Raw genomic sequence first — 144,179 nt, forward strand, 5'->3', positions numbered from 1 at the left:
AGATGTATGTATTTTATTTTATGTGTACGTGTCAGATCTCCTGGAGTTGCTGACAGTTGTGAACCACCCTATGTGGGTGCTGGGAACCAAACCCAGGCCGTCTACACTAGCAGCACGTACTCTCTACCTTCCTACCGTCTCTCCTGCCCTTAATACATTGCTCTAAAGAGAATATTTGAAAGAAGATCATTTCCCTTTGCATTTTCTTCATTGTACGTTGCCTTTTCGGTTTCCATTAGAAATTTAATTTCGATTATTCATATTCTTACAACCTTTTTATCTGCTTTATTAAAAAAAAGTCACGACCACAATCCTGGTAACATTTGTGTAATTCAAGGGAAGCTATCCGGTGTAATTTATTATTCATTTCTTTTCTCCTATTATGTCAAATTATATCAAATCATGTCTACCATATCATGGACAAATGAATAAGGGGTAATTATTTACTATAAAATATCAATGTTCCCCTAGCTGGAGCAAAGGAACTAATTAATGTTGACAGCGATTTAGAGAATTACTATTTAAAAACTCAGCTAACAAGTTAAATAGCCACCCCTGCTTTGGGTTACCTGAGGAGACAGACACTATTTTCTTTTAATTCCATTTTAATATCATTATATCGCCCCCTCTCCTTGAGAGTCTCTTATTCCTCCAACTTTTTAATTGCATAATAAATATCTTGAATGTGAATATATATATTTCCTATTTTCACCACATATCTTATCTTTCTAACTCATAAAAATCTAGAAACCATGCTACCAAATTATCCAATTCCAACACCTTTATGTGTGCTTTTATTGAGATATGAAACAGGTATTTGCCAAGAAAATGGTTAGAAATTGGAACTATATCGCAATCGTGATGGCTTTAAAATCACTATGCTTATATTCAAAAAAGCCCCAGCAAACGTTGTCAAGACAGCGCCCTAGCGATTCACATCCAATTGCCTCTCAATCATGAATTTGATAGAACATTTGGATAAATTGTCAGGGCAATTTCCACTTGTACCTTCTGTAACTATAACAAGCACCAACATCCCCACAGGATGTTATGACTATTAGAGAACTTGTTTGGGGGGAAGCTTCAAGGTTCCTAGGAAACTGAGACAAAAGAAACACTCGGAAAGGCAGAGTCTGTCAAGAGGTAAGCTTTTTGCCATTCACTTTAACCTATGTCCTCATATATGCAAAGTACGCATAGTCACGTACAACTTCTAAGTAGCAATAAAGTAAAATCCAGGGCAGACTATCAAATGTGACAAAAAGTCAGAGGAAAAACGCTGGGGAGTTCAAGGGAGTCTGAGAGTCAAGGGCTCTCATCACACCATGCGGCCGCTAATGCAGACCGGCGCCATAGGTTCATAGAAGAACCTGTAGATCTTTTTCTTTTCTATTTCCCCAGTGCAGAACATTCTAGCACTCCAGCTATCGCAAGGTGAGAGATGGAGACAGGAGAATTTCCTGCAGTAGGTTCTGCAGTAGCAGAAACAGTGAAAGACCCCGACTCGACATGGCCGCAGGCAACAAACAGTTCCCGGAAGTTGTCTTCTGACCTCTCCATGTACACCATGGCGCATGCGCACGCGCGCACCCAAGCACGCACCCACACACGCACGCGCAGACACACACACCCTAAGTTAATTAATGCCTTTGACTCCGATCATGTGTTATAATCTGATCGTAGTGTTTTGCTGCAAGACATATTGAACTAAGGCTATTTTAATCTCCCTCCTCCTCCCTCCCTTTCCTTTCCCTTTCTTTTCTCTGGGGGTTGAACCCAGGACGTTAGATGGGCTAGACAAGTGCTCTGTTATTGAGCCATGCCCCAGCCTTAATCCGTATTTTTCATTTAAAACATAACAGATTTAATGAGGGAGAGCACTTAAAGTCAATTGTGCTGGCTTCGTGGTAGAGGCCATCTCTACTTCTTCCTCTTCCTTCCCTTTTTGTGTTTTTGCTGTGCCTCTCTCCCTTCTTAAGGTGCTGCCTGTTCGGGCTTATCAATAACTGTTTTCTGCTAGTAAAGACATAGGCTGAAAACATTATCTTCTATACTGCTACTAAAATGAGCCATTTCTATTACCTTCCCCCTCTGTGTTCTGGATGAGCGCATGAAAACCACTTATCAAGATTATATTTTTCATTTTTGAGTTCTTTTGGTTTATTGTTATTCTTCCATTTCTCTCTTAACTATTTCTTGATACTGTTACTGAAGCAGGGGTCTCAGTTGCTTCAGAACGGTTGGCTTTGTAAGTTTATAAACCATCTATCCTTTATACAGAGGGTACAGAAGCATGGGGCTCCCATATTACAGCTCTCTTTCAGGGTGTGTGCATCCACTCACGCAGCATTTATATACATACGTTATATATACATTATATACAGCATTTGAGTTATCAATGCTTCGAGTTCTTTCTGTGAGCCCTACCCGGTTCTGAAATCCCACAGAAATTATTTGCGACAGGCGATCTTCCAGAGATGCTAGTTTCCTGCGTGGTCACTGGGAGCTCTTGTGTGTGTGCTTTGTGATGGCTGAAAAGGTCCACACTGAGAGGACACGTGATTGATCATGAACTAAACAAATAGTGGGGTTTTTTTTCTTTTCTTCTCAACCAGCTAAAAATTAAAAACGGACTCTAAACGAGTTGCTAGGACGTATGTGGATCACCACATCCTGCTTGCTGTCTTTCTTATGTTGTGGAAACTGGCTGTACGGATGGATTTTAAGGGACAGCAACAGTTACAGGAGCAGTTGCCACAATGTCACAGACTCTTTTGATGTCTTTATGTACTTGCAGTCCCAGGTGATATTTGAATCTTATCCAGTGCCATTTCCATCTTGCACAAGGAAGAAAACGATTCTTGGGGGAGTTCTTTTGTCCTGGTTCCACGGGGTATTAGCAGATTACAGGAAACACTGGGAGGTGCCCTGTGACATCCAAGTGAACAATGGCGCATTTGTTTGCCTTTCTGCCTTCAAGGACACTTGAAGGGTGACTTCTGAATAGTGTGTTTTTGTGAACATAAAATAGCTGTGTATTTGTGTGGACACAGACAGATGCAAGGCATAACTGGGATCTTCCAGCCCTGTCATTGAAATGAGAACTCTAACACAAGAGGACGGTTTTCTCCGAGTGTTTTGTTTTGTTTTGCGTTGTGTTGGATTGTTTTTAATTTTCCAGTATGCTCCCGGCACCCAGGATCACACTGGGGCTGTGGCCACAGCCAGCAGTCCTACCCTGCCGGTGACAGTGAGGAACAAATGTTGAGAGGAATGCCTTTCTTCCCACATCTCTGCCTCTCAGAAAAGACAGCTATGCAGACTTTCTCATGCCATTCCTGACTACCTGACGCCATATCCTGTTATTACCTTGGATCGGGACAACTAGAAGAAGCAATCAAGAGAGTAGTGAGATTTTATGTTATCTTAGAAAGAGATTGACAACAGAGTTCGAGTGGCTAAATCCCTCATGAAAACACGACTAACAGTGGATAAATCACTTTATTCCACATTTCTGAAACCTCACAAGCCCTGACTGCACAGCAGAATTTTACAGAAAACATGTGGCCAATCAGAATTTTACTTTTTAGTTTCCATAAATTAAAAAAGGTACTAGTTGGTTGAATCTCAAGTTTTAAAAAAGTCCTTTTCTGTTTGTTTGTTTGTTTGTTTGTTTGTTGTTTTGTTTATTTTTCCGAAACAGTCTCACTATACAGCTGTGGCTGACCTCGAACTCACAAATGCACCTATCTCCTCCTCCCTAAGTGCTGGGATCGAAGGTGCACACCACTACTCTAGCCAGGCATTAGCATGTTTTCTACATGTTGAGAAACATTTGCTTAAAATGAACCCAGGTTAGCTCTTAAGACTTGTTAATGTGTCATTATCCCTTATCATGATAACTAAAAAAAAGACAATCAAGAGAGTAACTGGCTGTGAGATTGTGTGTTATCGTAGAAAGAGAGTGAATAATTGAAGGGAATGGCTGGTCTGGGTTGTCCAAAGGTTGTCAGGTAACAACACTGACAGGCATGTGGCTAGTTCATAAACCTCTGGAAAATTCAAACTGCGGTGGGGCTGGCTTGCTGGAGGAGAGATATTTTGTATAGTTCCTGTGCCTCGATTTGTGTTCAATGTTAAAAGACTCGAGATTAAATCAGGCATAACTGAAGAATAAAAATCTCCCTGACAATAAGCATCAATCGTGCACAGAAACCGGCATTCGCTGAGCAGAGTTCTGTCTTCCTGCCCCGGAGAGTTTTCCAGAAGTTTAGAGGAGTCACTGAGGCCAAGCTTCAACTGGCTGCAGGTGCAGCTTTTCCAATGCAGCTTTTCCAACCGCAAGAGCATCCGCAGTGAACCGCCATCGTTTTGCGTCTCCCATGGTGACTGCCAGTCGCGTGCAGGCTTTTGTCTATCCTTTGTGTACTATTAGACTCAGCTAGAGCCAAAAGAATCAGCACCGAAACCAGAGCCTACCTTTCTGCAGAAAGGCTGGCGTTTGATGTTTCTCAACGTTTTCATGGCAAGCCGTCCCCAGCTCCTGCCGCCTTACGAGCACTTCTCACATGAAAGTACAAGACTCTAAAACCGTCCACTCCGCACTCTGTCCTCCCATCCGGGAGACAAGCAGGCATTGCTTCCTGACAGCGGACTGTCCCGCTGTTAAGATGTGTGGCGGAAAGGCGCTGCGGTATAATAAGGGAGATGGATGTTTTTCTGAGGTAAAAACTGTGTACCCTCCCTAGGGCTTCCCACCCCTTTGCCCAACAAACAGCCAGTCTGCCCAGGGTCGCACCATTACCTGTCCTCACTGGTAATACATCTAAGCTCTATGTGCTTACCAGGGTTTTCTCTTGAGCACAACAAACATTTCATTTCAAACACTCTGTTACAGTTTATTATTATGAATACATTACTAAAGGGTTTTTTTTTTTTTGGTCGTTGTTTGTTTTTTAAGAATGTCTACTCTTGTCGTCTACTTTTATTCTTGCCTGAAACTCTTTATTTTTACTTACTTGGGAATGTTTTCTAGCCTGTCTGTCAAAGAAAGCTGGGGGAAACGTTTACGCTAATCACAGACTTTGCAAAACATAAATTTGACGGAAGGTAATCTAAAAATAAACAAACCAACCCTTTGTTAATCTTCGTTTTGCTGTGTGTGAAATATATAAATAGTTCACATATCTGCATATGCATTCCTGCATTAGAGAGGCCCAGCTTAAGAATTGTTCAGAGAAATATCACCAGAGAGGACGGGGTAGGGTATGGCTGTACACAGAGGGCAGCGCAGGAACTCCAGGCAGGAACTCCAGGCAGAAACCTGGAGACGGAAGGCAGATACAGAGGCCATGGAGGAGTGTTGCTTACTAGCTTGCTGGCTGGCTTGCTGGCATTCATTGAGCTACGTTTTTATACAGCCCAGGGCCACCTGCCTAGAGACGGTACTGCACACAGTGAACTGGACCCTCCTCCATCAATTAGCAATCCAGAACATGCCCCCACGGATGTGCCCATAGGCCAACCTAATAACAGCAACGCAACAATTGAGGTATCTCTTCCCAGCTGTGTCACTCTGACAACCAAGGTTGGTTAGCAACGTGCCCAAAGGCTGACCCCTGAGAAGAGCTGTTTGTGGGCAGTGATTATCAGGACCTCCAAATGCAGCCGTCTGCTATCCACAGTTTGAGGACCTCAAAGTCCTCCCCCTTAGCAAATGTTGTCCCTGACTCTGATCTTCAGATTTTGCCCATTTGTCGCAAGAGCGAGGCTATCCTAGATAGCTTTGAGTCATGGACTAGCATCTTGTCCCGGGAACCTTTAGACTGACAGATAAGGGGAGATAATCCAGGGTTTGCCAGGTCTGCCAGGTTTACTTCTTGGATCCAACAACTAATAGTATTTTTCTGGTAGAAGAAAACCAGGTAGAAGGTTTTTGGGGTTTTTTGTTTTTTGTTTTTTGTTTTTCTTGGTTTGGCTTTTGTTGTTTTTTGCCTGCTGTGAGGTCAGACCAGAAGATATGGGGTGTCCTGAAAATGCATTCTTTGCTACATTCTTTGCTATCAACATAGAAAAAAAAATGTAAGTGATTTCAAATAAGTGAACTGCCAATAATTCTTTGGTGCTATGTAGAAAATCTTATTCCGAGAAATACAGTTTAAGAGGCTCAAAGAGGCGGCTCCTACGGATGGAGAAATGGCTCAGCTGTAAAAGGCTAGGCTCGCAACCAAAAATAGGAGAGGTGGCTAAGGTTTGCAGTTAGATAAAATGATCAGGTAAGTCAGAATAATAAAGTGGAGAACTAGCATCAGTATGCAGTGCTGGAATTTAATTCGCATTGAGGGTGGCCTTGAGTGTCTGATCCTCCTACCTTCGTTTCCGCAGCGCTAAGATTATGGCCGCGTGCCACCCATGCATGCCCTGTTTATGCAGTGTGGAATCAACCCAGGCCTTATCAGGTATTGTCATGTTTATTTAGTTACGAGGGCATTTTTCCGCACCAAAAATAAGACAGAGTAGGAAAGAAGGGAGGAAGGAACAGACAGACAGAGACACTGAGAGACTGGGAAAGAGACAAAGAGTGAGAGAGCGAGAGCGAGAGAGCGGGTGGGGGAGTGGGTGGGGGAGCGGAGGGGAGCATGAGCAAGACAGCAGGAGACAGAATTTAAACACCAAGTTTGATTATCCATGTCCTATGTCTAAAGCTTGGCTTCTTCTCATGATTTCACATCTTTGATCTTTCTAAAGTGTCTGGGGACATTGAACTAGCAAAGCGGAGGAACATCAGCCGGTCAAGGCCAGAAGCCACAGGACAGAAAACAACTATGCCTTGTGCTACCCAAGATTGAAGTAAAACCATGAATCTTCCCATGAGGGGCCGAGCGTGTAGAGCACTTGCCGGACATACTGAAGGAGACCTTTCCCAGCACCGGAAGTGCCAGCCAGGGCCCACCTCTTTGCCGTTCCTGTTGAGCCAGTAGCCGCTACTGCGGGTCTGCGCTTGCGTAGTATCCTCCCACCATTTCCATCCTGGTTTCACTACTTTCATTTTGTCTGGCGAAGATGTCTTTGGATTTCTTCTGTTTGCCATACATGGGGTTTCTTGACTGTATGTGCACATCTTACAATGTGGGAATTCCTCATACATTGTAAAATAAAATTTCTTCATCACCACCCCCTTCCCCCCCTCAGGACTCCAATAACTGGCACCGAGTTCAGCAGGCTCCTGGAGCTCCATATCAATGTTTCTTCAAGTTTATCAACTCTTTTCTCTGCCATCTCAACCTTGCTACTGATTCACTTCAATATTTTTCCCCCAGTTTGAGACAGGGTTTTGCTAGGTAATCTAAGCTAGCCTTGAACCCAACCCTCCCGTCTCAGTCTCCTTAGCGCTGGTATTACAGATATTACTGGTATTCTTTATTTTATTTTGAGTCTCATGTAGCCCAGGTTGGCTTCAAACTTGCCATGTAGCCTAGGATGACCTGGAATTCCTCTACTTCTAGAGTGCTAGGATTACAGAATGAACCACTGTACTTGGCTGATGTGTGTGTTTGTTTGTTTGTTTGTTTTTGGTTTTTTTAAACAACTCTGTTTCTCTGCTGAAAACATTGGTCCCTACATTCTTTTTAGGAATCTTTATATTTACCTCATGAACATTGGCTTTAAAATGTGCTTGACTCTGCATGGGCCAGCAGGAATCAAACCAGGGCCTCCCACATGTCAGGCAAGAATTCTACCACTGAACCAAAATACTCACGAGAGGAAATACAGGGACAAAGAGTGAAGCAGGGACTGAAGAAAAGGTCATCCAGAGACTGCCCCACCTAGGGATTCATCCCATATGCAGCCACTAAACCCAGTCACTATTGTTGACGCCAAGGAGTGCTTGCTGACATGAGCCAGATATGGGTGTTTCTGAGAGGCTTTGCCAGAGCCCTTCTGATACAGATGAGGATGCTTGCAGTTAACCATTGACTGAACAAGGAGACCCAATGGAGGAGTTAGAGAAAGGACTGAAGGAGCTGAAGGTGTTTTCAACCCCATAGGAAGAACAACAATATCAATCAACCAGATCCCATCAGAGCTCCCAGGGACTAAACCACCAACCAAAGAGCAAAGAGTACGCATGGAGGGACCCATGGCTCCAGCTGCATATGTAGCAGAGGATGGCATTGTCCAGCATCAATAGGAGGAGAAGTCCTTGGTCTTGAGAAGGGTCATTTCCCCAGTGTAGGGAATGCCAGGGTGTTAAGGTCATAGAAGCAGGGAGAAGGGGTATGGGAGAGAGGGAATAGGAGATAACATTTGAAGTGTAAATACATAATATATCTAAGAATAATAACATTTAAAAAATGTTCTTGAAGCCATTCTGCTATAGCTTGTTAACCTAGGGGTAGGAGGTGGGGTGGCATTTTGGCATTAGTTAATATATTTTCTTTCTTTTGTTTCTTCTTCTTCTTCTTCTTCTTCTTCTTCTTCTTCTTCTTCTTCTTCTTCTTCTTCTTCTTCCTCTTCCTCTTCCTCTTCTTCTTTAGAACTGCTTAAGTTTTCCAGGTCCTTCCTATATCAAGTTATTTTTATTTTTATATTGAAACTTTTAAATATTATTTATTTGGGTCTCCAAATCTTTGGGTTCATGTTGGTTTTCTCGTTTCAGACTTTATAGGCATAGGACACAGTTTGTCTGGTCTTCTTTGTCCACATTTACAATGTCACATCCATTCTCAAAGTCTTCAATCCACTTATTTTCTCTCCTTCGCCACCTTCCCCCTTTGCCTCCTCTTCTTCATATGTTACTTTGAGATAACCTGCTGGTTTATATTTATTCACTGACAAGATTAGATTTATCCTTGAAAATCCATGTCTAAGATTCCGTAAATACTCTCTACTGTTTTCCAAAGTCCTGATTTCTCTGGCTTTAAAAAAAGTTCAGCCTTGGATGCTAAAGAAGCATTTGAGAGGTTCCGGATTCCATTCCCAATGCTGAGAGCAGAGCTAAGAAGGGAGAAATCATCATAAAGAGACTCCATGCTCAATACATAGGTGAATGCCATCATTAAACCACTGAACTGAGAACAGGATCCCCGTTGAAGGATTCAGAGAAAGGACTGAAAGAGCTTGAAGGGGTTCAAGACCCCATATGAACAGCAATGCCAACCAACCAGAGTTTCCAGGGGCTAAGCCACTACCCAAAGACTATACATGGACTGACCCTGGACTCTGACCTCATAGGTAGCAGTGAATATCCTAGTAAGAGCACCAGTGGAAGGGGAAGCCCTTGGTCCTGCCAAGACTGAACCCCGAGTAAACGTAACTGTTGGAGGGAGGGCGGTAATAGGGGGAGGATGGGGAGGGGAACACCCACATAGAAGGGGAGGGGGATGTTGGCCCGGAAACCGGGACAGGGAATAACACTCGAAATGTAAATAAGAAATACTCAAGTTAATAAAAGAGAGAGAGAGAGAGAGAGAGAGAGAGAGAGAGAGAGAGAGAGAGAGAGAGAGAGACTCCATGCTCCTCCCACAGTGCTGACCCATGCACGACTGGCTTTCAGAACGAATGGGGAAAAAGAGGGGAGGAGACAGAAGCGCAGGGGAGGAGAGAACAGAAGCGGAGGGGAGGAGACAGAAGCGGAGGGGAGGAGACAGAAGCGGAGGGGAGGAGACAGAAGCGGAGGGGAGGAGAGAACAGAAGCGGAGGGGAGGAGACAGAAGCGGAGGGGAGGAGACAGAAGCGGAGGGGAGGAGAGAACAGAAGCCAGTCGTGATTACCTTCACCAGTAAATCCCAGCAAGCAGGAGGTTTGAGGCTAGAGGATGGCTATGAGTTTGAGGTCAGTCTGGGCTCTACAGTGAGTTCTAAAAGGTTCTCTCACATGCTCCTGCTTTACTGTTTTTTTCATTCTTGGCCCCTGGCCTAAAAGGTTCTGTCCTCTACATCCGCTGACAGGTCCTCTAGCTTGGTTCACCCTTCAGTAAAATCTGGAAGGCCAAGAAGCAAAAATACAAAAATCAAAACGACCACAAAAGGCCAGAAAAATGACCCCCACCACTGAGCTACCCAGCCCACAGGAAGGGGATGAGTTCAAAGAACCCAGAATGACAGTCCGCCGTCCCAGGAACTGTCTTTGCGCTTTCACTTCACAGTCTGTATTTCTTCTCCAAACTGCCTAATTTAGTTTTCCCATCTTGAATTCCCAGGTAGCTGGGTATTACATTGTGTACAGAGATTGCATTTGTACAAAGTAGCAGCCAACCGGAGATTTAACATACAGTGTGATTACCTGTATGCAAAAAATATATGTAGTTACATATAGTACGTTCTTAAAAAGACTGTAAAACCCAAATTATCACCACGATTACTGTGGACTAGCGGGATTATAGTTTCCCCCTGTTTTCTATTTACTAAATGTTTTGTAGTGCACCTTCCTTGGCTGCTTCCAAATCTCTGATTAGCTGAGCCCTTTCTGAAGGAGCTTGTAGTTTCCAACCTCTGGAAACCATTAAACCCAGTCAGAGCTGCATTCAGCTGCAAGAAACGGAAATCGCCACGGCTGTGCCTCAAACAATAATGAAGGATATTTTCTCACATAATAAAAATGTCCCCGGGAAAGTCACGGCAGGGCTGGTTGACTTTATATCATCGCCTGCTACCTCTGGGCTGTGCTTTGGGCTCGGGCTCTTTCTCTTCATGTTTGCACAATGGCTGCCATCCTTCCAGATATAACTTCCAGACACCACAACAGCTGGTGGCTGAAAACAGCTATCTCTTTCTTTGTACTCTTATTTAATGTTGCATGGCTGGAGTGTGCTTTCTTTTCTGCTGTGTGATACATGGTGTCCATTCTGAAAGTCATCCATGGGCCACCATGATTGCTCCACCCCTAGCTCCCACATCCACAGTCCAGGTAGCAAAAGGGGAAAAGGAAAAGCAGGCAGAGAATACGAGTCAGAGCTTTACACACTGTATCTGCTTGTATCACAGGGGCCGGAACATGTATGTGAGCCGAGAAATGCATTCTGTGTTCTCCCTACCCCTATGCCCCTGTGACTTCACCCTAGTGGGCAGCTACGAGGGGTTATAGCATATCAATATGCCTCTCATTTACCTGGAAGCCGCTAGCAGATTCTTCTTACACATCATTGCACAGACATGCCAACTATAATAAAGGAAGGGCACCATGGAAACAGCTTATGTTTATGTTACAGAGTCTGGCTAGCCTCTTCTAAAGAATATGACTTCCAGGAACAGGGCAGATACTGAATGAGGTCAGAATTCTTAGGAAGAAGGGAGCCACGGCAAAGGCAGGAACTCACAGGTGTTTCCCAACTGTACTCCCTTTGTACAGAAAACAGCTGTCCAGGTCCCCGACTCCATCAGGCGTGAATGTTTATCTGTGACATTCTCCATGCGGTGACATTTCTCTCCAGGTGCTAGAAGCAAAGTGGATTTCCTGGGTCTGGAGGAGAGAGGCAAGGGAGAAGGAGTTAGAATGCTCACCCCAAATCTATTTACTGCTGCCATTTATTCAGCCTCTCCTACTTCACTCAAACTAAAATCATTCGCATGCGCGATCATTAAAGTGATGCATTTTCCAGCACAAACATAGCTGTCCCTCCCTGGGGTTAACTAAGAAGAGTGTGACAGAGAAACAAGCCAGGCTTTAGGATTTAGAATGTTTTGTTTAGTTTCTTGTCCACCTTGTGTGGCCTACATCTTTTTCGAGAGTGGAAATGAAGCATGCAAGAAAGGAAAAAGAAAACTAAAGAAACTCACACAGCTGCAGGGAACTGTGTGAGTGGAAGAAGCAGGGAAGGTGTGTGTGTGTGTGTGTGTGTGTGTGTGTGTGTGTGTGTGTGTGTGTGTGTCTGTCACAGGAGAGCTGTATGCTTGTGTCACTGTTGTGCTGCTGTGGTAACCTGGGCTGCTAGAATTGTCTGAATTTACTATAAACGACGGGCCAAATATGTGCAAGTCAGATGACAAGAGGAATCTATAGCCGAAGGGACGGTCTGTTTAGACCATCAGTTGAATCCTCATTACCACCTCTGTACTTCCTGACGTGGGAGCGTCCGCTAAAGAAGGCTCCAAAGATGTATAGAGCAGTTTTGAAATTTCTTCCCACGAGCTGAGAGTGACTGAAAACTTCACGATTATGAAGTGCATGGTCCACAAACAAAACAAAACAGCAGCAGGAAGCAACACACACACACACACACACACACACACACACACACACACACACCACACACCACACACACACACACACCACACACACACACAGAGCAGCCAAAGAAAAAGCTGCCCGATCCTGTTTGTCAACTTTTTGAGGCAAATCTTCAGTCTTGCTTTTGCTGAGGTTGCTTATTAGATTCCAGATGTTGGCATGGAGTTCAGTTAATTCTGTTCCCAGTAAGATTACCTGGGAGAGAAAGCTTAGGCTATTTTGTTATACAGCATTAAGTATCTGGAGCCGTTCTTGACACATTGTATCTATCTAACACCAAGGTCCATCACCATCCTAGGTATTGTGAGTGACATTAATTATCATTTATTGACCTGTCCATTGTGGTTATTGTTCAACTACTACAGCTGTGGGATTCAGGTGAATGGCAGGAGGGCTTAGCCTTCTACCAGGGACTTAAAAGGAAACATACTGCTTTTTTATATCTTTCAAAGGAAACTATATATAACATGAAGTTTATGGAACATGATCTACCTGTTTAGTCAGAATTTGGAGGCACCAGCTCCCATACCCTAAACGCAGCAGAATGGGTGGATTACACCACAGCCATTCTCTGAGAACAGGAAAAGGCTCCCCACACGGAATCTCACAGGATTCTGAACATGAGGGTAGCAGTGGAGACAACTGGGAAATGGGGGAGGCTTTGATTATTCTTTTTTTTTTTTTTTTTTTTTTTTTTTAAAATGGGGACTTACATACTTTCAGGGTTTGGCTGGGAATAGAATGAGTTCTTATTCACAAGATGCTGGGTGGTAGGTAAAAGGTGGGTGGGGGAGATTTACTGTTTTGCATAGCATTCTTGCAACTTTGGGGAATAATCTTTCCAAATAAATGGCTGTAGAGAAGACTGCATCCACTGGACCAAAGGGGTGCATTCGCCATTGTATATGCACGGCCACCAGTTCCTCTACAAGAGCTTCCAGTGCTTAGCTGGGGAGGTGGGCTGAAGAGGGGAGTCTTCTCAGGCCTGAACTGTGAAGACATGGTCCCAAGGCCAGGGTTCCTGAGAACTTTTATGGAGAAATTCCAGCTTTCCTTTTGAAGGCTTCTTCAACAGAGCCTGCTGCAACAGAGAGACAGGGAGAGGAAAGGTATATAAGTTAATTTGGGTGTCTGTGAGCACAGAGTCAAACAAAACTGAAAACTCAAAGGCCGAGCAGTTGAGGCATGGACACCCTCTTGATGGTGGAGAGGAGAATGGGGGATGTAGGCAGTTTCAGAATGGAAGAAACGCCTTTCAGGGGGAAAAGTGTGGAACCAAACACCACAATGGCCTGGGGCAAAGTTCCCTGGACCGTGGGTGTAATGTGGGATATTTAGTCTCTTGCTCTGCCACATAGACTTAATCTTCCTTGCTTAGCAAAATTTTAGTAAAAGGACGAGAGGAAGGGTTGCACCTAAGTAGGTAAAGGAATTTGGGAGGCAGCCCTCCCCCAATTTACTGCTCTCCAAGATCACTCGGTTTAAAATCCTGTTCTAGTTAGGGTTACTATTGCTTCGGTTAAAACACCATAACCAACGTAACTTGAAGAGGAAGTGGGTTGTTTGGCTTATATTTCCATATCATTGTTCAGGCCAGGAACTCAACAGGACAGGAACCTGGAGGCAGGAGCTGATGCAGAAGCAATGGAAGGGTGCTGTTTACTGGCTTGCTCTTCATGGCTTGTTCAGACCGCTTTCTTTTCTTTTTTTTTTTTTTTTTTTTTTCCTCCATCTTTATTAACTTGGGTATTTCTTATTTACATTTCAATTGTTATTCCCCTTCCCGGTTTCCGGGCCAACATCCCCCTAGTCCCTCCCCTCCCCTTCCTTATAGGTGTTCCCCTCCCCATCCTCCCCATTACCGCCCTCCCCAACAATCACATTCACTGGGGTTCAGCTTTGGCAGGACCAAGGGCTTCCCCTCCACTGGTGCTCTTACTAGGATATTCATTGCTACCTATGCAGTTGGAGCCCAGGGTCAGTCCATGTATAGTCTTTAGGTAGTGGCTTAGTCCCTGGAAGCTCTGGTTGGTTGGCATATGGGGTCTCAAGCCCCTTCAAGCTCTTTCAGTCTTTTCTCTGAATCCTTCAATGGGGGTCCCGTTCTCAGTTCAGTGGTTTGCTGCTGGCATTCGCCTATGTATTTGCTGTATTCTGGCTGTGTCTCTCTCAGGAGAGATCTACATCTGGTTCCTGTCAGCCTGCACTTCTTTGCTTCATCCATCTTATCTGGTTTGGTGGCTGTATATGTATGGGCCACATGTGGGGCAGGCTCTGAATGGGTGTTCCTTCAGCCTCTGTTCTACACTTTGCCTCCCTATTCCCTCCCAAGGGTATTCTTGTTCCCCTTTCAAAGAAGGAGTGAAGCATTTGCATTTTGGTCATCCTTAAGTTTCATGTGTTCTGTGCATCTGGGGTAATTCGAGCATTTGGGCTAATAGCCACTTATCAATGAGTGCATACCATGTGTGTTTTTCTGTGATTGGGTTGCCTCACTCAGGATGATATTTTCCAGTTCCATCCATTTGCCTATGAATTTCATAAAGTCATTGTTTTTGATAGCTGAGTAATATTCCATTGTGTAGATGAACCACATTTTCTGTATCCATTCCTCTGTTGAAGGGCATCTAGGTTTTTTCCAGCTTCTGGCTATTATAAATAAGGCTGCTATGAATATAGTGGAGCACGTGTCTTTGTTTTATGTTGGAGCATCTTTTGGGTTTATGCCCAAGAGAGGTATAGCTGGGTCCTCAGGTAGTTCAATGTTCAATTTTCTGAGGAACCTCCAGACTGATTTCCAGAGTGGTTGTACCAGTCTGCAATCCCACCCCCAGCCTCGGGATGTCCCCACCCAAAAAGGGCTGAGTCTGCCTTCATTAATCACCAATTAAGAAAATACCCTACGGTTGGGAATTGGTTCTAATGCTTTGTCTTAATTCAACTCCCAAAATCTGTGCTTCCAGACGCTGAGGAACCCTGCCCCCAGCTGGCTTTGATTGGTAATAAAGAATTGCCGTACAGCCAATGGCTGGGCAGGGAGACGGAGGCGGGACTTTTAGATTTTGTGGGTAGGAGACACAGGAGGAAGAACAGGCAGAATCTCTAAGACAGGTAAGAAAAGAGAACAGATTTAAAGGCCCACCATGTAAGAATCCCGGGAAGTGACCCTAGGAGCCGCTCTCCCAATTGTGTCTGGGGTAGCAGAGATGAAATATAGATTTTAAAAGATGTTAACTCACAAATACCAGAGGGGAATGTGTGCTAGCCTTAGGGAGGTTTAGAAGTGCCCAACCAGTAAGCTAGTCAAAGCATATCAAAATTAACTGGCATGTGCATGCGTAGGTGTGCATGTGCTGTGTGTGTGCATGTGCGCGTGCGCGTGTGTGTGCATGTGCGTGCGCGTGCGCGTGCGTGTGTGTGTTTCATTCTCGAATCTTTCTCTTGGGCCTGTGAGCTCTTGGGCCAGGGCAGTGCACACCACACAACCCACCGGGAGCATCAAGAGGTTTAACTAATTCGCCGTTACACCCTGTACGGTGACCTACAGCGAGATCTTACAGAGGCATTTTCTCAGCTGAGGTTCTCTCCTTTCAGATGTGTGTTAAGTTGACATAAGACGAACCAGCACAAATCCAAAGCAGCGAAATTTGGAGTATGAGTTTTGAGGTCTCCTGTCTGCAAGTCAGAATGCCTATAAATACCTCTATACAAATTCCTCATCAATCCCTCACTAATCACTGCTGGAACCCCTCACCTCTCCCCAGCCAGCCTGGCTTGTCAGAAGCACTGGCCTCCTATGCCTGATATTCCAGAGGTTAGATCGCCATGTGTCCAACCTCCCAGCACAACCAGTCACTGACCTCTCATTTTTACTGTGCATTTCATAGTTCTCCTCTCGGCACTGCTGTGACCTTTGTGCAGATCTAGATCACCAGCTCTTCCTTGATCTCGTCAGTGTCCAGGCTTTTCTATCCATTCCCCACCTCTCCCCCAACCCTCTGGATAGGAGATTTTTTTTTCCTTCAACTGTTCAAACGCCCACAGTTTGCACCTGCTCTTTCTCTCTCTGCAGTCGCTTCAGGGCACACTCCTGACTCACTGGGAACACTCATGCCTCTAGCAGTCATGCTGAACAGTATATGATTTGCCAGGATCCTTTTCCTCCAAAGGTTCGTGGTGATGGCTGCCACCCTCCCACCCCTGCCTCAGATCTTCTGGACGGAATCATTGGAGTAACAGAACACCTGCAGCCCTGTCTTGTGAATAGCCACCGGTCTAATTTCACAATTGCAAATTCTTAGATGGGAGAGATTTGAACTGGATTCCAATTTGCATCCATTCCCCGCTTTGAGCCGGACATCCAGTAGACCCCAGTCAACACCTATTGAAGGAGAAATGAAAGGGTGAAGACGTTCAGAGAGGATAGCTCACTGGCTGGCCTCTCGCTGCTGTGAGCCTGCTCCCACCTTGTGGAATGATCATTATCTGAGCACTCTCTTAGATGCTGTCATGTGTAAACATTAAGTTCTCATAAAATGTGTTTACCAGGCGAGAGAGAGAGAGAGAGAGAGAGAGAGAGAGAGAGAGAGAGAGAGAGAGAGCGAGCAAGCTCAGAGGTTATGAGCACTCACTGCTCTGGCAGAGGACCTGAGTTCAATTACTAGCAACCACATGGTGGTTCACAACCATCAGTAATGGGATCTGATGTCCTCTTCTGGTGGGTTCGACGAGAGCAATGGTGTGTACTCATATACATTAAATAAATAAATCTTTAGGGGTTAGGGATTTAGCTCAGTGGTAGAGCGCTTGCCTAGCATGTGCAAGGCCCTGGGTTCGGTCCTCAGCTCCAAAATAAATAAATAAATAAATAAATAAATAAATAAATAAATCTTTTAAAAAATGTGTTTACCATCAAAGATTCCTGTCAAATGTCTTTCTCTTGAAAGATGAAGAAACTCAGACCCAGAGGTTAAATGGCTCACAGGCTAACACAGGTTAGATTTGATCTGGGGCAGCTGGGATGTGATCTGGGGCTCTTGCCTGGTAATGAGTTGGCCCATAACTGTATAAAGTTTTTGACCAGTATCCACGAGAAGCGACTAGTGCGTCTGAAGACGCCTCCAACTGAATGTTTCACTCCCTTATAAAATGGCTTTACTGTGCATTTCAAGCAGCGGAACAGATTTTGACTTGCCCTGGCCTCTCCTTTTCATGTGCTTTTGGGAGAGTGCACAGCCTCTGAGGAGGGATTCACTTGCTTGGGTCACGTTCCTACCTTGTGGGTTTTAACAAAACCCCTTCACGTGAACTACACAGTACGGCAGGGTTGGATACTGGAGGTGGTACGGTAGATACAGAGGTAGGGGTGGAGAACACAGTGCTAAGTGCTAAGTTCTCCTTTTGGCTTTTTCCGACTGAGCTTGTTTTCATGCTTCCCTTCCATTTCATCTTTCCATATCCCGTCGGCTTTTGTCCATCTGTAAAAATACCCGCAACTTTTCTTTCAGCGTATTTCCCTCATTAGTGTGCTTTCTACTCGGAGGTATTTACACACACTTAGCAAGTTACCTTGATCGGGCTTCTTTTAGTAGTGGATATCAACCAATTTATTAGATATTTGATTTTTTAAAAACTATTGTATCTAAGATACAATTTGTCTTTCATGTGGATTTTCAAGTGTGACTAAAGAGATACTCCACATATATCTGAATGAAGGCTACTGGGAATAGCTCAGTTAGTAGAGGATTGCCTAATGTGAATAACGAAGTGGTTCGATTCCCAGCCCCCACCCCAAGCAGGCATGGTAGCACACTCCTATAATCCTAGCACTTTGAGTGTGGATGCAGGAGGATCAGACGGTCAAGACCATCCTCAGATACCTAGCAAGTTTGCCCACAGTCCAGCCTCAAGAAGTAAATAAAATGTCAAAGCCGAATCAATGTCTTGCACACTTATGGTAAAGAATATTAGAATTAACAGGCGACGAGCCTGGCTTTTATAATGACACAGATCTGAATGCCCTAAACGGTGCTCAGGACTCCTGTCCAGGCAGCCTCGACATTCCAGTAGGGGGCGCTGTTGTCTAACACAAAGTCTATTGTCGAGGTTTTTTTTTTTATTGTTTTGTTTTTTAATTTTATTATTTTTATTGCGTTCTTTCTAAGCTTTGCCCTTTCCCAAGATTTAATCTGTTTAAATGGATAGTCGTTATTTGCTCTTAAGTTTACTGTGAATTTAATCTCACATTTAATACAGTGAAGTGCTATATGATTTTTTTTTCCCTGCACCGATTAACATAACATTCCCCAAAATGTGTTCTGACTAGGAAGCATGAATAATGATTTCGTTGTTTTTAAAACAAGTACATATTTGATAATTTTGAAAAAATATATGAAGTGAATTTTGATGAGGTTGGTTCTGGAATTAATCTGGGACTTTTGGAGAAATTGAATATACGAATTCTGCCTTGAAAATGTATTTATTTTCTTTTTTAGCTGGGAGAGATGCATTCTATTTGCATTTTTGAGCCTGAATAATTTTAATTCCATATTTAATGTACAAGGCCAAGAGGAACATTTACTTTGTTTTCCCTGATTACTTATACAATTAATTCTTTTCAGCTACCACATGAGCCATGAACCATAATATTATATTCCTTGCTAATACATTTTGGCAAAAGTATTAGTATTTAAAGTATTTACATGAAAACACAATGCATTAATGGAATAACTTTTCTCAACTGCGCACACTGTCTCCACAAAGCAATCACCTTTATGTTAATACAAGTAAAAATTCATCAAATGTTTCTCAGTTAGCTGAGCAACTTTTCCAAATGAACTAGCAAAGAAAAACACTGCCTGGTCTAGTCAAGGCAGCTGAGTTGCCCGCCGGAGAGGAAAGAAGCAAGGAGAAGGGTTTAATCTTAATAGATGTGATGCCGACGCCTAGGGGATCTGATACACTCGATTTCTCTTTAGTTCGTTTCTAAGTAATGTTAGATTGGAGAGCAAAAACTTTCCAAGCAAAAGTTTGTGATCAAGACTTTCTTGGGTTAAAAGTAGAATTTGGAAGCCCAACTGAGTAAATCGTGTGAACTACAAACTTAATTTAAACACGAGAATGTTTTATTTTTCCCCCCTCACTAAAATTTTACATCCCATCGTAAATCTAAGACCACATGAGTTGAGTCTAGTCCCATATTTATAGGTGTAGATTAAATGTAGTTTTTTTGGGGGGGAAGATAAAGTTAACTTTGAATTCATATTTATGTAGCATAAATATCATATGAGTTTAACTTCTTTTTGAGTTCTACTACTGGCTAATACTAAAGGTACAAACATATTTTTTAATATTAAAAGGGACAATGCCTATTCACACACTGAAAGACTTGGAGTTCTTATTAACAGACTAAAACTTTTAATTATTTTATATATGTTGGTGGGGCTCCTGATACTGCGGTGTTTAATATCACTGACTCTGTCTCTTGGAATACGTGTTTAGCATTTTAGGTAGCTTATGTATGGTTACTTACTACTTCTAAGAGGAGTGTGTGTGTGTGTGTGTGTGTATGTGTATGTGTAATATACATTAGGTATATGTTACATATATAGAAAGAACCCTAAATGTATTTTTCACATCATTCTTTCATTCTCCAATTATTCTAAAAATAGTTTACATTGCAGCAAGGATATTTAAGACCAGGTCTGTTTCACAGTTCTGATGGATTTCAGGAAGCCGAGGTCAGGGGTGCATGCATCGTTGTGAAAACAGTCGTGCCGCACGTGAGGCTCGTCGCCTTTATGAACTTTGGTCATGGTGCGTTAGCTGGGTTTGAAGAAGTTCACGTTTGTGCTGGAAGCTGATCTTCACATGGAGAACGTGCGTAAGCTGGCGGCCATACGCCGGTCCTCATTACTTTCCCGTTGCTCTGATAAAACACCATGGCCGAGGCCATTTACAGGAGACAGAACTTATTTGGGCTTATGGCACTACAGTGATAAGAGTCCACTGTGGAAGAGCAGAGGCATGGCGGCGGGAGCCGGAGGCTTACAGCTTACATGTGGAACCACAAGCAGGAAGTAGAGAGGTCACACTGATGATGACACCTGGCTTCGAAGCCTCAAAGCCCAAACCCAGTGACGTCCAGCAAGGCTACACTTCCAACACTTCCAAATCCTCGATATACAACACCACTAACTGGGATCAAGTATTCAAATGGGGGGCATTCTCACTCAAATCAAACCACCACAGGCTGGACTGTTGTTATATATATATATATATATATATATATATATATATATATATATATATATTCCTCGATAGTTCACATATGTGTATACATGTGTGTACGTGCACATGTGTACATGTGTGTACGTGTGTGTACATGTTTGTATGTGTGTGCGTATGTGTACCTGTGTGTATGTGTACGTGTGTGTACATGTGTGTACATGTGTGTATGTGTGTGTGTGTGTGTGTGTGTGTGTGTGTGTGTGTGTGTGTAAAACCCTGGTCATCAGGCTTGGCATCAAGGCTCCTGATCCATCTCACCAACCCCTAATCTGACGATTTCATACATGTGTACAACATATCTCGATCACGTTCACTTCCTACCCCCCAGGCACTCCCAACACATCTCCCACATTCATGGCCTCTTCTTTTTCCGCATAACCCACTGAGTCCAACAATGCGTGTGTGTATCGTGTGGGGCCATTACTTACCTACCAGCAGCGGCACCCTCAACGAAAAAGACCGATACCCTCCTCCAGCGACCGCCAACGGACAATGGCTCCTCAGCTAGGATGAGGACTCATGAGCCCCTCCCCTGACCACGATGGAATGTTGACTGCCTTGATCCCATGTGGGTCACCACAGTGGCTGTGAGTTCATGTGTGCAACAGCCCTGTCATGTCCCAACACAGGATTTCATCCCTCCCCTAGCCCCATCCTCTAATTCTTGCCTTCTTACACCCTTTCTGCATCCTCTTCCAAAGATGTCGGAACTGTGGTTTTGACATGACCTAGTGTGACGTCATCTTTACGCACTGTGCCGGGATTCCTCTTGCCTTCTGAATGTGTGCAATATTGTCCAGTGGATTCTGAGTTTTCATAACCAGCTTCCCTTTATGCTTTTCAGGGGTGAAGGACTCTCTGTACTGGTTTCATAAAATTTGACACGTACAAGCAAATTTGGGGGAACCTTGAGTCTCAACATATGTTACTCAAATGGTATTTCAACTGAAATTAGGGCTCTGAAATTCCTGTTACCTTCTCTCACCTTTTTCTGGCTTCCTGTGTCTCCCCTCACCCCAAGAAATGTGAGGTAGTTTTGAGACGTGGGTGTTTATATCTAGCCTATTTTACCTCCTTGAAAACTTATAGATCTTTCCATTGTTTTCTGAGTTCCGAGATGACATGTTCATGAGTCTGGTATATTTTACTTGTTGTGCGGGACACAGCCAGGGCCTTTGGAATGTGAGAACTCTCATTTAGTTTGGAAAATCTTAATGAGTTTTTTGAAGAGTGTTTTATGTATCTCAGGCTCGCTTGGAACTCATTATGTAGCCATGGTTGGCTAGAAAGTCATGACCATCCTGCCTTTACCTCCTCAGGTGATGCTGTACGGCCTCTCGAATGCTGGTGACCACCCCTCCATTCCTCTGTCATGCTGTAGTCCGACGTTGGATCGTCTGTCCTTCATCCATAATAGTTTGTGATTTCTGTCCCCCAGGCCTTCCTTCTTTCTTTCTGACATTATCTGGCTATGGGGTCTATGCCGGCCTTGAGTTTTCAGTCCTTTGGCCTTTCCTTTCTCAAGAGCTGGGGCTAGAAAGGCACCGACTATGGGGGCTCCCTAGTGCTCTGGTTTCAGATGGGCTTGTCAAGTTTTCTTCTACTGTACTTCTTAGACTTCTCTTTTATACTCTTAATACACACACACACACACACACACACACACACACACACATATATATATATGTATGTATGTATGTATGACTTGCTGTTCTTAATAATAGACTAAAACTATTATTTTGCATATGTTGGTGGGGCCCCTAATACTAAGGTGTTTACTATTACTGACTCTGTTTCTTGCAATACGTGTTCAGCATTTTAGGTAGCTTTTGTATGGTTCCTTACTATAATAAAATATATTTTACATTTATCTGAATGCCCATGTTAATTAGGCTCCCCCTTTTTCAGGAACTTTGGGTCTAACGCAGGTTTTATGAGAAATAATAGCATTTCTCTGTTCTCATCTCCTTCCATGTTCTTTATGTCTTCCAAGCTGAAACTTGTTGTTTGTTTGTTTTAAGGTTTTTGGTTTTTTTTTTTAAGCTTTTTGGGGACTGAGTTGGAAGTTTTTCTCAGACACTTAAGATTTCTTGGTGTCTTGCCTGTTTTAAAGTAGTTTGCTTAAAAGCTTGGAAGATTCTGTGCTTTGCATGAGTTGCTGGCTTGCTGTCTGCGGGTCTCTCTACAGAGTGCCCCTGACTTCATACAGGAACCGGATATTCCTAGGTGTTCCCTCTAGGCTGCTTTAGGTTGTCAAAGAAGCAACTTTGTAGCTTTGTAGACCTCACTGTCCGCTGCCAAGAGCCAAACACCAGAAAGAAGATGCTAAGTGCTGACAGGAAGGCGAGCATGTTTCACATGTCTTCTCTTCAAGAGTGTCCATTCCACTAACAGTTCCTAGAGCCACCTCAGGCTTAACCATCCAATCCAAACCCCTTCCTTCCCTCTTTTTATGGGAATTGGGCTTGGTTTCCACCAGCCTAGAGAGATCGGAGTTAATGGAGTTCCAATTTCACCATTAGCAGTTTTTCTAATGTTCCTCTTGGTTTCATCTCCATCTTCATATATAGTTTCATAAATACTGGAGCCATCCACCCCAGAGGCCTCGGGGACAGGATTCTGAGGACTATGCTATTTACTCATCACGCTGACGCCCTGCCCTGTCTACTGGTGAGAGGGACCAGCGGCCATTTCCTTATGTTAATTTCCTTCCCGCTGTCCTCGAGCTGAAGAAGAGTTATAGAAGAAGAGTTATTCTTTACTTATTCATTTATTGTGGTTCTAAGTATCAAAGCAAAGGAGCGGGGGATTCTGGGAAAGCACCCCATCCAAGCTGTACTCAAATCCTCCGCCTCCCCAAAAAACAAAACAAAACAACAACAACAACCATCGCCATGATTACAAAAACCTCAAAACAAAATGAAACATTTCCTGCTCCTTGTGTTCCGATAAGGTGCTTAGGAGAAATTTGCATGTCTAACTACTTATCTGCTCTTTCTGGGAAGGTAATCGGATAACAGGACTGAGACATTCTCTTGGGTCACATAACTGAACCACCAGCCAGCTGCCTACGTCCTACAAAATAAAGCCGAGTAATTATTGTAATAATTTTGCCAGTTAGAATACAAAAATCCTCTTATAAGTACTTCATGTACTAAGGTTTCTTTAAAAATGTGTTAAATGGACAATGATTGATGGGGATGCGTGAATGTGTGTGTGAGAGTGTGTGTGAGAGTGTGTGTGAGAGTGTGAGTGTGAGTGTGAGTGTGTGAGTGTGTGTGTGTGAGAGTGTGTGTGAGAGTGTGAGTGAGTGTGAGTGAGTGTGTGTGTGTGTGTGTGTGTGTGTGTGTGTGTGTGTGTGTGTGTGTGTGTGTGTGTGTGTGTGGGTGTGTGTGGGTGTGTGTGTGTGTGTGTGTTTCTGTGTGTTGGTGTGGGGGTGTGTGGGGGTGTGTGTGTGTGGGTGTGTGTGTGTGTGTGTGTGTGAGTGTGTGTGTGTGTGTGTGTGTGGGTGTTGTGTGTGTGTGTGTGTGTGTGAGTGTGTGTGTGTGTGTGTGTGTGAGTGTGTGTGTGTGTGTGTGTGTGTGTGTGTGTGAGTGTGTGTGAGAGTGTGTGTGAGTGTGTGAGAGTGTGTGTGTGAGTGTGAGTGTGAGTGTGTGTGTGAGAGTGTGTGTGAGTGTGAGTGTATGTGAGAGTGTGTGAGTGTGTGTGTGTGTATGTGACTGTGTGTGAGTGTGTGTGTGTGTGTGTGTGTGTGTGTGTGTGTGTGATGTGCAAACATTCACATCTACTATAGAACCACAGTTATCAACTTTGAATGAACCATCCACATCCCTGGCATCTAAGTAGCTCAAATTTTATTTTTATTTTTATTTTTTTTCCTGAGACGGGTTTCTCTGTGTAGCCCTGTCTTGGAATTCGATTTGTAGACCAAGTTGGCCTTGAACTCACAGATATCTGCCTGCCTCTGCCTCTCAAGTGCTGGGAACACTAATCTAGACCTGCAGAGAAAACAGTGAACTTCTAGATGCCAGAGACATGTGAGTGATCACCCACTAAGATTTCTGTCCATTTATTTGGGCCTGAAAATTGAAAGTAGAGTATGACATCTTATGTTTTTTACTCTAAAAGTTGTATTATATAGACCTAGAGACCCACTGACCCCCCTTCTCTGAACCCACTGTTTATTCCCTCTTGGAATAAATAGTGTGAGAGTATAGATTTCAATGAGGAGACAAAGGAAAATTGGTGTCAGTAGAAAGCATAAGGCAGAAAGCTCTGACTTCAGGCATGCCGAACTATCAACGACCTTGTGTTGTTTCTGCTTTGGTTTGTTTTTCTGATGCTTGGATGGAAGTCAGAGCCTCTTACAGGCCGGGCACATGTGACACCACCATACTACACATCTAGACCTAATTGAACACGTTTTCAGACAATGAAAAGTTTAACTAAGTTTATTAACAAGTTATCTGTCTAATGGTTAAAGAGATGGGTAGGTCTTCAGAAGGACGACCAACACTGCATTTTGGAGCCTTTTTGGAGCCTGCAGAGAATCCATATATTTCAAAAGACAACTCAGATACACTCAAAGAAAGTCAGCCTTTTGCACGGCAGAGATAGAAGGGTAAACCAAGGGTATATATTCACCTTTAAATATCCCCTTCCCCACCACCAAGATGGTGGCTTGGCTTTGCAAAATGGCTGGAAGTTACCTTAGCATTTGCCATAGACAGAAGGTTGATGCACCTCCCAAGACTCATATGTAGAAATTTCGAGAGGTGGGGACTTGAGGAAGTACAGAGGCCGTGAAGGCATACCCTCATGAATGGGATTAATTGTTCCTCAGACAAGGCCCATAGAGTTCTTTCTCCTTCTAGTTATGTGAGATAGGTAGTTTTGTTTTTGCTGTTGTGCCAAAATGAGAGAGAATCAACTATGAGAGGAGAGAGTTTATCTTGGTGGTTCATGGTCCCTTGGCACCATTGTTTTTGGACCATGGTAAGGGAGAACATCTCGGTGCACATAGACAGAAAGGTTTCTCTCTTCACGGCAACCTCGATCAAGGGCAGACTATGGACAAGACATAGCCTGAGGTATTTTATTTTAAAGATTTATTTATTATATTTATTATATAGAAGTACATTGTAGCTGTCTTCAGACACCAGAAGAGGGCATCAGATCCCATTACAGATGGTTATGAGCCACCATGTGGTTGCTGGGATTTGAACTCAGGACCTCTGGAAGAGCAGTCAGTGCTCTTAACCACTGAGCCATCTCTCCAGCCCCTTCTTACTTCTTCTAACTAGGCCCCATTTCCTACACTCTCTACTAACTCCCAGAAGTCGCTGCACTTCTGAGTCCATCTGAGGATGAACCCATTGATGAGATCAGAGCCCTCAGGCTCTAATGGCTTCCCCAAAGTTTCACCTATAAACACTGCCGCACTGAAGGCAATCCTGAATTCAACACATAAGCAGCCGTTGGAAGATATTTCAGATCCAAACTATACATGAGGTTACAGTAAAAAGCCAGTTCAGATCAACGCACTAGGAAATAGGTCCTCAGCAGACACTAGTGTTGACTCTCCATGTTAGGATCCCTAATTTAATAACACCTATAAGGCCCTTGCCGTCTAAGATAACATATTCACAGGTTATGAGTTTAAGAACAGGGACATTTGGGGGAGGCAATTACTCTGCCCATCACAGAAGTATGAAATGAAATATTCATGAAGATTCTTTGCATTGTGCTTTCTTAATTCTTAGTCACCTGAGAAGTATTAACGTATCATTTATTAGTTTTGAAAATTCAAATGTTCGACTATGTATACTGTCCCCACGAACTCAAGTTTAAAATGTTAAGTCCCTGTCTTGTTCTGCTTTACAATCCTGTATGAGGTGGGGTGAGGTCTGGCTGCCAACGTAGATTACCGGGGGCATTCCCTTGAAGTTTATACCCACCTCAGGAGCCAACTTGCTTCTTTGCTTCCCCGTTGGCAAGTGAACTATGCCACAAGCTCCTACCACCACAGACTAAGCCAGCATCCCATGCCTTTTCCACCTAATGGACTCACAGAAACTGTGAGATGAACCTACCTTCTTTTAAACCACTCCTGGTAGGCATTAGATCATAGCGTCACAAAAATAAAGTAGAATGAGGTAGAACAGTCCAATTATTAGATACCGGTTTATGGATTTATTTAGTGATTTACTTAAAGCACTGCCTGTTGTTTGCCGAGCATGAGGTCGCTTGCTACCTCAAACGGAGTGTCCTGGAGAAATGGCTGGCTGAAGCGATGGTCATTGCCCCTGACAACCTGCTGCTTACCGCCATATTCGTTTGTTTTCCTGCGTCCCCCAACCCACCTTGTGGTTTTAGAGTATAAAATGAGAATATGAACTGGACCCAGCACCGAAGCCTCTCCAGAGCTGTTCTGGCTTCGGCCCACCAGTGACACCACCTCGCTTCTGCTCTCCTCCCTGTGGGAATACTAATTATTCCAGGGAGACCCCACAACAAAACCAATACACATCTTCAGTATCCAGGTTGAGACAGAAACGCAATGGTTCAGTCCCACGGGGGCCAAGGAGAGCCTTTACACCTGTGAGCTTGTGTCTGTAAGCTCAGAAGAAACGATCCTGTCCAAAATTAAAAGGCGGTACACAGATGGGAATTATTTTCACCAGAAAAGTCTTCAAGGTATGAGCTGTCGTCACCTACCGTGGATCAGATGGAAGGCGTATGGATGGCGGAAAGTTTTTAGAAAACATTCAATGCCCCGAAAAACTGCTGCGGCTTGTCAATGGCGGTACATGGATTCTTTCATTAAGAAACGCTGAAATGCGCGTCTTTGCGCTTCGGCGCGTCACCCTGCACTGTGTGTGGGTCTGAGGGCCTCCTTTTTTGGGAGAAGGGCTTGGTGGCTCCAAACTGTACCAACACAGTGCAACAGCCCAGGCCAGGGAGTGAAGGCCGATGGATGCTTTGACCCTGTTTACAACACTCCGACGTGTTTAGAGGCTAAATACACTCCCATCTCTCAGAGGAAGGTGCATTGTAGCCATACAGAGCCTCTTAGAACGGTTGATGAAGCCAAGTTCTCGCCTCTAAACAAGGGGGCAGACTAAGGCTTTAGAAGTTCTAGTGAGAAAAAAAAAAATCCCATGATCCCATGATACCTAGAAGGGTCAATCTCTGTAGGAAGGAATTTTATATTCGGTATGGTGGGCCATCCCTGGTAGGTGTTCTTTTTGGCTAATAATAGTCTTTGTTGAGTAGTCGCTCTCCTGGGGAGGGAACGCTAATGCAGACCTCACTGAGTTTTCTGCTGCTGGCTGGGAATTATCAATAGGTCATAAATAAACTACAACCGCACAGAAAAGACAATAAGATTATAGGTACTCCCACCACCTCCAATTACAGTAAGAGCAACAATTATAAGGTCGTACTCCTACAGCCGCCCTGGGGAGAAAATGAGAGGGAAGTGTTCCATTAGCTTAATAAAGAGAGGAGCAGAGGTGCACGCAGGTTTCCTCACTATTAGCACCTATGGTGTGCCCAGCACACGGAAGCTGGAGTTTGCACAGTAACAATTAAACTTTCTGACAATTAACCTCTACAACCCACAGCCCCTGTCCCCGAGGGAGACATTTCAAAGACTCACATTTATAGTGGTCTCGCTAATGTAAATCGGCTTTGAAATTCGAGTGGATAATTTTTTTGTTTGTTTGTTTGCTTGTTTGTGGAAATGGAGGGACTCGAGGTGACTAAGAGGAAGCCATGGCCTCACTTCCTCACTAGGGAAAAGATGGCCGCGACCAACGGAAGCAACTTGGTTCAGTGTTGTGTGTATTAGGAGGATCGCCCAGGGAGAAAGTAGAGGTGAGGCTTCGCTTCGCAGATACCAGTGAGCTAGGTTTGTGTGTTAGGTGTTGTGTCAGGTGCGGAAGAAAGGTGGCCCCCAAAGAGGTACAGAGGCCAGCTGTAGCACTTAGCCTTCCCCAGCCCCAAGTTTTCTCTTTTGTACAACAGCACTCCTGAAAGAATAAACTTTCGAGTGTTATTTGAGGATTAAGAACTCAAGGCACGGGATTAGCCGTAGGAATTGCTGACCTGTCTATGGTACCCAGCTCTCTTAGCTCTCTAGGTACAGAATTACCCTAACACACAGCATACATTAAACACTCATTGGATTATTAGCAAGATGCTCTTCTGGAGACCAGGTAAACTTTGAGTGGCATCGAATACGTCATTTACTTGGTGTCCTCTTAATTTCAAAAGCAGTAAATGCTCTTGCTGAGAACCTGGGTTCAGTTCACAACCATGTGACTTTGACACCCTCTTCTGGCTTCCAACGGTACCAGGCACACCCATGGTGCACATACATGCATGCAGGTAAACACTTGTACAGATAAAATAATAAAAATAAATCTTTAAAGAGCAGTAAAGGATATTATGCTATTTGAACATGGTGTGTGTGTGTGAACTGCTGTACAAAGAATCAATAAATATTTTTTTTTTTTTTTTTTTTTTTGTTGTTTTTTTCGGAGCTGGGGACCGAACCCAGGGCCTTGCGCTCGCTAGGCAAGCGCTCTACCGCTGAGCTAAATCCCCAACCCCAAAATATTTTTATAAATATGGGTGAATAATGGATATGCACACAGCCGACATTCTGTTATCTAAACTCAAGAAACTTCTGACAGCTTCTCTACCCACACAACCAGAATCCTGGTACTTTTCTTCATTCATTACTGCTGTTGTCTCTCATGGCTGGGCTGAGGGGCTGTTGAAAGGTGCATATTCTATTTACCTGTGTGGATAAAGTGGTTCTTAGGAATAGCCTAGTGGGGCTAGTGAGATGGCTCAGTGGATGACGATGACACTTTCTGACAAGCTGAGTACCTGGGTTCAATTCCCAGGACCCACATGGTGAATGGAAAGAACCAACTCTTGCTGGTAATGTTTGTGACCTCTGTGTGAGCACTGTTGCATGTGCACACACATAAACACACACACACATACATACATGAACACAAACACTCACAAACATGCCTATGCAAATCATCTAAACATACAAGTCTATGCAAATCATGTAAACACATACAAACACACATATAAACATGTATACACACATGTAAACACACACAAACGCAACAAATACAAATGAAGTTTGCTTGTTTTTTAAGAAGCAGGCCAGTGCCACGACCTAATGTATACCTATTTTGTACCTCATACTCTGCAAGGTGACAACTAACTCAGGATCAGGACTGACTGGTCCATGTGTCAGTACCTCACGGGATCAAAAACACTCTCACTGTTTCCTGGAGACCTTCTCCCAGGCTGTTCATGAGCTCTAAACTTCCAGCTCTGCTTACTGACTCCTGAAGGAAACAGAAAGCTGCAGACATTGAGAAGAGGTCTTACCCAGGGTACACTGCTTCAAGTACCATTATCCTTTAGCCCAGTGGAGTTTCCTGATTTAGAAGGTGGTTCGCTAGTGAAATTTAGGATTTCTGGTGCTTTGCAACATTACAGCAGTTGTTTTAAAGTTGATTTTTTTCTAGCTGGCCACTCTTCAGAGGTCCTGAGTTCAATCCCAGCAACCACTTGGCAGTTCACAACCATCTATTTATGGGATCTGATGCCCTCCTCTGGCATATGCAGGCTGACGCAGAGGCCATGGAAGAGTGCTGTTTACTGGCTTACTCACCCTGGCTTGCTCAGCCTGCTTTCTTATAGAATCCAGGACCACCAGCCTAGGGATGGCACCACCCACCATGGAATGGACTGTTCCCCATAAATCACTAATTTAGAAAATGTCTTACAGCTGGATCTCATAGAGGTTTCCTCACCTGAGGGTCCTTCCTCTCTAATGACTCTAGCTTGTGTCAAGTTGATGCAAAACTGGACAGCCAGAGCAGTGGGAAAAGCTTAGCATAAAGTCCAGTGATAAAACTTATGGGAGTGTTCTATTTTGGGGTGGGAGCGTTCTAAACTGGGATCTAGGGTCTCCATGCTACTACCCCACACTACATCTCTGCCCCCCATCCATCCTTCTCATATGGCCCATCCTGATGAGGAAACAATGGAAGTTATTTGCTTATACACTAAATGGTGCGTATGGCGAGAACATAGTCATTTCTCCCATCCCCATTTGCGTCAGGTATGGAATTCATATACGTGATGCAGTTGTGGGAACTCACATACGTGATGAGGTTATGCAGCTTCCCTCACTGTATGAATCTGGAATTTTGTGTTTTAGTACTAGATAGAGAACCTATTGTTCATCAAAAAGATTTGATAGTCTATGCTCATCAAGACAGAAGCTCTCTTAAACTCATGAGGCCCTGTTTCCCCTCATAACCATAAGAAAATAACTTCTACTGTTTCCTTATGTGGCATAATGAATATGATATTCATAGTATAGTCATCTTTATCAGATAGTAAATTCATATTTAATCAGAGATTCATCTTATCCCACTGGCTTCCACTCATAAGAATTTATTATGAATGACACCTTAGTATAAACACTGTAAGGAAGTCCAGAAATCAGCTGAGCGCCACGGCTCCACGAGCACACATGGCTTATGTCTGATTTTCTTCAGTCTTCCTGTGGGCAAGTTTTACTTCTACTCAACCTTGCTTTTAATAAAATATTTTTCTTATATGTGAATTTTGAGTGAAAGTCGTTTATGATTCATGATGAAACTTTACAAAACTTTCACACCCACGGTTTTTCCAGCTGTTCTCTTGACTGTAAGGCCCTGACTAGAAGCAACTGACTAGGTATTCCTGCGATGTAACATACAGCTGCACATTAAAAAAGTGGGCATTTAAAAACAGAGACAGGCCCGTGGAAAGGCTGTTACACATCTTCAGAAAGGAATGGGCACTGAATACTTATGCAGTTCGCACTTGGTGTCATTCAGTGCTTCCCAGTAACCCCAAGAAACAAGAAACCAAAGACCACAAAGGTTAAATAACTTCTCCAGGACCACCCAGCTCGTAAAGAGCGGCATTAGGATTTGAAATCAAGCCTTTGTGACTTCAAGGACTAGTCTTTCTTTACCACCCCGGTCTTATGGTTAAAAGAAATGTTTAAAATATCACTGGGGGCTGGGAATAGTAGTAGAATAGTGGCTTAGCATGTGAGCAAGGCTCTGTATTCCATCTTTAGCAACACACACACACACACACACACACACACTCAGGGAGGGGCGGTGCAGGGGAGAGACTAATCATGCAAATCAGCATCTCAATTTCATCAATTTCATCACTGTACAGGGATGAATGAAAGCTGTGGCTTTAGGAAAGGAGTGACTCCCTGACCGTATTGTATCAACTCAAATCAGGTTTGCCTCTGGGAGGAAGCCCAAAAGCTGCTCCTTGTAGAGTTGAGTTCCAGAGGGGAATTCCTGAGGTTCACTGAAGCAAAGCCAGCAGTGTTGGGGGGCTGCAGCCTTCACTAAAGGTAAGACCTACAGACTTCATGCTTGGCAGTGAGTCTGACGAGTGGTACCACGGTGGTCACTAGCTTCTCTGAGCGGCAGAAAGGGCAGCAAAGGTGCGACCTACCTGTGCAGAATGCGATCTAGCCACAGACTTCACAGGAACTTTGCATATGCACAGGAGGCGATCAGACCACCTAACAATTATTGACTTCTTTTAGGTGGGAGGAACAATTGTCTTTATTATACACTTAAGATTTTGCTATTTATTACACCATTCCTAAGCTTATCTGTTCCTAGGGAAGTTGGTAATAAGAAGATGGGAAGATAAATGTCACTGCTAGAAATTTGGGTGGGAGATAGGAAAGAGTTGGCATAATGAAGTATTTAAGGATGCACGCGCGCGCGCGCACACACACACACACACACACACACACACACACACACACACACACACACACACCCCTCCAATGAATACAGGGCTAAAAATGTTACAAGGCAAAAATCTTTCTAGATGCGAAGCAGTGATTAGAGATTATACATTTGTATACATCACAGTATCAATAAGATTATGTAAAAGTTCCTCTGATGCCTTCTCTTTAATACTATCCATGCATTATTTTCTTCATTGACAATCCATAAATCAGGGACAATGGGAACACACATTTTTGGTGCGGAGGTATGTGCATATGTGTGTTTAGAATGGCACATTAAACATCCTGGATTAAATCTAGTTACTTCTCTTTCCTGCACATCCAAACCTACACCACGTGGAGGCAAAAGGCATTTTCCTGCACGAATGTGAGCAATCTTTGTCCTTCTGTCATGCAGTTTCCAGGCTTGTCAGGCAAACCTACGGAGATCCATGTTGCCCTTGGGACGCTTCTTATCCACCTGGCGATTCAGCCACCATCTTTTTTAGACAGTTTCTGTTTGGAAAATGGTGAGAAGTACTTTTTCACGTTAAAAAAATATCAACACGTTGTGGAAGTTATAGAGCACATCTCAAATCTGTATTACTTCCTTGTCTAGCTCTAGAGTGTCATGTGATAGGAAAGCCACATTAGAAGTTTAAAATTAGAGTTGGTATTAACTAGTTTAAGGACTCCAGTTTAGACCCTGGGCCGCTCAGCAGCTTTTCATTCTGACATAACCAGCTCATGTTTAGGTCTTCAGTGTTAAACACAATGTGTAGCATGTGCTAATTCAGGGAAGATGTATTACAGCTTGAGGCCAGTGACAGTCACATGAGTTAAATTCCTCGGGGCTGAGAATAAAGCTCAGTGGTGGAGCACAACATGCTTAGCCCTTGGGTTCAACTTTCAGGACACATCAAATGATACTGATGTACACACACACACACACACACACACACACACACACACACACACACACACACAATAGAGTAGAGGTGGGAAGCCCCTTTGGCAGTATATTAGTTAAAAAGGTTCCAAGCATTTCTAGTCACCTCTGGATATTGTCATAGCAAAAAACCATGTTAGAGAGACTGGAACCTGCTTTTAGATGAATAAAAATTACAGAAAAATGATATTTATAGATTCTGAACCCAGAAATAATACATGTAGGTTGCTCCGTGTGTTACAAAAATAGTGAGATTGGCAATTTGCCCTGATGAATCTAAGAAAATAGTTCATCAGAATTTAGTCAGTTTACAAGGGATTTTGTCATGAACTTGCAATCAACACCACCTGAGGGGTGCAGGAAAGTATAGTGCTTTAATTTTGTGTGTGCACATGTACGTATTCACGTGTGCTGTTCTTCAGGAGCCATCTACCTTGTTTCCTGACTCTTCCCCTGGACCTGGGACTTGCTACTCAGGCTGGCTAATGTGCTCCAGGACCCGCCTGCCTCTGCCTCTCTAGACCTGGGATTACAAGCACAAACCATCACTTCTTTGCTTGTCCTGTGGGTGCTGGAGATTCAGTTCAGGTCCTCAAACTTGTGCAGCAAGCAATTTTTACTGACTGAGCTATCTCAGACCGCTATCTCAGACCCCAATCCCGTTAACCCTAATGAAGCATGATACTATTTTTACAACCAAAAAGTAATTTATATTGCTTTTGTCAGAAAAATCAGTAATGCCATGCTGGGCAGCAGTGGCGGCACACGCCTTTCATCCCAGGACTTGGGAGGCAGAGGCAGGTACATCTCTGACTTTGAAGCCAGCCTGATCTCCAGAGCAAGTTCCAGAACAGCCGATGCTACACGGAGAAGCCCTGTCTCAAAATACAACAATACAACAATAAAGCTGAACTTTCTGTATTTTGGTCAACTTTTCCATTTTGTTTGCATAAATACTATTTATTAGACTTTCAAACGTCAGGTTGGGATGTTTGCTATACAGCGTCTCTTAACTTCATTTGTATGAGGAGAACAAGATGAATGTGGTTCCCAAGAGTCCCACACTAATCCGGAGGTAGCTGTCCAGTACACGCTTACTCAACTGGACAGCATGTCAGTAATCTCACAATTGCTTTGCTATTTTTGATGGACTAAGAAGAAATAAACTCATTACTTATGCATCTAGTTTGTGAGAGGAAAGTCACATAAAGGACTTGGAAGTATACAGAATGTATATGAGTAGATGAAGGTCCCTCACCCTGAATGGGATACATGTTTGAGGCCCCCCAAAACAAAAACAACCCCCCTCAAAAAAAAAAAAAACCCCAAGCAAGATCCTATTCTGTTTAAAAGCCATCTGTCTGTATAATGTAACTAGTTTTTACTTCCAGCCATGTAGTTTTAATCCTCTGAAGTGCAGCAGGCTGCTTGGAGAGGCGACACATATACTTTGAACACTTCAATAAACACAATGTAAACATTCACTTTAATGATGTTTCTTTTGTTAACCCCAAGCAGTGTGTGTTTCCCTTGCCTCTGACTGGGCCGGGACTGGCAGAGTAGCAACAGCAGCGCACTGGAAGAATTTTCAATACTCATCTGCCTGTTGTACTTTGCTTTTCAAGGTGGATGATCAGAATCCTTACACTCCTCGCCCCTCCCCCCCACTCCCAATCTGTTTCTATGAATTTTATTGAGACGCTTCTCTTGGTCTCATCTTCAGCTTCATCAGCAGCTTCGCTAAGTTAGTTGAACCGGAAGGGCCAGTAGCACCTCAACTCTACATTGTCACACACAGGTGGACTATATGGTAGAGACGAATCTGTTAGCCCCAAAGAAGGAAGCACACACTAAAGTGAGGGACTCACGTCCTCCACAAGGTGTATATTTCACCCCTCAGAGGGGAAGTGTTGTCGTCAATTAAAAATGCTTTTATTAGTTGGAAAACCTACAGAATAAACAATACCAAAGCCAGGTCTACTGGATTCTTTTAAAAATTGACCCTTATAATCACATCACCCCTAACTAGATCACTTATGTGACTTTGAATTTATTCATTGTTTAAATTTTATTATTTAACAGTTGAAAATCCTTAAAATTCATGTAATCTTGATACAAACGGAAAAGTCAAGGCTTCATATTTTAAATGTATGCTTTTAAAGAGATTAGTGGGAAAATAAAGCTATTCTTAAAGTATTTGAATAGTTTTAGATATATTTAAATACTCCCCATATTTTCTTTCAGTGAGGAAATGTGTGCTACCGTAGGTCCAACTTTTAAAGAGTGCTCGATAAAATTCTGCCAATTCCTCTGGTGTGACATTCATTGTATTAAACTCAACAATGAAACTAGTAGAGAAAGGAGATTCCCGCTTTAATCACTGAAAGGTAATAGCTAACAATATAAATGGGCTCACTTCTTTTCCGAGATTTGAAGTAAGCAGGTGATGCTTTTTGTATAGGGAAAAACCAAAGTTTGAAATAATAGTCATTGGTTATTTACTTATAACCTGCAGAGGGCACTCAAGTCCCTTGAAGAAAGGTAAACATGTTAAGGATTAACAATTTTTAATTTTTAAAATTATCATTACCAGTAGTTATTAAGTACAATTTTCTTTTAGAAAAATTATCATCTAAAAAAGGACATTTAAAGGATACACATACAGTTTTCAAAATTTTACTTGCTCATAGGACAGCCATCTTTCCGTTCCTGGGCATGCGGCATGTTAGAGCTGGCGTGTCACACACTACGACACACTGATGTCAGTTACACAGTCACACACTAAGACACACACTGACGTCAGGTACACAGTCTCAGGCTCTGAGAAGAGTCAACCCAGACCTCAGAGGAGCATGCTTCCGGGATGGGGAGCAGGGAGTGAGTTATGCCAGGGTCCTTCTCCAGGGTCCCTATGGACAATGTTACATCTGTAAGGCAGGAGGCGAAGAAAAAGAAAGGCTGGTGGAAACCCAGCAGCTCGGGAGGATTTTTAACCATTTTCTAAGACAAATCTCAAGGGGCTCTTAGTGATTTTCATTTTAATGAATCTCTTCATCACTATGAGCTAACAATGTTTGCAAACATATCTGAAGAGATGTCACAATATTTTCTTCCCCGGAAACAATGCTGGAATGGCTCACAGGTAAACTCAGCTGAACAGGCATGGAATACACTTCAGGAACACACAGATACCTATATCGCATATTCCATGATGACACATTTTAAATTTTTATTTACACGGAGCGGTTAGCTACTAAAACTATGTTTCTAAGCAACATAAGTTATGTACTAAGTTATGTTTCTTAGCAACATACCTGTGGAATCTTGCCCTTGAACAGTATCTTCTATATTTTTTCTGACCCCCAAAGTATCTGAAAACTGATGATTAAATAGGGACTACAGGAGGCTAGTATGTCACAAATTTGTATATGCATTTCTTTGAGTTATTTTGATTTATAAATTAATTACAAAATTGCAAAAGGTTTGAGTAAAAAAGCATAAGAAATTGTTTAAACATTAAGTTTTATTGTAGATTGCTACTAGAATAATGAACAAATTATATAACATTTTGTTTCATCTTATTTATAAAGTGAATCATTAATAAAAACTTGATAATTAAAAACAAATTTTGTTACAAATAATTGTGTGTATATATCTTTACATTTTATAGACATGAAGCATCCTTGAATCACTCTGACATCTTGCAAAATAAATACTAATATTGATAATAGTTTTAAAAAGTGAATTCTTTGAAATACAGTATAAGACATACCTATTTTTTTCCCTTAAACTGTACAAACTATTTCAAAGTCAAACATGGGAGAGAAGGTAAAGCAGAAGGCAGAGACACTTAGCAGGATGATGATCGAGTGTGGAAAATGAATGCGGTTGTTATTTAATAAGACTAGGAGACGCTACTTTTCTTCTTCAAGAAGAAAAAAGCTAACAAGATTGCATGCTGCATGTTTCCCTAACAGGAATTCCGTGCCACACAGTGTGTTGTCTGGTTCTTCTGGGGATGGCTGGGGACATGAGAAGACGCTGCAGTCTCATGAAACACAAGTGTTTTCTCAGCATACTGTAGCCACTGCTCGGAGCCTTGGGTGTCTGGGGGGCAGTAAACATGCCCGGGGAAACAGAGCACAGAGTTGTATTTGGAAGGTAGCCTTTGTTTTTCCTCTCTTCAAAGCCCATGATTCTTAATATCATTGTTAGGGAGAGCAAAGAAGAGATGTTTGTTCTTTTACGTAAGAAATAAACTTCATTTGGTATTCAATTGACTTTCTAACTTAGCAGACAAGACTTTACATCTTCAAAAACTGAGACTAAATTGCATTCTTGGCCCTTGCTTTAAAAGGTTATAGAGAATAGACGCGCAGGCTGGGAGTGTTCTAGTGATCTCCCTAATCTCAGTTGCACTTTGTCAGAACGAGGTAACTGGTGGTTAAGGAAAATACCCTAGATCAAAGGGGGATTAATCAGCGACCGAATCCTTGCTGAATCAACCTGTCATTCAAGAAAATTATTTCCACGGAACTTAGCAGAGGATTGAAGGTATTTGCATAACAGCAACCAACATACTTCAGCCTGGTTAAAAGGTTCAGAATTCATCCCGTGTTTAGCTTTTTGCCTCCTCTTCCTTTCAGCAGCCGGGTACAATGGATTCTAATCTGACAATACAGCTCACTACCTCAGCCATGTCACAACAGGAAAGTATTGCAAAGTTTGGATGAGGGATGGGTCAATTTCACTTTCAGCAACTCCTAAATCTGATTTGTTGGAATTTAAGATGTAATCCTAAAAAGTCCCTTAAACCTGAGGGCTGTTTATTAACACCCTTTTTTGACCTTTGTCTTAGACAACTTCTGGCAGGAGGGCAGTCCGTGCAGAGGTTTTGGGTGGGAGCCCCACCTATCTACCTCCCAGGGGGATGTGAGAATCTATGAATGACTGTCAAGGTTTTTAAATATGGTAACAACAACAACAACAACAACAACAAAATTAGCAATGGCTACTATGTGCAAAATGTCTGCTGTTAAACATAGGACAAGAAATCTAAGACCACGATATTTAAACAGTAGAAATACTGAAATGGCATGAAAGAAAATGATTCTGAGATGGGCTAATGTTTAAATAAAATTAAGTGCTCCAAGGACGCCCAAGGAGCCTGTTTGCCTCCAAGTTGATGGGATCCATTATGTAACCGTATAAAACATCCCACTGTCTCGCTGCTATAGTGTGTGCTTCAAAAACACTGCTTAGTACAAGAGTGCAGAACAGGCTTTACTCAAATCATGACCCATCTTTTCTAGAGTTCATTCTCAGATGAAACAATTTTTTAACCCTTTGGGTTGAGTCAGAATAATTACAACACAGATATCAGATTTCATAATCATATTTTGTCACTAAACGTGAATTTAGCACTACTGCGTCTCGAGCAGGTCTGACAATGTCCAAATCTCTCACTGGAAGTCGACACTCAGATTCACTGCACATGCAAAGCACCTTTCAAGTTAAAAAAAATGCAAAGAATAGCTATCAAAGAAAATGAATAAAATCCATAGTGAGATAATTTTTTAGAAAATGATTGAAGTTTTAACCAAAGAAAGGACTCTTAGAGTGTCTTATAGCTTAGAATAAGAACATGTCAATCACGATTAAGCTTCTGGAATCGGAATCCCTTTGAAATGCAGCTGTTTCTTCTTTAATTGTGGCAGTGGACTCTGAAGAAAAGAAAGGTCCAGCCTTAAAGATGAGTAAGGAATACAAAATAGCTTGGGATTAGTTGCGGAGTTCAAAGGTCGCTAATTACACTAAGGAGTTCCCAGACACAGGGAAAACATTAAACAGGTCACCTACCAAACCGGGAACAAGCTTTGTCTTCAGAAATTATCCTGAAGTGACAGGTTTCTAGACAAAATCAGAAGCATCAGTGTGTCCAGCTGATCTCAATGGGATGAAAACATGGGCTGGCTTTGAGTTCCCCAGTGTCGTGTTGGAACGGAATGGCAACAGATGGTACTGGTTCCCCATCACCCCCATCTTTTCTAGTAACCCCTAGATTTTCCTCAGGTTTCTAGAAATGTCAAATTAGAGGTCACTGGTTTTTCTAATTTGTCTATGAAGAGTTTGCCTGAAGGATGACACACTGAATCTTTCCCTGCTCACTAGATAAATGTGTCTTGTCTACCACAGTACAATTTGTTAAGCATTTGTCTAATCAAAATGTCCAAACAGATCCATTAATAAATTCAAGTGAAACATTAAGCTTTGAGTTGAAGAGTGATAAAAAAACATTATAGAGCAGTGTTTCTCACGAAAGAAGCTGCCATCGCTCCTCCCTCTGGGTGAGTTGGGATAAGGAGCTCGGGTCCTGATCAGGCGGCTCCTCCCCTCTCCCCCTTTCCTCAGGAGCGCTGTGAGAAGAGAACTTTATTCTGGGATAATGTTTTGAGGGCAATAAGGGTTTTTAATGAATAGGACTGACTCTAAAAATTGATTTCAAGTCCTAAATTTATATCTACTTTCCCTTCAATGACTGTAGTTTTACTCTAAGAATTAGCAGCTTCTTCTAAGCATTGAGAAGACGAAAAAAAAAAAAAAGACAAAAAAGAAACAGAACCCCGAATAAGTTTAATTAAATTAATTAAATATTATTCTGTAACTCATATTTTTGTCAGGCTTCTAAATTTGGCATCAGTTAAGTTCCTGGGATCTTCAGACTTTTTAAAATAGTCACTTAAAGCCAAATTTGAGGACAGCACGCTGCCTTGAACAAAGATATGTTGTGGAATTGCGGAAATGGGAGAGGATAAGGAGCATGGAAAGACAGTTTTTAAGGAATCAAGAAAATGATAAAAAGAAATGATGGGGACAGACCTAAAGAAAAAGTGCTATATTAAGTAAGTCTAAATGATACCCACAGGAAGGCTTCTGGGTGCTTACCTAAGTCCATTCATCAACAGCTTAATTAACAAACAAACAAACAAACAAACAAACAAACACTGTGATACCTACAATTATCTAAACGTGTCCAGGGACTACGTAATCACAGGTCACGAGGCTCACTGCGGCAGCCTTAGGTCCACTGGCATCCTGGACAGCTGTTCTGTCACCCTACTGCCTTGGTTACGGCAGCCCTAGAGCAGCAGAGTCATGGCTCAGCTCTGGGGTCCTGGTCTGGCAAGCATGAGGCCCTGAGTTCGATCCCTAGAAGGGCACTGGACATGGTAGTTTACCACTGTAACCCCAGCACTTGAGAGGGATCATCCTGAGCTACACAGTGAGGCCCAGGCCAGCCCAAGTTTCATGAGAGCCTGTTTCAGAAAGACAGTAGCTCTAGAACGTAAACAGAACCATGGAGGCCTATTGGCCGGTAGGGGATGCGATGAAGAGCAGGTTACTATTTGAACGTTTTCCCAAATGCTTTGAAAGAAGCCGTTTATGACTACTTAACCAGACCATGGGTATTCTGTAGTAGCACTGTCTGTACTGAGGTTTGGGTAAGCACACAGTTTCCTTGTAAATCGACTACAGCCCATAGGATGGCTGTCTGAACCTGCACCAGGAAAGGCCGAGCTCTTCCTCAAGGAAGGGGCTCTGACTGAAGCACTGTCTTGCCATGGAAAAGGAAGGAGTGCGTGGCAGACTCAGGACCAGTCTTCGGCCAGAGCCAACCACTGCTTTTATACATTCTGAGTTGTGGTGGCATGAAATTAGAGGGTAACAAAAACCGGGGAGACGTTAGCCTTGAAAATATTCTTTCACACTGCACCAGACTGAAAACATAAATTATGAATGTTTTCATAAAGAAATCACTCTAATTTTTCAGTCATAAGTGGTGTGAACGCATGTAAAAAATTAAAATACTATGATTCTACTACAGAATGTTACCATCATATAAATCCCTTTGAATATGAAAAAAGTCATGGTAACAATGATGCATATGTTACTGGAGCAGATGCTTTAGAATTCCAGATGTAATAATCAGAAGAAATTAGTTTCCGATCTACAAAAGGAGAAAGAAAAGAAATTAGTGATAAAAATGTTTAAGCTTAGCAAAAATTCAATAAGAGAACAAAGCCATTAGTTTTTTAATTTGTGGGGGGCAGCCATGACATGGTAATAACTTTGGAATATTAACACTTATTACTCTGTCAAGGCTTCATTACAATTTTACCCCTATGAGATGAGCACATAACTATCTGGGTAAACCACACTGAAACTTACATGAAATATCTCATTTATACCAAATGTTTATTCTCCCTACATCTCTAATTGTATTTCTAATGAACCATTACTTTTCTAACTTTTTTTCTTTTTTTTTCCAGAGCTGAGGACTGAACCCAGGGCCTTGTGCTTGCTAGGCAAGTGCTCTACCACTGAGCTAAATCCCCAACCCAGAACCATTTCTTTAATGGTAAAAATATTTCATTATTTCTTTTTGGTTTTCCCTTTATTTTACTTTATTTTTTTTAAACATTTATTTATTTATTTGTGTATGAGTACACTGTAGCTGTCTTCAGACACACCAGAAGAGGGCATCTGATCCCATTACAGATGGTTGTGAGTCACCATGTGGTTGCTGGGAATTGAACCCAGGTCCTCTGGAAGAGCAGTTGGTGCTCTTAACCACTGAGCCATCTCTCCAGCCCTGGTTTTCCCTTTATGACCTCTACCAAGTCCCAAATTCTAGTTGAGGTATTCATTATTCAAATCAAAGAGTGAGAGATGAATAACAACCATCTTCTTCACGAGACTCTGAAGAGGCTGCTTCCTGGTTTCTTATGGTTTGGCTCTAACTTCAGCATTGCTTTTTAACAGCTTTGCAACTCTGGACCAATGGTAACCTCCTTGAACCAACGTTTCAGAAGCTATAAAACTGATGAAATCATGCTTACTTGGAAACACACACACACACACACACACACACACACACACACACACACACACACACACATATATATATATATATATATCATTGACTATATAGCTCAGCCTTTTCAACCTTTCTTCGTGCTCTTTAGATGAACACAATATAGGCTACATCACGTTCCTTTACTACTTTGATAATACTGGGAGGCAGCATAGCAGAAGGACAGGCTCTGGTGGCCAACCGCCTGTGTTTGAATCTCAGGAATGCCATTTACTACCTCGATGGCCCTCATCTCATCTCTGCTCCATCAGTGTCTCCAGCCATAAAACAGAGATGCCAACAATAAGGCGCTATGAGGCTTGGTGAGTTAAACACATAAAACACAGAGAAACTGTGCCAGGCACGCCACAGGTGAAAAATGCTACTATTAAAATGGACATTTTCACTAAACTATTTGCAGAACCAAACCAGATATTCAGTGTGAGGCACGACGGAGGTCTGAGTGGATGAAAGGACCAGCAGCGGTTCATCTGAAATGAACTCTGCGTTCGGTATATTTATATAAAGGGCAAGCAGAAGCTGGGCATGCTAGCATAGCATGCACCTCTGACCCCCAGGACTTGGGCATCTGAGGCCATCCTGGGCTACACAGTTGAGACTTTGTCTCAATAAATAAATAAATAAGATAGATTACTAATGTTTAGAAAGGGTATATCAGAGAAACTTCCTATTCTTAACTATGCTTTCTAAAATTATGTTGTTTGGTAAATACTAATAAAGTGCTTAAATATATTTTAGTCATTATCTAAAGATTACATTTGTCACAGATAATCAAAAATATTCATCTGTTTCTATTTGGACACAATAATGATTGTTTAATATTACACTTTCATAAAAGGACATACACACTCTGAGCACATCTTCGTCGATTTCAGAACATATGCACTACGGACACACCTTCATCATTTCATCTAAAAACAGCAAAAATCCACTGGAGGAAAACCCAGGAATAACACAGTAAAGAAGACTGGCTTATTATGATTCCATACACACAATTGTTGCCATTCGCAGACAGTGCTCACAATTCTGTAGTTCAGAGCTTTCTATTTCTTCTGAGGCATCCATGTATAATTACGATCTTGTCCCATCCTTCCAGTCTTCAGGGACCTTAGCTCTTAGTTTTAGAGATCTAGGTCTGAGAGCATGGGCGCAGCTCAGCTAGAGCCCCTGCCTAGCAGCCTGAGGCCCTGAGTGGCAACTCAAGCCCTGCAAACCAAACAACAACAAGTGCACCTAAGTATGAGAGCCTGCATCAGTGGGATTGTTCCCATACGGGTGTGTGACATTCTTCTAGATGTCAGAGGGACATGTCCCCACCTTTCCCCAGCTACTTCATTTTATCTACTTTTCTGTGCCATTCAAGCTTTACTTTCCACCTCCTGATATATTTGCCTAAAATGTATATGTACATATTGTTACATAAAGCAGTTGGTGCATACGAGTGTGTCTTACAGTCAAGTCAGTGAGGGCAGGAAGTCCCCTCCTCTGCTCTGCCCACTGGTAAAATGGAGAGGACGCTAAATAACGCTCACTAGGATAGTTACTAAAAGTGACTTAAAATCTAAAATAATAAACATTCACTATTTTAACCTATATATTAAGCTAAATGTCCAATAGATATTAATTATTTATAAAGATCATTAGGTACATAACATTGCCATTTCTAACTTTTTATTACATAAAGAAGAGTCTGCGTGTGCACATGAGTGCCACAGGACTCAGAGGGACTCAGACTTAGAGGGAAGGCTCTCCTTCACTGTGTGGGTCCCAGGGATAGAACTCGGGCCACCAGGCTTGAAAACAAGTGACTTTATCCACTGAGCCATCTGGCTGGTCCCACTGGAACATGGTGTAAAAGTGGAGTCTTTTTTTTTTTTTTAAGATTTATTTATTATATTTATTATGTAGAAGTACACTGTAGCTGTCTTCAGACACACCAGAAGAGGGCATCAGATCCCATTACAGATGGTTGTGAGCCACCATGTGGTTGCTGGGATTTGAACTCAGGACCTCTGGGAGAGCAGTCAGTGCTCTTAACCACTGAACCATCTCTCCAGCCCAAAGGTGGAGTCTTAAGAGGGAATCCTGACAGCTTTGAAGAAAACCATAAGAGAACACCACCAAAGTCTTGTGACCTCAGTTTCTTCAAAAAGATGGAATTGTTAGAGCGTGTTTTCGTGTCCCTCCCAGGAGTAGCGAAATAGCAGTGAATTTACTTTCGATCGCTCATTACAACTGGATATTGTTATTGTTTAGATGACTCAATGGAAAAACATGTTTTTCCCATGTGTGACTTGTCTACTACATGCAACTTGTCCTTGTGATTGTACATTTCATTTGTCTGACTCCTCTTAACCCCCACAGTATAAACTGTCTGATGCTTTGAATTAAGTCAGCCATTGCATGAAACTTTAGTCAGCCTCATTTTAGACTCCATTCTCCCAGGCCTCACGTCTTTTAGAGCAGTAAACAGTTCCCTCTTACTTTTCCTTTATAAATGAAGAGACTAAAACTTTAAGAAGTTCATTAGCTTCTCCAAAGTTACACAGAAAAGACAATGAAGCCAGACAAGAGTTTAATATAACCAGCGCAAGTCAAATCCATATATACTATACACACCATTGGACGCTGCTCACCCAGACTGTAGTCAAGCAGAAACAGGTAGTTTAAACACAGGTAGTTAAACGCAAAGTTTACAAAGGGTTACGTGGGAGTGGACCAAGCCACAGAAACTTGTATAAAATGGGATTATTCTCCGATCTCCACGTTTCATTACATTTTTATCCTACCTTAGGCAGTGACAACATGTCGGCATTCTTTAGTTTGAATCGATTTGACTTACGTGCACTTATCTTTGGTTTTCCTGAAGCAAACACTTGAACCGAATGCTGATCTGCGTAACATCCGGTGAGTGTATAATCTGCAATCCTAAAATTAAGCTGGGGAAATGAGAGAGACATTCAGCTGAATGATAGCATGTCCACGGTTTCCCTTTCACCATTTTTAAAGCTTTACCTGATAGCTCATAACGTTTACACACAAATATTAAACCACAATTGTGAGAACACATAATAAATGTGTGTGTCCCCCCCCACCCCTGCACTAGCTCTGTTCTTTCTGAGTGCTTAACACACACCCAGCACTCCACTACTGTGAACTGGGTGCACACAGTGAAGCACTTAGCACTCAGTGTGCAGCAGCAGAGCTGTGTCTGTACGAAGAACTGCTCTTTCTGCTGTGCTGTCTGATGTATCAGTCTTTTCTCCCCAGCAGGCTATCAGTGATACATTCAGATTACACTTTTACAATTAATTAATCAATTTCTATGAGTATAGGTGTTTTGCCTGCATGCATGGCTGTGTGTGATGCCCTCAGAGGCCAGAAGAGGGAGCTGGATCCCCTGAAGCTGGAGTTAGAGAAGCCTGTGAGTCACCATGTGGGTGCTGGGTATGGAACCTGAGTCCTCTGGAAGAGCGGCCTCAGCAAGTGCTCTTAACCACTGAGCCAGGTCACAAGCCCCAGTCACACTCCTTACATGGAGGCTGTACATGCTCTTTACCAAAGCACAAAAATGCAGTCATGACAAGAAGCATCAGGCCTGCTTTACTTACTGTTTTGATAACCAAAGTCTAACTTTTACAGAACTGTTAACCACATTATCCCTGCCCTCATCTAGAAAACTTTTCTAAAGTGAAACCTACAGCTTTTGGGGTCCATGGGGGTGTGAGGTCACCACTGTATGCACCAGGTATTCCACGGAGGTGTAAGCGCTGACACAGTATACCTTTCCAGCCCCCTTCTGCTGCGGTTCAGTTCTGTGTGAGTAAACACCTCATCTTGCAAGACCCTGCTATCCTTACACTAAGCCCAGAGTCTGTACATTCCAGGCAAGCCTTCCACCTCTGAGTAACATCCCAAGCCTTGTACTGTTTCCTTCTCTCTTCTCTGCAAATTTCTCCAATTTTTGGTGTGTGTATAATAATTTTTAGACTGCCAGAATCTTTTATAGAGTTTAGGTAGACAAGGCTCATTTCCATATTTACTATATGACTTTAATCAGATTGGAACTGGTTAATAAAATGAGAGAAATTTCTAAAAAAAACTACCCATGGTGTGCATACAGTGTAGTAACATCTCACATGGTGTTTTTGGGAAGAAATTCAGGAATTTTAATAATCTTTAAAACAAAATAGTAGACGAAGTCACAGCTCAGTCAGGAAAAACGAGTTCTCAGCAGTGTACTGGAGAACTGGAGAACCCACCACCACTGCCTTTGTGGATCTCTCATCGCTGGTATCCTGAGAGCACACTGTTCTGTTTTCCTGTAACTTTCCTGGTTACTCCGGCAATTTTTCTTTTTTTCTTTTTTTTTTTTTTCTTTTTTTAGGAGCTGGGGGCCGAACCCAGGGCCTTGTGCTTGCTAGGCAAGTGCTCTACCACTGAGCTAAATCCCCAACTCCCTCCGGCAATTTTTCTTATTGACTCCTCTGAATTTTCCCTTATTTTCCTTTATTTATTCTGATTGTATTCATTTCCTCGCCTAAACCCTTCCTTTTCCATAGCTACTCCTAAGTCCTTATATGGAGCTGCTCTCTCAGGTGAATCTATGGTTTTAGCTGCCTGTTAGACACATTAAGATATGCTGGTATTACCAGACATACATAATACATACATTGATACATACATTTAGCAAATATTTATGCAATGGACTAGATGTTGAGAATAAAACAAAGAATAGTAAGACTCACACAGCCTCTGCCATCATGCACTTTCCTCTCATCCCCTGCAGACTAACACTCATAAGGAACCATTCTGAAGAACTAGAACATCTACCAACGGAATAAAGGATGCACGCCCTCTCTGGTCCAGCCTGAATTACCTGCCCTTCCTGTGTAGAACCTACAGTTCCAGCGCAGGCTTCTGAAACCCTGTTGACTTCTCTTCACTCTCTTAAGACACTTTGGAAATATGTATTGTGTTTATGTAAGCATGTGACCTGTGTGTGCTGTGAGTGTGTAAATACAGGCACGTGTACCCCACGTGTGGACCTAGAAGTCAGAGGACAATGTTTTTGAGAGCTGGTGCTTTCCACCCTATACAGGGACTGAACTTAGATTAATGCTCTGACTTGCTGGGCCATCTTGCTATCCCTTAACCCGATTTTCAGATGAAGACATTTGTCAACATTCATGTGTCTCTCTCCTGTCCTCGGTCTGCTTTGGCAGAAGGACCTGTTCTCTCTGAGACACCAGAAGCAGTTAGTACTGAGAGTCACTAATCCACACTTGGACGTGCCCTAGAGACCAAGGGCTCTATCTTGTTTTTGAATACAAATCTAATTTGACAACTAAGAGTTGGGTAGTTTAAACTGTAATGTTAGGTCATTCTTAACTACTTCTCTTAAAATTTAAGTATTTAGTGAAACTTAGTGAGTCAGTTAAGAGTGCTGACTCACAACTAAATGACTGTTCCTGGTCAACTGTGCTGACTCACAACTAAATGGCTGTTCCTGGTCAACTGTGCTGACTCGCGACTGTAATCCCAGTGTTCAGGAGAGGCTGAGCAGGAGCTCGCAGGAGGGACCCACGCTTGAGGCCATGACAGACATCTTGTCTTAACAGAGCAAAAATAGAAGAACAAAACAAAAACAAACATCGCAGAACAAACACGACTCCAACACACGTTTCTTAAGAAAGACTTAGCTACAGGAAAAGCACAGAAAAGATTTAAATTGCTGGAAAACAGTAAAACTCAACTACATGTGCAGTTTAGGAATGAAGGAGGCGGTTCTGACAGTGCTTCACGTGCTTACCTTTACATATGCTGTGCTTCCAATACAAATGTGGTCAAACGGCTGCCTGTTATGGCCCCGAACTCTGAAAGTTAGAGTTCCTGAAAGGCTAATCTCCATTGATTTGGGGAACTTCTGGCCTAAAACCACAAATGTACCAATCGGTTATTCTAAAACAAAAAGTTCTACAGGAAAAGAGAAAAAAAGATCAGTAAGTAAAACCTTGCTTACCAATAATCCAGACCAATAAGCTTTTTTCTCGAAACACCTCAAGTTGACCAAAACTAACTTTGTATTCCAAATGGGTAATTGGACCTCTTTAAGACAAAACAAAACAAAATAGACTAGAAGAAAATCCCAGACAAACATTTTAAAGAGATGAGTCAAATCTTGTTACTATATTTACATCATAAAGGCAGATCTGTATTCCAACTGCAGAAGAGAATGACTAATAATACAGATCTTAGAGAACAGCAGAAACCACATAAGCATTTACGGTACCTATACCCTACATTAGTATTCCTAGAGACAGTTATAAAGTCATATGGATAGCAGCCATATCACATGCATGGGTGTAAATTAAAGTTGTGATTTTACTATTAAGTATACTTTTAAACAGCCATTCTGCAGACTGCACTTTAACAGAATGGATCTGTTACAACTGCTAATTCGCCAGGTTGTTGTTGGTTAAGACTGATTTATATGTAGACCAGAAAAAGCGAGAGGACAGCAATTAGAGTGCCATATTATTTATCACTACCTGTTGTAAAAAGGTATGTGAGCTTCACAGATTTCAAAATTATTCCGCACACTTTCGTGTAGTTTTAAATTAACTGTTATTTTCAGTTGTGCTCCGTCTTCTTTCATGTGGTAAGAACCCAGTATTGGTGGGACAGGAACCTGAAAACAGACAGTCATATACACGGGTATGGCTGAGATAGGGAGAGGGCGGCTCTACACTGCTTTCCCAACAGTGGGGATCTACACTCATCCTGAAGGCGGAGTCTTCTGCCTCGAGAACAGACACGAGAAAGGAACCTGGGCATACACACTTGTTCCTATAATTGTCCCTTCATGTTCTCAGAACTGCAGCACAGGCCGTACTCCACACACACTGCCCGCACTTCTGGCTGCTCCTTTCCTATCCTGTGACTGTGCTGCTTCTCCTCTCCAACCCCCTCCTCAGGAATGGCTTAACTGGTCAGTAATGACTGAAGAGGAAACTGTCTGCATGCTGGTGTGAGTTAATTGTTTGGTTGTTGCTATTTGGCTTTGGTTTTTGGAGACAGAGTTTCTCTGTGTAGTTTTAGCTGTCCTGGAACTTGATTTGTAGATCAGGCTGGCCTTGAACTCAGAGATTCATCTGCCTCTGCCTCCTGAGGGCCGGGATTAAAAGCTTATGCCACTTATTGGTACTTTTGAACAACACACAGGGAGGTTCTCCCTTATATGTAGGCTCTAGCTGTAAGAGCATGTACAAGCAGAGAAACTGAAAAGACAGAGAAGACAGAAGCAGAGATGAGACAGTGAGGACTCAGAAGATAAGGGTTTAACTTAGATTCTAATTCTCAGGTAGCCTAGATATATTTCTTCTCTTGAATTTTAATGAGAATTCCTGTTGGCCTCTCAAATGACTTCTAGTCAATGTACCTTGAACAAGACTTTCTAACATGCTGGTTGAGATAATCAGGACAAGAGGCAAATGACAGAATATAGTAGGAAACACATTAGGCTTTGGGGACCTGGAGGATCTGGCTTCAAACCCAAGCTTTTCCACTTATCAGTCAGAGGATTCTGTGCAGATCATTCGACTTCTCTAAGATTTTCCTCATGTAAAACAGAGATAACATCTACTTTAAGATTTGTTTAAATTACTAGAAAAAGGCACACAAAGAGCCTAGGACAGTGTCTGACATACCACACTCATAAGCAGTATTAATAGCTACTACTAACATATACTTATTTAGCTAAGGATTCCTGCCATTAGAATTATTTCATGTTTATATTTAAAACCTGTAACCTAACATTCCTAGCTAAAGATTAAAAAGAAAAACTTCACTGACATTGAAAATTAATGCTGTTACAGGCATCAGATATGAGCCCATTCAAAGAACTGAACTTTGATCTTCTTTACCACTCTGTCTTGTAAATTACTCAGGAAAACTTCTGCGAGCATTTAAAAACCTAGCAACAATGTCTCAAGTTTTCAAAAAACGCTTACCTGAGAAGTGTAGTGGCATAAGTTGAAGGACTCTAAGGGTGGAGTGAATGGAAATTTATATGGCCCACTGAATGCAGAGTCATCTACTGTGTCAATGCTACTGGAGGTCAGGATGGCAGAATCCAGAGAAGTCACACAAGGATGAACAATAATGTCTTGAAGTGGAGACCCATTGGTGGGCAGATTCAAGCTGATGGTGACATTTGGCATGACTCCCTCCAAATCACACTGCAACACAAGAAACAAGTATCACCAAGATCTTAGAATGACGCAGCTTCTCTGTGGCTTTTCTGAATTCAAGTCGCTTCTCCTAATTTAATGTCTCTCTAGGAAGTATTGTCTTAGCACTGTCTTCTGATTGACAATTTAATGCCATTAACCAAGGCAGTGGTTCAGAGAGCCTTCACAGGCCCCTTGGCTTACCTTTTAGGTCCTGTAAAAGCTACTAGCCCTCACTGGTTTCTCTCGGCTCTTTTGCAACCATGTTCACGCAGGTCCTCGCAACTTCGCAGCTCAGTAGCTGTGTCTAGATCTGCTTTCTTCTAGTCCATCGGATCTTCATCAATGCCAGGCACACTGCTGACTTGTAATTCAACTTTTGTTATGTTCAATCTGGATTCAGACAATTGAGGGGTTCCTTTCAAGCCTTTCATTGTTTGGGTCCCATCTAAATCTGGTCTTCTGCCCCTTGATTTAATGTTACAAATACATAGAAATCCTACACCTCCATATACACTTAACGCCTGCCAGCCCCTTACAGGTATGTTTTTTCCCCCTATATAGTATTTTGCTTAGTGTGGTGTGATAGTTTTGTGGGTAAAAGTGCTTGTAGCCAAGCTGGGCAGACAGAGCTTGATTCCCAGACCCACCTGATAGGAGAGAAAGAACCGACTTCTCCAAGTCGTCCTGATCTGTGCATGTGCACTGTGGCACCACGCACCCAGACTCACCGAACAAAGGAAGGTGTAAAAGAAAGCCTTGCACTCTTCACACTTAGCTCACGTTGTGATGTGTAAGCCTTACACTGTGCCGTCCTACTGACAGCATACTTTTGTAGACCCTTCTCTGTGGGACTTGTTTGCATGAGGGACTTCACTATCCTTGGGAGGTCAGAGAAGGCAGGTGAGACAGCTCCCAAGGTCTTCCCGTGAGCTCCTATGCTATGGCTACCAGGACCAGATGGAGTACTGTCACAGACCTCTCCTTAAATTCCTATGTTGACGTTCAACAGGCTGAAATGGCAGTTCTCAGACTTCTCCATGAACTGACTTCTCTACCTATTCCAGGCTCCAGAATGAAGGATTGGGTGACTCGTTTCTGAAACCAGAGGAAAAGTCTTATCCCCCAGCCCCTGGTCCTTGAGGTTGACTATCCTTACCTCATAAACCACACCAGCAAATCTTACTTGCGTGTGTATAAACGGGGGTGCAGGGGGAGAGGTATGGTCGGGGCCTCCTTTGTACCTTAATTCTAACTTGACACTTACTTCCTATTTTACTTTGAATCATGCACATGTGTTTTGTATGTAGCTATGTGCAGTGAGTAGAGTCTCTGGAAGCCAGGACTAGAAGACAACAGATCTCCTGGAGCTGGAGTCACAAGCAGTTAGTTGTGAGCTTCCTGGCATGAGTATAAGAATCCAACTTGGGTTTTCTGCAAGCACAGCAAGCACTCTAATTCACTGAGCCCTCTCCAGGCCTGACTGACTTCGTAAGGTACTGGATCCAATTAGCCAACCGATGCATAAAAGTGGCAATTGTTTTGATTAGACACAAGGCATTGACAGAACTCAGCAGGCAAATGCTTAGGTCTGGATGCTACCCAGTCCTCCACATGTACCATGTGCCACCAGCGTTTACATGGACCTGCTTATGCTTCTGTTATTTCCCTCTTGCAGCTTCCGTGCCTCTTCATCAATCCACTGCTATTCATAGGGTATCCTAAAAGGGCTTGCAGTACACCCTTTTCTAATTTATTTTTCCCAATAGCAATATAAAATCTTTTACTTTGTGATGTTTTAAGTGTCCGTTTAATTTCATGGTATGTATGTTTGCCTGTGAGTACCCACAGAGGTCAGAAGAGGTGTTAGATTCTTCGGAACTAAAATTACAGACGGTTGTGAGCTATGATGTGGGTGCTGGGAATCAAATTCTGGTCCTCTGCAACACTAAGTGCTCTTACCATCAAACCATCTGACTTTGTAAAGTCTGATGTGCAATTTAACAAGTATGAATTCATTAGTGTTTCTGCCTCACATTTAAGCACTTCAACAGTACCGAACTGTGCTGGGGTACAAGTAGCTTAGCAAGGCCTTTTTCCTTCCTGTGACAATTACAAAAATATCAAACTTCAAATTTGAAAGTTAAAATGACAACTATTCTTACTAGAATTTAAAAATATGTGCTATGTTTTTAGATTACTAAGAATTTAAGTTTGCATTTGTTATTTATGGAGATAATACAGAAATATTTAATAGTAAGGGGTATTAAAATTTAAAACATCATTACGTTCATTTAAATTTTCTCTAGCAGTGTACCATTCACAATGAGATTAAAAAATGGTACCATTATACAAACTTGTTATACATTTCCCACTATCTAGTCACTTAAAAACCATATGTACAGGATGAGGATTGCCAATCTAGACAGAATCTGTACTCTTTTTAAAAATAGTCTGGCATATGCATATCTGGACCTCAGAACTAGGAACTATAAAAGCAGCAGGCACAGAAAAGGTTATCTTATTTTAAAATGATAAAAGACCCATGGGTCCAGCTGTATATGTAGCAGAGTTTGACCCTGTTGGGCACCAATGGGAGGAGAAGCCCTTGGTCCTACCAATGCTGGACCTCCCAGTGTAAGGGAATGTCAGGGCGGGAAAGGGGGGTGGTTACGGAGGGGGAACCCTCATAGAAGAAGGGGAATGGGAGATGGGATGGGGGCTTATGGATAGGAAATTGGGAAAGGGAATAACATTTGAAATGTAAATTAAAAATATCCAATAAAAAATTTTTTAAAAATGATAAAAGATTTGTAAAATTATGTGACTTTGGAAGGCCACGAAACATTTAGAGGCAAAGCACATCAGAGAAACATTTAATGTTATGTTGAGGTATACTGAATTCTCCCTCCCCATTTTAAAACAGTTTTTAGAAAAGTACATAGATTTATTTTAGTGTGTGTGAGTATGTACGTGTATAAGCATGTGTGCTACAGCACATATGGACAGTATGTACGTGTATAAGCATGTGTGCTACAGCACATATGGACAGTATGTACGTGTATAAGCATGTGTGCTACAGCACACGTGGACAGTATGTATGTGTATAAGCATGTGTGCTACAGCACGCGTGGACAGGCCTGGTGGTGGTGCCTTTACTTGCTGAGCCATCAGCCCCTCCTCCTTTATTTAAGGAAGATTTCCATTATGGTAATTTAAACCATGAAAGGAAAGAATAACCCATACTTCCCACAAACAAAACAAAACAAAACCCTAGGGTCAACTTTTCAGTAAATAGAGATGTAAACACCATGTCAATCACAACACATCCCGGAAGAAAAATTGTGACCTTGTCTACTTTCTATTCCACTGTGCTCAGGAGAGGAGTGGGATCGTTTATGACTGTCAGACTTCTTAAAGTGGTTCTTCCTAACAGGATGGATAACTTGAAAGCAGTTTTGAGCATGACAGAAATTTTTAGCATAGAAAAAACTTTTAGGTTACTTTAATTCAAAAGAGACAATTTCCCTGTCTAATTCTGTTCTTAAAACTTACTTTATTCATAGGACTTAAAGTGACTAAACATTAAAGTTACCAAAATACATAAAGAACTAGAAAAGATATTTGCGACTACTACTAACACATACACGCAGTGTTTAACTGGAGGACTTTGAGTTTTGATCACCATTCAACCTGACTTTAACCATTGTTTGTAGAGACGATTCCAACTGTTTTCTTACGCTTTCTAACTTTAAGACAGATGACTCTACTACTGAGTTATTTAAATAAAAACAAGAGCTCTTCTTGGTATCTGATGTAAAGTCACAGGACTTGTCAACTTCATTTCCTAGAAAAATGGAAGCTATATTCACAAGTTCTCTGAAGCAATTCGTTTAATAGTGGACCTGATTCCTATCTCTCTCTCTCTCTCTCTCACACACACACACACACTCTCTCTCTCTCTCTCTCCCTCACACACACACACACACACACACACACACACACACACAAACACACACACTCTGATCTGAAAGAAGTCAGTCACCGAGTCATCAAGACACTTAAGCAGCCAGTAGAGACATCACTAGGAGTGGAAGCGAGACCTCCTCCCATTGGCCAGCACTGACTTGCCACCCGTGTGAGTGAGTCATGCTGCAGATACTGCAACCCCAGTCAGATCTTCAGATAACAATAGCTCGAATCAACGTCTTGACTATGGGCTCATGAAACTGTGCTCTGACGGTTCCAGCTAAGCGGCTCCTAAGATTCTGATGCACAGAACCATGAAGATAATGTCTATTTCAGAGCAATGGGATGATTCATTACATAATAGTCATTAAGTAAGCAGTTTGTAGGAAATACAGAAAGATAACATAAAGTGTCACGGCTGCTGCTAAGGATAACAAGCACATCATTTAAACATGTAAAGTCCAAGGTACAAACCTCACTGCCTTCAGTGTTAACGGCATGACAAAGCAAATGCTGGAGGAAACTCACCTTGCAAGCGACTGTCCCAACGACCTGCCATGTGTCTGCTATATCCTGTTTACCATATTGCATGGATTTTACGTTCTCAGTGATAGAAATAGAAATCTGTGCTTTTCCTTTGTATGTTCCAACTTTCCAGGCTGGCTGTTTTTGTGGCTGAGTCACAGATACGAGGTTAAGGCTATTCAGTGAGTTCTGCAAGTTAGCATCCAATAGAGTCCCCAAAGGACAGGCCTGCAGAAGCAAGTCAGGCAACTGACTCAGTCTGCTGTGGAGGTCAGTGTCGTTTTTCTGACTGGAGTAAAGAAAATCATGTACTCCCAAAAGCAGTTCCAAGCCTTGTGACACCCCACTAATACTAATTAAAGGTGGGCGAGGGGACAGAGCTTGTTCAACTAATGGAACACTTGCGTAGATCATGTCATTCCTCAGGAAAGCGATGACTGGCCAGAGATCTTCACCTCCTACTGAGAGCCCATAGATGGATGTTTTATTGATGTGTGAACAGCTATCACGGCTCTCCACGAAGTCCTTATCATCATCCAATAATCTAAGTTGAAAGAGCAATGCTTTAAGAAAGGGACCGTCTTCAGGTACAGGAACATAATTCACTCCATTGAGGACCTTGGCTCGCTTTTCAACAGTAGGATAGCGTCTGCGTTAGGGGAACAAAGACATTAAAATGATTCTTTCAAGTAAAATTGAAATGGTAGAATTAAGAGATTTTTAAAAAGATTTTATTTATTTATTATATGTATGTATGTGAGTACATTGTAGCTGTCTTCAGACACCAGAAGAGGGCATCAGATCTCATTACAGATGGTTGTGAGCCACCAAGTGGTCGCTGGGAATTGAACTCAGGACCTCTGGAAGAGCAGTCAGTTCTCTTAACCACTGAGCCATCTCTCCAGCCCAAGAATTAAAACACAAGGCAAACAACATAAGCAACAAATAAATAATACACGCTACCACGGAAAATACCCCTGAACCATTAAACCTGCTCCCTTCTGACTGGAGCCAATACTTCATGTTTAGTACGTTATCTCAAATGATAAAATGTACTATGTACGCTAAAAGTTACTGGCTCAATTTATTTAGTGTTTTTAATAGGTGGAGCACATGATTCTAATTCAAAATCTTTGTTTTTGAGACACTCAGATTCCTTGTTGGTTGATGTCATGGTTACTCCTGATTGTCAACCTGATGGGACTGAGTCCGTAGGGAAACAGATCTCCGGGCATATCTGTGGGGCTTTCTGGATTAGGTTGAGGTTGGAAGCCCCACCCTGAACATGGATGGAATAAAATGGAAAGAGAGTAGGGCAGCAACACTCACTGCTCTCTGATTCCTGACTGCAGAAGCAATGCAATCGGCTGCCTCAGGCTCCTGGACCATGACTTCTTCATCCTAAGAGACTACACCCTCGAACTTTGAGCCAATATTAAATCCTTTTTCCTTTTAGGAATCTGTAATAAGCTTTAAATAACTTAAATAACATCTTAGTAGATAAGTCACAAAGAGGTGGTTATATTTAACCCTCCAAACTTTTAGATTCATTTATGGAGATGATACTAAGTTTATACAGTGAAATAACAGATGTCCTGAATGTTCTTACCAACTCTTGAAAAAATAAGAAAGATCATTTTAGTGATCATGCACTATCTCTCTAGTCCTGGAAGATATTTTGAGATAAATAAAAAAGAGGAAAATTAAATTAATCCTTTATGGTTTACATTCTCTGGGGGGAATGTAAATTTATTAATTTACATTTATCTTCCCCACAACAAAATAGACCATGCTCAGGCACTTCCAGTCATTTACAAGAATCCATTAATGCCTTCTTCACTTCCCTCCAGGGCTGAGAACTGACCCCGAGGTCTTAGCAAGCTCTCTACCACTGACCTAAATCACCAGCTCCTAAACACAGGTTTTTACTCTCAACAAATACATTTTTCTTTATTCCTGCCCTTTCTACTTTAAGGTCCAGAACAAAGTTACCCACTAACTCCTCATGTTTGAATGTATAAGCTAACTCTCTGATGGCTCTTCTCGGTTGTCAACTTGACTATGTCTGGTGTTAACTAGGACCCAAGTGGCTGGGCACACCGTGAGGGATTTTTCCCTTTATTAAATCACTTCAAGTGGGAAGACCCACTTCTAATCCCGATTTCTGAGGTGGGAAGATCCACTTTTAATCTGGGCCACTCCTTCTGCTGCAGTCTATACAAAAGACATAGAAGAAGGACGCTTGCTTTCTCTCTTAGCCTGCTTCCCTTCACTTCCATTGGCAAGTCCATGCCTACACTGTCATTAGGAACCTACTTCTTGGGGACTCCAGTGCATATGAAGACCAGCTGAGACATCCAGCTTCATGGTCTGAACAACTATTGGACTTCTGGACTTTCCACTGCTGGATAGCCATTGCTGGACCAGCGGGACCACAGCCTGTGAGCCACTTTAATAAATATGTGTGCGTATAATTATATAATGAACAATATATTCACTATAATATATATTCATTCTATTAGTTCTGTTCCTATGGAGAACCCTGTCATACACACACACACTCACCTAAGCCCATTTTCCTATTTGTAAAACAAATGGCAGGTCAAGGGTTGTATCTTAGTGGAAGAGTATGTATTTAGCATGCAGGGCTCAATTCCCAGCATCAAAACAAACAAAAGCCTACCAAATAAATAGTAACTACTAAGCAATTTTAAAAAATAATTTCCATTACAAGGTCATTTAAGATATAAGAAGGCAAATGATGGTAATACAACAATCTTGATTATACTATCAGTTTAAGTACAGTTTAGGTTGGTATTATACCCCATAGCTATAGGGATCCTTAAGGCCTGACTCCTGTCTTGAAACAAAACCTAGATTAGTTTTTCTCTAATCTAGTCCCCAAGATGTTAATGTTTGATAATAATTAAAAACAATGTACTACAATGATTAGATGCTTATATATTTTTCTGATAGAATAGGGGAGAAATTAGCTAGTGCACCATTAGTGACCTCTTATTTTTCTAGTTACCTGGAAGATAAAATTCTTAAGCATAAAACCCTCATGGTTGAATATAAGGAAAATAAATTAATCTGGAGCCTTAAATAATGTCTCAGTGTGTTTACTAACTTTTTTTTAATGACTTAATCCGTCATTTCACACGAATCTAGGTTTTGTTTCAAGTCTTAAGTGTCCCTATAGCTGTGGGGTAGAATACCAGCCTGAGCTGTACTTAGGCTGATAGTATAGTCAAGACTGCTGCAGTGAGACCGCTTGCCTTCTGTATCTTAAACGATAGCCACTACTCTTTGGCATGCAGGCAGGGAATATGCAGTAGTGTGGCTATTGTTACAGGATATTTGATCACTGTACATACCAATTGCTTGCAAAATATAAAAGCTTAAATAGATACTGTGTTTGTCAGATGCAGTTAGCTGTGTCCCGAAGAGATGTAGTTGGGGTATGCCTCTAAACCCTCCATAGGTAGGAATGCTAGAGAATGGAAAGTTCCTGCCTAGTTTAAGGCAAGTTGTTTGAGTGAGGTCTTGGGTACCTTGCTCTATGACTCCAGGCAGGTCAGTAGGGTAGCCTTGAGCTACTTCTGCTCTAAAGGTGAAATGGTTTGGCCCCTAGAGACTTGGCTTGGACGCCCCCACCCAACCCATTACGGTGACATAGCTCAGCCTGCCAAGGGGATGGGGGATGGGGGAGAGCTAGAGACTTCCTTTATAAGCGACCGAATTTGAGAGTGTGTGTGTGTGTGTGTGTGTGTGTGTGTGTGTGTGTGCGCGCGCGCGCATGTGTGTGCTCTCATGTGCTCGCTCACTCTCTCTCTCTCCTCTCCCTCTCTCTCTCTCTCTCTCTCTCTCCCCCCTCTCTCCCTCTCTCCCTCAGCTTTGAAGATCCTTTATGGAAGGAGCTCTGGTAAAAGACAGGGATTTTCTCTTTCGGTTTGCAGGAACTACAGAGAAACAGCTGGCAGGACTAAGGTAAAACAGGATTCTAGGAAGGAGAGCTAAGGAGACCTCTTGGGTTTAGAGGAGCTCAGCAGTAAGGTCAACTAGCTTGGTAGTATGACACAGATACAAAGAGATCTCTGAAGAGCTAGAGTTTAGTTGTAAGAACCAGGCTTGTAAATAGATATTTTATATATAGTTAATAAAGTTACCTCCCTGGGCTAGCAGGTTTTTACTTCAGTTTAGGCCTCCTGCCTCTTGTGTCTTTATTGGTTTAAATATTAGATCATTTCAATAGTTACACTGCTCTGTGTTGAGGAGAGTGGCTGTGGTGGTTTGAATATTGGCCCAGGGAGTAGCACTATTAGAAGGGGCTGCCTTGTTGAGGAAGTGTGTCACTGTGGAGGTGGGCTTTAAGACCCTCCTCCTAGCTGCCTGGAAGACAGTCTGTTCTGCCTGCAGTGTGACCAAGATGCAGAACTCTCAGCTCCTTCTCTAGCACTGTGTCTGCTTCGATGATACATGCTTCCTGCCATTTTAATGGACTGAATTTCTAAAACTGTAAGCCAGCCCCAGTTAAATGTTGTCCCTTATAAGAGTTGCCTTGGTCGTGGTGTCTGTTCATAGCAATGAAACTGTGACTAAGACAGAAGTTATTAGCCAGCTGAGACCCTGACAAGAACATCTCAAGGCCTTCCCTCCTCAAAACATCAACCACTACCATAACAACAGGTGAACCAGGTGAACATTGACTCTGGTGACTTTGGTGTGTGTCTTCTTGTGAGTCATCCACGCTCCCTTAAATAACCCCATAAACACATTGGTTTTCCAAGCTCAACTTGAATAGATTCCTTTGGTCTATTGCTGTTATTTAAATTTAGCGTTATCATACATTTTTTTTTTCTAAAATGTTATAGAGCATGTGCTAATTCATATCTATTAGCCTTAACATCAGCTCCAAGTGGTCAGAAAATGTAGAACTTCGTAAAACTAGAAATTCATTTACTATAGAATTAAGGTGACACACAGATGAACTGTGTGACCCCCCAACTTGCTACCTCCACAGACATGTAGTGAAACTCATCTAAACGTATCTGAATGTGTCTTCCAAAGTATGTAATATGTATAACTGGGAAGGCATTCTAAAAACTAATATGACTTTTAAAGTATTTTTGTCATTTTTCAATTATGTGTCTATATGTGCAGGGGTGAGGGTAGGTATGTGCCTTTGAGTACAGATGGCTTTGAAGTCCAGAAAAGGATATTGGGTCTAATAAGGCTACTGTTAGTGGTGGCTGGTGAGCTGTCCCATATGGATGCTGGGAATAGACATGTTCTTAATTACTGAGCATCTCTTTAGCCCTACATGACTTTTTCAGAGAACTTACGTTTTCAATTAACAAAGTCTCACTTCTATTACACTATTAAGATACGAATACATGCATATAAAGTCAGAACCCTGGCACAAAAAGGACAAAGTAATAGAACAGAGACAGACCAATGTTTATATGAAGAAATATAGAAACATCAATAGTAAGTCAATGAAGGAGAGATAGTTTACATAATGATGTTAGGAAAACTCACATAGTATAAAGAAAAAGTGAAATTCCTACTTAACACCATATTCAAAGATGTACTTCAAATTGACTTAAATATAACAGAATTATACAGAGTGGATAAAATGGTATCTTTGGAAAGTAAGGGTAATTCAAAAAAGGTAATCCAGAAATCTAATGAATATTGTTACAGAAAGGTATAGAAATAGAAATTAGATCTCCTTCATTGGTAAAATTAGAATAAGAGTCAGGGAAGTACATTCAGGGAAGCGATCTGTCAGTATTTTGTCGAATCAGTATATCATGTCCTAAGGCCCTTTTTGAGGATGTCTACCATAGATAGCACTCTTCTGAATGGGAGAGGCAGCAAGGAATGTAAACAAAGAAAACCATACATTCATATCTAGACCTACACTGTCCAATATGGTAGACACTAGGTACATGTGCTATTTAAACTTAAGCAAAACTAACATGGGCCACAGTGGTTGTACACCTTTAATCCCAGCACTTAGAGGCAGAGGCAGGAAGATATTTATGAGTTTGTTGCTAGCCTGGTCTATGTAATGAATTCCAAGTCAACCACTGCTATACAGTAAGGCTCTGTCTCAAAACAACAACAACAAAAACCTAATAACAGAGTTTCTCAGTTTCACCACCCACATGCCTACTGGTTTCCATTCGTAGAGATTTAAAATCGGTCCCTCTTTCTCTCATGCAGGAAGGAGTATTGTATATTGGTGATTTCCAAGATCCCACAGCTACTTACTAACACAGAGGCTCATTAGAATACTGCCGAGAACAGGAAACAACCCCAAGAACTGACAAATGGGATCACATGAAATTAAAACATTTCTGCAAAGCAAATAAAACTACAAGCAAAGTGACAAGGCAGCCTATAGGGGTTAGTATCTAGTATAATGAACTGCAGAGTCCTCTCCATAGAACTATTTTGGTAAGATATGGCAAATTCTAAAAGTGGGACCAAATCACTTATGTGACCTAGAAAAAAAAGTGATTGTGATTTAATTTTTCATACTTCCATTTTGCTCACTCACTAGGAGCTGCAAACTCTAAAGATTTTTAGTAGTCAGATGCAGTGATTTGACGAAAATAAGTCTTTTGTTCAACAAGGAGTTTTTGTAGAAATGAATTAAAATATTCTGAAATAATTCTGCCATTCAAAGTTGAAAAGCCCGACATGCTTAGTGCTCAGTAAGTTTTTTTCTTTCATCATTTCTCTACCAATCTTTAAACAGATGGAATTCATTTTACAGATACAATAATATAGCCGGGTGTAGTCCACACCTTTAATCCCACTCTGGAGGCAGAGTCAGACAGGTACTTGTAAATTCAAGGCCAGCCTGGTCTACATATCAAGTTTTAAGATAGCCCGTTGTATATGAATCTTGTCTCAAGAAGAAAAGATACAATAACAGTAATATTAGAAAACATGTAGCAACATGTGTCAAGCAACTCATTCCTTTCAACAATATGAGATAAGCGTAGAAAGCTTAACTTGCCCAAGGGCACTCAGCTTTCTGCTCCTGGGAGAGCGGAGATTCAGTGCACCACAAAAATTCCTGCACGCTTCATCCTTGGACCCACCATGCCTGAGGATCCAGACTTCAATTACCTGGAGAATTTGACGGTGCCACCAAGTGGAGTTCCTGGTTCGTGACGTATGAGCCACACTGCCCGCAGGGCCATGGTTAAGCCACTCAAGTATCAGAGCAGTACAGAAACTAAGGTCGCCATCCAGCCAGAGTAGACCCCGCCTTCTGGAAGGACTCTACCACGCAACGTCGGGGTTCTCCCGGCGCCGCAAGAGTTCACTGGAGATGCTCGCTCTTCCGGGTGAGGTGACTCAAGTCTCCTGGTTCCTCCAGGAAGGTAAAACACTCCTCAGAAGGTCTTAAGAACCTGCACCCGGAATCTCAAGGGACTGGAAGACTCTTATCGCCCACTTCCGGGATGGCGGCCCGCGAGGCTCAAGGCGCGTCATTCGCTTTCACATGAGCGCCTCCGCGGCCAGCCGGCCGCTCGCTCCTTTCGCCCGCCCCGCGAAGTCCGCCGGGCGCGCGCAGCTCCACTTCCGGCGTGCGAGGCGGTGACAATGGGAGCGGCGCGGGCGGCGCTGGGAGGCAGCTGACAGGCGTCTGCGGCTCCGCTTCATGGCCGCTCTCTTGCGCTGCCTTCGCTGTGTGAGGACCCGGGCAACCCGCAGCGGTGCGCAGCCGGGGCCGGAGGCGGTAGGCCGAGCTGGGACTGGTGAGCCGCGCCTCTGAGGCGCAGCATGTGAAGCGGAGACGGCCTCGAGCGCGGGGCGAGCCTCTCAGCCGGCCGGCATGGCCACGACGGCCGAGCTCTTCGAGGTGGGTCCCGGGGCTCCGCGAGCGGCGGCGGGGGAAGGGCGGGAGCGGTGCGGGTGTCGGCGGGACGCTGGGCCCGCTCGGGTGGCAGGGCGGCCAGACCATCTGGCGACGGGACGGGCAGTGGGCAGGGCTGACTCGGGAGCCCGGGTCCGGCGCGCCGGGTCTTGCAGTACAGATCCTCACGACGGTGCTGCGGGGGACCGCTGAATTGAGAATCCGGGGGGCTTCGACAAGCTTAGGAGCCGCACTGGGGTGCCTGCCCGCTTCCCTTACAGTCGAAAAGACTGGGAGGATTCAGGACAATAAAGGCCTACTTAGCCTTACCACCGAAGGGAAGCGACACATCTTACTGACTGCATTTAATTGCTGTGGAACCATCCAACTGCTTGTTAGAGGATCCTTGGGGTGTGAGAGGCTGTGGGGGGCGTTCAGGTGCATTTCTTGAGTATTTCGATGTTTAAACATGACAGTTGGATTTTGTGGCGTGTCAGTTTAAGAAGCTGTGAGGGTTGAGATAATGGAATGGGATTATAAGACAATGAAACAGTATCTCCTTATGTGGAAAAAAAATAGAAGTAGAGATATGAAGAAAAATGAAGGATACACCATCTCCCCCTTTGGGGGCGTGATTACTTCATAGCTACAGAAGTGTTAGTTGTAGAGAACACTGCAGTTCCCAGTTAAGGATTTCGCCGTAGGTGAAAATTGTACATCCATTTGGTTTGAGCGTTAGCATGTTTTGGGACTTGAATTTTAAATGCTGTAGTTTCCATAATAAATCTAACTTTTCAGTTACTTTTTTTTGTTACTGAACCTTCACTTGCATTTGTTCAGAGAAATTGTACAATTGTTAAATTGTAAGTTGTAATGAAAGTGATTTGAGTAAAGGCTTATAATTACACCTAAAAAATTTATTGCTAATCCTTAGATGTAAACGTCTGGAGATATAGAACATTAGCTTCACTGATCATAAAATTCTGCGATCCCTTCATGTATACTAGGCCAAGGAAACAGTCCTAGTACTCTGAAAATTCACTGTGTATCCTTGGTCAAGATACTAGATACTTCCGTGATTCCTTGTTTCAGTTTGTACATCTTACAGGCTTTGTGATCTTTAAATAATACATTTCATGACAAGCTACTTATTAACAGAAAAACATACTATCTTTCTGTTTTGATGAGTTCTCTTTTAACATTCACGGCTTTCTCTTGGGTCATATTATATTTTCTTCTTTAAATGTATGACCAAAGATGTGTTCAGTAACTTATTTGAAAATGTGTTTTCTTTCCCAGGGATGAAGAAAGGGGAAGGTGATGAGGAAATTTGTTTTTTGTTCTCTAGGTCTTGCCATTTAGTGGAGTCGTTTAGCTCAGTGGCAGCAGTTCTGTAGGAGAGAAAGCCAATGATGGCACAGTAATAAGAAGATTCATAGAACACTCAGGTCTCAACCGGGGTGATCCCACCCGTCATTTGTAGTTGTTATTTCATTAAAATTAAAAGCATAGTAATCATTACAACGAAATGGTACCAGTTATGTATAATTAAGTTTCTTGGTCTTTTCCTGGATGGCTTTGAGTCTAACCCTGCAATAGGCTCTTCTTGTGAATAAACCTTCATTCTCCAAGTGAAAAGTTGACTTTTTTTTACTATAGAGAGGGGAGAAGGAAAAAGGCCCCCAGTGTCTGCTGCCGTTTCCTGCAGCTACTGCCACAAATAGGGCCGCAGATTGTCAGGCGGTGTCTTTCTCTCCTACTTCCCATTCTAAGTCACAGCTGGAGAACTGGGGAAGACAGGGCAGGATGTAGTCAAGGGTATTTTGTTTTTCTGTATCCTGGTTTTCATGTACTTCTAAATAGAATTGTACTTTCATTTTCCGAATTAGAGGAATTAGGTGGAAACAAAGTCAAGCTTTGAATCTATGAAATTTCATTGCTAACTCTGCCTTTTGTAAAATCTTATTACTGGTTTGGTGACTCATCCTTTTTGTAACAGACAACTTCTGACAGTAAAATCAAACCGTAAATCTTCCCTCAGTTGACAGAATGATTTGTTAATAGGTAACTCAGTTACTGCATTAATGTATACCCTGCAAGTTGCCCAGAATATCATCTTAGTTTCATTCCTTGCTGACAGGTCTTTCTGAAGGAATCCATCTGTGGTGTTTTAAGTAATAAACTCAGGATGGCCTATCTGAACTGAGATTCCTCCGTGGTTTGGATTAATGACATATTCCGCATATTAAAACATGACTTGGGTGGTAAATTCTTGTGTTGCTGCCTACATTGCTTTTTTCTATGTTCTACTGAAGATACTTCCTTCTCCTTTGGTGACTGCCTCTCCTGTCATTCTTACTGATTATTCACATTTCTTTTGGCACGTTACATGCTGTAGGAGAGTTCTTTGTTAAAAACTAGGGCCAGTTACCTATTCAATAAATACTTTTGAGTACCTAACATCTTTAAGATAAAGTGCTAAAATTAACAGCACTGAATATCACTTGCCACAGAAAAGTTTTCATCGGTTAAAAGATCCTGAACTAAAAAAATTATAGATGGGGTAGACAGCTGAGTTAACTGGTAAGCATGGTGCAGAAGAAAGTCAGACTCCTTCTGTCCTGGAGTAATTAATTTCCACGTACTAATAGTATCATAAGTTAAGTGTTAATAGACGAGAGTAGAAACTTCAAGCAGGAGATTAACTCCAGCTTGTAAGGGGAAGGGAATGTGTGTGTGTGTGTGTGTGTGTGTGTGTGTGAAGTAGTGGCTCAGGGCAAGTCTTTGAGATGAGAGGAGAATTTGAGGAGGTTTTAAGAAAGCTTTTGTAGAACATGTGTAAAGGAACTGATGACTTTCCTAGTAGGCTTACGTGAGTCATATGACTAATGTTAGTGTGAAGTCATACGACTTTCAATGAAGATTATCGACAGTCTGTCATTGTTACTAATACCTGTTCTCGTCACTTCATAATCCGTCCACATTGTCTGTTGTTGGTTCTTTAACCTAAAAGGTAAAATTCTTAAACTAATTTAATGGAGACAGAAAAATGAGGATTTGGGAAGGTATTTTGGAAAGGATTGAAAAGAATTTGGTTACTGAGAAGTTAATGTGTGTGTGAAGTTGGGAAAGGAGGTGGTTAATGATATATTAACCACAGCAAAGAAGGAGAAGAAATGATATAATTTTAAGTATATGTTAAGGAAAGAAGGAGTATGTTTTTTTTTTTTTTTTTTTCAAGTATATGTTAGGCTGGATCTAGTGGGCCATCTGTAATCCCAGTTACTCTAGAGATCACTGCAGGATTGCTGCAAGTTCAAGGCCATATGGGACAACTTAGACTCTTGTCTCAAAATGAAAAGCAAAAATGACTGAGGTTATAGCTGAGTGCTTGACTAGCTCATAGAAAGCACTGAGTTAAATCCCCAGTGTTGGAAGAAGGAGGGGAAAATGTATAGATTAAAGCCAGGTGTTAGAACACACAGTTGTAGTCAATCCCAGCTTTGGGAGGTGGGCAGGAGAATTAGAGGTTCAGGATACACTTGGCTAGAGTGAGACCCTTTTCCAAAAACCCAAAAATAAACAAAACTATGCAACTAGTATTAGCAGTTTTGAAATTATTGCTTTATATGGATAATAACCTAGGCTTGGGAATGGACAGTATCTCTCAACTCAATGTCTCAGTAGCTGCATGGTCTGAGAAATCACCTATTTTCTGTCACTGCATTTTTCTCTGTAGAATGGATGAGAGAATACTCGTTTTCCCTTCAGAAGGTTATTTTGAAGATTACTTTGTTTCTACCTAGGGGTAGGGAGAATGACGATTTACCTTAAATTGACGAACTATTTAGAAGAATACAGTTAAAAGAATGGTAGCCACTTTGAATTTAAGTGGATTAATAGGAAGGAGGGACCTGGCAGGGTAGCAAATGCTTGTGATTCTGGAATTGGGGTTGCAGAACAGGAAGAGTGTGAGTTTGAAGTCAGCTTGTTCTACAAGGTGAACTGTTAAAAATAAATAAATAAATAAATAAATAAGGTTGAGGGTCTCTCAGCTTTTCAGAGGAGACTCAGAAGTCACCCTAGAGAGTGGTAGCTCACCACAGTGAGAGAGAGAGAGAATTGCAGAAAGTGACTGGGAGGTTAGAGTCATGGTGTCTGCCAGAATATCTGTCACCCTACAGTACTCTTCCTCGTGGGTCTGTACTTTTTCATGAATTTGAAAGTTGAAGACAGGCATTTATTGGGTGAGAGGAAGCACAGGCATGACAACAGACACAGAGAAAAAGACTTCTCAAAGCATACGCAGGACTCAGAAAGCCAAAACTCCAAGATGTTTTAAAACTCAGTAGTAAAACAAACTTGCAGCTAACTTCTCTGATGTTCTCACTTTTTGGAATTGAAATAAAACAAGATGAGATGAAAAAGCTGAGTTAGGATGATATTTAAAGACCATTCTTGCTTTAAAATTTTAAACGAATTCTGTGATTCTCTTCAGCCGTGTAAAAGATACCATTATATTCTTTACTTTTTCTTTGGAACCTGAAATATCAGATATTTTTCAGAAATAAAGCATATTCTCTCATGGGAAAAAGATTTTACTTAATATAACCTAAAAAAAGATACATTTCTATCTACCAGTCATTTAAAACATTGACACCTCTTTCAAGATTGAATCTTGTATAGGTAGTTTCCAAAAAACATTTTGAAGTTTGTCTTGATTTTATATAATAATGTGCTTTATTTCTCTGCCTTTCCATATTAGTTTGAGATCCATTTTTGTAGTCTTAGAAGAAGGATTTTATAATGCTTTTCAAATAGTCAATAATTAAAGTTTATTAATTTATTGAACATATATAAAGAATATCATTAAAAATCAAATGGGAATAAAGAGGAGGGCAAAATCATTCACTAACAGTGTTATTGTTGATTAGGCTCTTATTTCTAGTATATCTTATATATATTATATTGTACATTTTTATATTATTTGTATTATTATATTATATTTTATAATATTTGTATTATTATATTATATTGTACATATATTGTAATATATATATATATTGTACATTATACCATATATATAGACGTCAGGGTTGTTTGTCAGGAGCCTTTCAAGGGAATTTGTATACCCCAGCTAGTCAGTATTTTGATTTGTTCAGCATTGTTCATTGGACCAGAGCTGGAAAGCAAGAACAGTATGTGACAGAGCTTGCCTTTGCTTTCAGTTACAATATGGAGAAAAGAGTAAAAAAAAATAGGTAGAAGGATGTTATAAAACAATAAGACTGGGCCTGGTGTCGCAGGACTGCGATCCCAGCTACTTAGGACACAGGGTGGGGTGGGGTGGGAGGATTCCAAGTTCACTACAGAGTGAGTCCAGGGCCAGCCTGGGTGACTTAATGAGGATGGTTTCAGAGTAGGAGGGAACTGGTAGTTTAATTCTGTGGAGAACACTTACCTAATGTGTTTGGATCCCTGCATTCAGTCTCATTAAAGGGACACAAAACAAAAAGGAGTAAATGACAGTAAATCGCTTTGCATTGGCATTTGAACTTTTAAGGTTTGTAGGGTATAAAGTGAAGAAGTGGTGGTGATCCCGTGGAGAAGAAATGGAGCCCTTCAGGGGTCTGCCAGGCTTTGAGTCATTATATATTTTCTTTCTCCCTTTTGTTTGCTTAGTTTTTATTAGTTTTTCTGGTTTGTTATCGTTGCAACTGCTTTAACAACAGACTGCCTAATTTTAAAAGAAATTCATTTTTCTCAGTGCTTGGAATTGTAATACCAAGTAGTTGGCATCTAGAGAAGGCCTTTTACTTTATCTGCAGTAGAAGGCAAAAAAGAGGGGAAGACAGAAGAGGCTGGAGCAAAGCATGTGATACTTGGTTAATGGACTCCCAGTCCTTCCCGAGCTCCTTATAACTGAACAAACCTATTCATGAAGGTAGAGTTTCCATGATGTAAACATACTCTATTTTACCTCATCCCACAACACTGCTTCCTAGGGGATTCCCAACACTTGGGGAAGCTGTCAGAGCTAGAAGTTGTGTTGATAGGAAGAAGTCCTGTAGATAAACTACTGACCCAATGCCGGATAGAGCTGGAGGGGCTTGAATTGGTGTAGGCTGAAAGGCTGATGGGAGTTCACAGAGAATGTGAACTCAATTGGGATTTCTTAGGGAAGTTCCCGAGTAAAAGGAAGCCGTGTTTTAATGATTTCTTGGCAGAAATTAGCATTGTAAATGTAAGGGAAATAGACAACAGGTAGTAGTTGAATTTACAGTTTTGTTGGCTTGAAGGAATACAGAAATACTTGACTGAAACTTTCTATTCTTTCACCTAAATTGTGGGGGGATTATTCTAGTTTCTCTGAGTTTGTGGGTTGTTCACACACAATATATTGATCTATTTTGGGGGTAGTGGTATAGGAAAATTAAAGATGGCTGGCTTTGTGTCAGTGGATTTGTCTTCTTGGTTTAAAAGGGATAATTTTCAAGAGATTTTTCAATAGGGATGAGTACAAATGCCATGCTCTGTCTTTCAGTTACTAGTATTTAGAGAACATGAAACCATTTTGCGGTGACCAATTATGGAGAATTAGATATAACGCGATAGCACATAGTACTTTGACTTTTGGTGCAGCTTTGCTGAATCAAAAACAAAAATTTACTATAGCCAAGCCAAGGGTATAATATAAATCTTTATTGTGCGCATGAAATTCTAAAAGATGGTTTGCTTGCTTGTTTGTTTTGTGAGAAGCCTTTTGGGAGGACATGGCTTTCTCTACATGCCAACCTGATTTTTTAACTACATGCTCTCTATTTTCACCCTGATACCTAATGGGCATCTGTAGTGTGATACATGCAGAAAAAACCCTTGTTCCTTACTCCCTTACCCATCTGCTTCCCTGGCCTCTTCCAACTCAGTAAAAAGTACTACTGCATAGTGGTTCAGGCCATAAACCTTTATGAAATTCTGTTTCCCTTTCCCTCCTTTCTCTTCACTTCCATCCTTTCAGCAATGTATAAATGCCTCCCTTAAAGTTATAGGAAGCCATTTCTTAGCACCCCGCTTTCTGCCACTTTCATCTCTCGACAGTGTTGTCAACTGCGTCCTCTTAAAAGCAAACACTGCGGCAGTTTACCATGCAACACATTTATTTGTAGGTACCCTTGAGGTGAAGAGGTGGGGTGAGGACGTAAGGTGGACCATAGAGAGAAGTGAACATCTGTGTCAGTGTGCAGTGCTGGTAACGCTGGTGTGAGAAATTACAAAATTAAAATGACCTGTCACATTGGTTTAGACCAGACAGACCATGCCTTTATACACCTGTCCCAGTCATTAGAAATATGTTATATTAAGAAGGGCATGATATTCGGTAAAATACCTCTCAGTCGCTGAGGGGATCTCTGAGAACACCACCAGGTAAAAGCACTCCTTCCAGCTCAAGCAAGTAAGTTCCTTTCTCAGGGAGAGCTGGGGGCACATCACTGTCCACAATAGGCTACTCTTGTGTTACCAGATTCTATACCTGTTCATTTGATTAACAGATCCTCCAGCATTCTAATTCAGTCTCATGGAGGAAAAATACAAGAATATTAATAGAGTAAATTTCGGGTCTCCTTGTGGTAGGTAGATGGTTTCAAATTGTATCTGAGCCTATATCTTTTCTCTGTGATCATTCTAATCCCATCTTACCTTTAGATAATGCTACTAGTTTTATTGTGTAGACTAGTCGACATAGTCTTCTTAGGCTATTGCTGAGGCATTATTGATTGAGGGAATTGATCTTCCCAGCAGAGTTGTTTGTGTGACACATAAGATACTAGTCTCTGCCTCAGTGTAGTAGAACCTTTGCTTCCTTTTGAGGGCCACAGGTGATTGCCCCTGCCAAAGGTGGAGACCAGAATTGGGCATCAGATCGCTTGGAACTGGAGTTAAAGGCAGTTAGTTGTGAGGTCCCTGTCACAGAGCTGTAACTGACTGAGCTCAAGTCCTCTGGAAGAGCAGTGAGCACTCTTAACTGCTGAGCCATCTTTCCGGCTTGTTTATTACAGTTCCTACTTCCTTTTGGCCTAGACAAAAGCATTCCTCCTTTGGTACCACGATCTCTTTCACTGCAGACATGAACAAATTAGCAGATAGAGTAGGCAGTTTGCACTTTACTTTTTATTCCTAATCCTAATAGTTTTTCCTCTTGAGAGATCAGCATTGCAAGTTTTAATTTGGAATATATCCTGCAACTTAGGAGACAGAGAGAGTACCACCTCTGAACTGGTGCTTTTGTTACACCTTCACTGTAGGTCTGTTATAATAAATCTGAGTCCTTGTTCACGTTATCTTATCTCTTATCTGACCATTATTGAGAGATTACAACACATTAAAGATAACCTCAGAAGTTGTGTTGATATTTTATTAAGGAATAAAAACAGCACCTTCTTCTTGGGTTAATTTGATCAAGAGTGAGCCCAAATTTCAATTCTCTGCTTTTCTGTTTGTGTCTGTAGTCTGGTTACTGGCCTACCTATCTATAATCTTTCTGTCTCTGTTACTTGTAAGTTGTGCCTTGTGTCTGTTTTGTCCCCAGATCTGTGCCTGTCCCTAAGAAGGGGCTTTGTTCTGTATTTATTGCAAAGCACAAAAAACACGGCATATGAACAAACTAGAGCTACTTTCACAGAAATCTTGAACAGTTTTACAAAAGTTACTTTACTGCCCCAGCTGACTGGTGACTAGTAAACACTACTGCAAACAGACAATATCAAGCTATCTCCAGATTACTTCTCACATTTACAGTGGACATTGGATGCTTCCAACCTCTTGGCTGCTTTCAGCAGATGATTACCACAACACACATGCACAAATATATTACTTTGGGTCAGGGTAGAAGACTTCATAATTTAAGATTAAAACTATGTTTAGCTTAGATTGTAAAATCTGATTGCATGGGTAATCCAAGGCAAATTGATTCTTAAATGATCTCAAGGCTCTTTATTAACTCTGGTTTGAGTGCTGCCAAATGTTAAGCCTTTTTCAGTTGAGATATTTTCATAAAATTGTATCACTACACTGTCAGTGTTGCTCAAATACTAATATGTGTTTTCTCATTAGGTACTAAATGCTTATAATTTTTGTATTTCCTTGGTAATCAGAACCTTTATAATTGTCTCTTGTAACCTGTTTTAAATTCCAAGTCCTCTTTTTTGGTTAGTATTGTGTTTATGTGGAATATCAGTTCTCGTCCCTTCACTTTGGGTCTTTTGCAAACAGTGTATAGTTAGGTCATATTTTGGTCCTCTGCCAATCTCTGGAAAATTACACTTACACTTAAAGTTGCTGCTAATGAAAAAGGATTTCTGTAATCTGCTGTTTGCTTTCTGTATAACCAGATAGCTTTGCCTTTCATTTCTGGCCTGTCTTAGTTCAAGTTCAGTTAATAATTTGTTGTGAAACATTTAAATTCTCTGTTCATTTATTTTTGTGTGTATTCTATAGAATGTTGTTTTTACTATGAGGCTTATGTTTGAGTTCTTATCACACTCTAGTTTGAATTTATATTAGCTTAAACTCAATAAATTACTAACAGTGTTCTACACTCATCTCGTTTATTGTTGATATTACAAAATTACCTTTACATATATAACCTTTGAAATATATTAATCTCTTAAATTTTATACAAAATATCAAGTTGTATCCAGGGTTATTATTGTTTAGATTACCTACCTGTTAATTTACCTTTATTAGAACTTTTATTTCATGCGCTTTTAGGTTATTAGTGCCCATTTATTTCACCTTACATTCTAGGCAGGTCTAGTGGTAACATATTCTTATCTGTGTGTCTGTCTCTGTCTGTCTGTCCACCTGCCTGCCTATGTTTTAAACTTAGGAACATTGTACACTGTAGCCGTCTTCAGACATACAGAAGGCACCAGATCCCATTACAGATGGCTGTGAGCCACCATGTGGTTGTCCAGAATTGAACTCAGGACCTCTGGAAGAACAACCAGTGTTCCTAACCACTGAGCCATCTCTCCAGCCCTTCTTAGATCTAGAAACATTTTAATTTCTCCCTTGCTTTTGAATGCTGATGTTGCTGGCTATAGGATTCTTTGCCTTTTTTTAATTTTAATTTTTTTTTCTTTTTCTTTTTTTTCGGAGCTGGGGACTGAACCCAGGGCCTTGCACTTGCTAGGCAAGCGCTCTACCACTGAGCTAAATCCCCAACCCCTTATTTATTTATTTATTTTTATTTAGTACTTTGAACTGATTGGCATTGGCTTCTAGTGTGATAAGAAACCTGCTAATAATCTTAGGGGACTCCGTGGCCTCATCTTTCACTGCCTTCACAAGTCTTTGTCCTTCAGAAGTTTGAAGGTGCTGGGATTGCAGGCGAGCACATTGCCTAACATGCATAGTCACTAGTTTTGATTGGACCGTCTACTTCAGTAACCTATACAGTTGTAATAGAATGATGCTTCTTCTGAGAAAATGTAATATGCTTGTTACAGTGTATACAGGTTTTCTCTTTTCATTGAATGTTGCTTTATGTGATTTTTTTTAATAGAACATAGCTTCTCATCTAAGTTTACCTACTATGTTAAGTACAATTTCATTAAATATTTAAGTAAATAGTTTTGAGTATTACACATAATGCATAGTTACTCCAGAATTATTTATATATGCATTTCCTTGCAAATTTATTTTATTTTTAATTTCTGTTTAAAATTTTGAGACAGGGCTTGCTATGCAACCAAGACTGGCCTTGAATTTGTTATGTTGCCTCAATCTTCAAGTGATCAGAGAATAAAATTATGGGGTTAAAGCTCTGAGTGTTTGTAACACTGTTGATTTTACCAAAAGAGCTGCCAGCTGTCTTCTTAAATGGTTAATCTGTTAACATTTTCCACCGTAATGAAAGTGCAAATTTCAGTTTACTTTCTTTTTGCTACATTGAGCTCTGTAATTAAAATATATTTCTCTGCTTCTTAGATTAAAAAATAATAACTTGCTGCATGTCATATCTTTAATTCCACCAGCACTGGCAAGGCAAAGGCAGGAGGATCTCTGTGAGTTTAAGGTCAACCTGGTTGTCATAACAAGTTTCAGACCAGTCAAGGCTGCATAGCGATATGCTATTCCCCTCATCCTCACCTCTTCTCCCCATCCCGAAGAAAGAGAACTTGTCTTTGTTAATAAAACTGTACATGTGCTTTGGTTTTGGCTTGGGATGTTGGTTGGTTGGTTGGTTGGTTTTGTTTTTTAACAAATTACCTTTTTATGTCCTTTCCTCATTTTCTATTTGGCTCATCCTACTAGTCAGTAATGCTGTTCTAATATTTTAGCATCCTACTTTTCTTTAAACAGTTGGCTTTATTGAAGATTTTTAAACAACGACAACAAAAGCCCTTTTAAAATATGTTTATTCTGTAAACCAGGAGCCTTTTGTGGCCGATGAATACATTGAACGTCTCGTGTGGAGAACCCCGGGAGGTGGTTCTAGGGGTGGACCTGAAGCTTTTGATCCTAAAAGGTAAACTTACCAAAACAAAACAAAACAAAACAGTCTCCATATAATACTACGAATTGTGTTTAGAGTAGAGATGACTGTATTGGAATTCTTTTGAGTATTCATATAAAATAATTTTAATTAATAGTTTGTTTCCCACCTCAAAAATTTCTTGAGCTGGAGAAATGGCTCAGTGGTTAAGAGCACTGACTGCTCTTCCAGAGGTCCTGAGTTCAAATCCCAGCAACCACGTGGTGGCTCACAACCATCTGTAATGAATCTGATGCCCTCTTCTGGTGTGTCTGAAGACAGTGACAGTGTACTCATATATAATAAATAAATAAATCTTTTAAATAAAGTTTCTTAACAGCATTAGAAGTCTGAAATAGTGTTTTTCCTTAGCTGATTGGGTAAAAGGATTTTATCCTTTATTAAGAATTTAATTTTTCCACTTAGCATTAAATTAGAAAAGGCTGGTTATACTTGTGGGTATGGTATTGACCACCTGCGATCTAAGTACTCTAGAGGCTGAGGCTGGGTTGTGAGTTGGAGGTTAGCCTAGAATACATAGCAAAACCCTGGTCCTGAATAAGCAAATTAGTAATAAGAAAAAGTTGACTATGTTCTTTTAAATTTAATAGCTGTAAATCAGGGAAATAGTCAATAAAGTCTATAATGTATACAGTTTTTGTTGTACGTTTGTCTTCTTGAATTTTAAATAAAGTAGAGCTTGTTTGGATGTTTAATGGGGATTTGTTCAGGTTTTTATTTACCTTAGAGATAATCCATTGCAAAATCAATAACAACTGGCTGTTTTTCCAAATGCTATGTATTGTTAAAGTCACGTGACTTGTTCTAAGTGGAAAGAAAGCTATGACATTAAATAAATTGCAACAAGATGCTGTAAAGAAAATGAATATGCTTGTCCCTGTCTCAGAGGACCCTTACTAAAACCTTCATAAAACTGGTCTGTTCCTTATGGCTAATAATAGGCAAATTGATGGTACTATTATTTTCCTCTGTTAGGTTATTAGAAGAATTTGTGAATCATATTCAAGAACTACAGATAATGGATGAAAGGATTCAAAGGAAAGTAGAGAAGTTAGAACAGCAGTGTCAGAAGGAGGCAAAGGAGTTTGCTAAGAAGGTACAAGAGCTGCAGAAAAGCAACCAGGTACACTTAGCTCAGAAATGAGCGGCTATGAACTGTAACATCTTCATTCTCTTACACACAGTTTCTTCAACCCTTTTACCTTAGGTCTTTGAAGAGCCAAGTCAAATTGTATTAACTTCTAACTTTGTTCCTGTGGAATAAGATATTAATGTTTGTTTGTGACTGCCTAGCATTGTCGTTGGTGTGCTACTAGATGGGTTCAAACCCAGTGCTGCCCTTTTCAGGTTAGAGTGGTAGATGCTTAGGAGTGACCCTTGCTTCCCAACTCTTAATTGAGTAAGCTTTCACAAGACTGACTAGTCCATAGCCCTGCATTTTGAGAACTACCTTACTAGTATGGATATTTAAGGAGTCATTTTAATTCAATTTAATCATAAATAAGACCAACCTGGAACAAGTTTCTTCCGAGAGTAGTAGTTCTTAACCTTCTTAATGCTGGGACCTTTTAAGACTGTTTCTCATGGTATGCTCACCTCTAACCATTAAATTGTTTCGTTGCTACTTCATTGCTGTAATGTTGCTATTGTTAAGACTCATAGTGTAAATATTTGATATTTAGGATATCTGATACATGATCCCCCCAAGAGGTTGTGAACTGCAAGTTGAAAACCACTGTCCTGGAGAAATTTGATTTGAGTAGTTTCACAAAAGTCATTTAGGATATGCCTCAGTGAGGGTTCCACTCTAACTGTGAGAAAAACAGGTGTACAGCTCTCCTCAGTCCACTTTCCAGTAGCACCAAACCAGTCTGCCCTCCGGTCTCTGCTTGCCAGACTCCTCGCTCCTCTGAAGTCACCTGAGTGTCTGAATCTCTTTCACTGGCTTGGTTTAATTTGGAGTTTATCTTGTTAAGTGTAGTTTGAAGAACATTGTTTTGTACTTTGCTCATTTTTAGGGGCCGTTCTTCAAATTCTTTGGAATTAGAGAGCTCATTTCTGCTAAAATGCTATCTTATATATTTGGTTAAAGAAGTCAATAATTTATGTATGATAAGTGTGTTTTTTAATAACCATGGTGACAGTTTCCATATACTTCTAATAAAGCTTTGCTTTGAGCAATAAAAAATAACATTAATAGTTGAAGTGACAAACTGGGTCCAGTCTGCGCAAGTTAGAATTGTAACCTTACCATTAAGCTAATTGTATAATTTCAAGAAATTTAACATCTCCAAGCTTTGTGTTTTTTTGTATAAAATGGGTTGTGATAATTAAATAAGTAAGTATATTAATAGTAATATATAATTGCTAAGTGATATATTTAGCCTTAGTGATATAATTTTGCTTTAGTAAGATAATTGCTATGTCAATCTTGTTTTTAAAACCTGGAACAATTTTATCACAAATACTAGTGTCGCTGGCATTTTGGAAGGAAGTATTAAGACAGAGGCTTGATATGTAGCTCGCATGAGCCACTCACTTGCAATTATTTCCCTGTCTCAGTGCCCCCTGTGCTGAAACACAGGCATGTACCAACTCACCCAGCTTAGCATTGCTTTTTAATGTTAATTTTTAAATCAATACCCTTTAAGCTTCTGATATATTTTTTTAAAAAAGCTTTCCAGTTTGGTAGCAAGAGTATTCTTCAGAAGTCCAGTGAGCTGGGGAGTGGCTCTTGGGTAAAGTGCTTGCTGTTCAAGCATGAGAATCTGAGTTTCTAAAAAGCTGGGTCCCATGTCTGCATGTGTCTGTAATCCCAGCAGTGAGGGTGAGGTGACGAGGTGGAGAAAACAGACAGGATCCTTTTGAGCTTGCTTGTTGAAATGGCAGCAAGCTCTCCCAAGTTCAGAGAGTCCCTGTCTCACAACGTAGTAAGGTGGAGCGCAGTAGATAGAGAAAGGCTCCTGATGTTGACCTCTGACCTCTGCACTGCATTGCATAGGCACATGCACGCCCCCCACAGGCATACTTGCCCTCCTCCAGAACTCGTCCTTTGATGCTCAATTGCTTTCACAACCATTTAGGGCTTTTGGGCGCCTTTGGTATAAAAGTTAGAAACTTGGTTAAGAGTTTTAGATTGTGTCATGCTAGTGGGTATGAATTGTTTTGTGGTTCTCTTATATGTATAAGTTTTGTTATTGTTAGTAATGGTGAGGTTGGTGTGGACTCTCCCACTAATCCCCTGATGGTAGTTTACTTTAAATTGGTATTATATTACAGTCTTAATTCTCCGGTTGTATTTTCTCTGTGCACAAATTCCTAGGTTGCTTTCCAACATTTCCAAGAACTAGATGAACACATTAGCTATGTAGCTACCAAAGTGTGTCACCTTGGAGACCAGTTGGAAGGGGTAAACACACCTAGACAGCGTGCAGTGGAGGCGCAGAAATTGATGAAATACTTTAATGAGTTTCTAGATGGAGAATTGAAATCTGATGTTTTTACAAATCCTGAAAAGGTAAGCATTGTCAAAAGAAATAGTCAAATTTTAATTATTTTGCCTTGTATTTTTAAAAAGATCTGTTTCTATGTAGGAGATGCACACACCTGTGCACAGTTGCCTTGCGTTTTTAAGAAGTTCCAATTAGTTTATAAATGCTGAGGTAACTGTATTTTTAAGTGTTTCTTTATCCTTTAACTGTTAATGAAATGTATATAGTCTGTAATAGTCATGTATCAAGTGGTCAGTCTGACCTAACGTGGTGATGAGCTGAAATGTCTTACTGTAAAGGAATCCGCAAGTCCTAGTTTTTATTTACTTGAATAAAGATCCCTTATAAAGAAATGAGAGCAGCTTAGATCTTGCTCATTGAAACCTCTGAGCTGGTTATGTTATTCCTGTCGTACCATAGTCACTCGACCGTCATCTGAAGGTGTGTGGCCTTGGTTGTTCTGCAGTCTTGAGAGCGAGCAACTTGGCTGGCTTTCCTCTCTTTAGGAGGAAAAAATCAAAACGTATGAGAAAGGAAGATCCTTGTGAATCCTGTCTCCTCCTTGTACTGCTGTTTCCTACTCACTGTTGAATACAGTCTTACAGATTTATTCCAAATTTACTATGTACAACACCAGATTCTAAGATGTTAAAAGCTAAGTATTTAGGATCTTTGCTTTGAATTAAGCAACATATTTTTATGAGTAGGACTCTCTAAAGCCAAAGGTTTTATTACTTTTAGATGTAAAAAATGATTACATGTCTGTAGATAATCCCTCTAAAGGAGAGATGGTGTTTAAAAAGTTGAATTTCAAGACCTGTAGAATAGTCCTGATAAATATCAAGAACAGGGATGCCTACGGATTTGTTAATACTGTGGTATTCCTTTGTGTTTATTCAAGGGTATATATAGGACTTAAACTGTAAATTGCGGGTCAGGATAGGTCTGCAATTTTAATGCTTTTTCCCCTAAATATTAATAAGTATAGCATGAAAGTGCCTATTACTGTTGGCTGCAGTAAGGCCAGTTCCTCAGATTACCTCTCATTGTGTCTGTTGGGTCATGTGCTCTAAGCAAAACACAAGTATCCTAACAAATGTGTTAGCCTGCTGTTTCGTTTCGAAAATACTGGTTTAATACAGTACATTCTATTATGGTTTCTCTTCCTCCAACTTCTTCCAGATCCTCCCATTCCCCGAGCTACCCAAGTCCACTCCTTTTCTTTCTCGCTCATTATGATACAAGCAGGCATCTAAAATAATTATCATAAATAAAGTAATTATTTTATGATTATTTTATTATTGCTTTTATTTTTATTTACTAATTTAATGATTATTTATTTTTATTTTATCTAATAGTATAAAAACAAGCAAACCACAATAAGACAAAACAAACAGAGGGAAATGAACCAAAGAAAAAGCTGAAGAAACACAGATTCAGAAAACACAGATTCACACACAGAGAAATCCCATAAAAACAGAAATCTGGAACCATAACATATATACAAAGGACCTGTAAGATTAAAAAACAAAAGGCCCTTACAAAGTTATGGACAGAACCTTCAAAATGCTACTGAGTTCATTTTGTGTTGGCCATTGCTGCTGGGTGGGGCCTGGCCTTAGAATGGTGTGAATACCCAGTGAATATCTGTTAAGAGAAAGGGGATGGTTTCATTGGTCAGCAGTTATCAAGTGGGTATCTTCTGGTTAGGATATGGGCTTGTGTCCACTCTCCTCTCAACAGGGGTCCCGTAGGCGCAGACCTGTGTAGGCCTTGAGTGTCCATCACCATTTCTGTGAGTTCACATGGGGGTCACTCCTGCTGTGTTTAGAAGGCCGTGTTTCCTCGGTAGCCTCCATCCCTCTGACCCCTGTGATCTTTCTGCCTCTCCTGAAGGCTTCCCTGAGCCTTAAGGGGAGAGAAATGATGGAGACATCTTCAGGACTGTTCTCCAAGGTGCCTCATTTTCCTCAGTGTCCAGTTGTGGGAATTAGTTGTCATTTAGTGGAGAAGGCATCTGAGTGAGCCGCTGACTGAGGATTTAGCAGAACATCATGAGGTGCCATTTCATTGCTGTGTCCCTTTTTAAGCTCAGGATGGTAATTGAGAATCTTAGAAGGAAATATCTATTTTTAGATTGACTGATTTTTAAAAACTGGATTTATACTTATTTGAATGTTTACTTTTAAACTTTAAAAATTTTAAATTACCCTCAACTAATCACATAGCTGTTGTTGCTGTTGTCTAATAATCTCTTTAGGTCTTAGTTGGAAGGAACAGCCTGGACATCTTAACATCTTTCTTGGTTCCTAAGCGGTCTGTAATGTGAGACTCAGTATTTAAGTTAGTTTCTCTTCTTTGCTTCACTCTCATTTGTGCCTCCGTGTCTGTTGTTTTTATCTAGCGTGCTTATTCTGCTTTCCCACTTGCCTTGGTTTGTCTTATCTCTTGGTTACTATTTAATAATTAAGAATCCTCACTTTTTGGCTTGGAACTGTAACAGCTATCCATACATTAGGAATGCATATGTGGGTAGTAAGAGCACATGGTTTGTCTTTCCAGTTCCAGGGAGTCCAACACCCTTCTCTGACCTCGATGGCACCAAGCATACATGTACTACACAGGCATACATGCGGGCAAAGGTCATACACATTAAATTAAGTAAATAAAATTTTAGTTCATATGTTAAGTAAATATGTGATGTTAGATTGAAAATTATCAAGTAAACTTCTGGCTATCCCAGTTTCAGGATTTCTTTCCCAATGTAAAGAAAAGGGAAATCACCTACATAGTTCTAGGGAGATTTGATTGTAGGAGGAATTAGAATTAGATGAAATGCCAAGCATATCATATTATTATTTTCTTCTCGTCTCCATGTGTGTGTCTCCCTTATTCTTTTTTTTTTTTTTCTTTTTTCTTTTTTTCGGAGCTGGGGACCGAACCCAGGGCCTTGTGCTTGCTAGGCAAGCGCTCTACCACTGAGCTAAATCCCCAACCCTGTCTCCCTTATTCTTACTTCATACATTAAGCAAAGTTTGTAGTCTTGTGGGGATATCATCATTATTGCATTAAAAAAAGCTGTTTTATGTTTATTTCTATTTTTACATGTATGTATGTATGTATGTATGTATGTATGTATGTATGTATGTTTGTTTCCTTCTTTTCCTTTCTTTTCTTAAGACAGATTTTCATTGTAGTGCAGGCTGTCCTCAAACTCTGTACGTAGCCAGAGACGACTTTGAATTTCTGATCTTCTTTTATCTCGTAGGTGTGCATCACCACGCTGGTTTTTAGAGGATGCTGGGGCTAGAACTCAGGGCTCGTGCATGCTGGGCCAACACTCTGCAGGCTGAGCCACACCTTCTCTTACACTAGTATCTTAGGGCCTTTGTTGTGTGTAAGACCGGATAAGTCTTGTAAACTGTTTAAACTGCTCAGTGCAAACCGTTGATGAGGTGTCGCTTTGGAACCTTTTTGTATTATTGATGCATATTTTAAGTGATATTGAAATCTAGAGGGCTATGTATACTTTAAACAGTTCTTAACTATTAGCTCGGAAGAGTCAATAAAAACGCCTTTTAAAAAACAGAAGTGTGGTCCTTCTACTACTCTATCAAGCAAAGTTTCCAAACAGCATGTTTCCTGAAAGGAGTAGGAGCAGACAGACCCCGATGAAGGCAGAGCTGGATATTAGCAGTGTTCTCAAGAGGATGCTGATGAGGAAAATGAAGGGCTTTGCTAGTCAGACGCATGGCGTGGAGGATCGTGAGACTGGAGGACAACTGTACTCAGGTGTCAGGGTAGCATTAAGTGACCTGCTGAATCAGACAGGGAGAGCTCTGAAGCAGGAATACTACTGTGTGCTGTCATGTGGCGTAATCAAGAACAAGCCCTACCACTCTCCCTTGGCAGGGACAGCATGCGCACTTAGAGACGTCTATACTAATTAATGTTCCCAGTCCTGCTTTCACGGTTAGGCAGCTCTTCTTTCAATGTATAAGAGCATGAATCATCACAGTGTCAGTTACTAAACTGTGCCAAAATACAAGTACTAAACTACAATTTAAAGGAAGAAGTAGCCCCTGTATGACTTCCCTGGACTATCTCATAAATAAACATAAATGCCTACATTTAATGAATTGTAGAAACCTTGCCTGTGTTCCTCTGTTCAGGTTGGAATGAGACTGACGAGCTACCCACTGTGCTAACGAGGCTCCTTTCAAGTTGGAAATGAATACATTTTTGTGCTATATTTCACTCGATGCTAAATTAAACTGCCATCTTTGCTTTTCTGTGCATGTGTTATATAAATGTATGTGGTTGGTAACCATTTTGTTATCATTTTATTCATCAGCTTAATCTATGCAGTAGCACAATCTAAATCTTCTTAAGTTGGTCTATTCTGTTTGGCCTCACAAACTTAGTAGAAATTTATACGTTGCTTTGGACAAACAGGATTTTTGATTTGTTCAGAGTAAAATTGAACTGCAGATTTTGTTGGGATGAAATAAATCACAATATTTTAAGTACCAAAAGGTTACATGCCTAGGTTTGGAGTTGTTATGACATTACCCACAAAGTCTTAAAGAAAATTATTTGGGCCTTGTGTTATGACTGTTTATAGGGAGGTATTAATCTTTTCAGGTGTGCTATTTTTGAAATGTAAGTTATTTTTTATTGTTCCTTTTACTTATTTTTAATAGATCAAGGAAGCAGCAGATGTCATTCAGAAACTGCATCTGATCGCCCAGGAGTTACCTTTCGATAGGCAAGTTTATATCTCAAGAGCTTACTTGTAAATAGAATTTATGGGATAAAATTGTATTTTTCCTGCTCATTGAGGCAACAAGAATTTGTTGAGCACCTCATTTGTATAATAAGATACAATGTAATGATAAACCTTGATGCAACTGTGTTTCTTTGGTGTTTGAAAACAAAATTGATCTTTTAAAGTAACAGTGAGATTTTGATTTCCTGTTTGGAATTTTAAGAACCTGGCTGTACTTGGCTGTTCAACTCCATTTTTGTTTTTCCTATTACTAGACCAGGGCTAAATTAAGGGGTTCTGATCATCTTTTAAAAGCTTGTCAAAGCTATATGGTTTTGTCAAAAAATTAAGATGTGTACTGATTGTTGTATATAACTGTATGGAGTTTAGACTACCCATAGTATCTGTCCAAGAGAATTTAAGAACACCCTTTTCTCAAACGCAAGGTCCTGGGGCCATCACTAACTAGATTTTACCCTAAAATAAAACTGTCCATTCAGAAAGAAATGCTCATGATATCATCTAGTTGTGGAATGCTGAACTCCTTTAATGAGTCTTAGGAGAAGCAGTGCCTTCGGGTGGTAGTCTGAAAGAAGCTCAGCTTTCTGCATAACAGAGAGCATGGTTTTCTGTTGATACTTAAAGGTTTTCAGATACAGCACAATGCAGATATTTGTGGGTAAATACCTGAAACTCGACTGTATTTTCCTAGCATACAGTTAACCACCTCCCATATATTTATTTTACTCTCAACCCTGTACCATAACAGATAAGCAGTAATAATATTCTTAATCACCCAAGAGTTGGACCATTACTTAAATAGATAAGTGTCTAGTCAAGATTAGTAATTGGCTGTATTCTCTATCCTGCCATACATTCTGGTTTCTCTATCAGACTGTTACTGTACATGACTCTGTTTATCGTCTTTATTCCGTGTCTGTGTGTGTGTGTGTGTGTGTGTGTGTGTGTGTGTGTGTGTGTTCATGTGTATATATGTATCCTAATCAGATCTAATGTATTCACATAGATCAGTGTAGACTTTCTGATGTCTATCTTGACTCTTGTTATAATGTTTTTATATAGCACTATAAAAGTGGTTTTTTTTGTTCCTCACCTGCTTTTAGCAGATTCTGTCCTCAAATGATGAATTATATGGGATCTTTCAAAATCACGTTCCTTTGATGCTTAGTGTTAGAAATGTCTTTAGTGTATATTGTGGTTTTCAGTTTATAAAAACTGATGGTTATTCTCCTAGGCTCATCACTGGATTCTTTTATGGTCTTTTTCATTTTCCTAGTTTTAGAATAATTTGTTTCTGATTTTAATCATTTGTGACTACTGGATTATCAAAAATGATCATTTTTAAAATGACTTAAAACTTTATATTACTATTATTCTTCACAATAGCCAAGTGAATTTAAAACAAGTAAGGACAAAATCGAGCTTTGAGATTGGCTGGGTTGTCAGTGCCTCAAGTGGAATTCAATTCCTTTAACAAAGGAATTGGTTATTCTACGTACATTTCCTAAATAAGAAATAGTAATTTCATTGAACTGCCTAAATTCAGTACCTAGCAAACTTCCCTTCCAGTATTCTCCTCCACAGCTTTATCTTTTCTTTTATAATGACATTTTACTCTTGTGATAGTTCTATATTTGAAAAAAGTTAGAAAGATAATACGGAGTCCCCATTCATCGCTGCACCCAGTTCTCCCCCACACCCTTTGTATGGGCTCACATTACATTATCTTTGTCACAACCTCATCATTGACTTTCTGTTTTTCAGGTTTTCAGAAGTAAAATCCAAAATTGCAAGTAAGTGCAGTCTGTTTATTTAGCACTTTTTTTAAAGGAAAAAACTTGTTTGTTTTTTTTTTTTTTTAAGCAGCCAGTGAGGAAGCGGGGATGCTACCATTAATTCTTCCCTTCCTAGAGGTTATGGCCTTTCCCCTCAGGATACCCAGCTTCTGCTGTTTCCTTCTAGGGCCTTCTGTGTGTTTGAGGAGTTTTTCTATATTTTAAAATAATCAGGGACAGATAGCTTTATACCTTCTGTATTTAGCTTAACTATGTATTTTTAGAGATTTTGGTCAGTTACTTATCTCTGAAAAGGGTTTTTTATTGTATTGTTGAGACAGGAGCATTGAATTCTTATTTCGATATTTAACTCCTTACATGTTTGTAATTTGTATTTTGGGTTAGTTTATAATTTGTATTTTCGGGTTAGTTTTCTCGAGACAGGGTTTCATGGTATATCTCTTGCTCTCCTAGAATGCATATATAAACCAGGCTAGCCTGGACCTCACAGAGATCTGTCTGCCTCTGCCTCCTGAGTGCTGGTGGGATTATGTCAGTCTTTGGGTTGTGCTTTAAGCTGTATCCATGCTTCTGGGGGTGGGGGAGAATCACTGGTTTTACTAGGCTTCACCTGTCTTAAGTGTTTGGCAAGCCATTTCACAGAAAGCCAATCTCATGTGTTTTCAAGTCTAAGAACAAGGACACGTGTAGATAATTGGATTCCCTAAAGAATATTTTAATCACTCTAAATTATGCAAGGTTCAAATATTAATAAATAAGAACTATAATAGCTTTGAGAGTATGGTATTAACTCAAGAGCCACTACTATCGTAGGATAAAATTTGATAGTGAATCCACTGTTACAGTAGAATACCTGCGTTCTAGTAAAAGCTTTTCTAGTTCTCATCACTTTCCAAAGCTTTAGATTCAAGATTAGAGATGTTTTCCCTATATTTTGCCATCAGAATTGACATCTCCCTTTTCTTTCATTTAAATATGTAATCACCTTTTGGTTTAAGTAACAATTATATATGGCTGTTATACTATGAAGAGTTTGTCACCTCTTGTCAGTTTATAAGTTTGTGTGTCTTGAAATACAGATTTGTGAACCTTACTTAGTATATTGTATGGGCTTGACTTACTGTTTATAATCTCGTTTTTATAATTCTTCCAAAAGAAAATAAACCCATAATCACTATAGATTTGTGTAATCTTTGTAGATTTATGTAAGTTGTATATTTAGATTGTCTTTTTTTTTTTTTAAGGTAAATACCACGACTTAGAATGCCAGCTGATTCAGGAGTTTACCAGTGCACAACGAAGAGGTGAGGTCTCCCGGATGAGAGAGGTGGCAGCAGTCCTGCTTCATTTTAAGGTAAATGGTAAGATTTTTTAATTCATGATCGGCTTCAAGTTTCTAAAGATTTCATATTCTCTGTTCCTCAATTTCCCTTAATTGTCGTATAACTATATGATAGCGACTTTATTGATGTTGTTAAATGTTATTTAATATTTAAAGATTTTATGGTGATCTTAATGTTATATTAAGGAATTGAAAATAGTTAGAGAAAGAAAAACATGTCATTTTTTTAACCCAGGCTTCTTGGTTTTTAATGTATCGTTCTCAGTCAAAAATACTTGTAAGTGAAAAGAAAAATCTTATTGAAAATTCCTATTAACTTAATCATAGGAAATAGGACAAGATACCTATGTTAAGTTATTGGATTGTTCTTTACCGTTAATTTAACTTATGTCTGATGGTTTTTGATCATCCAGTGGATATAAGACATAGTTTAATGACACATAGCACTTTTGTTGAGATTGTTGTAATAGAACCAGACGATGATAACGTTGTTTCTTCTTCGTAGGGTTATTCCCACTGTATTGATGTTTATATAAAGCAGTGCCAGGAGGTAAGTTTTCAGTATACTCTATTAAATTTTATTTTATACTAATTTGGATTTTGAAGCTATTTAAAAATAACATTAACAATGTAAAATAACCCTGTGTGTAGGGTGCTTACTTGAGAAATGATATATTCGAAGACGCAGCAATTCTCTGTCAGCGAGTGAACAAGCAAGTTGGAGATATCTTTAGTAATCCAGAAGCAGTACTGGCTAAGCTTATTCAGAATGTGTTTGAAGTCAAACTACAGGTAACTTTAACACTAATGAATTTAATAGTTCTCTCTCTCTCTCTCTCTCTCTCTCTCTCCTCTCTCTCTCTCTCTCTCTCTCTCTCTCTCTCTCTCTCTCTCTCTCTCTGTGTGTGTATGTGTTTCTACAAGATTTTTAAAATTTATTTTTATTTTTATTTTTTTATCGTGTCAAACCAGGTGAGGAAGAGAGAGAGAGAGAGAGAGAGAGAGAGAGAGAGCAGAAGAGATATTTTTATTATTTTTAATCGTTTTTTTTGTGTGTGTTCATGCATGATGAGTGCAGACACTCACAGAAACCAGAGGCATTAGATCCCCGTGGAGCTGACTGAGCCACCTGATGTGGAGACTGGGACTTGACCTTGGGACCCACCACTGAACCAGCTCTGCAGCCCTCCCTCTGCAGGATTTTTTTCATTCATTTTTTAGGTTACCATATCAAGAAATGGGTTGCATTATGGCAACGCCATATTGTATGTGCCTTATACTTCTTTGTTCTTCTGCCAGGCACTGGCCTGTACCCTTCCTCCCCACAAAAGCCCTGCTGCTTTCACACCACATGAGTCCACCTTCTCAGCCTCCCACCTTCCCTGAGATCTCGTCCCCCTCTCTCTTCTTTCCAGACACACAGTCTCGTGTAATCTTAACTCTAGGCTTCACAGACGAGAGATTGTGCTACTTATGCTTTGACCTTTGGTTTATTCATTCATCATAATGATGCTGAGAAATTAAACAATTTAATATTTGTTTAACCAAATGTCACTTTTCTCCTTTAGAGTTTTGTGAAAGATCAGTTAGAAGAATGTAGGAAATCGGATGCTGAGCAGTATCTTAAAAGTCTGTATGACCTGTACACAAGGTATAGTGTTATCATCTCGTTACTCTTTGGAGCCCAGAGTAGTCTCACTGTACCCAGCCAGCTTGAAGCACACTGTAGGTCAGGCTACTTGAGGTTCCCCTGCCTTTTTCTCATGGTTGCTGGGTTTGCACAGCACGATGACCGTACCTTCTGAAGGTACATTTTTAATTATTGAACACTAACAACACATGTCAGATTTTTCTGTTTCCTTCCCTGGTTAAAATAGAATTTGGGAAGTATTCAAGTTGTCAGATAGCAGTGCCTCTTTGAGCGTTAAATGCTTCCTTTAATGCCGCTGGAGTTGCACACAAGCAGAGCTCTTACTGAACTGACAAAAAAGACCTTGCTTAAACTCCCTTCAGTCAGTTTTGTTTCTAATTTGTGAGCTAGTTTCTGTAAAGTTTTGCTGGTGGTGTTTACTTTAAGGATTAGGGCAGTTACATGGATCTGCAGCCACTTTGTTTTGGGAGGAAGGTCATCTTAGTAACACCATCAGCACTGTTTTCAACAGTGTGAAGTAAAAACTGACAAAGACAGAAGTGGTGAACACAGTAGAATCCGTCCTACCACTTGGTACCTTGTAGATGAAGGCTTAGAGCGTACATTAGGCTGCCCTCCATTCTTGTGTTTCTGCACTGATGATTGCTTCACAGTCTCTTTTCCTACATCATCTCTACCACTTAATGACAATTTTGTAGACTATAATATTATTCGTAATATTCTATTTGTAATATGTTTCATATATAGCTTTTTAAGCTGTTCTCTATATCCTAAGTAGTCTCCCAACATTTATTTAAGAAATGATTTTGATATAAACCATTAAAGTTCCTTTATAAATATATACGATCTTTAATGTTATTGCTGTATCTAAAATATATATTCATCTTTTTCTCTCTCTTTTCCATGAAAAGAACCACCAGTCTTTCCAGCAAATTGATGGAGTTTAACTTAGGTACTGATAAACAGACTTTCTTGTCTAAGCTTATCAAATCCATTTTCGTTTCCTATCTGGAGAACTATATTGAAGTGGAGATTGGATATTTGAAAAGCAGAAGTGCTATGATCCTACAGCGCTATTATGATTCAAAAAACCACCAAAAGAGATCCATTGGCACAGGAGGGTAGGTCTCTAAAAATTAAATATAATTGAAGTTAAAAATGTTAACAATGTTAAGTTTGGGCAAACTTAGTACATTTTAGCTGTCGTTAAGATTTCCTATGAACTGCTCCTCATATTACATGCGCTGTTGACCAAATCCTCTCACAAATCACATGCTGAAATGACCTAAAAACCATGATTAAAATGTAAACCAAATATAAAGGATTCTGTAGTTTCAGTTCCTCCCCAGAGTAAATTGTTCTGAATTATTAACTAAGATTTGTATCATTTGTATGGAAACTGTGAGGAAAAGAGCAACTAGTTTACATTTAGGCAGCCCTGAATTGAGCTTGTTTTGTCATTTGTACAGAAAACTATTAAATTTTTTACTTTAAAGTCTCGGATAATTTGCTTATGAGAAGAAAAGAGTTTGCTGTAAACTTGGTGACATTTCGTTGTCCAGATTGTCCCCTGATGGGACCAGATAGGTCCTAGGAGGAAGACTAGCTTCTGTGGTGCCTCACAGACAGTAGAGTCCATACTTGCACACCCAGGCCTTCTTCGTTATGATTAGAGGGTAGAATAATAAATAAAGGAAAGATTTAATGCCATTGAAAATCTTAAACTGGTGACATGGCTCCGCTGGTAAAACTACTTCCTGTGTGAGGCTTGATAATCCACATTCTATTCCCAGAATCCATGGTAGGAGAATTGTCTCCTGAGAGTTGCCCTCTGACCCTTGTGCACCTGCATGCATGCATACACACGAATCTAACACATTTTTAAAAGTTCTTGAGTTTTTCTTATGCCAAATCAAAATATTTCAAAAAGCTAAACCCTAAAGAATAATCATAAGACTTAAAAAAGGAGTTCATAGTAGCCTGAGTTATATGTTCTAGTAGCAAAAATAGTTTAGCCAAGAGATAGCTACATAATAAATATTCCAGGTGATCCTTAGTCACTAAGAAAGGCTCAGGTATACTTAATAAATTTAGTTTAATAGAGTGAGGGCATGAGCAATGTTTAAATGGTTGTGTTTTTAAAAGTACTAAAATTCTTAAGTTTTTATACAAGACTTTTAGTAGTCTTGTAGTTATTTGTTATGTAGAATAGCTTTTTGAGCTGAAATTCTTAAGTTGCAAAAGACTTTGAAGAAGATAACTTTAGAGGCTGGACACATAGTTCAGTGGGAAGAGTGCTATTCAATCATAAGAGCCTGAGTCCAAATCCTTAGCACCTGTATAAAAAGCCAGGTGTGGCTATAGACACGCATGCGCGCACGCACGCACGCACGCACGCACGCACGCTCGCGCGCACGCACGCCTGCCCGCCCACACGCCTGCAATGTGAGCACTAGGAGCAGGGAGCAGGGAAAAGCATCCATAAGGTTTACTGGCTGCTAGCCTAGCTCCAGATGCATTGAGAGACCCTGACCTAGGGCACTAGAGTGATGAGTGACCAAGCAAGATTCCTGACATCATCATCTGGCTTCTTGGGAGCAAACAGGCACATACACCCAGACACACTTGTGCGCATATACCAAAAGTAAGAACTCCAAATTTACCCTTTTTTGATGAAAGTCATTTAAAAACTAAACTTGTGATTAGAATTTTGAGTCTCTTGGTTATTGGTTCATTTTGACTTTTTTTTCTTTTTTGTTGATGTATTCTAAGGTTGAGAGTATTTGCAGTTATAAATCTAAGTATAGTAACTTTTTTTTATTTGTCTTTATGGTGTACTAGTATTCAGGATTTGAAAGAAAGGATTAGACAACGTACCAACTTACCACTGGGGCCAAGTATTGACACACATGGGGAGACTTTCCTATCTCAAGAAGTGGTAGTTAATCTTCTACAAGAAACCAAACAAGCCTTTGAAAGATGTCATAGGGTAAGAATAAGAAGTTAATTTTTAAGATATAGTTGTATAATTCAAGTTTTATCTCATTTATGGAAAAAATGTACTTCCTGGTTAGGACCTACTAATTTTTTAATATTCTTAATCAATATGGTTTATACAAATTGTGTATGTTTATAGGTACCATATGAAGTTTTGATAAAATTATACATCGAGTAATATTCTCATCAGGATGAGCATATGTATTCTCAAACATTCATTATTCTTTGTGGTAAAAACATTTAAGATCTATTCTGACATTTAAAAGCACTCGTAGTATTTAAAAGTATATAGAACGTTGTTAATCTGTTGTTATCCTACTGGTGCAGTAAAACACCAAAATCATTTCTCTTCCCTAACCAACAGTTCTGTTCAGCGGTCTTTCCTCATTCTCCCCACCTCTTCCCACTCCCTCCTCAGCCGCTGCTGTCCACATTCCACTGTCTATGAAAGTCACTTCTTTAGATTAGGCATACGCGCAGGGTCACGCAGTAGTAAGTTGTTCTGAGACTGCTTGTTCTTCATGTGTGTATCTACCGTTTATCCACTATTTAACGGATACTTACATTGATTCTGGATGTAGTGAATATTGTTGCAATAAAATTGGAATGCAGAGCCCTCTCTAAACAAGCAGATTTCTTTTCCTTTTTTGTATACTAAGTAGCAGGACTCTTGCGTCCCCCTTTTTAACTTTTTGAGGAGCCTCTACATCACTTTTCATAACAGCCGTTTACATTCCCACCAACAGTGTAGAATGTTCTCTCTCCTCCATATCCTCACCAGCATGTTACCTGTTGTCTTGCCTTCCTAACTGAAGTAAAATGATCATGCTTTCACCGTGTTAGTGCCTTATGTGTTCTCCATATGAACCTATGATTAATAGATTGTATAATTGCACGTTTTCTCCTTATTCTGTAAGCTTTCTTTCATTCTTTGCTGTTTCCTGTACTGTGTAGCAGCTTTATAGTTGAAGGTAATCTTGTGTGTTTTTACTTTTGTTTTCTTTGCTTTGGGGGTCTCATTCAAGAAGCTTCTATCCATTACAATGTTATGAAGTATTTTCACTACCCTTATTTTGTAGTTTTATAATTTTAGTGCTTACATTTAAGGCTTTACTCTAATCTGAGTTAATTTGTGTCTATGATTAGAGACAGTACGTACCTGCATACAGTCCCACACCAACTCGACAGTCTTTCTCTAAATTGTATTAATATTTTTATCAGATCAAAAAGAAACTTCCTGTGGCTAGGCCTGGGCCAACACTAATCTTTGTATATAAATGTAACTCTTTAGGGCGTAGTTTAATAACCTGTCCATTTAGCCACATAGAAGCAGTAGGGTCACCACTAGGGTCTTGGGCATTTGACCAAGTCCACAGCACTAGGTCTGAACTTACTCACGTGGAGCAAACGTCAGATCCCACCAGAACTTTGTTGGTTGCTTCCCTAACAGTCACACCACTGCTACACCAGCTTATTACTCATTCCTCATCAGCCTATGTTTCTGCTCCTTTATGCTAAGGTGTGTGTCCTGGAATTTGCCCATTTCTCCTAAACTGTCAAAGTTGTTGATATACTTTTTTTTATTCATGATAATCTATAATCCTTTGTATTTTTATAGCTTTCATTATAATGTATACTTTTTCATCTTTCATTTACTGATATAGAAAATTTTGTTTTTCCTTTTCTTCAAAGAGTCTTACTCAGTAGCCCTGGTTGGTCTGGAATTCATTATGTCACTATGTTGACCAAGCTGACCTGGAGTTCCCACAGACCCTCTGCCTCCTGAGTATTGGGATTAGCACTGTTCATGACCATACCTAGCTCTTAGTCTTTGTTTTAATCGTTTTTCTATTTAGTTTGAGATTGCATTATTTCCCATCCCCTTTACTTACCCTTCTTTACTCTCTTTTAAATTTATGGCCTCTTTTTAAATTAATTATTGTTAAATTCTTAAATTCATGAATACAACCTTCTCGGTCTGTATAATGTTGCTTGTATGTATGTTTTCCGGGTTGACCATTCTATTGGTGATTGACATGCCATTCCCTGGAGAAAGCTTTTTCTCATCCTCAGCGTCCCTTAGTTGCCTGTAGTCTCTTGTATAGGGCTGAAGCCTCAAGTTCTCCCCTGTTAACATAGCTGTTGTTGTCCTTGCTCAGCTCTTGTGTTGTTGGTGGACCTGATGAATGTAGCTTCTGACATTTCTCAGAGACATGCTCATAGCAAACATGAGATCTAGAAATCAAAAGTAGCAACAATTCAATGTGAAGTGGTACATTTTTAAAAGTCCATGCTCTTCCGGCTCTTAGATTCTTTCGCCCTCTTCCATGACCGTCCCTGAGCCTAGGTGCAGTAATTGTGTGGTGGCAGTATCGCTCAGACTCGAGTCTGCTCTCTAAAACACAGTCGTTTGTCTTCTTGCCAGGATTGCTTCATCCACAAGATACTGGTGGTTTATTTCCATTATCATGCATGTCAAGATAAAAATTTCATTTCCTTTATTGACTTGTTGATGATTTAGTTGTTTAATGTCCTTGAATTTGTGTAAGTTCCAAAGATTTTTCTTGTTACTAATTTATTTAGGAAGATACTTAACTTTTAAGAATTTATTCAAATTTATATCTCCTATCATGTATAATGAAACATGTTCCATGTGCTTTTGAGAATATATATGCAATGGCTTTGATTGGAATGTTTAATAACTGCCTGGTTAAGTTCCTTTGGTCTACGGTACAGTTTGATTATGATTCTTTATTATCTAATCTGTCTTTTGGTGGTTAATCCATCCATTGTTGAAAGTGAAATATTAAAGCCCCTGTAAGGGACTTTATTGTATTGGAACATATCTTTCCCTTTAAACTTGTTAATATTTGCATATTTGGTTGTTCTAATATTGGATATCTTCAGTTGTTAGTTCCTTTTGTTGAATTAGTTCAATCACTATATAATGACTTATCCTTGTCACTTTTTAGCTTTCATCTGATTTAAATGATACCTGCTTTTCATATGGAGTCCATCTCTGTAATATCCTTTCTTCATCTTTCTATAATATACAGTTGTCTTTAGAGGTGAAATGTGTTGGGTTTTGTTTATATACGTAGTATATAGTTGAGTCCTTTTTAAATTCCACTCAGCCACTCAGAGAATTTAGTTTATTTACATTTTGTGTAATCATGGTAAGAGTTTACTATTGCCAGTTTTTTTTTTGCTTGTTTGTTGTTTTTGTTTTATTTGCTTTTTTAGAGTTTTTCTTTGTGATTAAATGATTTTTACCTACTAGTGTATGTTGATGCTTTATTATTTTTGACATTTTTTAATAGGTTTATGCTTTATAGTTAGGATAGTACTTAAAAACCTTTCACGCTTGCCTAGCAAGTGCAAGGCCCTGGGTTCGGTCCTCAGCTCGGGGGGGTGGGGGGGGACGGACACGGATGACTTTCAACTATAACAAGATAGCAATTTAACTGTTGATTGTAAAGATAGGAGCAAGAAAGAGAATAAAAACCTTCCTACTGCACTCCATTTCTCTCCATATTTTCAACTTTTTAATGTCACACTTCACTTTTAGTATAGTTATTAGTCTGGTATTGTAGATTTTATGAAAAAAACATTTATATATATTTTTTGTTCTATGTTTACAGTATTAAAGCTTTTTGGAATTTATGTGTAGAATCAGTTCTTCTCATCTTGTTAGCATCTCATTGTTGGAGTTTGGAGAACTCCCTTTAAGCATCTGTTTGGGGTTGTTTTTTGTTTGTTTATAAGAAAGATGCGGTCGTGACAAATATTCTCAGCGTTTGTCTGGAAATGTTGTACCTCTCTTCATTTCTAAAAGCTGTTGAGTACAGTACTCCTGGTTGTCAGGTTTTGGTTGTTGGGTTGTTTTTGTTTTGTTTTGTTTTGTTTTATTCATTCAATGTGTGAGTATCAAGTTACTGCCACTCTGCAGTTGAATGACTGAAAAGAGTTAAAAAAAAAAAAAAAGACTCAAATACTTACTAATGAAGGGAACAGAAAAGGCCACATTTCACCTCTGAAGACAGGCATACACTCTCACATTCTTTACCTGATATTTGTTCCTTTTTTTTTCTTGTTGCTTTCAGAACCTTTTCTTTAACCTTTGAAATTTGGTTATGTATGTCTCTTTGTAGTATAAACTCTCTACTCTTCTTCCTTTCCTATCCTTCTTGAATCCCTGTAGCCCAAATATTCACCCTTTACTGCTTCCCTATAGGTCAGTGCACTGTCGGCATTCTGGCTCCGTTTTCTTTTTCCTGTACATCTGTTCTGAGGTGGCGGTGCTGATTCTTCCCCTGATTCTCTCTGCTATTTGTATCTATTACTTTTTCATTCTACTTACTATTCTTTTAACTTCAGAATCTTTTTGTTTTTTAAAATTATTGAATATCCTTTGGCAAATTGCAGAATTATTTGCATATATTTTCTTCAGGTTTCTAGAATTTCTTTAAAACATCTACTTTGAGTTTTCTGTCTTGAAAGAGCACACACTTTGGGTGGTTCTGGTGCCTTGCTTTTGTTCACTATCAGGTCCCTGAAAACCCTGCATGCTTGTTGACCTATAACAGTGTCTCCATGTTGAAAGATTGGGTGTTTATTAGCATCATAGTAATCTGCCCTTGTCTATGTATACTCATTCGTCCAGAATAATCTGTTGTTAATTGTCACAAAGACCATGGTCAACAGTCCCTGTTTTAGCACTAGATGGCACCCTAAATAGAGATTTTTTTTTTTTTAACCAAATCTCTGGTTTCCTAGCTGTCATTATTTCAACAGCAGAGAGCGCCTCAAGCCCAAGTCTGTTACAAATCCATAATCATTCTTTAAGGCTGACACTGGCCTGATAGCAGGAAAGACCTAGACATTAGGAACTCCTTAGAAAGGTAGGCCATAGTTTCTGCATCTTTCTCCTGAGACAGGATGGGACCATTTCTGATTCCAAAGCTGTTTCTACAGTTAACTAACGGTCTGTGTTCAGCACTGCAAGGTTCTTCAGCACTCCACAGCCTTGTTCTGGGAGGCCTGGTCCATACCTCCAAATAACTTGTGTTCATCACTATCTCTTTCTGTCGTAGGAAATCATAATACTTGGTCTTACTCAGAGTTCATAGTCCATCAAAGTGAATACAGCACAGGGATAAGACAAAGGCTTATACTATTGTATAAGTATACAATAATATGGCCAGTAATATGGTCTGTTAGTAGCCTCTGACCTCTGTAGATCTGGCGGTGCATGTGTTTGGCCCACTCAAACTGTCATTTCCACCTGGTGTGCACAGTGTAAAGGCACCAACTGTGGGTGCCCGGCTCAAGAGAGGGCCTGCGGGTTATGTGTCAGGTTTTACCATGGTAGGCCTGGCATTCAATTCCAAGGAAAATTTGTCTGCTTAGTTTCCTGTCCTCCTTTTAGCAGATGAAATCTGTACACATTATGTTGTTCAAGTCTGTTTAGCATGATAAAAACCCTTGGTTACCGTTACTAACCCTAAGCTCACCTGTACCTGAGACTTGTGGCTGAAGAAGCTGATATTCATTATCTATTTGTACACCATTATTGTATGATAGTACACTGTCGCTGTCTTCAGACACACCAGAAGAGGGCATTGGATCCCATTACAGATGTTTGTGAGCCTCCATGTGGTTGCTGGGAATTGAACTCAGGACCTCTGGAAGAGCAGTCAGTGTGTCTTAACCACTGAGCCATCTCTCTAGCCCCAAGGTGTATTGATTTTACTGATTTTCCCCAACATTTTGGTTTTATTAGTCCCCTTGCCTCTTGGGTTTTCTGATTTTGTTCCTTATTGTTTCCTTCCCTCAGCTTGCTTAGGTGTTATTTGCCCCTTTCCTGGTTGTTTTTGCTTTAGTTTGGTTTTTAGGTAAAACCCGAGTGAGTGTGCTGATCTTTTCCTGTGTGTGCCCTCTCTGGTGTGTGCATCTAACTACATTTCTCTCTTAAGTACTGCATTGGATGAAAACTGAGCTTTTAAATATGTTTTATTTTAATTCATTTTAAAATACTCTTTTAATTTTTGCTTTGATTTTTTTTTTTTTTTGGCCCTTATATGATTAAATTGTGTTATTTGGTTGCCAAACATTTGGAGATATACTAGATGCCTTTCTGTTAATGATTTTGGGTTTTATTCCATTGGTAGTCAGTGAGAAAACTTTGCATCATAGCGTCAATCCCTTTTAAATTTATTGAGATGGTTTATATTACAAGATACAGCCCATAATGATTAAGGTTTCCTGTATACCTGAGAGACTGTGTATTCACATTGTTTGCTGGAGTATGCTGTGCATGTCAGCTCTTAATTCTTGGAAGTTGTTTATACTTTTTTTTTTTTTTCAGTTTTCTGTTTATCTTCTCTATGTTTTGTATGGATTTGGGGATATAAGCAGGAAAAAGGTGAAAACTTAGGCTTGGCTTTTATGATTTGTGATGAAGGTAAGGGTACCTGTTTAACATCAGAAACAAAGGAAAAGGAGTAGAGATTGCTGAGAATTAAAGATTGGAGTAGTGGTTAAGAAACCCTTACCAACTGGGGCTTTAAAATGGTACATTGGATTCTTTACACATTGGTTAGTTTACACATCAGGCTTGTTAGGATTCAGTGTCCTTAGTCTGCAACTTCAGGATCTTCATGCTCCAGCATAAAAGACTCTTGGCCACTAATATAGTGGTACATTGGAAAGTTGTAATTATGGCCTTAAAGCTTAGTGAAAAAATACTGTATTGTTATCTTTATGCTACTTTCGTAGATATTCATAAAACACAAACTTTATTATTAAACTTGACCTCATTATATATTTGTAAATATTTCATACTCCAAGAAGTCCAAACAGTATTATCCTGAAATTGGGTTAATACTAAAGAGTTTTGGCAAAGGTGGAAAGCAATTCATAAATAATAGAGAAGCAGTTAATACAAGTTGAGAGTCATTTACCTTTTTTTTTTTTTTTTTTTTGTTGAGCTGGGGACCAACCCAGGGCTTTGCTTGCTAGGCAAGCGCTCTACCACTGAGCTAAATCCCCAACCCGAGAGTCATTTACTTTTTAAGAGTTCATTTTTCTCAACATAATTGCTAATAGTTCTTTAAATAGTCTAGTAGTAGCAGCATCAAAGTAAACATGTGAGCTTAGTGTAAATTAAATTGCAGTTTTCCTATTCTATCCCAGCCTTAAGACCAAGGAGAAATGCTCTTAATCTTAGGTCATCTCATAAATGAGGTTACTATGACTTGGTCAGATTGAATAACATTATAGAGACTTACTCCATGAGGATATGATTAGTTAAAATTTGATCTTGTTACATTTTTATTACTATGTATATTAATTGATTTCACAGCCTAATTCCACAAGTATTTTTTTTTGGTTTGAGTTTTTCCTAGAACAGCCCTCCAAGTTAGAGACTCTCAAATTTCTTTGACTGTGATCCCAGCAATTCAAAATATACCCCACATTGTTAGCAGAGTGCACCCATATGTGTGTTGAAAATATAATTGGTTTTTTTGTTTGTTTGTTTGTTTGTTTGTTTTGCTTCTTTTTTTTTTTTTTTTTTTTTTGTGCTGGGGACCGAACCCAGGGCCTTGTTCTTGCTAGGCAAGCGCTCTACCACTGAGCTAAATCCCCAACCCTATAATTGGGTTTTACTTGAGGATTACAACCTAGATTTGAAAAGGCACTGCCCTAAGTCAGGAGAGTTACAGTCAAGAGGATTATAATTGTGTGGACAGTGAGATAGGAACAGTGACATTCAGTTACCTGAAATAGTGTTCTATACAAAAAGATGACTTTATTAAAAGTTGGGTTTTTTAAAATGTAGGCTTGAAGAATAATACTGTTTTTGCTTATTTTTAAAGCTTTCTGATCCTTCTGATTTACCAAGGAATGCCTTTAGAATTTTTACCATTCTTGTGGAATTTTTATGTATTGAGCATATTGATTATGCTTTAGAAACGGGGCTTGCTGGTAAGTATACTTCTGTTACACTTCTCGTTAAACTCTTTTACTTCTGTTTGGTTGAACAATATTCATACTGCTGTTTTATCTATGACTTCTATGTGGTGAATTCAGTTCAATATAATGTATTTTGAGCTTCTCTGATAATAGGGTGTGCAAGGTTCTAAAAATTAAACATAGGCACAGTTCTCTCATATTGCTGATATCCGGTAAAGAAAGGCTACAGACTGTGTAACTCAGCACAATATATTGGAGGATTTATAACAATTGTCTGTGCTATAAAATGTCAAGGAGCATAAATAGAGCTAAGAATAATTCTGCTTAGGAATTGAGTAAGTTTAGAGGGAAAAATATTCAAAAATAAGTCTGGAAAGGAATACATTTATATTAACATTCCCAGCCTTGTTCTTGTGGGTTTGCTACTTTGTATCTATGGTATAACAACAACATATTCCTGACTTTCCATCTTTTTAACCTAGTTGATAACCTGACCCTGTAACCTGTTAAGTGGGTAATCTTAAAATTAACATTTCAAAAATGAAATTCTTTAGCCAGGCATGGTGGTTCATGCCTGTAATTCCAGCATGCAGGACACCAAGGCAGGGGTCACTATGAGTTTGAGGCTGGCCTAGACTATATAGTGACTTTTGAGTAATGTAAAATAATAGAGCAAAGAAACTGTCTTCCTCCAACAGTGCTCTTCTCATAAGGTTTTAAGGCAGTTGTTAGATACCAAACCCAGAAACTGCTTTAACCTTCCTGTTTTCACTGCTGACGGCCAGTTCATTAGCAAACACTGTAGGCATAATCCAGATATAATTTACCTGCTTTGTCTCATCTCTGCGGACACCATCCCACTCTGAACATTATCATCTTCTAATTATTATTTTCCTACTGACGACTCCTCAGGATTATTACTCTTGGAGGGGATAAAAGCAAACGACTTAGAACAGTGTGCTCCATAGTGCCCCTCTCCAGGGTTCTCACCGTGCTGCTTGCCTGCATTGTCTCAATAACCCTGGTCTTCACTGTTTTCCTGTTAGGCTGTTTGTATTTGGATTTGTCCATTGCGTAAACTTTCCCTCAGCTCTTTATATTTGTCTTCTCAACCTGACCTCAACCAATATGTCCCCTGTTCAGAGACACTTGTGCTGACCACTTAGTGCAGTAGTGCTCCCGTTGCAGCATAGTTAGCCACTGTCCCAGAATTTAATTTGATTTGTTACTGTTTGTCTCTTCTCAGTACTAAGCACATACTTTTTAACATGCCTAGTCATGGGGTTCGTGTTCTTGTAAAAATAATAGAAATATAGTAAAGGAAAACAAAACTAGATACTGGATAGAGAATGCTAACCGGGAGGCAGAGTAAAGACTGACTTACAGGCAGAATCTCTTTTTATTTTTCATTATTTATCATTTATTTTGTGTATGTTCACGCATGTAGAGGTCAGAGGACAACTTGCAGGAGTTGGTTCTCTCTTTCCACCATGTTTGTTCCAGGGATCGAACTCAGGTGGTCAGGCTTGGCAGCAAGCACCTTTACCCACTGAGCCATCTCGCCAGCCCCCCAAAAGCTTTTTATGAAAGGGTAGTCAGAGAAGGCCTCTGAGAAGACACATGAACCAGAGAACTCAATAAAGTGGTGAGTAAACTGAATGTTTGGAGTAAGAATATTCTAAGTCGAGACAACAGCATATAAATCCTAAAGGATAGGAATCTCAGTCGTTTAGTCCCTTCTACCCTCCAGCATTGTACCCTAGCACGTGGAAAGCATGTAGAACTCAAGAAGCCTCCTGACTGCAGAGCACCACGCTAGAAACCTTTAATAATGAACCAGAGCTAGCCATAGATGACTCACCTTGACTCACCTTCACGAACTTAGGAACTCTGTTTCCTTCATAAGTAACAATGTCTGTTAGGGAACTTTAACTTAATTAGAGCAGACTGGTGACATCAAGTACTTCAACTGTGCTGCTAGAAAATGACTTAGTGTAGTCATTTGTATTGGAATAATTTAAATATTTTAAAATATGATTACAGAATAAGATAATGAATAAGATTAAGGGCCAGCAAAATGGCTCAGCAGTAAAAGGCACTTGCTGCCAAGTCTGACAACCTGAGTTCAGTACCCAGATCCCATGGTGGAAGGAGATAACTGACTGCTGAATGTTGTCCTCTGACAAACACGCATGCACACACACACACACACACACAAATAAAATTAAGGTATTCATTAGAAATAACAAGATAACAAGAAGTAACATAAATTTAAATCTGACATGAAGAATTTATTGCTTATCTAGAATGAAAACCTTCCTATTTATTCTGAATTTGAAATGTTTAGGAAAATTTCATTTGGACTGGTAATATTTCTCCTATTCAAGAGCATGTTCAGTGCAGTCAGTGTTCATGGTCATTGTTCCTAATGGCCACATAAAATTCTACCAGGTGATGAGACATGCTGGAGTAGCATTGTAGTGCTTACTCTTTACTGGAATTGTCTTTAGGTAAAGTCCCATGTCAAAGCACACTATGCATATATAGTTTAAATAATTTTCATTAACATACCTTTTTCCTAAGGATCTTATTCCATACAACTTAAATTGCTTCTAGCCTGGAGGTATATACAGATTTTTATATATGTTAGGAAATAGGGTTTTATTTACATTTTATTAGTTAAATATATCTACTAATACTGTCTTAATTTCCATGTTTTTGGTGATTAGTATTTTCTATGTGTGGTTCAGCCTTTTTATTGTGTATTTGTGTTGGCACCTTTAATTCTCCCACCAATGATTGTGTCTTTTGTACAAAACATCTTTGTTTTCCATTTGTAAAGTTACTCTAGGTAGGCAGTAAGGTTATATATTATCGTTAGCTGTGGGTAGTTTTCTAGTCTTCTCAATTTTAGATAGAAACACTGGCATGTAGAGCTCCAAAGAGGAAGGATCTTGTAAGGAAGGAAGGAGGAAGCAGACTCAGAGAGGGTCTCAGCTCCATCTTTTGGTGTCAGAACATTGTTAAGAACCATAGAGTATTAGGAGATGCTGAGGAAACATCTCTGGGTGATGAGGTTCTGGATAGTTTTGAGGAAAGAGTGGAGACCATGATGAGCACAGTGTGTGATTGACAGGTGTCTGTAGGGCAGAGGGTAAAACTGCTAGAAGGCCACAAGGAGAGCCATGTTAACTGTCAGGGAGGAAGGCCTGGCTCTAAGGAGGATGGTTGGAATGTATTTATGGGATTGGTAGGAAGTTTCAGGACAGAAGGGGAAGGTGGGAGAGCTCAGACACTTTGTTAATCGATTCATTTTCCATTTTATCAAAGCAACTCTTGAAGATGATTAACTTTGGGGTATAAAAGTAACTTTGGATGGATCTCGTTAAACTGTTTAATCTATTAATTGTTGCTGATTTATTATGTGACAGTTATTTTTATTCATATGGTATATAAATCCTTTTTTTTTTTTTCTTTTGCTCAGTTTTTTTTCAAGGTTGTTCTCACTTACCTATCCTTCCAATTTTAGGAATTCCATCATCAGATTCTAGGAATGCAAATCTCTATTTTTTGGATGTTGTACAACAGGCCAATACTATTTTTCATCTTTTTGACAAACAGTTTAATGATCACCTAATGCCACTAATAAGGTTAGTTGTATTGTCATATTTTCATTGGTATTCAACTACTACTATGTTTTTATTTTTATTTTTTTAAAGAATACATCTTCATGTAAGCATCAAGCAGAACAGGAGGTTTGAAATAAAAGTCTTTTCTTTTTCCTTGAACTCTTGTTTTCTCTTCCCACTGTGCTGTTAATTTTAATATATTTGAAGTTTTAACTATCATGAATGAGAATCTGAAATCTAATGTGAAAAGGGCCTTCCAGTTTAGAGCAACTCAGCAGTTTGCATCCTCTGGAAGACAGCAGATACTAGGCATGCCCATACATACATACATACATACATACACACACACACGTATGTATACATACATACACACACACACACACACATGTATACATATCACGTACTCAGGAGGCTGAGGCAGGAGGAGCTCAGGTTTGAGGCAGTCTAGCCAATATAATGATTTCAAAGTCAGCTTGGACAGTAAGACCCAATCTCACATGGAGGTTTTATGTTTGCTTGTTTGTCTCTGTCCTTCTGCACCTGCCTAAGGCATTCTTCTGACTTGTTTAACAAAGAGCTGATGGCCTATAGAAGGAGAAGCTGAGGCAGGAGAAGAAAGGCGGGATTTCAGACAGAGGTAGGAACTCTGGGGAAAAATTGAGAGGCAGGAGTTTGGCCAGCCAGACACAAAGTCAGATGTACTGGTACCGAGTGAAAGGTAATGGGCCACATGGCAAGCGTGGACTAGAATAAATGGGTTAATTAATTAGGTTATGCAAGGTAGTCAGCTAAGGCCTAAGCTTCAAAAAATAAAAAGTCTCTATGTCATTATTCAGGAGCTGGCAGGTCTGAGACAGTCCAGTAATAAGTTAGTATCTTCCTTCCCTCCTTCTCTTTCCTTCCTCCCTTTCTTTCTTCATTTTAAGGTCTGAGGCTAGGAGAGGTCTATAGGGTTTTCAGGGAAGAAAGGGAATGGACAAATGTTGTAATCGTCTACACCAATAGCCATGATATGCTTGTAAACATGTACAGGAAACATAAATGAACATATTTTGATAAAGCATTAGGATTTGGATCATATCTTCATATCAATTTATATGGACTTTTAAGGCATTTAAAAATTAAATAGAATTATATATATATATATATATATATGAACATATTTCACGAATATTGTCCTCTTAGCACTGTTATCTGTGCAGGAAATGTTGAGATAAATGTTTAATAGATTTTTTGAACAGTGTTATGTCATATCTAGACCAGAAACAAGTTCAAAGATTCCCAAACAAGGAAGTTTACTCTTTCTCTGTGTAGCTCAGGTGGGTATTACAGACATGAGCCACCAAGCCTAGCTTAGGAAGTGTTCTTATTAATTTACTTTTTAAAAAAACGGTTATGCCACAGCAGAGAGTCTCAGGAGTTTTAGTGTTGTTTATTCTCTAATATCGAGCCTTTTGGACATTTTAATAGTATTCAGAAGGCAACCATGATTATTAGCTTTTATGTCTTTTTATTTTAAAAAGCTAAATATAACTGGATTTACTTACGTTTTTACTAGTTGGATCTGTTATATCTGTAAGAGTCTGGGGGTACCGTGACCTATTACTACTACATCAGATATTTATATACACAGGAGACTGGTCTTGAACTCAAAGCTGCATGGCAATGTGAAGTGCTGTTTCCTCAGAGATCAGAGTAATAAGTCTGTTGTCCTGGCTTTTAATGGGTTAATTTTTCTAGTTTGAACGAATTGGATATGTTCATGTACATAATTGCAAGTAATTTATTTTATAGTTATTGAATTTATGAGCAAATGAACATAGGTGTTAGGATTATTTACAAATATGAATACACTGTATACAGACTAGAAACGTGTCTAATAGGCTACTAACGGGAGGTTTCTTTTCCTTTGTAATAAACGATAGCTCTTCTCCTAAGTTGTCTGAATGCCTCCAGAAGAAGAAGGAGATAATTGAGCAGATGGAGATGAAGTTGGACACTGGCATCGATAGGCAAGTTAACTGCTTTTATCTCCTGCATGGAAAACCTGTAGAGGCACATTTACACAGCAGCATGAACAGAGTTTGTTGAAAAGAAAGTTTATTTTTCTTTTCTTGATGTAAAGTTGATACTTTAACATCTGTAAGAGATTTTTTTTCCTGGAAATCAGTATGTTTAAATATGTTTCAAATCAAATTCAGACTTTAAGCCCCACTCATCTGCTTCATACATATGTAGTACAGGCTACAGATTACTTTAACCCTGAGGTGCCAGCCTGGAGGTGGAGTCCAGGGCAGGTGTTGCTGAGCACACGGGAAGCACAAAGGTCTGCACTGGTTAGGACTGCATTTCCGTGGAGTGGGTCCAGCCATTGGAGAAGCATTGTAGTCATTGTACTGCTTTGTAGTGCAACTTCTGTTCAATGAACTTTAAACCTTTTACTGAAGATAATTACTCTCCAGGTTTCTGTTTTGAGAACATGGTGTTTTTGTACTGATTGGCAATTAGTAGAGCTCCCAGTGCATCTCACATCCTTTGTTGGCCTACTGTCATTTGTAACTTGACCTCATTGTTGCTGTGCTTAATTTTGTGGTCTGTCTCTAATTTACCATGAATCTTACTTTTGACCACTCTGCCTTGCAGCCCCTTAACTCTAAGTTAGTGGTCTTCTTATTTGCACAAGCAGAGTGGTTGCTCACTATGAAGCATCACGTAAGTTAGATATTATTGGTGCCTTATAACCAGTGCCTGTGTGTGTCAGCTGGAATTGGAGAACTTCTTCCTGACTGTCCGCTGACTGTGGGATGCAGTGTGCGTGCTGCCACAGCGGTTCTTCTTGAGCCATTTATTATCCCGCCTTCCTAAGGATTCCCATGCATGGCTTTGCCTCAGAAGATCCTTGGTTGTGAAGTAAATGATTAGTGCTAAGTTAGAAGACCTTTTCAAAGGAGAAAGATGATAAACCCAGAGTTCGTTGATATCAAATCACAAAATGACTTTTTTCTCCCAAAATCTAGTTTGTCAATTCCAAAGTGGTTTTGCGATGATAGGCAATTAAATAATTTGACTTAATTCAGTCTAATACATAGGTAAAGTTGAGTAAGTTAAATGAGTCATGTGTATTATGTTCTCAATCTTCAGGACGTTAAATTGTATGATTGGACAGATGAAGCACATCTTGGCTGCAGAACAAAAGAAAACAGATTTTAAGCCAGAAGATGAAAACAATGTTTTGATTCAGTATACTAATGTGAGTGGAACTATTCAGTGTGCTAATATATTATCTTCTTCCTTAATACTTATACACTCATTAGTGCACCTGCTTGTGTTGTTTTAAAAACAAAATACCAAATGTTCAGTTTTACCAAACGAAGACCTGCTAGCCCAGAGAGGCAGAGAAAGCACCCTGCTGACCTTCCTCCTCGGCTACAAAAGCTCCTTCTTCTTCTCTACTTTCTAACGGCCTTTAACTCCGTGTCCCTCTTTGCTGCTTCCTTGTGTCCACTCCCTATCAGCCAGTTGTTCACCCCTCTTGGTCTTTATCCATTTAGCTCTTGTTTACAAAAATTCTTAGACTAAAGGTGATTTTCAGGACTGAGCCACACCACAGCTACTTGTTCCAGTAAACAAGGCTCTTGGGTTAAAGGTGCGTGCCAGGCTGAAACACACCACAATATGAAACAGATTTTTCCAGTTCACAGTACTGGGGCTCACAGTGTGATCAAATATCCTAAACGTAATTGTGCTTTAAGTTTTTTCTCTTATACTTAGAAATTGAAAACTGTATTTTTCTTTCCGAAGATGATGTACATATATGTATAACTGTAAAAAACTTTTACAGGCATGTGTAAAGGTTTGTGCTTATGTAAGAAAACAAGTTGAGAAGATTAAGAATTCCATGGATGGGAAGAATGTGGACACGGTTCTGATGGAGCTCGGAGTACGTTTCCACCGGCTTACTTACGAGCATCTTCAACAATATTCCTACAGTTGTATGGGCGGCATGCTTGCAATTTGCGACGTTGCTGAATATAGAAAATGTGCCAAAGACTTCAAGGTACATATAAACAAATATGAATTAAGCTTGCAAGTAAGATCAGAAGCAGGAGCCAGACCATTAAAAGCCTGTACTGACTTATTAAGAAATATGTGGTTTCACTGGCACCATAAGGATGGCTCTAATGTAGTCTGATGTAGTCTGCCTACAGGCGTGTCAGTCAGTCACACCTCAGGATGAACGTTTCCCCGTGGGACTTTATTTTAGATAAGGTTGTATTTCAGCACATTCCATTGAGATGGTCTGTTTAACATCCAGGGTAAATGATGTTTATGTCACACATTAGGAAAATAATACTCTTTTTTTATGTATGTTTATCTGAAATCAGTTTTCCCTAATGTTTAAATTATTTTTAAAGGTGTTGTACTAATCAGAATTAGTTCTAGTGTACCAAGTTAAAAATTACTGAGAAAATTGAGTAATATGAATCTTTTTAAAGATTATTAAGATTTTACACTATGGAAACTTGAGTTTTAGCTCTTCAGAAACTTCAAAAATTTCTAACATATGGAACCTCCCTCGTACTATTAAGTTCTGATTAACAAGATGTGACCAGAATTTACTAAATGTATTAGGAAAATAATCTGGTTCAATGCTTTCTTTTCCCTTCTCTCAATTCAGATTCCAATGGTATTACATCTTTTTGATACTCTGCATGCACTTTGCAATCTCCTAGTCGTTGCTCCAGATAATTTAAAGCAAGTCTGCTCAGGAGAACAACTGGCCAATCTGGACAAGAACATACTCCACTCCTTCGTCCAGCTTCGAGCTGACTATAGATCCGCCCGCCTGGCTCGGCACTTCAGCTGAGCTCAGTTTACAGAGGCAATGGGTTGCTCTTCAGAAGGCCTCGGGTGACAGAAAGCACAGGAGAGTCCTTCAGACACCGCCAATATTTGAAGGGAAAAATGACTGGAAGAAAACAGCAGCCATACTTACCCAGGAATTTTATTTGAAAATTGGACACTTCTAGCTGTGTTTTGCTTTTTATTTTTTCCCTGTTATATTGAATTCCATACTTTAATTTATAAATTTCAAATTCTATTAACCTACATGACTGTTAAAATCCTGAAAAATGTTGGTGTCAGAAGATGAATGAAATTCACCAGTGTTCTGGTTCTTGGTCTTTAACGTATTCTATTTGGAAATTTTACCTTCCTGTTTTGCATTAAAAATAGGCAAAGTACAGTAAAACTATATTTCGTATTTATCAGTTTCTCAGTGAAATTTTCAGCACTGGTGATTATTAATTAAGCTATTAGATTTTCCTAAAGAACTTTTTACATCTCAAGAGGATCCCAGCTGAGCGCCGTTTGTCTAGGTGGTGATGTGCTCTTCCTGAGGTGCAGCAGCAGTGATGGCCCGAGGAGAATCTCATGAGCTCCACTAACTGTTGAACCATTTTAAATAGACATTAGGAACAGATCAGGATGTATCTGCTCTCTGGGTGAAACTTAAAAGTTTACTATTTTTTATTTGATAAATAGATTTTAAGCCAATTATTTAGCAAGAAATTAATGAAACTACCTTATTTTATATTTAACTTAAGGTGGAAGACTTTAAAGGACCATGTTTGTCATTTTAGTACTCTTACAGGAGTAAAAAGTCGATGTGTAATGTAAACGGTGTATAAGAGAAAGCACCATGATATCAGCAGTGCAGTCAGCCCCTCAAGACCAGCCTTGACTGAGGTGGGATGGGTAAACACGCAGGAGTCTATTTTAACAGGAGCTGGGAATCTTAGAAGAGTAACAGTATATATTCCAAGTATGGAGGTAACCTTCACCAAAAGCCTGCTCAGACCTGTAGCGTCTGCCCTCCTCCATTCTCAGCTCCAGTCTCCAGGCATTGCTGGCGTTAGTACTCCTTAGAGATTATAATTGAATTGGCATAATATGGCAACATAATAAATCACTCACAAAATTTTAAATATCAAATAAAACTTTAGAAAGGCCATTGCTCATAAACCTGTCAACTTACTCTGTGAGAATACAAACTAGATTATCTGTCGTCCATTATTCTAAGTTATGTGTAGTTCATAGCCTTCTAGGAACCAGGTAAACCATAATCTTCAGTTCATTCAGAGCATCTTTTTTCTTTTAAGGTAGGATTTTGGTCTAATTTGGAAGAACTGTTTTTTCTCTGAGAACCTGACTCTGAACAGTTACCATCATTATCAAACTGCCTAGGTCCAGAGCTAACCACTCCACAGCTTACTGTTGACTGAGTTTCCACGTTCTGTTTAGCCCAGTGTTACAATGGTAAGTGGGGGCAATAAGCATGCCAACTCTTGTCACCGTCACAGGACTTGGTGGCAGTTTTAGAGGCCTTCCAGATGGCTGTCCTGAGACAAGAGAGCCAGAACAGAGCCTCATCCAGAGACGCTCGTGTTTGTACTGTTGCCGCCCAGAAAGGACTGACGCGGACTCAGATTATACCTCTGTTTCCTAACGCCAACAGGTTAGGGCAGTAGTTTTACTGGCATTTGAACTCTTTGTACAGTGTCAATTTGTAAAAAAAGAAAAAGAAAAATATCAAATAAAACATGAAACAACATTTTAAGACTTCCAAATCAGAGAAGTACTTCCAATTATTTTGTTTGGATTAATTTTTAAATGTAAAGCAGATCCTTGTTGCTTAGATATTTTGTTAATTATTATTTCCATGCTTGAGTTCTGTGCAATATTTTCCATTATGTCCACTGACAGGACAAAGAAAATTCAAAGTGAATACCTTATTTAGAAGTGTTAACTTTCATGCTCAATAAACAAATTCCCTGCAGTTGGTTTTTTTTTTGTTTCACCCTATTTTTATATTTTAAGGACATCTATAGTGAATTCTATAAATTTTTTTCTTAAAATATTCCTTATTTTTCATAGCTTAGGTCGTCCCCTTTTTTTTAGCAGAAAAGAACATGACTGTGTAATCAAGATTTAGAAATCTAGCTAGAATAGATGAGGTATTTCTCTAAAGAAATAAAAATGTTGCATTGTGTAAACCAGTATTGATTCCTTGCATTTTACATTTAAAGTATTTGCATATATGGACATAAAATTTGGTTCAAAATATATAACTCAAAAATGTGGTTAGTAGATAAAATGTTTTTATATATACATGGGAATTTTTAGCTAGACATAATGGACATAATGGAGCTTAATAGTAACTTTCACCAAAACTTAAATAAGAATACAATGTTCCACAGTTCTGTGTGAACTGCATGTAATATTTAAGAGTCAATATTTAGTTTAAAAAGTGCCCCAAAACACTGAAAATTGTGTGCTTAAACTTGAATGTCTTAATGTGACTGCTGATTGACTCAGAAGGAAGCCTAGCCTTTACGTTAAAGTGATAAGAGCACATGACATGTCTTTATACATAGGCTAAGCAGAAAGATTGGCCCCTCCACCACTGAAGATGATAGAGTATATAATGAACCCTTATCAAGAATTATTGGGTAGTAGTGGAGTGGGTGGATTTTTAGAATATGACCATGTAACTATTCCAAGACAGTTACTGGCCTCGTATAAGAGTGCCATTGCTGTGAGGGCCCAGGGTCTTCCTTGTTTTAAAAAGTGCTGCTAATGTAAGTTAAAGGAGGTTAAATTAAGATTTAAAGCAGGCAATTTGTGTTATTTTCTTTAATCTTTCCATTTTTCTTTCCTTATAAAAATTTACTTCCTGAATATTATCTTACTGATACACAGTGAAATAATTACCAGCCAATGCATTGATTCAAAGTAGAGGAGGATTTCCTGATTCCTTGAGATGCCCGTGTTTACGTTAGTACACATCCAGATGAAGAGATCTCGGCATCGAAAATGCCACTGCACCTCAGAGTAGTCAGAGGAGGCTAAGACACGCTTGAATTGTTGGTGCAAGAGTAAGGGTCACTCATACATGCCTGGTCCATGACCAGAAAAATCTTATATCTCCTGATTAACAGGTTTTTCATACAAAAATATTCTGTCATTGCCTACCGATTTTTAAGGAGTGTGAAATGTTTTTCGGAAGCCGCTTGGACTCTCTTAATTGCTGGTGGAGACTTGGGTATACAAAGCACTCTGACTTATCAAGTTGATTTAATGACCTTCAGTTTCTTTACTACTCTACTTGAGAAGGCTCATCCTCCAACTTACTACATATTTTGGGGAAAAGACCAGTGCATATCATGCCAAATAATTGTGCATGAAGTAAAAGCAGCAGTTTAAAGTGTTAATGCTACATGTATTGAACTTAAGTCTCACATACTGTGCTAAGTCTGCATAGATCATTGATCCTGGAGTAACTATCATTTTAGTGCTACTGTTTCCGTTTGGAAGGGAAAAAACCCCAGGCACAGAACAGGTAAGGAGCCCTTCAAGGCCTGTAGTTGACATGGTCTCAGACTTAAATCTAGTATAATGGGAGTGAATGATATCTTTTTTTTACAATATAGGTTGTATTTTTCCTATCTGTGCAATATTAAGTATATTTTTTATTTCAATAACCTTGCTAGTTTACCCAATTTCCTTTTTCCCAGTGTTTGGTCCTCATTGTGAAATGTAGATATGAGGTTGGAATATAAGATCTGTCTCAAGCTAGCTACTGTTAGATCTGTTTTTTTCCTTAAATGTGTTCAGTAGGCAATCATACTTTCTCAGTGGGTGTTTAAAGTTATGTAAGTACTCATGAAATTTTAATTGAATATTAAGTTTGTGTTTAATGGAAACCTGCCCATCACAGATTTCCCATAGTGAATATATTAGACAATCATGATAATTTTTGCTTAGTAATTTTCACAATAGAAAGAATAGGTATTTCATATAATTTTTAAATTTTTTGATATTATATCATTTCCACTTCCCTTTCTTCCCTCTGAACCTTCTCATATGCCTCTTCTTGCTCTCTTTCAAATTCTGGTCAGCCCTGAAAACCTATTTACAAGTAACATTACATAGACTGAATAGATTATAATTGTGTATTTATAATACACATGCATATATACACATGCACATATATACACATGCATATGTTCATATTATTACAAGAAGAGAAAATAACTCCCCCTTAGAAGGTACAAAGAAATCAGTATTTTTACATTGAAAAATAGAATGCTTTAAATGCCACAGGCTTGCTGGTTCTTTTAGCTGTGTAATACACCAATAGTCTTGAAATGGCTATGTTTAGAATGTAAGTGTGGGGCAAAAAGTAGTTTATTGATAATTTGTAATCATTAAGATTTTCATTAATGAGTGGAGCTAGTGCCGCTGGGCTTAACTGAGTTTATAGTTTTAAACTAGGCACCACGTATTTTACCGCTGCTGTTTGATAATGTTATTTGGTGTAAGTATCAATGAACTTTCAGTCTTATGATTAAATATTCATTGAGGGCAAAAAGGACAAGCAATTAAACACAGTTGCTCGTTTTCTCAGTGGCTTAGAAGGCTGTCATTTGCCTTACCATACAAAGCCAATTTAAATAGGGACATATTGCATCGTACTCCAAAAAGCAAACAACCTCAGAAGGAAGGCATGGCTACATTATTAGGAAGGCCTAGGTTTGTGCTGGACAGCAATGAGGCATTACAAATGAATAATTGTTTGCACTAATATTTGAGCAGATGGAGTGGATTAGAATATGGTCAACATTATTCTGCTGACATGTATTCTTCTGTTAATTTGTACTGTGCAACTTGTGTTAAAGCTGTCAATAACTCATTTCAGTCAGGATACTAATATTTATATTACTGTGCTTAAAAGGCAGTATCCAACTGAGCCACTTTTAATGTAAAAGTCTGAGACCAGATTTGTGTTTACATTCCAGAAAGCACTTGACTTACTTTATAATCAAAAGGTCAGGAAAACAGGCCAATCAGAGCCTGCTACTTACTAGGAGGAAATGCATATCTTTATATTAGCGAGCCAGGCAAAGGTTGGGTAGAACCTGTTCCAAAGAGCTGACCTCCTATGGTGGGCTTCCATACTGTAGCCTAAACTTAGGAAGTGTGAAGCCTTGATGCTCCTGTCCTCTTAAGCAGGTGGCTGCCCTTGAGTGAGGCCGTCCTTTGTGCCTGCCTGTCATTTTCTATCTTGGTTCCATGGGCGATCTCGGTTTCTTTGAACTCCGGCCTTTTGTTGTAGCAGTTGTGTCAAATGCGTGGCTTTTTACAGCAGAGATAGAGATCCAACTAGGAATCCAGACACAGTACTGACCTCAAGAGGGCTGCGGCTGCCTCTGCATAAACTGTGTGTGCACACCGGAGGCTCACACAGGGAACCGTGTGAAAATACTTTATAACTGCTTTTCTAAGTGCCTATTAGGATTCTCCAGTAGAATGTATTTTCAGATTTTTACCACAAGGGGGTGATGGTATTTTTATAGTGATAACATTTTTATTTGGAAAATATAATTCATATAGTGTTACTGACAACATCTGTGAACACTGCTGCCATGCATATATGCACACGAATCAGAAAGTCATCCATGAGGAGATTAACACAAAACCCAACACATGTTTGTACACAGGAGATAGAGAACATGAACCAAATTCACAACTAAAATTGTGTTTTAGAGTTTTGTGTGTTATATCAAGTTCTCTTGTCAGCCTTTTTAAAAATAAGGACATTGACTCATTGTCTGCATTTGGAGACTTGAACCAGCTCAAGTGTGAAGAGGGCGTTAACAACCTGACAAAAACACCCGCCCCTTACAGGTAAGTTGCTCCCATGATGCTGTTGTCTTGCGGTTCTTTTGCTTTTTCCAGGTGAACTCTGGCCAGGCAGCAGTCACACGCAGGAGTGAACTTTGACCTGTAACTGATTCTCACCCTCAGAGGACACTTTAGGTTTACTGGTTTGTCTCAGTAATGTCTTAACTCTGGGATCCAGACGAAAATCGCGCAGCCGCAAGCTGTCTGCAGTTCATTTGCTTGAACATTACAGCCTGGCTTTCCAAACCCTCCATACTATGTGCACTACAGGCTAGCAGTGTGTCCGAGTTTGGATTCCTATTTGTTGTGGCTAGATCCCATCATACTTCTTAGTGCTCCCCCGTGTGTGTGTGTGTGTGTGTGTGTGTGTGTGTGTGTGTGTGTATGTGTGCATGTATGTGTGTGCATGTATGTATGTATATGTATGTATGTGTGTGCACATATGTATGTGTGTGCACGTATGTATGTGTGTACGCATGCATGTATGTGTGTATGCATATGTGTATGCATGTGTGTATGTGCATGTATGTATGTGTATGCATGTATGTGTGTATGCATGTATGTATGCATATATGTATGTGTATACATGCATATATGTATGTGTATGCATGATGTATGTGTGTATGTATGTATACATACATATGTACAACTCTACCTCACCCACTTCTGAAGCGCTTGTTTAGCCGCTTGTTAAGGGGTCAAGCCTCTCCACTGTGGAAGGCTACTACCAACTTCCCCGATAAAATTATATTGTAGGAAGTTGCTTTGTGTGTATCTTAGTCCTAATCGTAACTTCAGTCCATCGCCAATTTTCTAGTCAAGGTTTGTGAGGATCGTCTCTGGCCGGGTCCGTGGGAGCCTTTTCAGGTTGGCTCGTGTGCGCTTTGGCACTCCATTCCCTTCATTTTAAAAGCACCATCTTGAACTCAGTGCAACAGAATTTTCCAAATTCATTTTGTACCCTCCACCCTAGCTCTCCCATCCAAGTACTTCCCAACCAGGCCCAAACATGCTTCACTTCCAAGATGAGATGTGATTAGGCATCTCAGGCTGGCATGGCTATAGACTTGCTCCAGCTCTCAAGTCAGTATCCTACGTTTTAGTGGAAATTGATACTTGGAAGCCAGGGTTTGTGCATCAGTTGTACTTATAATGGAGATGCTGCTGCTCCTAGTGTGTGGTGCTTGGGATTTTATGTGAAATATATATATATATATGTATATATATATTCATTTTAAAAATTCGTATTCACATAGATGCACTCCTGTGAGCCCCCTCCCCCTTTGTCATACACAGCTCCTGGGAGCTTTAATGCCCCTTACTGGATTCCCCATTCCTATGCAGAGGAGGGCATCATCCTACAGTATTAGCTACAGTATTGACTTCAGGACCAAAATGGAGGACCAAGAATGATCATTTTAGAAATTATGTAAATTGAGCATTGTCGATGGCTACCTTTAATTCCAGCACCTGGGAGGCAGAGAATGGGCGGATTTCTGAGTTCAAAGGCAGCCAGAGAAACCCTGTCTCAAACCATGTAAAGATTTTCAAATTCTAAATAAATTACTCATAACTTTATCACTCAAACAAGTACACAGGGAGAGAGGGTTCCGTGTAGCAGGAAACAGTAAAGCTGAAATGCCTGTAAAGTGTCATGCACACCAAAGGGGTTTGAACCTGAAACACATAGCGTGTTTCTATCTCTCTGCTATTGTGAGTGAACATTTAGCTGTTAAATACTGAATAAGATTTTTGCTAATACATTTCAAAGGAAAATGACTATAAAATTGTTGTTTTTGTAGGCCCTTAAAAAGTACATGCTCAGATGAACTTCCTGTGAGACAGGAGTCTGTTGATGCTGGATCTCATATGTGCTGAGGTCACCTGAAGTCAACCTCACGTTAAGTGGTAGACTGAAGCACAAACGGTGACCACGTTCTATTTCTAACAGACAACGGTTCAGATTTGTCCTCCAGCTCTGGGACCAGCATTTTAAGTACTTGGTTGTGTTACACATAGAGAGAGTTTGCTGAGGTGCCCCTGTTAGCCTGGGCTTTTAAAATGCAAGCAGCATTTTACAAACTGAGGCAGGGGACGAAGCAGAGTGACTGTTTAGATGTGTGGAACCTGAACCTCTGCTGTGTTTACCAAACGGAAGGAAGGACACCTTGAGCGGAGAGTTCATGGCGCCTGGGTGGGTGTGTGCTTTAAGGCGCAGCTGGAATGCTTTGGCTTAGCTTATTAAGTCTTTGGCAATGGCTCAGTTGATTTATTACATGAACAAGAAATCATTAAAGATGAAGTAGAGGACTTGGTTTTAAGCACTGCAATATAAAATATATAGGGAAAGAAGGGCAGAAGCCAGGCTTCTACATTAATGTGGTGGTGAAGGCCTCAACTTGGGCTGTGATGCAGGAATGAAGAGGGTCTGGGGTCCAGAAGCCAATGAAAGACTGAACTGGTAGGACCTGTGTGTTGACGTCCTGGATGTGGGGAATGTGTAAGAAAGGACATCAGAAGTGATGCCTGCTTCCATATCTTGATAAACAGCAAACTATGGCTCGTTTATGGATATTAGGAAATGTGGGCTTAGGAGGAACATTCGCATGTGCTGAGATCAGACCTTTCACCAGACCCTGGTTCCGATTTTGTGAAGAATTTAAACTTTTTAATTTTCACTTTTCAGAACAACAGAGTTCAAAACAAATTTATGTATTGCTTTTGTTGCCTTGATAAGGGAATGAATTTTGACATTTCATTTGATAGCTGTATATGTGTTTGAGATTTCCTGTACTTAAGAAGGAGAATAAGTGCTGTAGCCTCTTCATATTTGACTGCTGGCTGTCGTGGGGACTGATGGGATTGTATCACGGTGTTGAAGTCACTGCTCATACCCTTGGTGTGTTTGACATCCTGATGCCTAATTCTAAGCCCAGATCTTCCACTTTCCCGGAGGTCTCAGGTAGTCCATTCGGGAAAGACAGTCCAGACTTGTAACATGAACATGACCCATGTACTTTAGCTCTGATCCCAGTGGTTGCATCTGAGTCAGGCCAGTGAGATGAGTCCTGGGCACCAGTATAAGCAAAGTAATTACACAACTCCATGTCCTCAGTGTTTCCAGGCAATGTTGTGAAAGCACGTTTTGTGAGTTGCAAATTTGACATGCTGAGTTATTTCAGTTGGATCCCTAGTTATCTTCCGTACAGTGCAGATATACTCTAATCTGCTGTGAGAATTTTATTAACACAATGAAATGAAATAGGTTTCATTCAGATTTCCAGTAGAAGCTTGGCCCAAAAGCTCATTAGCAGAATAGTGAGTATTTTAATAATTTATATAATTTCAATAATAATAAATACCTTCTTAATAACATGAAATTTCATTTAGTAAGTAACTTAGTGTATATAGCTTTCACTAGTGACTTGAAGACATTCTAAATTTTGATTTTTTTTTCCCATGGAGGATATTGTAAAGCACTAAAGTCAAACGTAACAACTAAATGTTTGTTTCAAGTGCACATGGAAACTAACAAAACTACATGTGCTAAACTATGACCCAATGTTTTCAAAAATTTGAAAGTGTGCTTTGTGACTACAGTAGCTCTAAGTGGAATAATTACAAAAATAATTTATGCTTTTGAGAAATAGTGAAGTTCTGTCTGATCCAAGGGTCAAGAAGGTTACTGTGAAAAAAAATATCTTAACTAAATGTTAAACACTCGTCTCTCCTAAATGCGGGACACCTGCAGGTAGACTCAGCTTATAGAAAGGCTCAGTTCTCAGATCCCATGTGCTGTAAGGAGAGAACTCTGACCTCCACATGTGTACAGTGGCATGTGTACCACCCCCACACACACCTATGCATACCTACAAATGAATTTTTGATTAAAATAAGAATAAAATTAAGAATAAATTAAGGAATTTGCAAGTAAGAACCATTACATACCAAAAGTAACCAGATTCAAAATAGCCAGCCTGGGTTAAATGTGAGACACTGTCTAAACAAACAAAGAAATCCAACAAGAACTTACACTCCCTTGGGCTGGAGAGATGGTTCAGTGGTTAAGAGCACTGACTGCTTTTCCAGAGGTCCTGAGTTCAAATCCCAGCCACCACATGGTGGCTCACAACCATCTGTAATGAGATCTGATGCCCTCTTCTGGTGTGTCTGAAGACAGCTACAGTGTACTAATATATAATAAATAAATAAATTAAAAAAAAAAGAATTTAGACTCCCAATGACATCCTTGAGAAGTTCCTACAAGTATTAAAAGGAGTAATGATACAAATTTTGTACGGACTCTCCAAGTGGTAGAGAAAATATATAGCCAATATAACCTTTTTCTGTTGACAACTAACAGAAGAGAAATACAGAATGTCCCTCATGCATGTGGAAAAAAAAAATCCCAAAGTACTAGCAATTTAACCCCAGTCAGCTAAAAAGGAAACTACATGATAGCTACATCAGACTATTTAAAAACTCAAAATCTACTATGTTTATTGAACTAGGGTTGACATCATCCCAAAAGAAATCACAACCAAAAAAGGTTAGTGAAATCCAGTATTTTTTTTTTTAGTTACCCCCCCCCCTTTTTAAACTTTTTTATTGGTCCTTTGTGAATTTCACATCATGCAGTCCAATCTCAGTCAAAAAATAAAACTAAATACTAAGCATCTCATCATGGAAACTGTAGTGTGTCCCCTTTTCCCACACATCCTTACTGGGAAATGCTCTTTGCAGTGAGCCGTTGGTCTGGTTTGAGGCTTCTGGTTTCCGCTACACTAGCAATACTGGATCCTCACTGGACTCCTCTCAGCTATCCTGTCGCTGCCCTTTTTCATGGAGATACAGTGGCTTTGGATCTGTAGGGCCGGCGGCCCCGTCACACTACAGTAGTTCATAGATGGGGTAGACCTTGGGTTGGGCCAACTCAAATCCCTGGATCTGGGCCTAGATAGCTCAGTTGCTCAGTTCACTAGCTCTCCCACACCCAAACCACCAGGCTAGCTTTCCATCACTTCCCCGGCTAATTCACTTAAGTGCTGCAGCCAACAAGGGGCAAGCCAGCTTTCCTGTCCTTGGGGCCAGCTCACCAGTGTCCACACCACCAGAGCCAGCTCTGCTGTGTTGCCCAGGAAAGGTTCAGGACCTGCAGCCCAAGAGGGGCAGAGTCATCTCTTTCCTCTCCTGACCTTGGAGCCAGCTCTCCTGCCTGTCAGAGGTGGCGAGGGGTGGGGGGGAGAGGGTGTAATTTTTTAAGCAAATTAGGAATAAAAATTCCTTACAGTAGTTACAAAAAGTAGCAAGAATTATAATAGTGATAAATGTAGAAAACTTACTTTCTGGAATCAATAACGAGACAAGGAAGTATGCTATCATTTCCCTTGAATATACTGGAGATCTTTGCCAATGTAATAAGACAAGAAACAAAATTGCACTGTTTGGGAATGTGATTGTGTACACAGAAAATCTAAGAATCTAACAAGATTGCTGGGCATAAAATCAATACATGAGAAATTAATTTTCCTTTATACCAGCAATAGCAATTTAAAGATAAAGATTTTAAGACAGTACCAGTTACAAAGCACTGATATCTAAGAGGAATGGTAGAGAGGAAATCTGTGCCTAAGACTTTAAAACTTGGAAGGAAAGTAGAATATGGGGCCATCATGGACCAGCAGGCTCTGTATTTTAAAGTGGCCTCTACATTTATCAGAATCTTAACCAAGATGCTTGTGCTTTGAACAATCCAGTTTCCTGTGTTAGAATTCTGGAATTTTGGAATGTGGGAATAAGCTCCTTAGGCAGTTAATACAGAGCCTTTCATCTGGAAGGAAGGAACCATTTCTGAATTCATTGTTCTTTTTCATTACCTCAAATCCTAAAAGAACTTCCCAAGAACCTTCATATCTAAATCCAGTCTTCCAACTACTTGGCCTCCAAGAGTGAGTCTCTCCCATCACCACTCTGAAGAACAAAATCCATTCATTTTCTGTGCAGATGATGAATAGGAAAAAAATACGTGCAATAGTTAATAAAAGTTATATATGCAAAACATGACAAATATCTACATATCTTTAAGAAAGACTCAAATAGGAAAACTGGTGAAAAATTTTTGAAACAGCTGCCAATGAAGAGATTTAATAACAAGTAACAAAAAAGTCCTCAAACTTACTGCTCACTTGAGACTTATTGTATACGAGCTATAGCAATATGAACCAAGCGGAGGGCACACCTCTCTGATGGGGATGGGTATATCATGATTTAGGTTAATTTTTCAGCTTCATATGCATACGTAAAACTTCCATTTTTGCCTCTAAATAGGCAGATTAGTGTTCAAGAATGAAAAGGAGTGCTGAGCACAGTAAAATGAATGCATTTCTTCCTTTTACATTTTACTTTATCTTTTCCTTTATAGAAAATAAGTTTTTTTTTTCATACGATATATACTACTTACGGTTTCCCCTCCCTCTGCTCCTTCCAAGTCCTTCCCACCTCATTAGAAAACAAACAAGCATACGGGGCAGAAGAGATACCAGGATCATGAAGGTGGTTTTCCCAGGGTGACGCTTATCCATTGTACCCCAGATGTTCTGACCCCTGCAACACCCCCATGAAAAACGAAAACAAAGAAACAAAACAAACAGGCAATTCAGGGCTAATAATAAAATAAGAAAACTATTGGAAAGGGACAAAACAAACACAGAAGGAAAGGAGCCCAAGACAAAAAAACAGACATAGACTCGGACACTCCGGCACCCTCAAGAATCCCCGTAAAAACACAAAACCAAAAGCTGTGTGAGTACGCACGCACGCACGCGCACACACACACATGCACAAAGGACAGGTAGGGTAAAAAATGAGAAATAAATTTAGAAACGTTAATTTTTTTTTAAAAAGAAAATAGAAAGTTCTGACCAGGAACCTCCAAAGACATTAAGTTAGTTTTCTGTGGGCACATAGCCCACCAAGAATAATTCGTTTCCTCAGTGAGACTCCCTGAAAGGAAACTACATTTTCATTTGGTTGTCAATTGGAGATAACTTCTGAATTAGAGATGGGGGCACGTGTCCTCTTCTTGGCGTTCCAGGACTCCAATTGGTGCAAACCCACACAGGGACTGCATATACCACTTCAGTCTCTGTGAGTTCATACGGGAGCCAATCCTGTAGTGTTTCGGCCTTGTTTTCTTGATATCTTCCACCATCCCCTCTGTCTCATACGCTCTTTCTGGCCCCTCTTCCTCGGTGTCTCTTGGCTCTTAGGGAACAGTATTTGATGGACACATCCCATTTGAGACGAGGGTCCCAAGCTCTCTCAGCGTATTGTTCTTCTGTGGTTGTGGATTGTTGTCTATATGCAGATGAAGGCAGGCACAAGATAAGACAAGGCCTGTGATTGGGCAGTGAAAAAGTAAGGCGGGCACAGAGTTTTGTAGAGGGGAGAGAGAAGAGGGAAGAGGAAGAACCAAGATGGAGGAGGAGAAGGACGACCCATTATGTGTGGCCTTAAAGGGTCACAGGTAGTTATGAATATTTCGTAAGGGATGGGTTTTTATAGGACAATTTGTCTTATCCAGGTGGGCAGTGTATATTATTAATTGGTTCAGAGTTTATTGTGTGGACGTTTTGTGGGGTGTGGATTTACTGATATAAATCTGATTGATAAATCACAAATTTATTGAATTTTGATTTTAACGGGCCCAGAGAGTAGCCTGCAGCAAACGGGGTATGGAAATTGGAAACTTAGCGAGTCGGGTTGAGACACTTTGTTGATTAAGGTGAAAATACTCCGCAGAGAACATGTGGCCCGCCGGAGCCGGCAATAGCGTGGGTTGGTGAATTTTTTTTTTTTTTTTTAATATTTACTGCTCCGTGTGGGTCTCACTGGTCCCATCCACTGCAGGAGGAAGCTTCTCAGATGGTGTCTGAACAAGGCACTGGCCTATGAGAATGGCAGACTGTCATTAGGAGTCATCTTATCGCTACATTCCATTATAGAACAGTAGTATTTGGTTTTAACCCTAGGTCTCTGGGCTAGGTCACCCGAGAAGCACTGGGTATGGGTTCCATCTCCTAGAATGGGCCTTAAGGCAAATCACTTATTGCTCGGCTTCTCCCAGCTTTGTGCCACCATTGCATCAGCATATCTTAAGTCAGGACATCACTGTAGACAAAGGGTTTGCGTTTGGCTTGGTGTTTATATTTCTCTTTTGGTAGTATGCAAAGTATCTTCCAGTACCAAGAACACTAATCCACAGGGGTGAAACTCCACAGACACCAACTCCATTTCTCTGTGTTCAATGAGTTATGTGGGCGTTGCTGTCAGTTTGTGGAGAGCAATCTGTAGCCTTAGCAACAGCGTGGGTTGTTTGGGGGTTCCTGTGGAACCCTTTTGGCCAAACCCAGTCTTGGAAGGTTCATTTGGTGACAAGAGATAGCCAGTTGGGGCTCTGTCTCCCCCGCTATTTGGTGAGTTCATCTAGATCACTTAACATACATATAATGTATTTTAGGAAGCTTCTACTGTATTACGTTACAATAACTACCCCTAAAATGGCCCATTCATTTCAGTTGTCTCTCCCTGTATTCTCTTCACCTTCCTCTTGATCTCCCATTCCAGTCCCCACCTGCCTCATCAGTTCATAACTACCCTATTTCTCTCCCCTAGGAAGATCAATCTGCTTCCACCCCCAGTAGAACACCTGTGGTTGTATAGGTCATAGCTTGGTCATCAAAAACTTAGTAAATACCCACATATAAATAAATACATACCATAGTTTTCTTTCTGGGTCACTAAAGGGCAGGTTTTTTTTCTAGTTCCATTCATTTTTACCTGCACATTTCATGACTTTTTTTTTTAGCAGCTAAGCAATAGTCCATTTGTAAATGTACCACACTTTCTTTATCCATTCATCTATTGAGGGACACCTAGGTTACTTCCAATTTCTGGCTACGATGACTAGAGCATCGGTGAACATGGTTGAGCAAGTGTCTCTGTGGTAGGATGAAGCATCCTGTCCTTTGGGCCTATGTCTAAGAGTGGTAGAGCTGGATCTTGAGGTTGAGCAATTCCCATCCTCCTGAGGAACTGCTACACTGATTTCCATACTGGCTGTACCAGTTTGCACTCTCTCAATCGATGGGTGAGTGTTCCATTTAGTCCACATCCTTGCCAGCATGAGCTATCACCTGTGTTATTGAATTTAGCTATTCTGACAGTTATGTGATAAAAATCTCAAAGGACTTTTGATTTGCATTTCCCTGATGACTAAGGGTGTTAAGCCAGGCAGTGGTGGCCTACACCTTTAATCCCAGCACTCAGGAGGTAGAAGCAGGAGCATCTCTGAGTTCAAGGCCAGCCTGGTCCACATAGTGGATTTCAGGACAGCCATAGTTACACAGAGAAACCCTGTCTCAAAAAAACAAAAAACAGAGAGAGAGCGCGCACTATTAAAATGTTTAGCATTTTATGTGTTTTCTCAGCCATTTGAGTTTCCTCCTCTAAGAATTCTCTACATAGATCTATACCCCATTTTTTAAATTGGGTTATTTGTTTTCTTAGTATCCAGTTTTTGTTTTGTTTTTCGGTTCTTTATAAATTTTCAATGTTAGTCCTCTGTCAGATGTGTAGTTTCAGGGAAAAAAACTTCTCCCATTCTGTAGATGCCTGCTTTGTCTGAATAACGGTGTCCTTTGCCTTACAGAAGCTTTTCAGTTTCATGAGGTCCAACTTACAAGTTGCTGACCTTAGTGCCTGTGCCAGTGGTGTTCTTTTTCTGGACCAATGAGTTCAAGGCTGTCTCTCATTCTCTCTTCTATCAGGCTGAGTGTATCTGATGTCATGTTAAGGTCTTTGATTCATTTGGAGTTGTGTCTTGTGCAGGGTGATCTGTACAGATCTATTTAGATTCTTCTATAGGCAGCCATCCAGTTTGACTAGCACAACTTGAAGATGCAGTCTTTTTTCCCAAATGTGTATACCTGGTCCCTTTATCAAAAGTCAAGTATCTATAGGTATGGGGGTATATGTCAGGGTCTTCAATTAGTTCCGTTGATCACACGTCTGTCTCTGTGCCATACCATGCTGTTTGTATGATGATAGCTCTGTAGTATAGTTTGAAGTTGGAAATGGTGATTCCTCCAGCATTTCTTTTACTCCTCAACATTGTTTTACTTATCCTTGGTATTTTTGTGTTTCCGTATGAAGCTGAGAGTTGTCCTTTAAAGATCTTGTGAAGAATTGTGTTGGAATTTTGTTGGGGATTGTGTTGAATCTGTAGATTGCTTTTGGTAGGATGGCCATTTTTACTGTGTTATTCCTACTGATCCGTGAGCATGAGAGATCTTTCCATCTTCTGATATCTTCTTCAGTTTCTTTCTTCAACATCTTAAATTTTTTTATACATGTCATTCACTTGCTTGGTTAGAGTTACCCCAAGATATATTACTTGAGGCTATTATGAAAAGTGTCATTACCATGACTTCTTTCTTGGTCTGTTACTTTTATACAGCTACTGTTTTATGAGTTAACTTTGTATCCAGCTACTTTGCTGCAAGTTTTTATCAGCCATAGAAGTTTTGGGTCCACTTATATATACTATTATATCATCTGCAAATAAATATACTTTGACTGCTTTGACTTCTCCCTTTCCAATTTGTGTCCCCTTGCTCTCCTTCAGCTAGCTGTCTTATTGCTAAGACATCAAGTTCCATATTGAATAGGTATGCAAAGAGTACACAACATTGTCTTATTCCTGATTTGAATGGGTTGAATTTCTGTTTAGGTGATGTTGGCTGTGGGCTCAATGTATATCACCTTTATTATGTTGAGGTATGTCCCTTGTATCTCTCATCTCTCCAGGACTTTTATCATGAAAGGGTGTTGGATTTTTTTTTTTGAAGGCCTTTTCTTCATCTAATGAGATGATCATGTGATTTTTATCTTTCAGTTTATTTATATGATGGACTACTGACTTAATGATTTACAAATGTTGAATATTCTAGATCTCTGGAAAGAAGCTTATTTCATCATGTTATATGGTCTTTTTGATATACTCTTGGATTGGTTTGCCAATATTTTATTGAGAATTTTTACATCTATGTTCATAAGGAAAATTTGTCCTTAATTCTCTTTCTTTCTCGGGTCTTTATGTGATTTGGGTATCAGGGTAACTGTGGCATCATAAAACAAATTGAGCAACATTCTTTATGTTTTGTGGAATAATTTGAGGAGTGTATTTTTTGATAGACTTTTAGTTACTGCTTCTGTTTCACTAGGGGGCTATAAGTCTGTTTAAGTTGCTTATCTGGTCTTGATTTGATTTTGATAGTTGTTATATATCAAGAAAAACAATCCATTTCTTTCAGATTTTCTTATTTGGTAGAGTACAGTATTTCAAAGTATATTCTTAAGATTCATTGGATTTCCTTGGTGTCTGCTGTTATGCACCCTTTCATCTCTAAGGTTAGTTGGATCTTTCCTCCCTGCCTTTTAGTTAATTTGGCTAAGGGTGTCAATTGTATTGATTATTTTCAAAGAACTACCTCTTACTTTCATTGACTTTTTAAAATTTTTTTATTGATTTCAGCCCCAAATTTGATTGTTTTTTGCCATCTACTCTCTTAGGGTAGGGTTTCTTCTTTTTGTTCTAGAGCTTTCAGATGTGCAATTAAGTCATTAGTATGAGCTCTCTCCAATTTTTTTATGTAGTCACTTGGTACTATGAATTTGCCTCTTAGAACAGCCTTCACTGTGTCCCATAAGTTTGGGCGTGTTGCCTTTTTGTTTTCATTCAATTCTAGAAAGTCATTGATTTCTTCCTTAATTTCTGTTTCAATCCACTTTCCGTTCAGTTTTGATATGTTCAGTTCTGTGGCTTTGCAAGGTTTCGGTCGTTTTCACCATCATTCTGAGGTGGTCAGATAGCATACAGGGTGTTGTTCCAATTTTCTTGCATCTGTTGAGACTGGCTTTGTGTTGAGAACGTGATCAATTTTGGAGAACGTTCCATGAGCTACTGAAAAAAAAAGATATTTTGAGTGAGATGTTCTGTAAATATTTGTTAGGTTCACTTGCTTTAGTTACATTTCTGTGTAGTTGTTTGTCTGGATGACCTGTCTATTGGTGAGAGTGGGGCATTGAAGTCTCCCACGTCAGTGATTCTTTTATAAACTGAGACAGTGCTCTGTTCAGTGTAGAGATGATAATGTCCTTTTGGTTGATTTTGTTTCCTTTGATGAGTATGTAGTGTCTTTCCCAATGTCTTGCGATATGTTTTGAAGGCTATTTTGTCAGATATTAATATAGCTACACTAGCTTGCCTCTTACCTCTATTTGCTTGCAATATACTTTTCATCCTTTTACTCTGAGGTAATATTATCTTTGATGTTAAGGTGTGCTTCTTGAATGTAGCAGAAAGATGGATCCTGTTTTGGGTATTCATTCTGTTAGTCTGGGTCTTTTCATTGGGGAATTAAGACCGTTTATGGTTATGGTTATCAGTGAGCAGTGTTTGATGATTCCTGCTATTTTGTTGTGTGGTTTTTTTTTCCCCCTCTCTTGATTTGCTGATCTGGGATTGTTTCTATCTTGTGGATTTTTTTTTTTTTTTTTTTTTGGTGTGGTTAACCTTTTTTTTTTTTTTTTTTCGGAGCTTGGAACTGAACAGGGCCTTGCGGTTTAAACTGAGCTAAATCCCCAACCCCGTGGTTAACCTCTTAAGGTTGAAGTTTTCCTTCTATTAACTTCTGTAGGACTGGATTTGTAGATAGAAACCGCTGAAATTTAGTTTTATTGTGGAGTATAGTTTTATTGTGGAGTTTTATTGATGGGTATAGTAGTCTGAGTTGGTATTCGTGGTCTTCTAGAGTCTGTAGAACATCTTTCCAGGCTCTTTTGGCTTTCAGAGTCTCCATTGAGAAGCCAGGTGTTATTCTAGTAGATCTTTCTTATATTACGTGGTATTTCCCCTTGATGCCTTTTAATATTCCTTCTTTGTTCTGTATGTTTGGTGTTTTGATTATTATGTACTAGGAGAATTTCTTTCCTGGTCCAGTCTATTTTATGTTCTTTATGCTTCTTGTAGACACCTCCTTCTTTGGGTTATAATTTTTTTTCTATTATTTTTTTTGAAAATATTTTCTATGCTTTCAACCTGCTTTTGTTGTTGTCATTTGTTTGTTCATTTTTCTTCTTTCTATGTTCCTGCTATTCCTCAATTTGGTCTTTCATGGTATCCCAGATTTCCTTGATGTTCTTTGCCTAAATTTTTTTTTTTTTTTAGATTTAACATTTTGTTTCCATTGAAGTATCCATTTCTTCTACCTTGTCTTCAGTGCCTGAGGAGACTGAGGATCTGAAGCTTTCCCTTCCTTCTCTTGTTTTTTGTTGTTGAGGCTTGCCTCTGAGGTTCTTCTTCGAGTTTCTGCAGTTTTGATTTCCAGATTTTGCTCACTTTGGTTTTTTTTTTTTTTTTTTTTTTTTTTGATTCTATTTCTGCTTGCCGTGGACTGTTTTACTCCTCTCCTCTTTCACTGATTATTTGTGTTTCTATAGATTTCTCTCAGGGATTTTTGTTCATTTCCTCTTTAAGGCCCTCTATCTTATCCATAAGGGCTGCTTAAAGTCCTTGCCTTGTGCTTCAGCACATTACACTTATCAGGACCGACTACTGTGTGTAGTAGGGCTGCTGGGCTCTGTCTAGTAAGGACATATCGTCCCAGCTGTTAGCGTGTTTTACACTGGCATCAAGGCACGTGAGTTTGGGATCATTATAGTTCTAGGTACTGATGTCTGTTCTTGTCCTTCTTGGGTGGCTGTGTTATTCCTTGGTTTTTGTTGCCCTCTCTGGTTCTTAGCAAGCTGCGGATGGCTGTGTGTTTGCCTTGTAGAGAATCATTCTGTGGGTGATGCCGCTGGGAGTTCTATATAGAATATGTTTCTAGGTATTGGCAGCTGACACTTGGGAATAGGGGTGGGCTACAAGGGGGAGACACTGAAAGGGGTCTTCCACAGGAAAGAGGAAAGCAAGGTGTGCCATCAGGATCTTCTAAGTTCCTGTGGAAGGGAGGTAGACCATGAGGAGAGGCAATGGTAGGTAGACTGTTCTGGAGCTGAGGATGAGAGTGGGCGTTGGCTGTGGAAGAAAGGAGGAGACTGAGGATCTGAAGCTCTCTCTCTTACCTGCTTCCCCAGCCTACTTAACGTCTCTGGCAGGCTGGACTGGTGGTTTTCCAAAGGATGCCTGCTGGAATTAGGGCTGGGACAGCAGGATGAGTCCAGAGAAGGTTGGAGGAGATGCAGAGATGAAGAGGGAGACCACAGCTTGTGGTCTGCTACAGAGCTGGGAGTGAGACTGGGAGATTGGATTGGAGACAGAAGAGAGAGGTGAGGATCTGCAGTCAGCCTAGGTGCTTCCCTGGCCAGCCTGGCTTCCCAAGGAATTAGTGTATTTCTTAAGAGTATGTTTATTCAAAGCCTGCCCCACGTATGGCGCATATAGATAGATAGATAGATAGATAGATAGATAGATAGATAGATAGATATCCACCAAAACTAGATAAGATGGATAAAACTAAGAAGTTCATGCTGACAGGAACCGGATGTAGATCTCTCCTGAGAGATACATCTAGAATATGTCAAATACAGAGGTGAATGCCAGCAGCAAACCACTGAACTGAGAACGGGACACCCATTGGAGGAATTAGAGAAAGGTCTTGAAGGAGCTGAAGGGGCTTGAGACCCCATAAGAACAACAGTGCCAACCAACCAGAGCTTTCAGGGACTAAAGCACTACCTAAAGACTATACATGGACAGACCCTGGGCTCCAACTGCATAGGTAGCAGTGAATAGCCTTGTTGGGGCACCAGTGGAAGGGGAAGCTCTTGGTCCTGCCAAGGTTGGACCCCCAGTGAACGTGATTGTTGAGGGGGTGGTAATGGGGGTGGATGGGGAGGGGAACACCCATATAGAAAGGGAGGGGCAGGGGTTAGGGGGCTGATGGACAGGAAACCAGGAAAGGGAATAACATTTGAAATGTAAACAAGAAATACCCAATTTAATAAAAATGGAAGAAAAAAAAAGAGTATGTCTATAAGTGGTTTTCTGAGTTCATTATATCCTAATAAAAATGTTATTTAAAACAGTAAGTGAAATGTAATTCCTTCCTTCCTTTAATTTAGAATTCTTTTTTTTTTTTTCTTTTCTTTTTTTTCGGAGCTGGGGACTGAACCCAGGGTCTTGCGCTTGCTAGGCAAGCGCTCTACCACTGAGCTAAATCCCCAACCCCTAATTTAGAATTCTTAATGGTGTTGGTAAAGATGCCATACAAGGCATAAGCCCATTCTTAAATCATTTTGGATAGAATACAACTGTAAGCTTATTGGTTTGTTGAATAATTAACAACATAATTTGACATGAGAAGTTATGTTATAATAATTTCTATATATGTGAACTCACATGTGTGTATGACCCATTCTGTTCTTTTTTCAAATAACACAAACATGCTATAAATACTCTCAACAGAATTATACAATATGGCATGAGCAAGAAGATAGTCTGTCATATATTACTTCTTATATAGGCTGCGCTAAAAAACAAGACCAACTTAAAAGTAATACAATACTGTGACTCTAACTAAGTTCATGGTAGTTAATAAAGCCTTACTGCATGCTTGGTACTTGAGCCCCACAAATGATTTATTCTGACGATTTCAATGACCTTTCTCAAGTTCATGAATATCAACCATCCCGTGAGGTTTTTACCAGACCTCCAGCGACCAAAGTCAATTTAACACTGTTCAACAACGCTCTCAAGAATATTCATGCTCTCAGTCAACTCTTGAAGAAGTTATCCACACACCCTCACTCCTGAGGCTAAGTCCCATTGACCTTTTCTGCCCTTTCTGATCGAAAGAGGGAGCAGGTCAGTCACTGGTGATGTGAATGTTTCTAGTCCGAAGTTAGCGGACTTTAACATTGTCATCTAGGAACATTGATGCCTTGATTTAAATCCACACGTAGGAATGCACTTTAATGCTTCAGTGGCCAGCGCGGCCAATCCCCTGTTTATGGAACTCCTAATCGTAACAGCTAACAGTCAAAGAACACTGCTGTGGAAGATGCTACTTTAATCTGTACCTGGACTCCACAGCAGATAGTGCTGATATTTTATGTATAAATGAGTTGGGACATGGAGAAAACCAATGGAAATTCACCCAAGTAAAGAAAGGTAGAGCCTGGGTCAAACAGGGCAGGTCCCTGTTGGCATTTATACGGTTAAATTCCCATGGTACATTTCTTCAAACAAACAAAACCCAGATGTTCAGATTATAATATCTGGATTTGTATTTTTGGATGACTTCACATTCCCAGGATCAGTAGATGAACTGTTAGAGCCTCCTTCAGGGACATTTTCAGGCATTTCCTTATGGAGAAATGCCTGAAAATGTAGTGAAATCATCTGTTGTCCGGAACCAAATTATCTAGATTCCCCACTAAGAAACAGATCATTTCATCAAACATACCAGAAACTTGCAAGAATGAAAAAGATCTCAATCTACCCCTCAGATCAAAATCACTGCTTACAATCAAGCCGTGGGTTTTTATTAGCATAGCTTCAATTTGCTTGATCTCAAATAATCTATGTCCTGCTTCTTGCTTACTCGTGCAGCAAAGGACATCACTAATAGAACATGGCCTCTCACTGTCTGAGTAAAGACTGGAAACGCCTGCGCCACCATGTCAAACTTAGGTAGCGTGCTGCTTGTAATTCTGAACAAATTGGTAAAAAATTCAAGAGTTAGTTGATGCCAATGTTGCTTGAGTGCCAGGCTAGGCCGGCCCACTAGAGCCTGCTGCAGTTTGCAGTAATAGGCTGCAAGATTGCAAGGCCTGATTCAGGTTCAATGATGAGCAATGAAGATAAGGTGAGTCTGTCTATAGTTTATATGTGCCCAATTATCTAAGCCAGTAAGTAACAGCAATACGAATGTGAGAGTGGCAAGTCTCCCAGTGTCTGCTTTGCTCTTTTCAGAGGTCAGGGCAGCAGAGTTCCAGGGAAGAGCCCCTACAGATTCTACCCCATGGAGTTTGAGCCCCAAGTAGAGGCCCAAGCAGTACTGAAAGGCTTCATCTTCTCATCCATCAAAAACAATGAACACCCAGTAAGCACCACATACTGTAGGCCACACGGTCAAGTTTGTATTCCAGCCACTGAAAGCCAAGCAAATGGAATTAGTAAATAAACTCTGTAATACATTAAAAGATGGTGAGAGACATAGGAAAAAGTCCTAGATCTGACCATAGGGAGGAAGGAGAGTTGTGAGGAAGAGTTCCAGCCTAAAAGCCAGGGTTGGGCATGGCACGGTAAGTTTTGTGTGCATTAGACCTGCACAGCTGCCCTTGGACCTGCTCTCAAAAGAGCCTACACCTGGCTCAGTATTCTGTAGACATCAGATTGAAATTCTCCATAAGCTATTGCTTGGGCTTGGGTTTCTAAAGCCAAAGCAGGAACACACATTTGAACAGAGACAGTGCTCCCACCATGAGTGTCTGCTGAGTTTGTCAAGATTCTTATTAAAATGTAGCACTGGATAAGGTTGACAGTGGTCATGACAGATTGTCATGAGTGGTCACTTGTTATAGCTGTGGAAGTCAGCAAAGCCAGCGAGGAGTAACCAGGGAGGTCATTGACCTTGTGGATTTCCCAATGGGCAGGTAAGGATGCAAATTAACAGCCCAAACAAGGGCATGAGGGCTGGTGTGATGGGTGCTCCATTCCTGACTTGTGCGAACCAGGGGAAATTAATCTCACGCCAGATCCAAGGTTAAAACCCTTACTGCAAACTACAGTGGACACATTAAGTCAGAACATACGACTTCCTAATAAAGGATGAAACATGCCAATGTCCAGAGATGGGGAAGCTGGATGAGAAATTAGAACAACAGAGTTAAATGGCACAGTGTGTGAAGATGTTACAATGAAACCCACTAACTTAAAAAAATACTAACTTAAAAAAATCAAAAACGACAGTGGCTAAGAACGCTCTACAACTCCTGCTCAGGGCTGATGTTTTCTACTTGAAAGTTTTTCGGTTGTTGTCTTTGTTATTTGTTTGTTTGTTTGCTTGCTTTTGAGACAGGGTTTCTCTATGTAGCTCTGGCTGTCCTAGAACTCACTCTGTAGACCAGGCTGGCCTCGAACTCAGAAATCCACCTGTCCCTGCCTCTACCTCTACCTCTACCTCTGCCTCTGCCCTCTGGCCTCTGCCCTCTGCCCTCTGCCTCTGGCTCTGCCTTGAGTGCTGGGATGAAAGGTGATTGTCACCACCTCCAGGCTACAATGAAGTTTTAATTATTTGTAAATAATAATAATAATAATAACAATAACAATAATATCAGAGTAATAACTTGATGGCTGAAAGACATGGACAGAATCCTGGATTGAAACGGGGTGAGCACAGAGATGTTTATGGTGCTACTACCCTTCAGCGTTCTGCTGGAAATACTGTGGCTTGTGGAGGGTGTTCAGCTCAGCGAGGTCATAAATAAACCCAAGAGGAAAGACGGCAGGGAGAAGTGACTCGAGTCAGATCTGAGACTGCTGCTCTGTCCACGCTGCACGAGGAGTCCTTATCCTTAGGGGAAATACACTGAGTGTACTGAATTAACTGTGCCTGCCTAAACTGACCACTTCAGTGGACCTCATGTCATTTGCTCATGTACATGTCCCTTACCAATTCATTCCTCTCTTACAGTGGCCCTGGAAATGTGCATTTGTTGTTAAAACAAACAAAGGAACCTTCTGTACCACCTAATTTTCGAGTGACACTGAGTTCCTACCAGGACACAGGACTGCCAGGCTCAGCAGGGTCGTCCCTGCCCTTAGTTTGGAGAGGGGGTGGGAGGCTATTGTTTGGATCCAGGAATGGCCGATCTACACTGGACCATTCCTTCTCCACCTAAGCCCTGAGGGAACTGCAATCCAGGAAGGAGTTAAGTCAGAAAGAGGGAAAATATCTCAGCAGCATAGCCTTTAAACAAAAGACATGGAAATGGAGGCTCCTCTGTGTAGGGAGAAAAATTTCCCTTTTCATCCTTATGGATAGCCAGAGGGGTTATTATTGAGAATATGGGTAAAGTTACTGCCAGTCTGTGCTGCTGCTCGCGTTTAAAAAGAAACTATGGAAACCAAGAGGAGGAATATTAATTAAGTTCAAATCTGGAATGTCTGTGCCAGGCGGGGATGAATGAATTCGACGAAGCAACCTGTTGGGTTGAAACTCAGTGTTTTGTTTGCAATTAAAAGAGTGCTGAACTTTTCATAGATTAACACTTTTTGCAGTAATCTTATTAAAAGGTTATTTCTTCATGAGATTAGTTCTGGAATGTGATTTTTTTTTTCTATTTAAAGAACCAGTAGACATTTTCTTTACCCCCCCCCAACAATTGTAAGTAGCTGCGTTATTAACTATACCCCCCCCAGAAGAAAAAAAGTTTACTATGCTTACAAATGTTAACGCGTTTACTCGTTAAAAACAACACCAAATGGCACAGACTGGCAAATGCTCGAACACCTCAGACCAGGGAGTCTTCCCCCACCTCTAATGGAAGAAATCTGTTACCGGTCTTGTGGGTCATTCAGAGATTTCGTTTGCAAACATTACTTCTCTCACCTGTAAACCAAAGCCACCTACAAGTTACTGGACCTGTTTTAACTTTTTATTTTTTCAAGGTCCTGTGGTTTGAAAAACATAAACTTTCCAAGGTCCTTCGAAAGTTACATCTTCTAAGAGTTATTTATAGCACACTTTTCTAAGACCATTTCCAGTACTGACTGAAAGACAGAAGCCCAAGTGGACAGTTATTCACCTAAATAAATCTAGAATAGCGTCAGTGGCCACTGCGGGGGCGTTCAAAGGATGTTCCCACTTTACAACGTGAATAAGTTGTGGTCGTCTTAGTTCTCGGACTAATTTGCTTCTTTCCGGTAGGGGGATAGCAATGTTGAGGAAAACACTGACTAAACTGGAAATCAGCTCGGTTTAGGAAACGGAAGCTGCATTCTAAACACAGACAGCGTCCTAAGGGCTCTGCTTGCCCGTTCGTTCGTTCGGCTCTGCTCGCACGTTAAGCAGCGTGCCTGGCTGATGGGCTGCCGCAGCTGCGAACAATGCACTTCTCATGGATGGTAGGAGGGAGGCAGTCTTGTTTCAAGTAATACTATTTCTGGGCGGTAATCCAAAATGCGCAGTAGGCAGAAGTTAAAAGGAAGCGCTTGCTTTTAGGTTTTTAAAATATATCCCTTAATCCCGGGTGATGATTGACAATCATGATTTAGAGTATGAGGGGCCGCTCTTTAATCCAGTAAGTTTGATGTTATTTGTGTATCTAGTAGGGCTTTTATTCCACTAAAACTAAGTGGAAGCCTGTGCAATTGATGCCGCATTTCAGAATTGATTCTTGGCCTGTGCTCTATTTACAGATTAGTGAGCACACAGGATCCGGCCTCCTCGTCTTTTTGAAATTTAAAGGTCTTGAAAGGCACATTTACAATTAAAATGTTTCTCGCTGTGTACGAGTGTGACCAGGAAGTGACGTTTTCCCCCTGTGATTTAATTTTTTCCCCCTAAACCAGAAAAGAAGCAGTTTGTAAGATTTTTCTAATATGATTATCAAAACGCAACATTAACCGTTCTGTTTACAGATGGCTGAAGTATTGTCATCCATGCCTTTGTGCAGCGCGTTGGGAGCACATTTGAGACATTTATTGAATTGCCCCCAAGCCTTTTGTTCCCTCCAGATCTCCACTGAAGCTTTTCTGGAGACTAGCTCACTGTGCAGCCATTGTGCGCCTATTGTTTTCATCGGCGGTGACGATACCCTTACCAAAAGGCCCACATGATTAAACCATCATCTCGGAATCAGGAAGTCCAAAGCTAAGGTATAAACAAACAGAGGGTGCAGAGTGAGGGGTGCGCCCTATGGTAGGAACGGGACATGGTTCTCAGAGTCCCTCGCACTGTCCTCTCTTCAATCCTTCTAAATAAAACCAACTGGCCTTAGAAGTGAGAGGTAGTAATGAAAGGCCGGAGCGACAGAGTTTTGCCTGCACTCTGAGGGTTTTTAACTGGGAGATTCTTAAAGTCGAACACGTTCATTGGGAGCTAGTGAAACAGAGAGAGTGCTGTGATCCCTGGTTCAGAGCCGCCCCTGTGGCAGACACAGTCTTTTGTTATATTTGCCTTGTCTAGTCGTAAGGTTCTGGGCTTCAGGGCTAAAACACTTCCCAGGAGATGTGGCAGCCCTCGGGGGCTGTGTGGAAGGGTCTCCTGAAGCCTCTGGAGGGGGGACCTGGGTGAGACAAAGAGCCAGGGTTTGCTTTGTGTTTTGCAATTAAGTGAGCAAAACTTTCTGTTATAAAAAGAAAGTGATGGGTCCTTTTTTGTTTCTTATATATTCTAATGTGATAGGTGTTTACAGTCCTGCTTTCTGTTAACATTTTGAAAGGCTCTTGTGGGGGGTGGGTGCTTAGGGAATTCTGTATTTGATATTTAAAGGCTAATAAAAAAAATCCAATTGATAGGGAAGCCATGTCAGACTATCGGCTGGAAACTAGCTATCAGTCCATATCCTTTTTTTGGCCTGGAGACGTTCAGGTCTTGTCATGAATGGCTGAGTAACTATCATGAATTGCTACTGGCCTCAGCTCTGGCCGATTGATTCATAAGAACCGGGCAGGGAAGTCATCAAATCTTAATGAGGGTTTCGGAGACCTGTGATAGGTGGGGCTGAATCTAAGCTCAAGGATTAAATCCAGACTCCTTGGACTGCCAGGGAAAAGACGATGGCCTTCATGCTAGGAGCCAGACGAGACAGGTGGCTTTCCTTTGCCCAAAGGATACACCCCCCCCACACACACACACCTTACACTCTCACGGCATCTTCCTTGAAGGTGCCTTAAGTGTCACCTTTGCCTGCTGGCTGTAGCCATTGAAATCTCCAAATTTGTAGCCTCTCGCTCTTCATACAACACTCACACACAACACACTCACACACATACACACAGTCACACATACACACATATACACACAAACTCACATACACACATATACACACTCACAGACACACATATACATATTCACACACAGACCCACACACATACACTCACACACATATACACCCACACACATACACACACACACTCACACACACACATACACACATAATATACACACACTGACATACATATACATACACTCATACAACACATTTACATACATACACACACACTCACACACACATATACGTACACTCACACAACAGACTCACACACATACACACACGTACACACACATATAATACACACACATTGACACATATAAATGTACACTCACACACATACACACATGTACACAATCACACACACTCACAGACACACACATACATACACATAATACATACACACTGACACACATATATGTACACTCACGTGCGCGCACACACACGCGCGCACACACACACACACACACTACTCACCCCTTCAGCTATCATCACCCCTGGTTTCTTTATTTGCTTCCTACCTGCCCTTCCTCTTACCTGTGAGTTCTTACAGCCCAGCACAGCATTAGGGAGTGATCTACTGACTGAGGGAGTTGCTAACCAGATGAATAAATGAATGAATGGATTTTCTTAATGAGATAAAGGCACTATGTACTCTGAACCCAGCACTCATCTAGCACACAGTACTCGCTGGAGTGGTAGCAATCTCAAGCCTTTCTTACTCCCGCTGCAGAAGACTCATCGAGTTTGCGTTCAACATTCTAATGAATTACTTGCTTACGGTGATCTTACTTTTATCCACACTTCACAGAGGCAGCAACTCTGAAGCCAGGAAAGCATTATCCCTCGTGAAGACACATGATCAGTGCCCACAGGGCAGGCAATCAAACTCAGACCACCTCGTTCTAAACCCATGCACCTACCAAAACCAGTCAGAAAGCTCACGGTCATTATATGAATGAATGAGTGAGTGTGCTCCTTACATGAAAGAAATTATTATAAAAGGTAACAGTATAGCCTGCCCAGAAGCAACCAACCCTCATGACATCAGTAAAAACCTGATATCTATAGGGGCTTGGTTGGGAAGGTTGCTGAAAAGAGAAGTTTAATATCTACTTAGGAGAAATGGGTCAATCTGGCAAGGATGCTGTTTTCTTCTTCCTTTTAAATTTTCTCTGAAGCCAGATGTGGTGGTGGACATCTTGAATCCCAGCATACATGAGACAGAGGCAGGCAGATTTCTCTGAGTTCAAGGCCAGCTTGGTCTACAGAGTGAGTTCCAGGACAGCCAGAGATACACAGTGTTACCCTATGTCAAAATAAAATAAAAATAGGTAAATAAGTAAGTAAATAAATAATTTTTATCTGAAAGATTGTCCGCAATTTTATTGTTTCTAATATGCTTGTGCCACAGACATTTGTCTAACTTTTCTGCCTAGTAGCTGCCCCTATGTAAAGAGCGATGCTATTATGAAAGTACTGACAGATGTCACCAGCACAGGAAAAGTCACATAACACAGCAGCCCTCAGCCTCAGCTTTGAATCCATTTGTTGAACTACTACCGTGAGGTCCATCCTGACTCTAGTCCAGGGTACCCTGGGAACCTCCGCCAGGACCTCTTACTCTCTTAGCGGAAGGCTGAAAGACGTGGACAGCTGTCTGAGTCAGGGCTCGAGGAAAACGGTCTGACAACGGGAAAACCAAACCAGAGCGACTGGAGGAATGAGGGTCAGCAACACGAACACCAGACAAAGCTTCACGTGTGGGAGAAGCTGCCACAGGGGGCTAAGATAAAGTCAAACTCAGAATCTGAAGAATGTCCCAATAATTGGGCCCACAGAACTCATTGATGATGATGGTGGTGGTGGTGATGATGATGATGATGGTGATGATGATGATGATCTCAGAGGCAGGAGGATCAGGAGTTTAAAGTCACTTTCAGCTACACAGCAAGTCTGAGGCAAAGCTACTTGGGTTAATATCTCCAAGCCCTGCAAAAGGAATCTCCTCCTCAGGGAGCAATTTTATTCTTTTTTTTTTTTTTTTTTTTTTCCGGTGCTGGGGACCGAACCCAGGGCCTTTTGCCCACTAGGCAAGGGCTCTACCACTGAGCTAAATCCCCAACCCCAGGGAGCAATTTTAACACAGGGGTCATTCCTTGCTTTATAGCTTTCATTCTGCTACACCAAACTCATAACCTGCCTGAAAAATCCCACTGTTAGTGCTTCATTGTGATATTTTTTAAAAGACCAAGTATTTCTGGAAAGGGTCACATAATGAGCTTTTCCATGAATGGACATACTATGACTTTCAGCCCTGGCTGCAGGTTGGAAACGCAGGGAGCACTGCTCTGTTGGTTTTGTTCCATGTGTACCTCCATATACCCCGTCAGAGACTCTGGCAGCTGGTCAAGGATGGGGGTGGGGTCGGGCCCAGGCGTGTGTGTGTGTGTGTGTGTGTGTGTGTGTGTGTGTGTGTGTGTGTGTGTGTGTTTTAAATGAAAGGTGCCTTTCATGTGCGGCTCAAGTTGTGTTCCATCGGTTTTGAGTGTGAAAAATTTGATCATCTCCTTTCTGGAGGGCAAGTTTTGATTGGGAAGGGCAGAAAATGGAGTTTGGCTGAAGGGACGTAGGGAGAAGCACCTGGGGTGGTTCTAGGGAAGTGGGGGGAGTGCAGATTAGGATGGGGTGGTGCTGAAAATAAACTATTTGTCAGCTTTGCCTAGGGCTGGCTCTGACCCAGGACGTGAGGGAGATAAGAGGCAAGGAGGAGACTGAGCTTAGGAGGGGACGTGCATCTTCATAAATACATATTTAAAGCTCTCTCCCAGCGTTCTTCACGCCACTGGGTCCTGGAAGTTGACCACCTTTAACAAAGCCATTTTAGTCCTGAAGTAATGGTTCTTTCTGCTTTAACCCTAAAGGAAAAACTTCAGCCAAAGTGAGGATTAAAGTCTATCTATGGGCCCTGGTGAGTGAGGTGCTCTGCTTACAGATCCTGTGGGATGGTTTAGGTGGGGAATAAACTTCACCATGTTACTGGGAAATCACTGTGTGTGTGTGTTTTCTTTAAATCCAATTTCTTTTTTTTTTTTAAATCCAATTTCTTTAATTGTTTTTATTTGCTCCTCCATGTTTGCAGACACCACTTGCCCTGTTTTTCTGTTGTTTTCATTTGGCAAGAACGTTGATGAGCTCAGAGCTTCGCTGTATCTCCCCTCTGCTACCTCTGAGAGGCACTGTGGCATTGTGCATTGAGCTCCCGCAGTCTGGGTTGGAAGCCAGCTCTGGACCTTGGATGAGGCACATGAGATTCCATGTCCCATCTGTAAAATGGGAACCATATCATTTCTAACGCAGACCCGAGGCTTCAGTGGTGTCACAGGTGAAACTGCTTTGTCAACGTGATCGACATGACAAGGAAAGGAGTGGGCTATTTGAAGAGGATACGAGTTGCTCTCTGTGCACCGCTTTAAAACAGATGTGCTGGTCTGACCTGAGGCCCAACTGAGGTCTCGGCTCAAGGTCATCATCATGGTGCCCTAGAACACCATTCACAGGGTGTTCTGCATCAAGGTCTGGACCAGGCAGACTGAAACGATGGATAAACTGAGTTTGTATCTTCATCCTTGGGTATCAGATCAGAGTTCCCTCTTGAGATCATCATCATAGCTGTAGTCCACCAATCTCTCAGCCCTTTAGGGAATAGTTTCTTGATCCCTCACTCTTCGGGGATGTGATAGTCTCTCAGTCCATACAGTCAGTGCAACATCAGGGTAAAGCAGAGCTCCACTGGTGTGTTTAGGGTTGTCTGTGAGAATTGTGTGAGGATTCTAACCTGTAGAAAGAAAAAGAGAACTGAATGGGAAACATGTTCTTTGTTGTCTCCTGCCCCAAGACGACCTACTCTTGTACTCTTGATTTAGGACAATGGTTCTCGAGTGGGAGCTCCAGACCAGCAGCATAGACATCAACTTCACCAAGGGAAGTTGGTTAAATGCTAAGTCACCAGTAGCTACATCACAAAACTCTTGAACTAGAAGCTCTGGGGATAGAGCCTAGCAGTCTGCCTTAAGCAAGCCTTTCAGGAAATCGTGATGTTCCTAACACAGGAGAATCATTATTTCACAAATAAACTACCCAGAAAGCCATGCTCACCCGTTTCCTTTGACTCCATGGAAAATACAGATGATGAAGGCAGGGGGTGACCCAATGGAAGAGTGCATTCTTGATAGTATACACAGCTATGAGTTCAATCTCCAACACCACACACACACACACACACACACACACACACACACACACACGCATACACGCACACAGACAACACACACACACACAGACACACACACAGACATACACATACACACACAGACATACACACACAGACACACATGCATGTACATGCACACACACACACAGAGAAAGCGGAGAGAGAGGACGGCCCTCAGACACTTCTCTGAGGCATTGCCAGTATAGTCATCCCTGTGGGAGATGGGCTATATTGAGTATATATTGGTCACTATCAACTGTACTGAAGAAAGTTTAAGCTGTTTTGCACTCATGAGCCTGGCTTCTTCTTAGAGTGTGCCTCCAAGCTAATGAATTTAGGGCGAAACTCTTGGCCTAGTGGGTAATTTTTGAGGAAAAAAAGAGACAGGGTTTATAGAACTGAGGCAGCCTTTGGAATTCTATAGTCCACGGGTAGAATTAACTCCAGGATGATGGCTGCGAACAGTAAACTCATTTCTAGTCTGAATGCTACTTCGTTTCTTCCCTTCTGAACCCGAGAGGGCAGTTCAGGTAAAGAGAACCGACCTTGGATGTGTGACCTTTTTTTACTTGCCTTGTCTTGGGCAAGTAAATTATCTTTGTTCCAGTGATCGTAAAAATAGACGGGGTGGGGTGGGGTGGGGTGGGGGGGCGTTGTAAGGTGATGACTGATTCCTTAGGTCTCTCATAAACTGACCTCCTAAAAACTCCGCTCCCAAGAGCATTCCATACCACTCTCAGTTATCTGCTCCTTCCTAACCGTCACCTGATCTCACCACCGTCCTTTCTCTTGCAAGGAATCGTGTTTGCCGTAGAGTGGAACAGAGCCTTCCCCGGCACCCTGTGTCTCCCAGGGTTGGTTTCGCCACAGCGCATGACTATAGGAGCCCAAATAGCCAGTAAGAGTTTCACTGGCCTGGGTCTTGCGTCCTCAAGGAAGGAGCAGCTGCCTTGGGCTTCTCCCTCAAACTGTGGGTCTCTGGGAGCTTGGCTTCACCCAGCGCCTGGACTCCGCGGCATTTACTTTCAAGACTTGCAACCTTGGGAAGAAAAGCTTGTGATTTCTCTCCCTGGGTAAAAGTGCATTTTGTTATCTGACCTCAAGAAATAGCATGAAATTAACTTATTTCCCCCTACCCTTGGTTAAAAGAAATGTAATTTTTTTCTGTGACTCTCCCCACATTTGGTAATATCTGACCATAAATAGTTTTAGGACTAGAGAGGGCCAAGCAAATAAAACAGCCTTGCCCATGGGCTGGAGGGGAAAAAAAATTCCACCCAACAAATTTAAATTGCCTGTCCTTTGATCATGACGCTTATTGGTGGCCTGAAGGAGGATAGCACCAGTGGGCTGAGGGCTGGAATTTCCATTTCTATCACGTTTTCTTTACCCACTGGCGTGGCGATCTGGACTGTTGGTCATGTTCTCTAAGTGGCTTGTGTGACTTTCGGCTTCTGAGTCGTGCAGGAGAGCTGTGCAGGCCAGCACGTTAGAGCCTAAGGTTCTTGTTTCCCATAGGATCGCCATTCTGATCTTCCTATCTGAGACGTCACATATGGAAGCACACAGGCGTGAAAACGTCCTTGTGTAACACAGCACCGTCAGTGTAGATGATGAAAAATATAATTAAATCAAATTAAAATAAGATATAAAAATAACCATATAGCAGCCTTAAAAAATTAAGTGGCTAAAACATGAGCTACAGAATGTAAGAAGAAATTGAGCAACACAACCTTGTTCTGAGCCACAAGGAGTAAGGAATTGAGCTACCCAAGTCCATTCCCTTGCCTATCTTGCTTGTTCTCCAAGGACAGCAATTCCCAAATGCCCCCTGATAATTGCCTGTCCTCTCTTTGACCCAGTGAACGCTGGCAGCTGGGAAGAGATGGGGTGTGCAAAGTTCCCTCTGCGTCCTAATGTTTCTCCTGAAGTCTTGCCGGTTCACCCCAGCTCCACCAGAGAACCAAGCCGGGGAAAGCCTTTCCGGTCTTGATATCTCTAAATTATTGGGGGCATTCTGTAATGAGACTGCTTCTACACTCAGAGTAGGAAACTAGTCAATCTATATTTGATTAATTAAATAAAACAAAAGTAACACGCATACCCTAGGAGAAAAAAATGCTAATTTTAATTAAATTCTTAACTTTTCCCTCAGCCTCATTTTATCGGTGAAGCTTTTACATCGTGTGTGTGTGTGTGTGTGTGTTCGTTCTAATGAAAGATAGAGGCACAGAGAGGTCAGTGATTTGCCTCAGATCACACAATGCAACAGGAGTAGATGTGAGGCCGGGTAGTAAGTAGGGATACTCAGCCCAAAACTGTTTCTTCCTGTGCCTGGAAGTATTTTTTTTTAAAGAGAATAAAAAGCAAACAAAAGGATCCTCGGACTCACAAGACGACAGGTTCTTTACACTGCTCCAGTTTTAGAGGCAGCTTTCCTCACAGGAACACACCAGGCACTTCCTTTGTGTTCTAAGAAAAGTGAGATGGAAAATGGAATATGTGTCTCACACCCTAGTATCTACCAAGTACTCAGCTCATGTGCTGTATCAGGAGCTGTAGACAACACATGCGCATGCGCGAGCATGCGCAAACACACACACGCACGAGCGCATACATGGCTCTGTTCCATTAAAACTTTATTTGCAAAGACAGCCATGTGGGCCATGGGTTGCTGCCCTTCTTGTCTGAAAGCTTCTTGAAATAAATTTTCTGCAGTGGGCAGACGGGGGCGCTAATCACAGAAAAAGGGGGAAGAGGCCGTCAGCTGGAGACGAGGAGCTCTCACCCAGGATTGCCCACTCGAGCTGTTCAATGTCTAGAACCATGCTTTTAAAACATGGCTCTTGTCCTCCAATTGGAAACCAGAGGGCATTAGTGAGGGAACTTGGAGTGCCTTGTTCTAAAACACAACTTTTAAATGAGAGATGTCCCTCAGGGAAAAATATATCCAACATGTCCATGGTTCCTGAATATGGTGTATCTGTAACTCTACAATAAGTGTGTTTATGTAGCCACGGTGTAGTTTCATGGAGATTGCTTCCAAGTCTGTGGGTGCTCAGGTCTCTTCTCTAAAGGAGCAGTCTTTGCACATAACCTAGAACAGCCCCCTTTCTGCCATATCGTCTCTAGCTTACATAAAGTGCTTATGCCAATATAATTGTTATGCATGATATTTAGGAAATAATAACAACAAAACACCCATGTATCAAATTAAAGGTACACACAATATATATATATATATATATATATATATATATATATATATATATATATATATGTATCATGGTGTACTGAAGATTGAACCCAAGGCCTCATGTATGCTAGGCAAGCACTTTATCACTAAGCTGTAGAACCAGCCCTCCCATATTTTTTCTGTCTAAGTTGGTTAAATCCACACATATAGAACCCACAGTTGCAGAGAATCAAATGTATGCTATGAAATTCAATAGCGAAACTTCATCCTCAGTAGTTACTTTCACAGAAAATAAAACTGGTTGCCCTTTGTCCAGCAGAATCAGGCATCCCGGGTCCACACTGCGTCTGCTTGCAGTTCAGGGTTGGTTTATCCTAGGCGAGAGTGAACCACAGGAGCAGGGAGGGACCTATGGCCCTCTGACTGCCTGCATCAGAGGGACTGTCTGTCAGGTTAATAGAACATGACAGAGGCAAGGCCGTGTGGGGCCCAGGCGGTGAGGACAAGGGCTGGAATCTGAGGTCGTCGTCACCTTGATGGGTTTGGTAGGTGGTAAGGAGATATTTAGTGGGGGGAGAGAGAGAGAGAGAGAGAGAGAGAGAGAGAGAGAGAGAGAGAGAGGAAGAGGAGAGGAGAGAGAGGGGGAAAGAGAGAGAGAGGGGAGGAGAGAGAGGGAGGAGAAAAGGAGAGGAGAGGAGAGAGGAGAGGAGAGGAGAGAAGAGAGTCATATAGCAGACAAGAGAGCAACTCAGAGGTGAAGTCTGCAAACCTTGGACTTCATACCTGTCGGATGCCCCTTCCAAAGGCCATCTGACTCCTCTTCCTAGCTGCAGGCAGCCTCTCCCACTGATTAAATTCTGTGTTGTGCAGTGACCTATTCTGGGGAATCTGCAGAGTGGTCAACTCATCTTGGACCTCATGACATAAAGGAGACCGACCAGGAGGGTCAGTAAAGCTGCCATCATGCTGGTATGAAACAGACTACTCTTCGAGTACCTATCAGCAGTATTTCCAACATGATGTAGGGGCTGATTGAGAATCCTTGCAGGCAACCAAAGTTGAAAGCCAGGTCTTTGAAGTTCATCTTTAGGGTACAACTGCCTGCTACCTCATTTATGACTATGTAATGGCGCTATGTAAAACGACCTCATCTCTATAAAAATCATTTTAGAAGATAATCTTTTCTTCCTTCTGGAATACTGCAGGCACTCGCCTGCCCGCCCCACCTCCCTACTCCCCACCCTAAATATTTTCCTCTGGCTGTCATAAATGCTGGGTGGATGGAGTTGGATGAATTCTAAATTACTTTTAAAAATTGACATTACTTCGCTGCAAGCCAACTTACTTGGTAAGCTGCGTCAGCTAAAGGTCTCCTACCAGTCACTCTGAAGAAGTTACTGCTGTCATATCTGTCCTGCTAATTTAAGCAGAAACTGTAATTAGATTTAAGTGGTCCTGTTTCCACAGAAATGAATGGCAGCATCTGTAGGGAGAGCCAACCCTTCCAAACTCTTTTGGCTACCGGCACTCTACAAGTTAGCAGTGTGGAGTGAGGCCCAGTTCCAGACTCTGTCAGCCTAATTTCATATCTGTGGATGCACAGCACTAAATCCAATCTTCTAAGGCCTGGCCAGGGTGGTTGCAAAGCCAAGCGCATTCCAACTTCTATGCTGGTGGTGTCTCCCGAGGAGGGCACTCTGTGTGTGTGTGTGTGTGTGTGTGTGTGTGTGTGTGTGTGTGTGTGTATGTGTGTCTTCTCAAGCCCTTAGCATTAAGGGAAAAAAAGAATGAGGATAAATTTGGGCAGAAAA

The 144,179-nt window shown here is 40.6% G+C and overlaps 2 protein-coding genes across 2 annotated transcripts; one reads left to right on the forward strand and one right to left on the reverse strand.

Annotated features, from left to right (window-relative positions):
* Positions 1 to 39,935: 39,935 nt before the first annotated feature.
* Positions 39,936 to 62,433, reverse strand: Ap5m1 (adaptor related protein complex 5 subunit mu 1). The gene is made up of 8 exons (XM_032918171.1): positions 62,130 to 62,433; positions 54,987 to 55,632; positions 50,271 to 50,498; positions 48,810 to 48,949; positions 48,281 to 48,366; positions 48,071 to 48,189; positions 45,101 to 45,197; positions 39,936 to 41,331 (listed from the first exon to the last, which is right to left on the reverse strand). The coding sequence occupies exons 1-8, from the start codon at positions 62,201 to 62,203 to the stop codon at positions 41,249 to 41,251; spliced, it is 1,473 nt and encodes a 490-aa protein (XP_032774062.1). The 5' UTR covers positions 62,204 to 62,433; the 3' UTR covers positions 39,936 to 41,248.
* Positions 62,434 to 62,576: 143 nt separating this feature from the next.
* Exoc5 (exocyst complex component 5) lies at positions 62,577 to 109,143 on the forward strand. The gene is made up of 18 exons (XM_032918169.1): positions 62,577 to 62,868; positions 74,298 to 74,392; positions 75,395 to 75,542; positions 77,742 to 77,936; positions 82,614 to 82,678; positions 84,464 to 84,492; positions 85,740 to 85,849; positions 86,343 to 86,387; positions 86,489 to 86,629; positions 87,406 to 87,488; positions 88,400 to 88,609; positions 90,330 to 90,477; positions 98,363 to 98,471; positions 101,989 to 102,109; positions 104,014 to 104,100; positions 105,230 to 105,338; positions 105,930 to 106,145; positions 106,767 to 109,143. Exons 1-18 carry the CDS (start codon positions 62,842 to 62,844, stop codon positions 106,953 to 106,955), a joined length of 2,127 nt encoding a protein of 708 aa, XP_032774060.1. The 5' UTR covers positions 62,577 to 62,841; the 3' UTR covers positions 106,956 to 109,143.
* The last annotated feature ends 35,036 nt before the right edge of the window (positions 109,144 to 144,179 follow it).

Source organism: Rattus rattus, chromosome 12 (assembly GCF_011064425.1).
Source record: "Rattus rattus isolate New Zealand chromosome 12, Rrattus_CSIRO_v1, whole genome shotgun sequence".
Lineage (NCBI taxonomy): Eukaryota > Metazoa > Chordata > Mammalia > Rodentia > Muridae > Rattus > Rattus rattus.

Coding starts and splice junctions, on each gene's coding strand:
- Ap5m1 (XM_032918171.1), bottom strand. CDS start 62,203: ATGGCCCTGCGGGCAGTGTGGCTCATACGTCACGAACCAGGAACTCCA. Junction 50,499..54,986: donor TTGGGACAGTCGCTTGCAAG/GTGAGTTTCCTC, acceptor CTTGTGTTGCAG/TGTGATTTGGAGGGAGTCAT. Junction 48,367..48,809: donor CACATACCTTTTTACAACAG/GTAGTGATAAAT, acceptor TTTGTCTTAAAG/AGGTCCAATTACCCATTTGG.
- Exoc5 (XM_032918169.1), top strand. CDS start 62,842: ATGGCCACGACGGCCGAGCTCTTCGAG. Junction 62,869..74,297: donor CGACGGCCGAGCTCTTCGAG/GTGGGTCCCGGG, acceptor TCTGTAAACCAG/GAGCCTTTTGTGGCCGATGA. Junction 102,110..104,013: donor CACCTAATGCCACTAATAAG/GTTAGTTGTATT, acceptor AATAAACGATAG/CTCTTCTCCTAAGTTGTCTG.